At 43.1% G+C, this 144,179-nt stretch overlaps 4 protein-coding genes across 5 annotated transcripts in view; 2 read left to right on the plus strand and 2 right to left on the minus strand.

Moving 5' to 3' along the window:
• The window catches only part of cd9b (CD9 molecule b), a 20,126-nt gene extending 8,702 nt beyond the window's left edge, over positions 1 to 11,424 (minus strand). Inside the window, exon 1 of one of the 2 annotated variants that reach the window (XM_061252613.1) lies at positions 11,146 to 11,424. In XM_061252613.1, the coding sequence (XP_061108597.1) occupies positions 11,146 to 11,214 (69 nt within the window). In that variant the 5' untranslated portion in view covers positions 11,215 to 11,424. Of the gene's footprint in view, positions 1 to 2,629; positions 2,840 to 11,145 lie in introns of those variants that run through there. The other variant, XM_061252614.1, reaches the window with a different exon arrangement.
• Positions 11,425 to 21,131: 9,707 nt separating this feature from the next.
• On the plus strand, positions 21,132 to 58,025 carry vwf (von Willebrand factor). The gene is made up of 52 exons (XM_061252612.1): positions 21,132 to 21,287; positions 21,751 to 21,805; positions 22,365 to 22,538; positions 22,676 to 22,778; positions 23,718 to 23,926; positions 26,355 to 26,476; positions 27,580 to 27,796; positions 28,066 to 28,188; positions 28,682 to 28,793; positions 28,922 to 28,968; positions 30,723 to 30,859; positions 31,209 to 31,347; positions 31,631 to 31,731; positions 33,025 to 33,220; positions 36,491 to 36,706; positions 37,369 to 37,612; positions 37,716 to 37,810; positions 38,133 to 38,287; positions 38,728 to 38,831; positions 39,301 to 39,439; positions 39,954 to 40,088; positions 40,221 to 40,367; positions 41,163 to 41,303; positions 41,638 to 41,736; positions 41,855 to 42,011; positions 42,538 to 42,696; positions 42,950 to 43,085; positions 43,378 to 44,819; positions 45,163 to 45,282; positions 45,402 to 45,545; positions 45,743 to 45,886; positions 46,138 to 46,302; positions 46,576 to 46,622; positions 47,421 to 47,598; positions 47,848 to 48,071; positions 48,169 to 48,361; positions 48,772 to 49,116; positions 49,680 to 49,939; positions 50,692 to 50,794; positions 51,009 to 51,080; positions 51,607 to 51,711; positions 52,223 to 52,428; positions 52,949 to 53,098; positions 53,679 to 53,798; positions 53,989 to 54,169; positions 54,601 to 54,641; positions 54,940 to 55,056; positions 55,413 to 55,511; positions 55,797 to 55,925; positions 56,430 to 56,469; positions 56,663 to 56,760; positions 57,360 to 58,025. Exons 1-52 carry the CDS (start codon positions 21,285 to 21,287, stop codon positions 57,552 to 57,554), a joined length of 8,583 nt encoding a protein of 2,860 aa, XP_061108596.1. The 5' UTR covers positions 21,132 to 21,284; the 3' UTR covers positions 57,555 to 58,025.
• A 3,290-nt stretch (positions 58,026 to 61,315) lies between these two features.
• Positions 61,316 to 104,057, plus strand: LOC133134886 (anoctamin-2-like). The gene is made up of 25 exons (XM_061251452.1): positions 61,316 to 61,338; positions 61,628 to 61,942; positions 65,273 to 65,371; positions 67,928 to 68,082; positions 68,422 to 68,476; positions 69,157 to 69,208; positions 69,644 to 69,699; positions 69,877 to 69,924; positions 70,134 to 70,198; positions 70,596 to 70,730; positions 71,225 to 71,385; positions 72,938 to 73,020; positions 73,584 to 73,595; positions 73,746 to 73,832; positions 85,323 to 85,397; positions 85,622 to 85,823; positions 87,447 to 87,558; positions 88,318 to 88,375; positions 88,473 to 88,573; positions 91,584 to 91,732; positions 99,566 to 99,718; positions 100,255 to 100,307; positions 100,801 to 100,982; positions 102,889 to 102,994; positions 103,737 to 104,057. The coding sequence occupies exons 2-25, from the start codon at positions 61,667 to 61,669 to the stop codon at positions 104,055 to 104,057; spliced, it is 2,796 nt and encodes a 931-aa protein (XP_061107436.1). The 5' UTR covers positions 61,316 to 61,338; positions 61,628 to 61,666.
• An 18,151-nt stretch (positions 104,058 to 122,208) lies between these two features.
• ntf3 (neurotrophin 3) lies at positions 122,209 to 123,018 on the minus strand. The gene has a single exon (XM_061252749.1). It carries the CDS (start codon positions 122,983 to 122,985, stop codon positions 122,209 to 122,211), a length of 777 nt encoding a protein of 258 aa, XP_061108733.1. The 5' UTR covers positions 122,986 to 123,018.
• Between the last annotated feature and the right edge of the window lie 21,161 nt (positions 123,019 to 144,179).

Genomic DNA, 144,179 nt, shown 5'->3' on the forward strand with positions numbered 1-144,179 from the left:
CATGCGTGCCACTAGGAATTGGAAGTCTGTACATGCATATGAGCAGTGTTTCTGCGCTGTTTTGCCCTTTGTCTCTTTCACAATGGAAAATTTCTCAAGACTGACATAGAAGCTGGTGACTCAGTTGCATGCTTAAACTGCCATTTACTCCCACGACCGTACGGTATATGCCGGAGCCTTCAATCTTGATCATGGGGCTGTGGGGCCTGGGGTGCTGTTTGTCATTTCTGAGTCACTCCCGGGATGTTGTCAGAGACGCCTCCCAGACTTGCTCCAACTGTCACACCTAAGTGCCAACTAAAGCGGCGGTTTGGGCGATGACACATTACCACGTCCATTCATATGCACATTATTTCTAAGGACTGATGTTCTAGGATACCACCAATCTAATCGCACAGGTTGTGTGAGGGGAATCTGACACTTTTAGTAAAGCCCTCAGAACTGTAAACATAACTTAAATGCCCTCATTGGCATTTGCAGATAATACACGTGCTAACCACCACCAGGCACCAAGTGGTTGTACTTGGAATTTCCTTATCTGAACTTAGGTTTAGTTAATACAAACAGAAATCTGAGTTGCAGTTTTTGTCCCATGTCTAGGTATTTGTGTAACGGAGGTTTGTGGTTGTACACAAACTTAATCTATGGATTTTGATTAATTCCATTATTTGTCCCACTGTATGAGGAAGAAGAGAGGTGAACACTTGTTGGATACAGAATTGCTGAGATTCACAAGGCCAGCACACTGTACAATAAATAGCCTTCTACTCATCCTTGCCATTTCTTGACCACAAGGCATAACATATATATTTCTTTATGTCCTTGGGTTAAAATGGTACATAGTACAGGCAGGCACATTTACAGTCTTTTCTGTAAGGTTGTGACCACAGCAAAAAGCATTTGCTCAAAGGCATTTTTTACTCAGATCACTTCCGTCTCTAGCTCTGTAATAGGAATTTTCCATTATTAACCAAGCATTTAGGTTTATTTATTTAGCACAAATTTTAGTACAAATCTGTGCAAGGTGGGAGCGAAGCCCTAACAGGCTTGTACAGAACTCCACACCTAACCAACACTTACTACATTTAGTACATTTAGCGGGCAAAATAAAATGTAGCCAATCCATATCCAACATAGGCTGATACGAGAAAGAAAAGAAAAATAGAATGTTTAAGGATTAAACATCAGTTGACCTCAACTACCCACTACTAACAAACAAGTGAATTACCGACAACCATGATGGGGATACTAACGGCTGCAAGCTATGCTTTGACCTGAAATGAGCAAACCCTATGAGCAAGCTAATTGGGAATAGGGTTGCCACATTTGATTTGTGAAAAACCGGGACGTTTGACGCGCGACGCGGGGCGTTAAACCATATTTGCAAATATACTATGTTAACAGTTGTAGAACTCCCAATTGCCTCTTACTTCTTTGTCCTGACGTAGATGCACTCTGTGGCGACCAGAGGGGGAATCAGGGAGATGTGCATATAATTTAGAGTGAGACACAACACCGTTGCAGTTTTAAGCACTCAAGGGTGCGTTTATTCACAAAAGTTGTATATTGTTTTTTGGGGGTTTTTTTGCTGCTGGTGGCTTGTCTGATTTTGTTCTCTCGTCCTCCTCGCCCGTCTCTCTCCCCATTTTATAAAACCGACAAAATAAAAAAATAAAAAATCAGAATTATTAGTCGATTAGGCTAGCTGAACTTTCCCCACACACGCCCCAGACTGACAGCAGTTGCTAGGTGATAAGGTACACTTTCGTATTGTTGCTACCAATTAGAAAGAAGTAGATATATGGCCAATCGTCGCTGTGTTGTACTCATTTTTTACCTGTCACGGGATTGGATGTCTAAACGTAAAGAGTAAAAAACTGAATAGCAGTATCCGGTTTTATTTGGAACTCTGACAAAACCGGGACAATTCGTGTCCCGGGAAAGAATAGTCATTTCTCAATAGTCTCTCTCTCAAAAAGATAACAATCCCGGGAAAACAGAACGTGTGGCAACCCTAATTGGGAATGTTTGTTGTAAAGAGGTGATTTAAGGCCAAATAATATTGAAATGAGCCAAAAAAATGTAACGTGTTCAAGAATCTACAGTGCCGTCAGTAACCAGAGACGCTGGCCCATAGGGAGTCTGCAGAAAGGACCACACTGATAAGCCAGACAGAACATGCGACATAAATACTTTCACTGCCCATTGACTACCCAGATTGGTTATGGATATCTAGCGAACAGGTATGTTCCGGTACCTTATATTCCCTTGAAATATATAGCACTACTCTATAATCATTAACCTTTATAACACTTCTGACCCTTAGCTGCAGATCTTACTAAAAGCTAGCAGGAAGTTCACTGTACTATAAACAAGCAGCGACCAGGTCAAACAAATAACATACTCTTGATCCATAGCGATCTGTGAGTTTGGAAAATCAATCTACTTTAAAGAATACAAGACACAAATGTTTTTTAAGCATTTTTTTCACACACGGTCAACTTGTATCAACTTCACTGGAAAACGGGGAAATATAAGCTTGGTCGGATTCTATGCACACCTCCCCCCTGCCTTCCACTCTCACAAAACCACACATTTTGCAACATGCAGTAAGATAGAGCAAACTTACCCAGAACAGGAAATTGAAGGCAAACATCAGATATTTCACACACTTAATTCCTCCAACTACTCCCATGGTTGTAGTCTGTGAAGTTGTAATGCTAGGAAGAAAAATATACTCCAAAGGAAAGGCACTCTCCTGTTTCTTCTGCTCCAAAAGAAAGAATTCCCAGTAACCACACCCGTGTGTGGCTCACCTGTTCTTTGTTCTTTCGTTGGCTCGGGGGAGGAGCTAGGCTAAGATAAGTGGGCGTGAACTGATGTGGATCAACAGCTCACATAAAATTTAAATGGCAGTGTTCCAAAACTTTCCCCTTTCAGTGACAACTTTTGAACAACAAGTGTTTTTCGTTAACTGAATGTACTCTTACAAAAACTGATCTGTTTAATTTAATTTCCCCATCTTAAGGACAAAGTATACTGTAAGGTTGAATAGAGGAGAGCCAAATGTCTTTCAGAGAAAAAAAGCCAGTTATACCAATGCACATTTGCTTATGTGGCTCTGTGCCATGCATTCCTTTACCTATGATACAATCATCAGATGATTCACAAGTTTTCTGGACTCAATCACATGGCACTAACGGCAATGGGACTGTAGCGTAGTTGTTAAGGTAAATGACTGGGACAGGCAAGGTTGGTGGTTCGAATCCCAGTGTAGCTGTAATAAGATCCGCACAGCGTAACCCTGCATTGCTCCAGGGGAGGGTTGTCTCCTGCTTAGTCTAATCAACTGTCCGTTACTCTGGATAGGAGCATCTGCCGTATGCCAATAATGTAATGTAATGATATACCTGTCTTACACTCAGGGACTTCTGCCATTTTCAAGAGCACACATGTCAGCAGGAGCTTCTGCAAGAACGCTTTTTACTCCAGCAGAATGCAAGTTTTTTTCTATTCTATATCATATCTATTACAAGGCTTTCAGCCTATTACAGCTTAAGTCATGCACTTGGTAAGAGCTATGTTAACAGAAAACAACCATGGGCAGAAAACAATAAATGATTGGGAATGATTTAAGGCCTCTTCATTTCGATCGCTTCCACTGTTCCAGTTTGACGTTACCACGGCAGCCATGAGTGTGGCTTCTGGGACTGGAAGCCCTCTTGTTTGTGAGAGCAGGTAACTCAATCCGGCAGTCCCTATGGACACACACTGGGAACCAACAACACTGCCTTTGTCTCTCTGGCTGACTGCCTTTCTTTTTCACATGCAAAATACAGAGAATGTAGCAGAACAGTAAAGAAGAAGACTACAGGGATGGGGTTGGGTGAAGCTCAGGGCTATCCATTTCTCGGATGCAGAGCACTGATTGGACCTACACGCAGTGTCGCTGTTGGATTGGTTCCTTATAGAATTAAGAAGATAAAGCAGTCTCATAAGTATAATTCGACTTTGAAGCATGACCAAGGCTTTTTTGGGTTGCTCTCAAAGATCATGGGAAACTCTCACATTTCGTACTCTCCTACTGCCAGAAACAGTGATAAGTGACTGACACATTTCCATATTATCTCCACAATTCAAATACATCTTCTTCAGCTGTGACACCAATGCCATGGCTTGACTAACAAGGTAGATGCATTGTGGTACAATACAAAGCTGATATGAGTGATGGCATTTATAAGTTCAACGAAATGGCAATAATATTGTTAGCAAGTATAAGTACACAAAGTCCTTAACAATAATGCAGGTCTACACAAACCCTAGATGAACAAGAAATAAACAAAATAGGAACTTCATAAGCATATTAAAATCGCTGAGAACATACTGTGATTTCTGATATATGGTACAGTATAATTGCCTGAAATGTTGATTGAGTCTTAAAATCTGAGTCAAGCATGGAGTTACTGTTAGGGACTTGGAAAGCTAATGGAAGATTTAGCTCATTTGAAAAATCTGTCAATCCATGTTGTAGGCATAAGCCTGGTAAAGCGATCTTATGTTGATTTTTCTATTGTCAAATTTGTTCATTGTTTTATTTTACTTACTCACTGAAGTGGTAACTACCTTCCACCATTGTTGAGTGAAATAGCTCCCTTGGTACAGCAAGCTGCAGCATCATCAATACAGGCAATCACACTTGCCATTTGTTTTGTTTTTTGTAAAATGGTCGCCTTTTCATTATTCCATAATGTCTGCAGTCACCACCACAGCTCACATTGGTTGGAGCCCTTACACATCAAGGCAATTTCAGTTTTACTCACACAATCATCCCAGGTGGTGCTGCTATATGTCTGTTTGTAGTCCTCATTTTGAAAATGGTCTCTTCCACAGATGTAAAGCCTGCAGACCATGCATAGCCTTTAGAAGGTGCAGCCATGGAAACTAGTAGCCAATCATGAATTGAGGTCAAATGTTTATTTCTGGGGCGGCATGGATGGTGCAGTGGGTAGCACTGCCACCTCACAGCAAGGAGGTCCTGGGTTCAAATCCCCGTCGGCCGGGGCCTCTCTGTGCGGACTTTGCATGTTCTCCCGTGTTTGCGTGGGTTTCCTCCAGGTACTCCGGTTTCCTCCCACAGTCCAAAGACATGCAGGTTAGGCTGATTGGAGAGTCTAAATTGCCCGTAGGTATGAGTGTGTGAGTGAATGATGTGTGTGCCCTGCGATGGACTGGCGACCTGTTCAGGGTGTATTCCTGCCTTTCGCCCAATGTATGCTGGGATAGGCTCCAGCCCCCCTGCGACCCTGTTCAGGATAAGCAGGTTAGGATAATGAATGAATGAATGAATGTTTATTTCTGGGTTAGGACTTCATGTTTGAGAGCTTGTTTCTCGTGACGTGGATCAGATGACAAAGAACATAGCGAATAGGCTGTGTCACCCAAATTGTGAACCCGGCCTAGCCTGATACCCTCAACATGACAATGCATGGCTCTCAAGAAAATCTGTTTGACAATGTTATGGATTCAAACACACGAACCAACACAAAATATCTTGACAGAGTTTTCTAGCACTAATCCAGACTGCCCTGTATGTTAGTAATTGGAATGTCATGACACCGGTTCCTCTATTAAGTTAACCTATCTCACCACATCACTCTGTCCCACTTCTTCATGCTAGTCAGTAACTGTGAATCAAAGTCAGCAGGATGTTATGCAACAGACGTCGCTCAGACCATCTGTTGCACTTCACAGAGCATGTGAAAAAATAACACCCAAACGTTTTTTCCAAATAAGATGCAAATATCTCAATAGGAGACACCTGCTTTTCTCATTTCTCCAGAATATATGCCATTTTTACATCTTACACAGTTGCCTGTGGATACAGGTGATTAACCACACACCACTAGTATACACTTGAAGGCACTGGTTATTAAAGCTTGGATATTAGAGAAGTCTCAAGTTAACCATCTAAAAACTGAAAAATGTAAACAATGCACGCTAATGCACGCATGTTTCAATCACAAATGCAGCCAGGGTGTCTACTGACACGAGCCTACCCCGTGCATAAAAAATGTAACATTGTGCAAATATTTAATAGTCAAGCAATCTGTCATTTTGCCAAGTGCCCTTTATAAACAGGTTGTCTTAGAACACAGAAGGAAAAGTATATTTAAAAAAACTAAATATGGGAAACATTATCCCCAGCTCTCTTAAAAGTTGATTCATCTGAGCTGAGAATGATTTTGAGAAGAAAAGCCAATTAAAAGCAAGAATATTTTCACAAATCGCCAACACTTTTATTTTTTTTTTTATAAATTTTTTCCATATTTTTTCCCTTTTTCTCCCAATTTGGTAGCCAATTGTACCTCGTCTGATTCAATTGGAGGTAGTCGTATTAGATGTACCGCCCGTACCCATCCCTCGGCGGCCCGAATGAGAGTGACACGCCTTCTTCAAGCCGTCTCGTCTCGTGCCCGTTGCCGTGATTCCGAGGCGCCCGAGGTGCTTATTGTGCGGCGATCTAATAACCCTGCCAAGCCAATTATTGCTGCCCCACGTGAGCCGGCCAAACTTGGCTTTTGGCAGGACCGAGAATCGAGCCCCGGTCCCCTGTGTGCAACTGCGGCAAACTGCAACCGCAAGTCTGCTGCGTCTTAGCCTGTTGCGCCAACGCGGCTCCCCTCAAATCGCCAACACTTTTAAAGACGATAGGAAATTTTGGTCCTGAGATGACTATAGTACTGTATCGAAACAATGCCTACAAAGACTAATACACTCCAGAGTCACCTAAATCCATTTACCACAATACTACAATACTAATACTACTGCCTATGTTGGCCTGTGTGCAGAGGAGTTGCAGACAGTCAGCTTAGCACTCTATATTGTTTATGTTTGTCTTCAGGGCTGAAGACATGAACACAGAAGAGGGAGAAAGACCCATGCTTCCTTCACTAATAACACCATAAAGGTGAGTCCCGCTTTTTTCTTTTTTTTCATTCAGCCTTGGACTGCAGACAAAGTCCAGACAGCTGTCTCACTCTGGGCAGACACCCAACATTCCTTGTTTGCTGTGTGCCATCATTTTATGTAGGTTAATACTGTAGAAAGTAGCTCTGTAATTGCCAGCTATCTTCTGCTCTAGCTTGTGCGAGCCTGGTTTCTGCTCTATGGTGGGAAAAGGGTGTTGGAGACACAACACTGGTGTCTGGGAGTTACCGTGGGGGGCATTCACGGTGTGACAGAGATCGTTCCCAAGGCAGTGGAGGTGCTATAAATTCTACACACTACTTACTGTGCAAGTCCCTGGTATTTTCAGGCATGCAAAAAAAAACTGGCAGACAAAGTTGTGATTTTATTTTTGGAATTCCCCTCACCATCTCCAGTGAGAATTCCTGACTACACTGTAATGCACCACTGTAATCCAAGAATATACAGAACCCATCAGAAATGTCCTGCTGTGAAGTATTAATATCAGATCTTATTTTCAATTAAATTTAATGTGATGCCCTCTTGTTTTCATGGAGATGTGCAAACAAATCTCTCCCATAGCCGAAGAGCTTAATGAGTGTGCAAGGTGCAAATATCATTTCTTGGACTTGCAATAAAATGTAAAAAGAGGAGAATAACACCCAAACATTTTCTCCAAAGATGATCATTCTGAATGAAACTATCCATCCATCCATCCATTATCTGAACCCGCTTATCCTGAACAGGGTCACTGGAGCCTATCCCAGCATACATTGGGCGACAGGCAGTAATACACCCTGGACAGGTCGCCAGTCCATCGCAGGGCACACACACCATTCACTCACACACTCATACCTACGGGCAATTTAGACTCTCCAATCAGCCTAAACTGCATGTCTTTGGACTGTGGGAGGAAACTGCATGGGGATTCGAACCCAGGATCTCCTTCCTCTGAGGCGGCAGTGCTACCCACTGCACCATCCGTGCCGCCACTGAATGAAACTAATGAAACTATAAAGTATGGTAGGATACTAAATGCATAATTATTCGGACGTTTTGGCTGTGCACTCCAGCACATTTGAAGTGAAACAAAACTATTGCCATGTTTTATACAGTTCTTAATGTAATGTATCAAATAGTGACTCAAAATTTAATCTTTTGAAGCCTATTACCCATTATATTTGAACTTGTTCACATTGTCATCCCATTATAGCACTGCACTGTACTGTACTTTAATATCTGGTCAGACTAACGTAGAACAGCATGAGATCTTATCAGGAAGGTTATTGCATAAAATGTGCCTCATTGAAATACAATCACATGTAGTTTCCCATGATATTACCTATTCTATTTGAACTTGTTTGAATTATCATCCTATGTGTTAATATGTGTTGATTGTTCATGGTGTACCAATGAGAGGTACGAGAGAAGAAACCATGAGGAATGTTCAGTATCACCACCACACCATGCGCTTCTTGCAAAACATCTGATAATGAAGAGTGACCAAATGGGTTTTTTTTTGCCCCTTGTGTTGAAAGTGTAAATGCAACCTTGCTTTTCTAAATTTAGCCAAGTAAAGAATGTGGCCTGGAATATTATCCTGTGTGTGCCAACTAGTTGGATGATAGTGTCGAGGGCTCCTGGCTATTCCCGATCTGCAACCCCAGTCGTCTGTTCACTTGCCTGGATGAGCTGCAGGAAAGCTCCTGCCATGCAGGGGAGGAGCTCACACAGGCCACAGTATGGAGCAGCCGTCGCTTGGACCATGCTACAGGACCGCGAGACTGGTCTTTGTACAGCGCTTTTGCACATTGGCAGGTCAAAGTACTTTACCAGCAGCACATTGGGAGGTCAAAGTACTTTACCAGCCAGTATGCTCTCATTTTCCCCTACTTGCTCCAGGGTGTGGAGATCACAGACTGGGATATCACACAATGACAATCAGGAAGGGTTTTACACAAGTACACCGAATTCAGTGTCAGGCCTTTTGCTCCAACGTGGATGGTAACATGGATGGTAACGTGGATGGTCACTTGTCACAGTACATACATTAAAGTCTTGAAGCCCAGGAAAGACTGAACTCTTAATTCTTTTTAACTGTACTTTAATGAAATGGTGGTAGCCCATGTAATGATACATTTTTCATTTGGAATGATAGAGCAGTTGACTTTTTTATTTTACTGCCAAATGTACTATTTCTTGAGTTGATTTCTTACATTTTTATGGCAGGGGTGGGGGGAGTGAAGGCGGGGGAAACCCCGGCCAAAAAACCCCTTCCACCATCTCTTCTCCACAGAGCAATAATAATCACTAATGTAGGCGTATCCTGTTTCCACGGTAAAATCCATCGATTTGGGAGGGAATACACAAACGTCCTGCAAAATGCAAAGCCAGTCCTTTCTTCACTGCAATCCACCAGCAGCCAGATTTAAATTACAGCATACACATTGGATGGTTCTTTACATTAGTTATTTAGCTGATGCTTTTATCCAAAGTAACTTACAGTTGATTAGACTAATATCCAATGGAGTAATGTAGGGTTAAACTCAAGGGCCTAACAGCTGCACTGATGTTATTGCTACACTGGGGCTTGAACCACCAACCTTCCAGGTCCCAGTCGAGCACCTTAGCCACTAGTTCTTATGCATGCTGTATCTTGCTCTTTAGTCGCCTATATATTATCTTTTATAAAATGTCACACATTTAATTGGATTCCTTTCAAGTCTGTATTAATTGCTGGAGGTATGATTAATTGCCCCAACATGGATAAATAAATTATATTCTATTCTGTTCTATTTAGCTGTGCCAGAGTACTGAGCAGTTTACAAAGGCACCCAAATCAACCAAAGGAGTTTCCAAGGGATGAGGGACCTATTAACAGATTAGCTCTCTGATTTTAATTGATGCTATGACTAGTTATCCCCTCTGAGAGATGTGTGTATATACTGTAGTCAATACTGGCACAGTCTGGATTTCATCTATTCTATATTTTTGCTATATCTAACTTTTTTCTTGGATGGCTTGGACATAATGTCAATCTGTACAATGGGAGCTGATTTTGATAGTTTTGACTCAGTAACTGAAATGAACTTTCCATCATACAATTTTAATGTGATCACCTGTATAATTAAATATCAGCATTGTATTGTGATTTTTACACAATAATAATACAGCAGTTATTACAGTGAATAATATGATATGATGAAGTAGAACAATGCAACACTCAGTAAAACGCGTTTTTCTCCATCTCCCGTATTTACATGTAAGTGTACCATTTCTGTCAAATTAGCCTATACATTGAACTCGTGATTGCAGCGTTCACTTGCGTTCGACTGTAAAACACGCGTAAAGGTACGCCCCGTAATCTTAATTTGTTCAAGAGATTAAATAATTATATTTTTAGAATCTCAAGATTGGAAGAAAACGTATGACGGGAGTCCACATCATGGAGTGACGCGCCCACCAGTGAAATGTAAAACTAGCGAAGAAGGACTGCTGATCTTAAACGAAAGCGAATTACAATCACAGGCCAGTTACAAAGATGTTGCCCCAGAGATGAAAACGGAGACAGTGGCACCCCCGAGCCGCCCGCCAAACTCCACAAAGAATATGGAGGCATCAGTGATATAATAATCTCATCAAACAAGCGAAACGAGATCACCGTTACTCCGGGTAGTAACACGATCTGAAACTAGGTTACTGCATGTCCTTTGGACGTTGGCTACTATCCGGGCAATAAGATTTAGATCCTGAAGAAACCGGAGACGTAGCCTATAGTATTGTCCAGAAAAAAGATCTTCGCCTGCATTCTTTGCGCATTCTTACATCAATGATCTGCATTGCTTTAAATATTTGAAAAGTCCAAAGGTATGTTTACTGCGCGCAGTTATTCAAAGGAATGCAATTATGCAAACGTCCCACGACATCAAATAGAATTGCGTAGCAGGAAAAGTACCGATTAACCTTCAGAAATAACGGTATATTAACATTTGCATTAGAAAATACTGAAATATGTCCCTGTGTAATCTCTCAAATCGTTCCATACGAAGACATAACGTCCTCACGCACGCGCAGGCAGATGAAACCCCTTACTTGACAGGTGCGTTACTTAAGACAGCTATATTCAACACAGGATGCACACAATTCGAATATTGTGAAAACAGAACAGCGGAAACTTACCCAGAAAATAAAATTGAAGGTGAACAGCACATATTTTATGCACTTATCTCCACCAGTCAACGCTGCCATAATGTAGCCTACTCAGATTTTGAGTTTTATTTTAGGAAAAATAAGTTAGGTTTTAAATAATAAAAATAGAAACACGTATGCTACGACTATTACGGGTAATCAATCGTTTATAAAACATGAATTGTTGTATGTCCTCTATCGAGTGAGCGGTGGTCGTTCGTGTGACTGCCTCCAACACTGCTCGCTGCTTACTACATCGTGAAGTCCGCCTGCGTATATAGCAGTACACTCCCACCACTACAGTACTGCGGTCGTAAGCTAGCCTACTCACATGGTCCCAGCCTTTCAGTCATCGAGTGACTTGCCTCTTTCTTTCTTTCTTTCTTTCTTTCTTTCTTACTTAGTTTTTTTTTTCCAGAGTGGCAGAGCCCCAATCTCATTTCTTTCCTTCTTTGTCAGACTGCATAGCCTAAACTATATCCTCAATTTGAAGGATAAAACATTGTGAAAACACGAAATGTGTTTTATGAAAATTATTATTACTGTCAATTTTATGTTTCTTTATCTATGTCTCGCACCCACATGCATACAGTTGTGCACCCACCTACCCATTCACCCACACCCACTCACACACACACACACAGGTGCCACCCCTAGGGAAGCCATAGCTTTTCATTCCATAGTTATTAAACTAAGCTTTAGGCCTATTCTATTTTACATAGAGCAGGGTGACACTGCCGGGACTACAATACACTGGCTTGTGCCTCACTGTGCTAGAGACAGGGAATGTCAGGGGTTCTGCTTACATTTTTGTAGGTTTTCTGAAGTTCTGTTGTACCATACTGAATCCATTACAGCTATACTACTGATGTACTATAACAAACTCCAAATCTAAGGCTTATTTTTATCCTTTGTGGGTAGTGCACCAGTGACAGTTCCATTCCTTTAATTTGGGGGCAGACGCAGCTTTTTGCTATTTAATCTGCTCCTTGCCCATAGCTCATGGTGAACCCTGCCAGATGATAGTATTTTATAATGATACAGCTTGGCGCACAGCCCCCTGGGTAACGTGTAGGGTGAGAATGTGGAGAGGGTGTTTCCTGTTGTCTTTGTGGTCTGTGACCAAATTGGCCCTGGAGAGGAGCTAAATTCACAGGCTACTCTCTGAACAAGGCCACTGCACTTTGTGGCCTTGAAGATCTGACATTTATTTGGATGCTTAAATTGAGATATTGTGTAATTACAGGTGTTACCTGTTCACTTGTTGCTCTCTTTCCACTGATTATCCCTTGCCAAGGCCCACAGGTAAATTCAGTGGAAACCTCATCCCATTCACAAATTGCACACACACACACACACAGACAACCAGACACAGATACACACACACACACACACACACACACACACACACACACAATGCTTACCTCACATTATAATCTGCTATTCAGTGGGAAAATATTTAACTCTGGTGTCACACAGTATGTGGTAGTCTGTATGAATCACACTACATAACTGACCAGGTACATGACAGACTGCAGAGTGTGATGGCAGATTCATGGTTCATTACACAAGCTGTTTCTTCATGGCACTAAAAATGCATGTTATGATTATGTCTTGGAATCAATACTATGTATGTTTTGTCTGTTTTGTCTGTTACAAGGACAATGAAAGAGAAATAACAAGCAGAAAGTCTTCCAGGCACCCTGAATGGTTCAGTGTCCACTGTTTGTGGCCCTCATCAACAAACCTGCCAAGTGTGTGACGAAGCAATTCAAGTCATTTTTCAGATTATTTAACCGAATTATAAACATCTCTGGTCAAACCAATAGTTTCACACAGTCGAACACAAAAATACATTCAGTTTTGCTTATCGGGCAAAGCAGTGCCTGGTTGCTCGCCAAGCAACTTATAAAGCTGCCGATTCTCTGGGCTCTTAGGTTTATTCCTGCGATCCCGTTTGATTCTTCAACGTCAAACCCAGGGGGGAAAAGGAACAGAAGAGCTGGCTCGGTGAGAATATGCCCATTCTCTGTTGACTTTTCCGGAACAATGGAGGCCATTGTGAGGCAAGAGGCAGCCGGAGACACGCCCTCTGTGCTGCGCGGTGCCCGTCCAATCTGCCCACTGCTGTTGTGACAATCGCTGCATCCGCCGTCATCTTCAGCAGCCAGATCATAGCAGCAGCTACCGGAGACGCATCCAGCACAGTTAAGCTGTCATCACACAGAGAGCTTTCCATGACATTTATTTTTTAAAAGGTGCATTTTCTCAGTCTCTCTATCTCTTTCTATCTGTTGCCTATCTCTCTCTCTCTCTCTCTGTTTGTCTGCCTCTCTATCTCTCTCTCTCTCTCACACACACACACACTCTCATTTACTTTCTCTCCCCATCTTTACCAATGTGTCTTTCCCTATCTGGCTCCGAATATACATACTTCATTCTGTCTTCATGTTTCATTTTAGTCGACCAGAGAAAATTACAGGCATACCCTTTGTTGTAAACAAGATAAATACAGAGGGTGCTTTAAAAAATACATGTGCTATCTCTATCTTTATGGACATATAGTATGAAGCAAAAGAAAAAGAGTTACAATGTTTTAGGTAAATACTGTATTAGTGTTATTTCCTTCAAATCATTTCTGGAAATAATTTGTTGAATAATGTCTCTATTCTCTAGGGCAAAATAGCTTTACCGATGCTTTTGGCAATATTATTACAACGTTCTCTTTGAGTGTAATCTGAAACATGACTTGTTGGTTGGTTAGAACCCAGTGACCCACAGGGACAAACTGCCCTTGTTGTTGCAGATTGCAACACAATCTGTGGTAGTGTGACATCATAGTTTATTGCACTTCTTGTATAAAACATTGTCATTCCCTGTAGCAAGTGTACATAACACACAGACGGTGTCCAGAAAGATGGGTATTGATTAATGTGAGATATGAGAGTCTTGAACAAAAGTGTTGGTGCTCACTTTACACAAGGCAAATGACCTGACAGTTTTTCGGAGCTCAGACATTCAGGCTACGCAGCTGCCAACCCACACTGACCTATGTGCTTTCATGTGAAATGTAGCTGTTTCAGCATGGTATTTAGTTTTAATATCATTTCACAAAATGCTGAATTGTGAGTGTTGGTGTGTAATGATCTTTATGAGTCAATGGGCATAAAAGAGGAGGTGATCAGCCAGATGGCCTACCATTTTTCAGTGAAGTGTTATTTTTAGTGGTTCTTCTTCATCTGAATGACACAGATGGTCAATGCATTCTGTGCCATTTGTTAAGTATGTTGTAAACAACCTCACTCCACATACTAGTCCCAGAGGATTTCTTGTTGTTGCGATGTCTAAATAATAAAATAATACAGGAATTTCCTTAAGTGAGCAATTGTATGGGGATGGTGACAGGCTGTGAATGATGTTAGATAAGTGTGAGGTTTCATGTGAGCTGTGTATCATTTAAGGGGCTCTTTGAAATGAACAGATCTAACTGAGTGGTTGGTTGAATGCCAACACGGCAAAATGCATTCATTTTAATATGGCCCTGCATTTTCATCCATTCTTAAGCATAATAATAAAGCGAGAGATTTTACCAACATAATCTTTGTTACATTTATGGAATTTATATTTAAATTGAATAAGAGAGCAATACATGTTAAGTATATCATAAAAAAAATATTGTCTTTCACATTTAGTTCCACCTGCTGGCCTCAGACAGGTATGTTTGAAATTTCTCCAATTCAGTTGAATTAAATTGTATTTGTATAGCTCTCTTTTCAAAGGACATTGTCACAAAGCTGCTTTCCAGAGATCCTGGCCTCAAACAGTGGCAAGTAAAAGGCTGGTAATAGGAAGAAAACTTGAGCAGAACCTGACTCAGAAGGAGAGCCCATCTGTTGCTGGTTCTTGTGGTCCTCATTGCCATCTTTGCACTCCATGTTCTGATATCAGTGTCATCCAGATGGTCAGGTGTTATCCCTTTCTTGGACCCATAATATAAATGCATTAGCTTCACATGACATCTGTCTCTTCAGCCTATAATAATTTTTCTGAGGTCCGTCCAACTGAATGAGATCTTTGTAAACACATGTTATAACATGTTCATTCATTTTGATGGCCACAGGATGCTGCAGTGGTTATTGTTTTGCTTCTACGTGGGTGAATTCGCTTAGTCTCTGAGTATGATTCTCTAATTCAGCATAAAGGTTGAGTCCAATTACCGCCACCTTGCCTGCAACACTTCCGCATGTGGTCAATAACAGCGATAGGCAATACCTCCAGTGGGCTACAGCAGCTTTGACTTGCAGCCACAAGTCAATTATTGTTTTTACTCTTTACCGTGAGCTGAGTGCGAAAGCAGCTTCGGTTCCGCCTCCTGAGAATCCAAGTGGCCGTAAGTGACGAAGCAGGAAGAAAACATTTTCCGACAGAGGGGGTGGACGGGGGCATTTTTAAAATCAGCCAGGCAGAGCCTGTATGAAATAAAAAGTGGGGATCCCCGGCAGAGCTGCAGCCTGCTAATTTTTCATTTTCAGGTAGGAGGCAGCTCTCCTCTGTGGAAAAGATGAGCTGACAAATAGAAAGGCCCTCAGCGATCAAGGCAGAATCACTGCAGAGAACCTGGATATTCCGCACAGAGCGTTATCCTTTATTTCAACAGGCCCAATTATTTATTTCTCCTTTAATCCTGCCTTTAATGAGACTCAGAGGAATGCATGTATTCAGTTCAGGAGTTAATAAATATAATTTGAACTTTTGTTGTTTGCATATACACAAGTGAAATACTCACACATGCAGAAGTGAAACACTTGCATGTGCATACGTGAAGCACTTGTGCATATATGTATACGCTTATTTAAAGTATACTGTTACTAAGTACGTAACTGTTTCATATGCACGTGTGAGTGCTTCACAATGTATATATAAGTGTCAGTGCTTCGCTTAGAGTACTGTATGTGTGAGCAATTCTCAGTATGACCAGAAGGCATTTCACTATAACCGGAAGGCAAGGTAGAAGATGGTTCTCTGACCCAATGATGCAAGTACTTTTATTAGCCTACTTTGGTGAAACCGGCTTTATTCGTAATTGGCAACTGGTGGAATTTTGTTGATTGCTTAATAGTGTGTTACGCTGCAATAAATGTGAGTGAGACCCGGGAGAAATGAAGTATTTTAGAGAGCTTGATCACCACACCAGAACCCATGGTTCCCTTGTCTGTGGCTTGCTTCAGGGAAGGACCTGACTCTGGAGAGTACATTATTATTTTCTAGTCACTATGTTGCTGCCTTATCTTATTAATCAGTTTGACAGCTCTGGAGACCAAGCTGTCCACCCCCAGTTCTGCATACAATGGAATGTATGCACAACTGCCTTCCAGGAATGGCCGTCCAGGTCGCCCACAAAATAATTTGAGCAGATTCACTAGTGCATAGGAATTTTCTCACTTTTAGCAATTAGCTGTCAGACTGTTTTTAGGCATAGACAACATCTTGGTATTAGGCAATTCAGTTGCCATGTTGTCCATCGATGTAGTGATATCATGCACGACTCATGCAGATTTCCGCAAGCACCCCCGATGTTGGTGATAGATACGTTCTTGAAAGTTCACGGACTCATGATATCCATATTTATTCTTGTCATCTTCCTTCTCTTGGTAGCCATTCTGTAGTTCTGTTTTCATTCATTGTCATACCATGACTGACCCAATTCCATTTTGGTCTTAGTGCAAAACGGCCTTTATCTTGTATTTTGGTCCGTTTCCTAATATTCTTATACACTCACCAAGCCCTTTATTAGGTGTTTATTAGACTAATTTTTTTATACTACTGTTGTAGCCTATCCACTTTCAGTTATGATGCGTTGTGTGTTCAGAGATGCTGTTCTGCATACCACTGTTATAATGTGTGGTTATTTGCGTTACTGTCACCTTCCTGTCAGCTTTGGTCCTTCACCTCTGACATCTCTCACTAACAAAGTGTTTCTGCCTGCAGAACTGCTGCTCACTGGATTTTTAAAGTTTTTTGCACCATTCTTTGAGTGTGCGTGAATCGCTGGAGATTTCTGAGATATCACAAACCACCCTGCCACCAACAATCATTCCATGGTCAAAGTCATTTTTTCCCCATTCTGATGGTTGATGTGAACATTAACTGAAGCTCCTGACCCATATCTACATAATTGTATGCATTGCCACACAGTTGGCTGACTAGATCACATGAATAAGTAGGTGTAATAAAATAAAACTGTTCCTAATAAAGTGCTCTTGAATGTATATTACAAGATAAAAATATACTACTAAACTTGAGTCCTTACACAGTGTGTCTTACCAACAATGACAAATGGATGTCAAACAGGGCAAACAGCGCTTCATATAGAAAATGCTTCATATATAATTGATAGACAGAATACGATGTAGTTTTATGGAAAGGACCATTTTGATGTTGCTATTATTTGAAATTTGAAATGAATCATGACTGGAAATTGAATACAAATGAAGTGGATCAGAAGTGTGACCAGTTCAGATTTTCTGGGTTGTTTTTGAACAGTTTTTGAAATACAGGTGTTGGGGTCATGTCAGTGCAGGACTGCTCTGTGGCAGAATCTTCTGGAATTTGGGTCCAGTGCTGGGAATAGACCCGTCACTTTCCTCACGGATGCAGAGGGGATTGGGAAGCATGTTTGGAGGTCTTATCTCCCGTTGTTTGCCTGGAGGAATGTGAGGGATTAGTCTTCCACTGCAGAGGGAAGAGGTGCAGGAATTGGAAGGGGGGAGAGGGAAGGGGTGGGGGAATTGGGAGGAGGGAGAGAGAAGGGGTGAGGGAATTGGGAGGAGGGAGAGGGAGGGGGAAGGTGGTGGAGATGTAGGGATTTGAAATTTATGCTGATTCTTATTTTCTTTTATTTTGTTTATGTTGGCACCTCTCTGGTCCCATAATCTCCCTTCAAATTGGTTGTTTCCAGGCTATTGTTTTTAAACAAAGGAAGGTAATGAATTGATAATACAACCTCCCACCTGAAAAATGAACAAAATCAGAACATTACTAGGAGATTGAAGTCCCCTGTTCTGTGAAAGGCCAGCTGGCAAGCCTGGTGACGCACACGTGTTCCTTTCTGTGGGGAAAAGATGAACATAACAAATCGTAAAAAAACTGTAGTTTCATAAGACTGTTTGCTCTGTCACAGTGCTTGACAGAAAACAAGCTTATTTATTTATTGTTGCAACAGCAAAATTAGCATGAGTATTCACATCAAGATTATTCACTTGTCTGAACACTTGTGCAAACAAGTGATAATATACCTAATATTATTTTACACTCCCGCACAAAAAAAATGAATAATTCGATTTACTTAATAAAAATACAGACAGTGGTTGCGAACAATTTTATTACCTGTAGATGACTTCAACTGAAGCACTTGGTTCAAGTACTTCATAAGTTGAAGTCCCACATACTTGATAATACTGTGTGCAAGCACTGTGCATAATTTTATAAAGTAATCTTTTTTTGGTGTGTTGAAGTAAGTGGGTCTTAAGCTTTACCCCAGCGAGAATTTGACATTGGTTTTGTGCATGGACAGCTCAGTTATGTAAAAGCTCACGTGCTCTGGTGCTGATTGAAGAGAGGGATGTTTAACTTGGCATCAGAAGGATGAGGAATGAGTAAAGCATTGTCACCACAGTTTTTCTTTTCTTTTTTTCTTCTCTCCCTCAAAAAAATATCACAAAAGTACCCAGAGTGCTGCTCCACCCACATCCAGAAGCGGCAGAGCCACCCTTGGGCCTATGATGGATGGGACTGTTTCGTGCACTCACTGTTTGGATTGTGTTCTTCTACGAACAGCCAGCTGAGGTCTTGCACAAACCAAGTAATGAAAGCTAAAAATGATTTTAAAAGATTACAAATCAGAATTTTTAATATCATTAACTTTTGTCTTTTTAATTAAACATCCTATTTGTCAGTCAAATTCATATGCACCACAGAGTGCAATTATGACGACAAGACCAAAAGAAAAGCAACATTTTATAGAAAGTTTAACAGAGAGGGGTTTCTGTTGAATATAAATCTCGGCTTGAAACCCCTCCCGAGCCTGCAGCTGGAGCAGTATATTTTATCTGTGGCAGTGCACATTTTATCCTGAAAAGCTTGGTATAATGCTCTTTTAAGGCCTCTATAAAAGGCTTTATTTGTGCCTTGCCCAAACAACACAGCTTTCTATCCTGGCGGGTTGACTATCTCTCACAAAGCCACTCTTCAAAAACGCTTTTTCTCCTCTTGGAATGACTGCGCGTTCGCCACAAAAACATTTAAGGAGGCAGGAGCCTTTTCTGGGGAGGAGTGAGGGGCGGGGGGTCAGGCTCCAGCTAAAACGGCTTTTCCTCAGACGGCAACAAAGGCCGTTTCATTCCATTCTGACTGAGCGACACTGTGAGGCCGCAGCTTTGACACGCACGCAGACAAACACTGTGTTTCCGACACCGCCCGAGGTCACAGCATCCCAGTGACCGACTGTGCACATATCAATGGGGCTTCACCCATTCACAACGTGTAAATTAAATGCAAAACCAACCATAACTCTCATGTAAAGCCAGCCATGACTACAGCTGCACATATCGGCCTACAGACCACTGCGTAATTTTAATCTGTATTGGGTGTTTTGTGACCGTTTTTTTAATGAATTACACTAACTTTGAGAGGCCATTTTTTCAGCCTGTAATTTTCATCTGCTGCGAGATGTTTGTGGAACATTCAGGATGTGAACGCAGTGATTCATGTCAATTAATCACCGCCTCAGTAAGGTTCAAGATAACCTTTTGTTTTGACCCCACCTACAGATGGCAAACACATTGTAATTAAGCTCGTTCCATTTGTTATTGTCAGTTTTGGTAAAAAAGCTATTCTTGTAATGCACAGTAAAATGTTCACTTTGTTTCTCAAATGTACTTAGTAAGAGGAAAATGTATTCTACTGTAGTATTTTACCATGGAGTATCAATTTCATGATGAATTTCTGATTTGATGGTGGATCAAGTTTTTGATCCAGTTTATTCAATGTAGCCTTTTTTACCAATGACACCAGCCTATGACGCTACACTACTATGTACATATGTTACATTATCACACATTATTAAAGGCTGAAGATGGTTTCGCAGTCTTCAACAGATAGCACAGGTAATGTCATACTTATTGGCTGTAGCCAATCCACATTTGACATTTCAGAGATGCTGTTCCTCATTCCACTGTTGTAACGCGTGGTTAATTGAGTTACTGTCACCTTCCTATCAGCTAGAACCAGTCTGGCCCTTCTTCTCTGACCTATCAGACCATTATCACTGACAGAACTGCTGCTCACTGGATTTTTTTGGTTTCCACACCATTCTCTGTGAGACACCATCATCTAGAGACTGTTGCACATCTAAATCCCAAGAGATCAGCATTTTTGCTCAAACCACCCCCTCTGGCCCAAACAATCATTCCACGGTCAATGTTTACCTGATTAGATATTTGCTGGTGTATAGGTCTACCTAATAAAGTTGTTGCTGAGTGTATATAATCCCGTAACATGGCATTCACCGGAATTATACTGGAAAATATTTAATCAAATATGAATATTTTAATGTATTAGACATGTCTCTGTTTTTTCTCACAGTGTTTCTTCCATCTTGTCTTTTCTTTCCAGCAGGCAAAGTTATGTTCTGTTTTTCTGGAGTGTTTTTCTTGGCAACAATCTTGAAAACAGTTTTCTCTTATCTTTAATTCTGAGACAAATCTATCAATTCCTTTTAATCCCCTGTTTCCTTCCATTGTTTCCTCCTGGCGTTTTATGCAGGCAGCCCTCTGCAGCAGGGCATGTCTGCCCCATTGTACCAGCGTGGGGGGACGGATATAACACTCTCATGCCATCATTCCCCCAACATTTCAGCAGGGAGGGGCCAGAGCTTCCTGTCGTGTATAAAACCATATCATTTGCTCCTTTCTTCCCAGAGTTCTCTGAACGCAGGGCTATGAGTGTTGCACACTGAAGACAGGGAACATCAGCGGGAACACCTCAAACGTGCACACAAGGACGGTTCACCAGGACGGCAGAGGCTTGATGATCTGCAGGGGTGGATTCTAGGGCATGAGGGATCTTTCAGCATGGTATGTTGGCATTCTTCCATTCTTTGTGGCATTGGTATGAGTCATGGCGGATTGGGTTCGGAGAATTGATAAAAACTGTCCAAACAGAGATAGCAGATATTTTGAAAATGATTCATTTGTCAATAAACAGTACAAGCACGTAAAACATATGTCCTTCAGGAGCAGAAATGGGAACAACTTCAGCATATGGGTGGAATAGCCTCATGACACCTGTAATACGATAATAATAATAATAATAATAAATTGTATTGATATAATGCCTTTCTCAAAACCAAATGACACTTTACAGCGTATAAGATAGAGGATAGTAGAAGAAACAGTCTCTCTCTCACTCTGTGTTTGTGTGTGTGCATGAGTCTGTCTGTCTGTGTGTATTTGTACGCAGGAAGAAAGACACTGGTGAGAAAATACACTGGAAATATAAAATGTCAGTCTCTAACATTTCTCTGTGACTGTTTTGCAGATGGGAAGGCACAGCTTGGACGGGCTATCATGGACGTTACTGTTTCACTTAGCAGGTGGGTGTATGCTAAATGTGCTGCTGAGCGGGACAGTCTGTCCAGATCCTTCCTTTCCCTGGCCTTTTGCCGCCAGGAAAGAGCAGGTCAGTCTTCTCGATAATCACTAAGTCAAGAAGAGTTGAGTTCAGCACTTTTGCTGCATGATGTATCAGTTTGTTACAGTACAGTATGTCTACGTTTATTGCGGTATGTCAGTGGTTCCAAAACTTCTCCCGGCTGGATCCAGGTATTTCATGTGTTCCATTTTAAGCACACCTATGTGATTAAACTAATCAAGGACTATCAGGTGTGCTCAAGGTGGAATATCAAATACCCAGGTCTGGCCGGGGGTACCCTAGGAGAGGTTTGAGAACCACAGCTATAGATTATCATTGATTACAAAAAAGCCAAAATGTTCTTTTAAATGAGAGGGATGAATATCAGTATGTTAAAATGGAAGTTGCTCGCATGCTATAATTCGCAGTCTGTGTTCAGTCAACTTCTGTTGCACATTGGCTTGTTTTCAGTCTCGCTTGTTTTCAGTCTTTCACGTTCTGACCCCTCTTCATTGGTTCAGGCTGGGCGTTAGTTCTGTGGCTCTGCGGGGCGGAAGGGAAGGCTCTGACCGGCCGTTGCAGCCTGTTCGGTCAGCACCACGTTCACACCTTTGACGGGGCTCTGTACGACTTTCCCGGAGACTGCAGCTACATGCTGGCCGGGGACTGCCACCGCCGGTCCTTCTCCTTGCTGGGTATGGACACTGGGGCTGCCTCGCCTCGATCACGACGCCTCCTCCACACAGTCCGTGTCACACCCATTTATTCACTCTATGGCGTTGGTAGACTTGTGTTCAGTTTTGAATGGTTGTTTTTTTTTGGCCCCTCGCAGGTGACTTCCGACATGGGAAGAGGAGGGGTGTGACGGTGTACCTGGGAGAGTTCTTTGAGCTTCACCTGTCTGTGGACGGAAGCCTCATGCAGGGAGAGAAAAGGTACAGAACTGCAGACGTCTCCTCCATTAACAGCAAGCACGCCGCTCTGTCTCTTTCACTCCAGCTGTCCAGTGATGTCATGATCCTTACAATGGATCTTATACTGTAGATCTGTCCCATCAACATGAAGCCCTTTTACGCTACACTACATCGTTTATGTCATTGGGTGACTTGCATAGCTTCTACATATTAGCCATATTCATGGCTGTATTTTTAACGAACTGGTTCTAATCCCTGTGACCATCTGGTTAAATCTCATTTTCCTGAACCACTACCATATGCCACCCTACCACCTGGTAAATACCTTCAAACCTGCCAATCTGACTCTCCACAAAGCTGGTACTTCAAACTGAGTAGAGCTTGTCTGAGCCCTAAGCGCTGCCGTGTCCTGCTGATTTTTACAACCCCCAGGTGTCTGGACATAATAGCTGCATGCTCTTAACGATGCCACTGTTTACCTGCTCTGAAGTTATGCACCCTCATTCTGCCCCCGTCCCTGTGCTGCTCCTCCCTGCCTCCCAGTTCTGCTGACACAGAGCGCTGGGCTGTATCAGCGCTGAACAAATGCTGCAGGGGAAACCAGCTGTTTGTTTACCCTGTGAAACTAGTTCCCCTGCACCTTCCTGTTCCAACGCTGCCTTTTCTCAGACTGACGATAGGGGTTAAGAGTGTATATGTGTGTGTGTGTGTGTGTGTTCAGGCGCTGCACATGTGTGTGCATGTGCACTGTATACATGCATGTATACTGTATGGTTTGCTTCAGTGTTTGTCTGTGCGATTATGCATGAGTGGGACTGTGTGTATGTATGCGTATGTGCATTGATTTGTGTATATATATGTACATACAATACATATGTACAGTATATACAGTATTTCTGTATTTGCATCTGCATATTAACTAGCGGTCCCAGAGACTCAGTGCCAAGTTCTCTTTCCCAGGCTGCCCCTGCCCTACGCCTCCAGCACCATATTTGCTGGGATGGAGTTGGGCTACTACAAGCTGTGGAGTGAGGAGTTTGGCTTTGAGGTGAAGATCGACAGCAGCGGTAACATCAACCTCCTGCTCTCTAAGCACCGTACGAACCGGACCTGCGGGCTGTGCGGCAACTTCAACGGCCTGACGGAGGACGAGTACACCGCGCAGGAAGGTGGGCGATCGGTCTCAGGGCAGACGGAGGGAATAAGACCAGGAGTGTCACTTCACATCTGAAATCGTACATGCACGCACGCAACAGCTATGCAAATCATGGCTGAGTACTTCAAATTGCAACCATAAACACAAGTGCAGATACAGACTGCCAAAAAGAGCCCGGGAAACATTTCAGAGTAGAAGATAATGAGAAATAAGCAAATATTATTTGACAGAGAGACTGATTACTATCTCGTTTATGCAGTTTGCGGTAGTAGTTGATTGCCCTACTGCTGTCTTTGTGTGTGACTGGAAGCTTTTGTTGCGTTTCAATCCCACAGTTCAACTGAAACAGGTTAACCTCATTTACTATCACTTTGTGATAAAGGAACGGCGTTTCCCTTTCTTGGGAAAATAGCTTTGCCTTACAGTGACCAATCTACCTTGTGATTTAACATTCCCTTATTTCACACAGCACCCTTTTTTCTCTTGTGTTTGTGAAGATTAATAATTGTTTATAATCGTTTTCACACGTTGTCTCAATACCATGTCCTCTTTTTCAAAACTCTTCACACAGTGTGCTTTTGAAACACACACCTGAGCACATCAGTTAACCTTTGGTGCAAAATGCACTTCAACCACCAAAACACTTAATATTTCACCCAAAAGTGACTGGTGCTGCCATAACTATAGCATATGCTTTCTCCCATAAGACTACTTTGTCACTCAATGTACAATGAACTACAAAACACAAACAACTTGGAGCATTGCTAAATACATATATTATGTGTTTCCCTTTCCCTTTATTTTTGCATCCACAAATATTTCAAGCCAAGCAGCTAAAGAAACTTTTGATCTGTTGGTTTGCCTCTCACAATAGATGTCATGACTGAGTGTGGTAAACAGTAAACTGTAAATGAATGAATGTTTTACTATATTGGAAACCCAGAATAACAATTTTTACTGTGTAATGTAAAACAATATATGATAAAGAAACAAATCACAAAAGCTGTCTCCCATAAGACATTTCAGTGAACAACCTACCCAGGTGTTTGTTGTTTGTGCCCCGTTACCACATATACAAAAGGGGCCATCTTTGGATTGGCATTTGCATTTTTTAGCCTTGGTGGGGAAAATGGATGCAGCCAGAGGCAAAAGAAGAAGACGTCGCGGAAGAGCAAGAACAGTTGTGTCTGATGAAATCAGAGCCACAGTCATTGATCATGTGGTAAATCATGGTCTGTCCCAGAGGGAAGCAGGTTGAGGGTTCAACCAAACTTGCCAAGATCCACAGTGGCTTCAATAGTGAGGATTTTCAGGCAAACCAACAGGTACTATACAGTATTTACCGCATTCTGACTGAAGGAGTTCAATTGATGTGTATGTTACAGCAGTACTGTGATTTGAGAAGTCTCCAGAAAAAGCATATGTATCAGTGCACATTTGTCTTTGACTCACTACAGGACCCAGCGGTTACCTCACACAGTCACACAGGGGGAAGGGGAAGAATGTTTACGCCTCAACAGGAGGATACAATAGTTGGGATGGTCATTGTCAACAACAGCATCAGGCTAAGAGAAATATGCAACAACATAATTGCAGACAACAACATATTTCCAAACACTGACAGTGTAAGCACTATAACCATTTCAAGAGTGCTACAGAAACATCAGATCAGGATGAAACAGTTGTACACTGTCCCATTTGAAAGGAACTCTGAGGGTGTCAAGGAACTCAGGTACCAATATGAAGTTTATGAAGGTATATGTGAAGGTTTAGGACCACCACCCACATGAACAGATGTAATTTCTAGATGCAATGGCTGCTGGGTGTATGGACATAACAGTGGAACACATCCAGGGCTGGATATATGTATTTAGCAATGCTCCAAGTTGTTTGTGTTTTGTAGTTAATTGAACATTGAGTGACAAAGTAGTCTTATGGGAGAAAGCATGTGCTATAGTTATGGCAGCAAGAGTCACTTTTGGGTGAAATATTAAGTGTTTTGGTGGTTGAAGTGCATTTTGCACTAAAACTTAACTGATGTGCTCAGGTGTGTGTTTCAAAAGCACACTGTGTGAAGAGTTTTGAAGAAGTGGACATGGTATTGAGACAAGTGTGAAAACGATTGTAAAAAACTGTAAGCATGGAGGTATTTTTTTCCGATTGCTCACATTTTATGTGTTCATCAAGGCTATGACATAGTTTGCACCCATATGTGATATATGCATGTTGTTTTTTTATTTTGCAGTTATTTTATGTATTCACTCATGTGATGTCAGTATCCATCTGTTGCTTTCATATTTACTACCCATATTTAAGTGCGTATGTATTCACAACCTGTTCGTAACACTAAAACAACTAACTCCAGTAAAGCCTTGCAGTAGCTTTACGGTGCAGGAAGAACACTTTGGCTGACGGCTGTTGTCTATGCTCACTTCCTGCAGGGTTCCTGACAGAGAGCAGCTATGACTTCGCCAATTCCTGGGCCCTGCATGAAGCAGGCAAGCCCTGCAAACGCGTGTCTCCCCCCAGCAAGACCTGCAACGCATCCGGAGCCACTGCAGCAGTGAGTGTGCCAAACACACCGTGCCATTCCATACTGTACCGTATTAAACCATACCAAAGCATGCTGTGCTATACACCGCAATACTGTCCCATACATATGCCCTGCTGTACTTTGTGTGGTGTGACATGATGGTTTGATTCAGTATTGTACATGTTCTATGCTTTGGTGCAGTAGGATACAGTTTGGCATAGTGGTTTATAGTACAGCCTGGTTTGGTTCAGTATGGTACATGTCATATGCTTTGATACAGTATGGTAGATGCCACTAAACTGTACCAAAGCATGCTGTACTATTACATTACATTACATTACATTACTGGCATTTGGCAGACGCTCTTATCCAGAGCGACATACAGTTGATTAGACAGGAGACAATCCTCCCCTACTATACACCTATACACCACAATACCAACCAGTACCATACTACACCAATGCATATGTACCATACTGTGCCAAATCATAATGTATAGAGCCAGATTACACTATAGTGCAGTATATCAAACTTTATCTCACAGTACAAAATATAATTTCATGCCCAATCATGCCTCACAACGCCACACCACACTCAGCCATAGTATATCAAAATAAACTGCTCTATAGTAAATTGCACCGTACAGTTCTGTACAATAACAAACTGGCCCTGCTGCTCAGCTCCTCAGGGATCAGAAGGGTTTGTTTAATAAGCGGACTAATTACTTATTATGAGGTCTCTAATGAATCATATCTCTCTCTCTGCTCATCTCTCTCTCTCTCTCTCTCTCTCACTTTCTGTCTATCTCTCTCCCTCACCCCCCCCACCCCCCCTCCTTCCCCTTTCTCTATCTCTCGCTGGCTCTCTCTCTCCATCTCTCTCTCTCTCATTCTGTCTCTCTCCCTGTTCTCCCTGTCTCTCATCCCCCCTTCTCCACCTCTCCTCTGTCCCTCTCTCTCTCCATCGTCTCTCTCTCTCCCTCTTTCTTTCTGAACCTCTCTCTCTCCCTCTCTCTCTCTCACTCTCTCTCTCTCCCTCTCCCTCTCTCTCTCTCACTCTCTCTCTCTCCCTCTCTCTCTCTCTCTCTCCCTCTCTCTCTTTCTCTCTGTCCCTCTCCCTCTCCCTCTGTGCAGGATGTGATATCCAGTTGCGACGCCCTGCGGAGGGCTCCCTCCTTCCTGCGCTGCGCCCACGTGGTGGACCCCGAGGCCTTCGCCCTGCTCTGCGAGGAGGACGCCTGCCACTGCGCGGAGGACCAGGCCTGCCGGTGCCAGGCCTTCCTGGAGTACGCCCGCTCCTGCGCCGGGCACGGCCTGCCCCTCCACGGCTGGCAGAGCCACAGCCTGTGCTGTGAGTCCCGCCCCACCGTACTGCCGTCTGACTCCCGGAGATAACACCTGGGCTATTTTGCGGAATGATATAATAGGTGCACTTGCCATGCGTGATAAATGCGTTTTTGCATTTATCAACATTTACAGCTGTGCAGTGCAAGGATGTCTTTATACACTGCTTATACAAGTTGCTTTAGACAAATGTCAATGTGTCTCAGTGCGAGCGGGTAGAGTTGGGGATGGTGGAGAGGTGCAGAGTGGGGTTTTATAATGTGATGTTGTCCTCAGCTCCCAGCTGTCCGACAGGAATGCAGTACAGCGAGTGCACCAGCCCCTGTTCCAGCACCTGCCAGAGCCTGAACATCCACGAGGTCTGCAGGGAGGAGTGTGTGGATGGCTGCACCTGCCCAGGTGAGCGGAAACAGGCTGAGTGAGTGTGTGCATGTGTGCATGTGTGTGTGCTTGTGTGCGCATGTATGTGTGTGTGTGTGTGCATGTGTGTGCGTGTGTTTGTGTTTGGGGGGGTGGGTTGTGCTTGTGTGTGCGTGTGCATGTGTGTGTTTGGGGGGGGGGGGGTGTACGTGTTTGTGTGTGCATGTGTGTGTGCGTGTGCGTGCGTGGGTGTGTGAATGTGTGCATGTGTGTGTGTGTGTGTGCATGTGTGTGCGTGTGTTTGTGTTTGGGGGGGGTGGGTTGTGCGTGCGTGTGTGTTTGTGTGTGTGTGTGTGTGTATGTGTGTGTATGTGTGTGTGTGCATGTGCATGGGTGTGTGCATGTGTGCGTGTGTGTGCGTGCATGTGTGCATGTGTGTGTATGTGTGTGTGTATGCGTATTTGTATTGGGGAGGGGGGTGTGTGTATGAACTACACTCACTGCCCTGCTTCCCTGCATGTTTGATTGACAGCGGGGAAGATTCTGGAAGGGGACCGCTGTGTGGATGTTTCGCAGTGCTCCTGCATGCACACAGGTCGACGCTACCCTCCCGGGTCCAGCATCCCGCAGGACTGCAACACCTGGTGAGGAACAGTTCTCCTTCACACAGTCTGACACCACTACCTGCTCACTGACCTGAGAGACACACTGGACTTTTTTTTTCCTGGTTTTTATTTAAGATATTTAACATTATCTTCATTCTTCTGTACAGTGTGTGTCGACATGGCTCATGGGAGTGCACCAATGAAGGCTGTCCAGGTGAGTTCTGCGGTCCTATTCATCATATATTCACTCCCATACCTATCATATGGCCCAAGACCAAGCGATTATGCATTAAACTACCTTCATCTTCTTATTGATTTTAACACCTGCAGCTGATTGTATTGACTGTATCTACACATAATTAAAATACAGGGTACTTACTTATGGTACATATGGCCTTTGATAGTGATACAGCAACTGAAATTATTAAAGCTTGAAAAAGAAACCTTTGATACCAAGATACCTTTGATACCTTTGAAAGCAAGATAACATCTATTTTTTATTATCCTCTTCAGGTTCAATGCACTAGTCAAAGCAAGCTTGTATCTTGCTTTCTTTGTACATTGTGATTAATTTCAGCATTTAGTTGTGTAATTTAGGTAGGCTCTTCTGAAGCAGACATGCAGCAAACAAATTAGATGGCGGAGAAGGCATTGTCTGTCAAGTGATTGGCTATTAGGAATGTGACTTGAATTAAAAGCAGTAGAAATGCTGATCAGATGGATTAGCTCAAGTGGCATTGCCTGATGTGTCATCATGAGAAACACAAGCAGGAAGATTTCATCCTTTCAAGATTATTTTTCATATTTGGCAATTCAGGGTAATTCTATCCTTTTTGTGTTGCTTCCTTTTCCTTCTTTGGTTCATTTTTCTGCCTTTTTCTGTTTCCTCCTAAAGTGTTGTTGGAGTAATGTGATCACGTGCCTGTTGGCATGAATACCCCTGCTGTTTTTGCAGAGAACTAGCATTAATGCCGCTAATTTACCTCTCTGGCTTTTGCCAGAGTGAAGCGGTGCTCAGTCGCCACTATGATTGGATTTCTGAACCATTTCCTCTTGAAGTCTGAGTGGCCTGTTAGTGCCCAAATGCAACTGCTCCTCTCCGTCTGTCAACCCTGTCCTCTGAGTTCCACATGTCAGACACATCAATTAACCATGCAATCAGCCCCACGGTCACACGAACAATGAATATGCTGTCCTTCAGAAGCAGGTTTTGACACTTTATCTTAGGAGACCAAAAGTGTCCACACGATGACTGGTACATTCCAACTCCAATTCACTATTGCTGCATTTTATGAGTGAGCACTGTTTGAAGTTTTGCTTAGGTTAGGAGGCTAGCTTATCATGCGTGTGCATTGCTGGGATTTGAGGATATGAGTAACACAGTCTAGGAGGGTTTCTTGGAATGGATCGGGACGTGTTGTGGTGAAAAACTTCCCCAATCTTGGGAGTGGCTATTCTCTACCAGTCTTTGATGATGGCAAGTCCTTTTCTTCTACAAATTGTGTTGCCTTTCTAAATTTCCTGGCCTTTTTTCCTCTTATATGTCTGTAATGACAAGGGCAGGCGTTTCATCAAGATAGCGAGAGCAGTGTTGGAGAGGGAGGGAAATGATTGTGTTTCACAAGCAGAAGTAAAGATTTACACTGCGGGTAATGAAAGCTGGGTGCTGATTTGTGCTTCTTGTGGCGCGGAAATAGGTGAAATCTGAGCCGGGTTCAGAAGGCCACTGGAGCTGCTGTTGTTATGAAGGAAAGCCGTTATCACAGCTTGGTCTCTGTTGGAGGGACACTCCTCTGATTCACTCTGTATCTTTAGTAAGGATCAAAATATTGTTTGCGTTCCTATCACGGCATCAGCACAGAAAAATGTGGTGTGTGGTGAGCTCTCTTTATATGAATAACAAGCAAATCAGTGTTTTTTAAAGCTTTCTCACCGCCTGCTTTTCATTTTACATTCTTTCCTCACCAGGGGAGTGCTTTGTCACGGGCCAATCCCACTTCAAGACTTTCGACAACAAGTTTTTCACCTTCAGCGGAATCTGCCAGTATCTGTTTGCTCAGGACTGCCAGGACAACGTGTTTGCTGCAGCCATCGAGACAGTACAGGTACCTGTTCCTCATCAGGCTACACCGCCTGCACTGTCATCCTGTCCAAACACTCTCCCCGCTGCAGCGCATCAGTAAACCTCGCTCATAATTATACAGGGGCGGCCTGTAGCGTAGTGGGTAAGGTAAATGACTGGGACATGCAAGGTCGGTGGTTCTAATCCCAGTGTAGCCACAATAACATCCGCACAGCCGTTGGGCCCTTAACCCTGCATTGCTCCCGGGGAGGATTGTCTCCTGCTCAGTCTAATCAACTGTACGTCGCTCTGGATAAGAGCGTCTGCCAAATGCCAATAATGTAACGTAACGTAACGTATGGCGAAGCTCTCATGGTGCTCTGTCTCCACAGTGTGCTGACGACCAGGACGCGGTGTGTACCCGCTCAGCCACCCTGCGCTTCCACCAGATGGCCAACGTCACCGTGAAGCTGAAACACGGAGGCGCGGTGGCGGTGGACGGCCTGGACGTCCAGACCCCTCTGTCCCACGGTGCCGCATATAACACTCCTCCCGCTCATTCTCAAACATGATCCAAATCTGCCACCGACGAAACCTCCCTACAGTTTCACTTCTCTCTGGACAGATCACACGCTGCAGTTATTATCGTGTGTGACATCCGTGTAGCTCCCAAAATATCTAATATTCACTTTTTTATTATTGTGACTTTCTACCGTACTGCAAATAAGAAATACATAAAATAATTAACTATATTTTGAATATGCATGCTACGTACTTCAAATCAACCCTCGCTCTAACTCTGTGTGTCTGACAGGACTGCTTCATATAAAGAGGACAGTCATGTCCTCCTTGCGGCTGTCATACGGGGATGACTTCCAGCTGGACTGGGATGGACGGGGAAAGCTCCTGCTGAAGGTGAGTGTCAGAAATCTCTCCCTGACTGCACCACATGACTCCATGGACTAACACAGGACAAATCTCTCCCTGACTGCACCACATGACTCCATGGACTAACACAGGACAAATCTCTCCCTGACTGCACCGCATGACTCCATGGACTAACACAGGACAAATCTCTCCCTGACTGCACCGCATGACTCCATGGACTAACACAGGACAAATCTCTCCCTGACTGCACCGCATGACTCCATGGACTAACACAGGACAAATCTCTCCCTGACTGCACCGCATGACTCCATGGACTAACACAGGACAAATCTCTCCCTGACTGCACCGCATGACTCCATGGACTAACACAGGACAACTCTCTCCCTGACTGCACCGCATGACTCCATGAACTAACACAGGACAAATCTCTCCCTGACTGCACCACATGACTCCATGGACTAACACAGGACAAATCTCTCCCTGACTGCACCGCATGACTCCATGGACTAACACAGGACAAATCTCTCCCTGACTGCACCGCATGACTCCATGGACTAACACAGGACAAATCTCTCCCTGACTGCACCGCATTACTCCATGGACTAACACAGGACAAATCTCTCCCTGACTGCACCGCATGACTCCATCAACTAACACAGGAAAAATTGCCAATTATACGTGACCCACTCTATCATAATCAGTCGGAAGTCGTGACGGCCAATTTTACATAAATCAATGTTTATGTAAAAATGTTCCTTTTTGGCTGTTTTAGGCTTTCATCTTCATTTCATAGAACAATGTCTTGGCTTTCATAATCTGCATGTTTTGATGCCAAATTCAGAGAAAAAAATATTTTTCAAGCTTTAAAATGCAAGAAGAGGGGAAACGTAACCATTTAGTTATACTTGGATCATCTAAGTGAAAGTAACACTGGAGTTGTGCATTGTTTGGAAGCTAGCCAGCTTGTCTGTATGTCTTAATGTCAAGAATGAGTTCAGAGTAAAAATATTGTTTTGAAGGGTTTATACGTAAGATCACAACTTATTTGTTAGCCCGGTGTCGGTCTCCCAGCCTACTACTCTTTGAAGCCGTTTTTGTCAAAAACATGTTTTGCTGGTACTCAAAATGATGTTTTGGTGTCAATACAACTGATTTTCATAGAGCAGGTCACATATGCACTTGGCACAGGCACCAGGTGCTTATACGGTGAAGGTTTCCATTGGTAGTGGATGAGTTCATTGCTTATTGTGTCAATGAACAATGAGGCTCCACCCACTGTTACCCAAATAATGGAGGTGCTGCTGTCTGCCCCTCTGGCAGCTGGGGCCGGCATTCGCAGGCAAGACGTGCGGTCTGTGCGGGAACTACAACGGGAATCAGGGCGACGACTTCCTGACGGACGCAGGGCTGGTGGAGACGCAGGTGGAGGGCTTCGGGAACTCGTGGAAAATTAACGGAGAATGCAACAACGTGGTGAAGCAAGACACGGATCCCTGCAGCCTTAACCCCAAGAGAGGTAGTCATCCCACCTCCCTTTGTCTTCATACACATAAGCCCAAGGGCTGGAAAATGTGTGAACACTTGAATATGAAGAACCAGATGGCAAATGAGCTCATCTGTGTGTACAAGTCCATAGTGTCTATAGTTTCTCCATTATCCTATGTACAGTAACCTACTCATACAGCGACTTTGTGTTAGCTTTGTACTTTTCTCAGCAGGGCTGTTGAATGATTGTTTTCTATTTCAAAAAAAAAATCCTTCCTGACAGGCCAGACATTTTCACATCCTTTTTTTATAACTTTCTATTTATGACCTGTGAGGAAAGAAGAAAGGAGAAAGAGTTTGCGCTAGTCTACCTCTGTCAGATAGATATAAGTTAGTAAGCTGTATATTCTTTGGCCTGCAAATTTGACTTTTACTAGGTTGACAGAAAAGGACAGCACACCAATATTACCATTTGGGTTTACAGTTTTTTACAATCGTTTTCACACTTGTCTCAATACCATGTCCACTTTTTCAAAACTCTTCACACAGTGTGCTTTTGAAACACACACCTGAGCACATCAGTTAACCTTTGGTGCAAAATGCACTTCAACCACCAAAACACTTAATATTTCACCCAAAAGTGACTCTTGCTGCCATAACTATAGCATATGCTTTATCCCATAAGACTACTTTGTCACTCAATGTACAATGAACTACAAAACACAAACAACTTGGAGCATTGCTAAATACATATATTATGTGTTTCCCTTTCCTCTATTTTTGCATCCACAAATATTTCAAGCCAAGCAGCTAAAGAAACTTGATCTGTTGGTTTGCCTCTCACAATAGATATCATGACTGAGTGAGGTAAATTTACAGTAAACTGTAAATGAATGAATGTTTTACTATACTGGAAACCCAGAATAACAATTTTTACTGTGTAATGTAAAACAATATATGATAAAGAAACAAATCACAAAAGCAACAGTATTCTTCAGAGGGTTTACAGTATTTTGACGTTTGTTCTCACAGTGCAATATACTGTAATTCAGAAAAGAAAAATACAATACAATCAGTTACTCAAAATACATTGCAATCAATAACAAATACATACCAAAAAGCAATATTTTCACTATATACAGTAATTTGCACATATGTTGTCTGCCTATCAGTATCAGAAGTCTACTGCTGGCCTGGCCCATCCATCCTGTCCTCTGCATTTGGCCATAGATTTTCATCATCATCACTCCGAATGTTATCTCTTGCTATACACCGAGGAAAACATCTCTTTGCGTGCCTTATCCAGCCCTGGATGTGTTCCACTGTTATGTCCATACACCCAGCAGCCATTGCATCTAGAAGTGACATCTGTTCATGTGGGTGGTGGTCCTAAACCTTCACATATACCTTCATAAACTTCATATTGGAACCTAAGTTCTTGTCAAAGGGAACAGTGAACAACTGTTTCATCCTAGAAGTGCGGGAGAGCAGAAAAGTTTATTCAGTTTATTCCATTTTTTTGTTTGCAGCCTTGTTACCATCAATAAAAAAGTGATCATACTTGCATTGAAATGTCCATGTATATTGGGTAAATATAGATGTAGTTGTCACTGAAGAGATTTTTCCACTATTACTGCTGTATATGTACTGTTGAAACACCTGGCTGTCATTTCAGTGTGTTTGTGCCCCGTTACCACATATACAAAAGGGGCCTCCTTTGGATTGGCATTTGCATTCTTTAGCCTTGGTGGGGAAAATGGATGCAGCCAGAGGCAGAGGAAGAAGATGTCGCGGAAGAGCAAGAACAGTTGTGTCTGATGAAATCAGAGCCACAGTCATTGATCATGTGGTAAATCATGGTCTGTCCCAGAGGGAAGCAGGTTGAGGGTTCAACCAAACTTGCCTAGATCCACAGTGGCTTCAATAGTGAGGATGTTCAGGCAAACCAACAGGTACTATACAGTATTTGCAGCATTCTGACTGAAGGAGTTCAATTGATGTGTATATTACAGCAGTAATGTGATAGTCTCCAGAAAAAGCAGATGTATCAGTGCATATTTGTCTTTGACTCACTACAGGACCCAGCGGTCACACAGGGGGAAGGGGAAGAATGTTTACGCCTCAACAGGAGGATTCAATAGTTGGGATGGTCATTGTCAACAATTAGGCTAAGAGAAATATGCAACAACATAATCACAGACAACAACATATTTCCAAACACTGACAGTGTAAGCACTACAACCATTTCAAGAGTGCTACAGAAACATCAGATCAGGATGAAACAGTTCACTGTCCCCTTTGACAGGAACTCTGAGGGTGTCAAGGCATGCAAAGAGATGTTTTCCTCGGTGTATAACAAGAGATAACATTTGTTGTTATGACTGGTTGATGTGATGTTGATGAAAGTGATGTTGATGAAAATCTATGGCCAAATGCAGAGGACAGGATGGATGGGCCCGGCCAACAGTAGACTTCTGATACTGATAGGCAGACAATATATGTGCAAATTACTGTATATAGTGAAAATATTGCTTTTTTGGTATGTATTTGTTATTGATTGTAATGTATTTTGAGTAATTGATTGCATTGTATTTTTCTTTTCTGAATTACAGTATATTGCACTGTGAGAACAAATGTCAAAATACTGTAAACCCTCTGAAGAATACTGTTGCTTTTGTGATTTGTTTCTTTATCATATATTGTTTTACATTACACAGTAAAAATTTTTATTCTGGGTTTCCAATATAGTAAAACATTCATTCATTTACAGTTTACTGTAAATTTACCACACTCAGTCATGAAATCTATTGTGAGAGGCAAACCAACAGATCAAAAGTTTCTTTAGCTGCTTGGCTTGAAATATTTGTGGATGCAAAAATAGAGGAAAGGGAAACACATAATATATGTATTTAGCAATGCTCCAAGTTGTTTGTGTTTTGTAGTTCATTGTACATTGAGTGACAAAGCAGTCTTATGGGAGAAAGCATGTGCTATAGTTATGGCAGCAAGAGTCACTTTTGGGTGAAATATTAAGTGTTTTGGTGGTTGAAGTGCATTTTGCACCAAAGGTTAACTGATGTGCTCAGGTGTGTGTTTCAAAAGCACACCGAGTGAAGAGTTTTGAAAAAGTGGACATGGTATTAAGTGTGAAAACGATTGTAAAAAACTGTAATACATTTTTGGATATGTTTTGACTTTAGGACTTCCTCAGTGTGTCCATAGCCAAACTATTTCTCAGACACAGCTTATCACCTCTACCCTCCCCCCCTCCTTCCCTCCCTCCCTCACCCTCCTCCCGCAGTGCGTTTCGCGGAGGAGTCGTGCTCGGTGGTGTTCTCTGTGCAGTTCGAGCCGTGTCACAGCGAGGTGAACCCCGCGCCCTTCCTGAAGAACTGCCGCTACGACGTGTGCTCGTGCGCCGACGGACAGGAGTGTCTTTGCTCCGCCATCGCCAGCTACGCCTCCGCCTGCGCCAGCAAGGGAGTGCTGGTCAACTGGAGAAACCCCAAGTTCTGCGGTAACTGCTCACTGGCCGCGCTGAACCCACAGCTACTCCGGCAGTCCTTTAGGCCTGGATTTTAGTCATCGCTTGTCCTGAACATTGACTAACATCTCTATGCAAATATTAACTATTTTATACAGTTTGGTGCGATATATCACCTAACTTTCCCCAAGTGTTTGTGAATATAAATAGTTTCTCTTGGATTCATTTGCAAGTGAATGTTATGGACAGATGGGCTACTGGGTGACTCATCGTGTTCTGGTGCATGGGTGGGTCTCTGAGCAATAAGCTCTGATGAATGCAACTGAGCATTCCAAATTTGAAGAAAATGGGGGAAAGGACTTATCTAACAAGACTTAACTTGTTTGGCGTCAGTTCCTACATATAGAAACTTCCTTTTGGCTCTGGTAGCCATCTCTAATAAAATTAATAAATAGTAATACCATTCACCATTCAATAGCCTTCCTTCTAATAATTCAACTAATAATGCCCTGCATATTTAATTACAAATTCAAACAATAGATATTTGGCTCCAACATATAAACATAATTAGTTTGAGCTTGAAATGAATGCAGCAGTGAATAAGGGTCCCACTGCCTAACCTGAAATTCTGACAATAAGGATGAATTGATATTGAGCTTCGTTAGCTTAGGCTAACGGTGGTGTGTGTGTTACAGAGCTGAGCTGCCCAGCCGGCCAGCTGTATGAGCAGTGTGGCAGCCCCTGCAACCAGAGCTGCCGTTCCCTCTCCTTCCCCGAGACCAACTGCAGAGACATCTGCCTAGAGGGCTGCTACTGCCCTCCGGGACTCTTCCTTGCCGGGGAATCTGGGGAGTGCGTTCCCCAGGCCGAGTGCCCCTGCTACCACGACGGGGAGGTCTACTATCCCAACGACGTCTTCTCCGACTACCAGACCATATGGTGAGCGGCAGCCGGCCGGCCGAACGCGTGGCGGTGAGCGGCGGACCTACGGCCAGCGTGCCTGTGCGCTGACGCCCGTGTGCTCTGTCCGTCTCTCCCGCAGCTACTGTGAGAACGGCGCCATGCGCTGCAGCTCCAACGAGATGCCGGCGGCCATGTTGTCTGACCTCTTCGCCGAAGACCTGCCGGCTTCACGAGGTACAGTATTGTACGCCGACCCCCCCCCCCCCCCCCCCCCAGTGCAGAACTCAGACATGCAGGTCTGCATCCCACTGATTACAGTCTATAACAGTGCCAACCTCCACAGAAAACCAACACAGCTATATTTATTTGTACTGATATTTACTTTATAGTCCTCTATATCAGTGTTAAGGTAACCAATCTGAATCAAGGTAAACATGTAGTTTGTATGAATAAAGTACAGTCTCTGTTTCACTCAGTATGTAGCTCTCTGCATGTATATCTGTCTCAGGGTGTGGATGTATTGGTATATGTGTTGTCCCCCCGGGTTCCCCTCCAGCTCGCCGTTCCGTCAGATGCCCGCCCCCCACGCAGAAGCTGATGTGCAGCAGCTCCAGGGATGTGGGCATCGAGTGCAGCAAGACCTGCCAGAACTACGACCTGGAGTGTGTGAGCCAGGGCTGTGTTAGTGGCTGCAGCTGCCCCACTGGGATGGTACTGACTTTCACTTTAAAAGGGTCTAACTCCTTCCCCCTGCACTATATCTGTTTGGTTTGAACGAGTTCTAGCGTAGTGGTTAAGGTAAATGACTGGGACCCGCAAGGTCGGTGGTTCTAATCCCGGTGTAGCCACAATAAGATCTGCACTGTCATTGGGCCCTTGAGCAAGGCCCTTAACCCTGCAGTGCTCCAGGGGAGGATTGTCTCCTGCTTAGTCTAATCAACTGTACGTCGCTCTGGATAAATGCCAATAATGTAATGTAATGTAATTATAAAACATAGATGTTTTTTTTTTTTTAAACCTCTCTTTCTTTGATATGGTCCTTTCTGGGGGTCTTATCTCTTTGTGATCTTGTGTTCTAACATGAGAAATGTCGTCAAGGTTGAACGTAATGCCTGGATAGAAGATTCATTTAAGGATGTTTGTGTTGGCAGGTCCGTCACAGGAGACAATGCATTAACCCTGTTCAGTGTCCCTGTTATCACAACAATAAGCCGTATGCTCCCGGGCAGACTGTCACCATGGACTGTAATACATGGTAAGCATTACACCCAAAGGGCTCTCTGCGATCATAATCAAGAGCCAAGTGTCTGATACTCAAGTGCCAGAAGACAAGTTTGATGTTACAAGTTTTGGGAAAACGAGCTTGGCTGGACTTTTGCGTGCTGCTTTTAGTCTCCATTTCAAGGATAGAAAACCAGTCAGATTGTAGTTCTTCTACTTTTCATTCTAACTGGTTTCTGTATTTAACTCGGGTCTGACAGAGTTGCTGTAAACTGTTCTCTATTGCTCTTGTTTGCTTCCTGAGTGAAATGTCTGGCTGAAAAACTGGCATACGGTTCAGTGGATCACCTCAGGCTACAGCACATGCTAGTCTGCACTCTAACAAATTGATAGTCGATGTTGCAGCCGTGTGACCTGCCTCCAAATGAGTTTGGGCATTGCAAACTGGGAGAGAAAGTAAAAACCGTTATAAAAACGTATATGGATTTCTGACTGCTTGGCAGTGTGTGTCGAAGCCGCAAGTGGCAGTGCAGCAAGAGAGTGTGTGATGGGTCCTGCAAGACCATCGGGGATTCACACTACATCACCTTCGATGGCCTCAAATACTCCTTCCCTGGCCTCTGTCAGTATGTCCTGGTGCAGGTGAGTTATCCCTATCCGTTTTCGAGTTTGAATTTTAACAACTCCCTTCGTTTAACTGCTGTCAGGGCCTGACATAGAAACCCAACCATGCAAAAATGTACAAATCTGAAAAAAAAAGACTAATCAAAAAAGTTTTATATAAACAAAGGAAAAAAAAAACACTATCAGGAGTCCCCAAAGGCATCAGCAAATATATGTTTTTTACGAATAGTACCATCTGCTCTCATGCCTTTATGTCTTTATGTAAGCTGTACCGACTTCCATCTGCTCTCTTTCTCACTCTATCTCCCTCATTCTTCCCCTCTCAATTCAATTCAAATGGAGATTTATTGGCATGCTTGAGCAACAATTATATTCATAAAAACATTCATAAAAATAAATAACAACAATTACATATTGAAGGTTGATAGGAGGAAAACAATTGTATAATCATGTGCATACATATACAGTATATACCTAAGAGCACACATATCAAACATTAAATATGCTCTATCTCTCTGTCTCTCTCTCTCAGGATTATTGCAATGGTGACAAAGGGACATTTCGGGTGTTGGTGGAGAACACAGCATGTGGGCTGGTGGGTCACAGGTGTGCTAAGAGTGTGACTGTGCTGTACCAGGGAGGACTTATTGTCATGGAGCAGGGAGAGGTGGGGCCCACCACATTCACACATTGTTTTCGGTTAACGCGGGGCTGTGTGCTTCCTGTTTCCTGTGTTCCCCTCATGCTGAGACGCAGTGTGACTGTGCGCGCTGTGTGCCCTGTGTGTGTGTCTCTGCAGGTGAAGATGAAGAAGCCCGTACTTCAGGAGACGGAGGTGGAGATCGTGCGTTCGGGCCTCTACTACATTCTGCTGCTGGGCCAGGACATTGTCCTCACCTGGGACAAGGGGACACGGCTTGTAGTGCAGATCAAGGGCCGCTACAGGGTACTCATGCACACACACACACATGCATACACACACACATACTCATGCACACACACATGCATACACACATACACACATACTCATGCGCACATACACATATACACACATGCATACACACACATACTCATGCACACATACAAACACACACATGCATACACACATACTCATGCACACACACACACACACACACACACATAGACACACATACTCATGCATACACACACATACACACAGATGCATACACACACATACGCATGCACATATACATATACACACACATGCACACAAACATACACACATACTCATGCACACACGCAAATGCACACACACACATACACACATGCATACACACACACTCATGCACACACACATATACACACACACATACTCATGCACACACACACACTCATGCACATACACATATACACACATACACACACACATACTCATGCACATACACATACTCATGCACACACACATACACACATGCATACACACACACACTCATGCACATACACATATACACACATACACACACACATACTCATGCACACACACATGCACACACACACACACACACACACACACGAATATCCACGTCCACACTTACACACACAAGTACACAAGCAACATGACACATGCACATGCAATGCAATATTGATGTGCTTTCCCATATACAGTGCAGACTTCATATTCAAAACTCACATAAGTAGCTACATGCACACTTCACTTACATAAGCTCAGACAATTGCACACATGCCATTCCCATGTTCTATGCTATGTGTGTCCCTGCAGGAGAAGGTCTGTGGTCTGTGTGGGAACTTTGATGGAATTCAGAACAATGACCTTCTGAGCAGCAACAACCAGCTGGAGGTGGACTCTGCAGATTTTGGGAACTCCTGGAAGGTGAACCCAAGCTGTGCAGATGCAGTGCAGGTGAGGTGCCTGTCTTTGATGGTGCAGGAAGCTCCGGGTAACTTACATCAAGACAAGACATCAAGATTGATTCACAGCGTAGGACAAATGGGGTTTAAGAATATTGAATTTAATTTGCAGTTTTAAACACAGCCATCACTATCTGCTTTCAAAATCAATATATTGTATTCCTGAGACCAACACTCATCTCCACTGTGTGGAGAAGAGTGGCTGCTAAGGGATTGTGATGTAATGTTTTAGAGTAAGATTTTCTAAGGGAATTATTCAGAGAGCATCCCTCCTCGTTTTGTGTTTTATCCCTTTATGGACTAAAACCCCCAAAAACATTGCCCAGGTGCCCTCCCAGTGCAGCGACAACACCTTGAAGCTGGTGACAGTGGAGCAGTCCTGTCGCATTCTCACCAGCGCCATCTTCAGGGAGTGCAACAGCGTGGTAAGAGAAACCCAATAAATCATCTGCCAAGTCATCTGTGACCCGTCTCTGTGATGGGATGCCAAAGTCATGAAGTAATCGGTAGGAATATACGGATTTGACTCCCGTCCGTTGACAGGTGAACCCAGAACCCTACTGGGAGATCTGTACCTATGACACCTGCTCCTGCCCATCTGTGGGAGACTGTGTCTGCTTCTGCGAAGCCATCGCCGCCTACGCCCACGAATGTGCCCAGAGGGGCGTAGTGGTGCACTGGAGATCCAACGACCTGTGCCGTGAGTCTATCGACCCTTTCTATTACCGCTCAATGCCCACAATTCACGCTATACTAAAACTCAACAGCCTGTGTCATCATCCTCTAGAGATCTTTCTGTGTACATAATAAGGTGATGTGTGTTTATATGCTTTAGAAAGCCTCCCATGTACCGCAAACTGGTACATAATAAGCTACAGGCACTGTGTAACCTTCTGCTTTTATTAGACTGACACTTAACTGGTCTGAAATAACAACATTTTGTTTTTTTCTACTGAAATCCTGTTCAAGGACACGACTGAAGACTTAAGCTCTGATCGATTTTTCCTCTCTTTTTATAATGCACACCAGTGTAGTCGTGCCCACCTAGGTCCTTAAGTGCCTGGACCTTAAACGTGGATAATTCGCGACCAGTGCACAGTGCATGTAGCTCCAACATTGTTATAGATGGTATTTATACTGCATGGTATGTGACCGTGAGGAGCTGTGAAGAGGAGGAAGTCAAAGAGCACGCGTTCCCCCGTGTGAATGCGCGTTGTGGTCTGCAGCGCTGAGCTGCCAGGACATGAATAAGGCCGAGCCGGAGTTCGAGTGTGAGTGGAGATACAACGCCTGCGCCAGCGCCTGTCCAATCACCTGCCAGCACCCGGAGCCCCTGCAGTGCTCACAGGAGTGTGTGGAGGGGTGCCATGCCTACTGCCCGGCAGGTCTGTCCCCAATAAACACCTCCCTTTTTCAAGGTCCTTTTCGCATAAGTACCGTACTGTACAGTGTAACTGATGCTCCAAAGGAGTTCCTTTATGGAGAGATGATGTACTTCTTATTTAATATAATCGAGTAATCGAATAAATTTTATGCTTGACACTGCTGATTCCAATATCTTGGAATAGAATATCTTTGTGTATGACTATGTGCCCCCCCCCCCCCCCCCATCCTCTCCCTCCTACCCCTGTCCCACAGGGAAGGTTCTGGATGAAGTGGCCATGCAGTGTGTAAACCCAGAACAGTGTCAGGTGTGTGAGCACAAAGGCCAGCGCATTTCTCACGGAAAGAAAATCATCCTCAACCACAATGTCCCAGAGCTCTGCCAGATCTGGTGAGGGAGTGGGGGAAGGGGTCTTTTTTTTACCTAGTATGAGAGAGTTAAAATATTAATGATGTTAAAAACATCAAGCATGCCTTACTGGTGCAACAGTGCAGTAGAGCAATGCATTTTTTCAGTTGGTAGGATTGTCCCTGTCTGATTGTTCAAGAGTGACTCCTCTGTTCAATAACGCAATAATGGGACAGACATTCAAATTATTACTGGCCATTCCAAGCAGAAAGAAATGAAAAAAGAAAGGGGAAATCATTTTGACTCGGGTAATAACGGCTTCTTTCCCCTCCAGTCACTGCGAGGACAACAAACTGACTTGCGAGAAGTGTCCCACTGAAGTCAGCACCACCCTGGCCCCCACCACTTACTTCACCACCCCCACCGTGATGCCCTTCTCCACCCCGGTGCCGGCGGACGCCTGCGACCGCGCCATGGACCTGGCGTTCCTGGTGGACGGTTCCTCGGCACTGACCGAGGACGACTTTGAAAAGGTGAAGCAGTTCATCCTGGGCGTGGTGCAGCGCTTCCGCATGGGCTCCGCCCACACCCGGGCCACCATGCTGCTCTACCACTCCGGGGTGAAGAGCTACGAGATGCAGGTGCAGAAGTGGATCTTCAAGCGGATGGTGCGGGAGATGAAGTACAGCGGGGGCGACCTGGCCTTCATGGACGAGGCCATCAAGTACCTGTCCGTCTTCATCTACGACAAGGACAAGAGAGTGCATGCGGGTCGGGTGGCCATCATCCTCACCGCCAGCGCCAACCCAAGGTCCATGAAGATGACCCAGCGCCTGCTGAAGAAGAAGGACATCACCACCATCACCATCGCCCTGGGACCCGACGCCAGCATAGCCCAGATCAGCGAAATCACCAAGGCCAACCCCAACAGCCGGGAGTACATCCTCAGCAGCGTTGAGGAGCTAGACGACCGGGCGGTGGAGGTCATCGATTACCTGTGCACCCTGGGCCTGGAGCCTGAGGTCCCCGCGCCTAAACCCGTTCCCACCACACGAGCGACCACCACACCCAGGCCAAGCGTGCACGTCACCCCCACGCAGCAGATCCTGAGACCCCCCGTCCCCACCACTGCCGGCCCCCTCTCTCCCACCACTTCCTCCCCATGGGCCATCAAAGAGGTCACCTTCATCGTGGAGGGCTCAAACAAAGTTGGGGAGGTGGACTTCAACAAGACCAGGAAGTTCCTGGAGGAAGCGGTGTCGGAGCTGATGGTGACCGAGGAGCACATCCGCATCACCATCATCCAATACTCCTACACCGTAACGTTGGAGTTCACCCAGAGGGAGGCCCTGCAGCGGAACGTGCTGCTGGAGAAGATCCGTCAAATCCGCTGGCGGGGAGGCCAGGCCACCAACACGGGCCAGGCTGTGCGCACCGTGTCGCAGACCCGTTCCACCGATATCCAGAACCCCCAGGGTCAGAAGCCCCAGCTGGTGTTCATGGTGACCAGCAACCCGCCCACGGACACAGTCCAGAGGCCGGCCGAGTCCACCAACACCATCATCTACCCCATCGGGGTGGGCCAAAAAATCAAGGAAGTGGACCTGGAGCCCCTCAGCTTCCCGGAGAGGCCCATCATTGTGGACAGCTACGATGATCTACGCTCTGTAATTAAACGGGTGGTTAACATCACCAGGTTCACCACCTCCAGTGTCAGACCCCTGAGCCCAACTCTACCTCCTTTGCTACCCCCCATGACTACACTGCCCCCTTCAGGTAATTTCTGGAGAAAGTCAAACAAAATCTGAGTGATATATTGTTTTTCTTCCTCTGTATAGAAATCTTTACAAGAAGCACTGAGGCAACTTCTATTCTCTGCCACTTGACTGAACACTTTAAGTACTGTTAGCTGTACCTCATTTTCATCAAAATATCATTTTTCTGAATCACTTTCACACTTCTGGATGACTCTTCTGATTTGTAGTTCATAATGCTTCACACAAACTTAAATAAAATGTTTAATTTAGTAGGCAGAGGCAAATGGAAAAACGGACCATCCTTAATAACATGAAATTATTAAAATATCATGCAATAATGGCACGCCTTCTCTCACAAACAGTTCCCTGCGAGAAGCCTATGGATGTTATTTTCCTGCTGAAGGAGAGCTCTGGGCTAGGACCGAGCCAGTTTGAAGACATGAAGGCCTTTGTCAAAGCGTTCATCAACAGCGCGGACATTGGTATGTGGGCAGCTGTGACACAACAATGGGAACGATTGTCAGTGTGCAGCTGTGTACCCTGCACCGGCTTCACATGCCACACAGTAAATAAATGTGCTGCTTGTGTCGTCCTCCACCAGGTTCAAAGGGCATTCAGGTGTCGGTTATCCAGTACGGGGAGAGGAACACAGTAGATGTTTCCTGGAGGGAAGAACAGAAGAGGGAGAACCTTGTCAGCCTTGTGGACTCCATTAAAAAGAGGTGGACGACATCTTCCACCCTGGGTAAAAGCTCACACCTGACCTCAGACCGTACCCATCATACTGTGCGTAAAACTGCACCTGTATACATACGTCGCTGCACCCACCACACTGGGAGATGAATGGGACCTGTAAAACGAAATGCGTAGCATGCTGTAAACCTGTAGTCCCATACTATAGCAGCATGTATCTGACACTATGTGTGTGTTTGTTTTGCCCAGGTTCTGCACTGCGGTTTGCTGTGCAGACTACCATCTCTTCAGTCAGTGGGGGGCGTCCAGGCGTGGCTAAGGTCATTGTGATGCTGGTGACAGACAGGTCCACAGACTCAGTGGAAGAGGCAGTCAAGGAAGCTGTGACTGCTGGTTTGTATGATGATATAACAGTCTAGTGACCATGATAATCCATATGAATGCAATGTATTCACAGTGTATGTGTTGTCGAAAAGGCTACAGGCTGTCCAACTTTGCATTTGTTATATTTATTTTGCCTGAAAATAAAATGAAGTAATGTTTTGCATAACATATACTGAAAAATTAATCCCCACGGTACCCACGGTACCTCTTACCTTTGATTGTCTGGTTACCCGTGGTGCATTGTGCTTTCCCGCCTGCAGGCGTGTCAGTCTTCCCCATTGGCATTGGCTCCCGTTATGATGCAGCCCAGCTGAATGTACTGGCTGGACATGGGATGCAGGCCAACGTCATTCACATGAATATCATAGAGGACCTGCTGGCCATGATGACTCTGGGGCACTCCTTCATCGACAAACTTTGCAGGGGTGAGAGACAGTACAATGTTCACAAACGGGGGACCAGTCTGGGGGATTTCATATATATATATATATATATATATATATATATATATATATAGGGGGAGTTTCAGAGTTTTGACTAAATGTGTGTGGGAGTCAGGTGAAGATGTGGGCAAAGTGGGAATGTTTTGGGTAAAGCAGGCAAGACTGTTCATATGCAAATGATTACCTCAGCAATGGTGCAGAACAATATTCATAGAAGATGAATACATTACATGCCTTTGTTTCTGTTTGATCTAGCCGCTCTCCCTGGAGTGTGTGTGGACGACGACGGAAATCAGAGGAAGGTTGGTTTAAAGCCAGCGTAGATGTATCAACTTATGGGTTGGCAATCCTGATATTTATAGGCTGTAGCATTTGCTAATTAACGTTACGTCATTAACAGAAGCTGTGCATATATTTAATTCACCTCACCAGGTTTCTTGGCCTAAACTGGTTGCTGATTTTAAGGAGAAAACAAGAGCTAGCAGACTGTGGCTCTGTAGATCCAGGATTGACTAACCTTGTATAAACTGTAGACCAGGGATCAGCAACTCGGTGTGAGAACTGCTGGTTTTCCACCCTTCCTTTGCCTGGGAGTCAGGTGTGAAGGCAATCTGGCAAATCAGTACAACAGATCAGTTAATGGACTGGGAGAAAAGAAAACCAGGGCTGGATTTGGATTTGAGGGTGGGATGTGATTATCTCTTCTCTAGACCGTACAAGTGTTTTATTAGGAACAATTTTACTTTATTACATTGACTTATTCATGCGATTATCTAATCAGCCAATTATGAGGCAGCAGCTAAATAAATCATGTACATATGGGTCAGGAGCTTCAGTTAATGCTCACATCAACCATCAGAATGGGGGAAAAAATTTGATCTAAGTGACCTTGACTGTGGAATGATTGTTGGTGCTTTGAGTATCTCAGAAACTGCTGGTCTCACTGATTTCACACACACACACTAGTCTCTAGAGTTTGCAAAGAAAAAAACAAAAAAAGAACGGTGCAATAAAGTGCTGGGTGAGTGTATGGTGTGGGGACACAGCCTGAACTTGGGCCGGGGCAGTAACGCAGGCGTGTGCCTCTCCTTGTGCCCCAGCCTGGGGAGACCTGGGTCCTGTCAGACCAGTGCCACAGCCTGCTGTGTCACCCCAACGGGGCGATGACCATACAGAGCCACCGGGTCAACTGTGAGCACATGGAGCGTCCCGCCTGCAAGAACAACCTGCGCAGCGTCAAGGTGCCCGAGCCCTGTGGCTGCCGCTGGGCCTGTCCCTGTGAGTACATTCAAATCCCATTCAAATGCGCTGCATCGCCATGACACCGGCAGAGACATCATTTACATACAACGCAAATGCTGTTGGCATTGCTGCAAGCTTTGGTGGTATGATTTTCTCTCTGCATAAAGCTATTTTTGCCTTGGTTGTGTGAATAATGTGGAAAGGCCAAACTCCCCTGTTTCCCTATGACCCACATGTTGGTGAATACGTAGCAGTGGCTCTTCCTCATGATTTCTCCTCACGCAGGTATGTGCATGGGCAGCTCAACCAATCACATCGTGGGGTTCGACGGGCTGACGCTGAAGCTGGACGGGTTCTGCACGTACAGCCTCCTGCGGGCGGAGGGGGCCGGGGGCGTGGAGGTGTTTCTCCACAACGGGCCCTGCGAGAGCTCCCCCACTCAGATCTGCATGAAGGCCATGGAGGTGAAGGTCGGGGAGGTGTCGGTGATGCTGAAGGACGACATGACGGTAGGCCTCTTTTCTCTGTTCAAGATGGAAGACTTCACTGTGTCCTACATGAGCGTGCCCAATGCTGAGGACGTGCTTCTGTTGCCGTCCGGTCCAGGTGACCATCGATGGGATTAAGAACTCGGCTCCTTTCAGGACCCGTGGGGTAGAGGTGACCCAGTACGGGGCTGTGATGCACCAGCTGAAGGTGGAGGAGCTGGGCTACCTCGTGGCCTTCACTCCTCAGAGCAACGAGTTCACCATCCAACTGAGCCCCACCATGGTCAACAACAAGACCTCTGGACTCTGCGGTACATCTTCGCAGGACCAAGACACTCATTTATTCTACATGACCTTTATGTATTGTGCCATGTGGACTTGACCTGCAGATATGCAAATATGACCTTATTAACCTATTCTGAATGCACTTCTGCTCTTCATTTTGTCAGCGACTTCGGATAAAAGCATTTGCTAAAATATTGTGATGTCATGTAAAGTAGCATTCATCCTGTGCCCGTAGACCGGGGCTGTCATGAATAGACACAAACTTCCAGTTTTGCAGACTGATTAAGCCTAGCCCTCGACCAAATTCAATTTTGAATGGAGATTCTCCATACAAAACTCTATTCAGTCCAGGACTAAGCTTAATTTGTGTATGTGAAACTGGCCCAAAATGTCCAATTAACGTACGAAACGATAATGTCTCCTGGTCCTGCCGTAGGTTACTGTGACCAGGACGAGCTGAATGACCTGGTCCTGCCGAGTGGCTCGGTGACCATGGACAGTGACACCTTCATCCAGGCGTGGTCCCTGCCCGCGCCGGACGGCACCCTGTGCAAGCCCAGGATTTCGGCGGTGTGTGAAAACCCCGTCACCGACTGGTGCCAGATCCTCCACTCGCCCGTCTTCGCCCCCTGCCACGCGGCCGTGCCCCCGGACGCGTTCTTCACCCTGTGCCGCCAGAACGGCTGCAAGATGGGGGAGGTCTGCGACCTGGTGTCCTCCTACAGCCGCCTGTGCCGACTACAGGGGGTCTGCGTCAACTGGAGGAGCGAAGACTTCTGCCGTAAGTGCTGAGAGCACAGCTGAGCGAGTGCTTTGTCCCAGTAACACCCACTGAAGAACTTACTGATGATGCTGTTGATTCTTCCTCTTCTTATTCTTCTTCTTAGTATTATTATTATTATTATAGAAGTGAGCTTATACCAGTGAACAGGGCATGCCAATGCTTGAGTATAGTTTTCTGTATTTCCCTTTCTGTTGATATGTTTACATTATAGGACAGTTGTGCAGCAGTGTCTGTGTGTTAATAATGCAGCGTAATGCAGAAATGTTTGTGTGTCGGTGTATATCACAAGTATGTATATCAGTGTTTTATGTTGCAGTGTATTTGTGGACATGTTTATGTATGAATGTATATCAGTAGTATTTATACTTATAGTGTTGTTGAATATTCAGAAATGTGTAGCAATGTTTGTGTGTCGGTGTATATCACAAGTATGTATATCAGTGTTTTATGTTGCAGTGTATTTGTATCAATGTATATCAGTCGCATTTATACTAATAGTGTTGTTGAATATTCAAAAATGTGTAGTAATGTGTGGAAACGTCTGTGTCTCCCCCTCGCAGCCATGCCGTGCCCCAGCTCCATGGTGTTCGATAGCTGCCGCACGGGCTGCGTGGAGGAATGCGGCAGGAGCGGCCGCCGCAGATTTTCCCCCGGCGATGATGTCACCCCCGGCGACGGCGCGCCCGGCGACGGCCCCCGGTGCATGGACACGCCCACGGAGGGCTGCTTCTGCCCCCCCGGGAGCGTGCTGCACGGGGGCGTCTGCGTGAGCCCGGACGCCTGCTCCCAGTGCCTGGATCAGCAAGGCAGGGCCTTCCAGGTGCGTGAGACGTGAAGTACTGCTACTGACCTGGGAACAGCGGGCTGAGCGGCACTTCGTATGAGAGAGAAAATGGCTACGATTCATCACACGTTTAAGCGTTTAACGCGTTTAAAGAAGCCCCGTACCCTGTGAGATATAAATAGAGCTGGATAATGAAGGGAACAGAAATCAGGGGTTTTTTAGCAGTCTGGCTCCATCTTATGGATAGTACTGGTATTACAGGTACAGAGAGGATTTACTCAAGATGTTGTGGCAACACTAAAACACGTTTTTTTATCATTTGACTTCATTTAAACTTTTCTCACTCATTCACTAAAAATATAGATTTTTCAGGTCACCGCTCACAGCAGTTGGCTCATCCTGGCTCTGCCTCTCCTTCTCTTAATTCTCTAAAATGCATGCTGCAGCAGTCCCTCCTGCCCGCAGACCGCAGGTGCCCAGTTGGCCAGAGGAGTCGGGTCAGTGCAGTTGGGAATGCAGTGCTTTCTGACTGAAATTCTCCCTCAGTGATTGACTCTGCTCTGCTGTATTATCTGCCCCTCCATGGAGCTGTCAGGCAGCATTAGCCATCGTGCTGGCCACATTCAGGCACCTCACTGCTTTCAGTGCTGTAACAGCAAGCACCACTTATGACCCATTTTTCCCTCTAGGAATCAGTGACAGGAATATTTGAGTAAAACTGGTGGTAGGGGCAGTAGCATTAGCGGCATTGTTTGTAATGTTGCTTTGTCTGTTTCCCTTCTGTTTAGTACCTGGAGACATGGGTGCCACAGGACATGCCCTGTCAGATCTGCATGTGTCTAGACAACCAGCACATCAACTGCACTGCCCGGCCCTGTACCGACAACAAGGGTAAGGACTTGCCTCTTACTTACGTACGATGTGCAATGAGCAAAGCTGGGAGAATCAGTGTTCAGTGTCAGTGTTCTCAGTGTTTAGGACATTGATCCTGAAATCTGACATTGACCTGATATCTGATATTGAACACAGTGAAATTAATTTCTCTGATGCGGGGCGCTGTTTTGGTGCAGTGCTCCTCACTGTTTTGGCTCATTTCTGTCCACAGTCCCTAAGTGTGGCCCCTGTGAGGTCCTGAGGGAGAGGAGGGAGTCCCTGTGCTGTCCTGAGTATGAGTGCGGTACGTCCCCAGAGTCAAACCCACTGGCCTCAGATCAGTATTTCAATAGCCTCTTCTTACTGTGTACCTTGATGAATTCACTTTTTATTTCCGCATTGAAGAAGTGAAATCCTTTAAACAAAAATAGCTTCCATACTGTGTGTCTGCTATTCTCTGGGTTTCCTGGGTTTCCTGGGTTTCCTGGGTTTCCTGGGTTTCCTGGGTTCCTCTGTTCAGTGTGGTATGATTTCACATCAGTCACTAAGCCCAAATGAAGTCAAGTCAAATCAAGTTTATTTGTATAGCACATATTTGCCTCCTGCTTGGAGTTGAAATTGTACTTACCTCTAGGGTCTTTCAGCGAACTTATCCCTGGTTATGGGTATGCACTTTGTTGTACGTCGCTCTGGATAAGAGCGTCTGCCAAATGCCAATAATGTAATGTAATGTAATATTCATACAACCGAATGCAATTCAAAGTGCATGCCATGTATAACTTTCTTACCAATGGGTGAAGTGATATATCATTTGAACCTGTGCCCTGCAGTGTGTGACCTGGTGACCTGTGACCTCCCTAACATCCCTCACTGTGAGGACGGGCTCTCGGTTGTCCTGAGCAACCCGGGACAGTGCCGGCCCGTCCATGAATGCGGTGAGCCTGGTGTCCTGAAAACAGCTAGACCACAACTGTCTGTGTGTATATTCCCCAGCTAACATTCAAGTCTGTTCAATTAAACTGATTTTTATTGTCTACCAATCTGGAGCCACGTTAAAAATCGACACTATAACGGGGATCATAAAATCCGACCTTCGAATCAAAATCCAGTCCTTCCTCCCCTGTAATTAACTGAACAATTAGAGCTACTGATGGCCAGACTGTCTTCACACCTGACTTCCAGTTAAAGGGAGGGTGGAAAACCGGCAGTTCTCAGCCCTCAACAACTGTGATTTGACTAGGATATATGAGATGGAACCACAGACGTGGCAAACACAGAGGATTTCCACAGGATTTGAAACTGGCTGAAGCCCTTGTGTATGAATGCACTGTATTACGGCGTGTGTTCTGCCATTGTGCTCCTCTCTCTCCGTACAGTATGTCCTGGTCCTGACTCGCCTCTCTCTGTGTCCCTGTTCTCACTCCCGCCCCCCACCCCTCCCCTCAGTCTGTAAGAGGGAGTCCTGCCTCCTGCTGGCCCCGCCCGCCTGCCCCCCTCACCGCCGGCTGACTGTGAAAAAGACGCAGTGCTGTGGAGCTCACGAATGTGTCTGCGATTGCCAGAACTCCACCCGCACCTGCCCGCCCGGGTACATCACCTCCTCCGTCACCAACGACTGCAACTGCACAGAGGTCACCTGCGTCCCGGACAAGGTTGGAGGCATGGCTGTCACGCACATCGCCTTATATAGCACATACACTTCGGTTTTACTAAGGCCTTTAGGACATTCGAAAAGAATAACATGACCAATGATTGGTTGTTGTATTTCTTTTGAGCTGATTATTGGTTGTCTTATTAGTTTAGCATGTGCTAAAAGACAATGGGCCTCTTTCACAGAGACATACTAAAGCCAGTCCCAGACTTTCTTTTTCAGTTGAAGACTCATAGGAGACTCAAATTTCGTCCAGGACAAAGCTTAATCTTTGTCCTTGAAACCAGTCCTAAAGGTCTTTTTCCTTTGGCTTCATTAAGAAACCAGTAAACAATAAAAAACACTCCTCCCCAAATTTCTATTATTATGCCTTAAACATGCATTCATTTCATTTGTGTTCATTTTCATAAAAAACTGTGATATGATTGCCAGTTTCACAGATACAGATTAAGTCTAAACTGTGTTTTGTATGGTAAATCTCCACTCAAAATTTAGCTGCTGTTCTGTGGCTGCCCCCCCAGGTGTGTGTGGTCTCAGGTGTGGTGTACCAGATGGGCAATCAGTGGGAGGAGTCATGCAAGACGTGCACCTGCACAGGCCAACAGGACCGGATCACAGGGCTGCACCTCGTCCAGTGTGTGGACAAGGTCTGCAACGAGATCTGCCCCATGGTAAGATGCCCACGGCCACTTTGGGTTTCTGGAACCCCTTCTGCTTTCCCTGTATCTCCACCACCCTCCCAGACTCTTTCATTAGCGCTGAAAGATGAGGAAACCCCCACAGTTTGAGGTGTTATCTCCACTGCTTAACACCTATGGTTATGTCATTACTGTGGTGGCAGCAGAAGACACAGGCCTGAAGATACAATATTATTGCAGAGTTGCAACATTATTTAATGACACAACTGCTTTCCGAAAAGAAAGTCTCTTAAGGTATTGTTAAAGCAGACAAATTGTGCTTGCCATGTAACTCTGATGTTATTCACATTTCAACATCACTCCCACCTGTATCTGAATACAGCCCGACACAATTCCTAACTTTTTAGGAGCATTTATTCTTGTTTATTTTGGATACTCCTTGTGGTAAGTTTACTGGGGTGGGGGTGAGTGAAACCTGGACAGCTCTTTTTACATTTAAGGTTTCCAGGTTCCAGGTAACTTGGTAATCCTGCTTTATGAAACATGGCCCTGGACTAACAACACATTTTGGTATTTAGAAGTTTCACATCTATGCTCTATATTTTGACCCCAGGGCTCCAGTTACTCCCGCCCAGAAGGGGAATGCTGTGGAAAGTGCCGGAAGTCCAGCTGCCTGGAGCAGTATGTGGGAGGGCCGCTGGGAGACGTGAGCAGTGCGGGACGCCTACGGCAGGTATGTGTCACTGTGGAGCTGGAACTGATATACGCATCGCTCATGTGGATTTATATAAACAATATAACAATGGTAAATAGGGTGGATCTGCCGGGCTTCCTTTATGGTAATGGTTAATTTGTGTGTGTCTCTCTCTCTCACTCTCCCTCTCTCTCTGTCTCTCTCTCTCCCTCTCTCTCTCTCTCTGTAGGTGGGAGAAAGGTGGCGCTCCTCTCAGGACAGGTGTATGATAAACGAGTGTGTGCAGGTGAATGACGAGGTGTTCATCTCACACTCCAACGTGTCCTGCAACCAGCTGGATGCCCCCTCCTGCCCCCTGGGCACAGAGCTGCACTGCAGCACAAACGACTGCTGCCCCCACTGCCAGTGTGGTGAGTGGCAGCCTGCCTTCTTTCTTTCTTTCTTTCTTTCTCACTCTGTTCTCTCTGGTCTGGTCCTTGGTGCCCCTTTCAGTACTTTTCCAGGGATGTATTGGCTTATTCCAAACTGGGAGGGTACTGTAAATAGGCTTCATGGGGGAAAGTCTACGATGGCAGAAATTCAACAAATTAAAGGTCACAGCAAATTTTTTTGAAACATTTTAATTTCTTGCTATTATTTAAACATTTTCACCTATTGACTTTTTATCTATCATCATTTTTATTTGAACTGAAAAGATAATGAGGTTTATGTCAGTATTGCACCATTACTCAAATGATTTTAAGTTTTAGAATGAGGATGCAGAGCTATGTCATGTTATTTAGTGACACAGCAGCTTGCAGCAAAATTAAAGAAATCTCTGTTTATTTCTGTCCTGATGCAGTGCCTCTGGAGGGCTGTTTGATGAACCACACAGTCATCGGGGTAAGAGCACACTATGAAAGGGACCAGCATCTCTCATCTCTCACCCAACATGGCCGCCCAATGCTTGGCTATCAGTTTCATGCAGTCCTGTTTCCTATTCAGTATTCCCAGGGTCTTTAATTAGTGCTTAATCTTTTACTTAATCTTGCTTCACCTCTGTGTAATGAAGACAGTAAGTGTAGCAGTAAGTGTAAATGGAATAAGCCCAGTCATTTGTGTATTTCAGCAGCGACCGGGTAATATGTCGGCCATTTTGTGAGATCCAGGCCTTATGCTCATGGTTGTGTCCCACGTGCAGGCAGGGGCGAGGGTGATGGTGGATCTCTGCACAAGGTGCCAGTGCTCCCTGGAATGGGGGGCTGTAAGGAAGTACCGTCTCTCCTGCAGGACTATCACCTGTGCTCCATGCCCAGAGGTACAGTACCGTGAATTTCTTTAGTCTTTCTCACAGTCAATATCTTCACCATCGTCACGATCATCGTCATCCTGTTCCTCCTTCTTTACAGCACCGCCTTCAGTATCATCATTCTCGTCCTCTTCATCGCGGTCATTGTCACCACCATTGTCATCACTGCCCTCATCATTGTGCTCTCCCTCAGTGAGCAGTAAGCGGTGACTTGTCACACCCAGGGCTACCGTCATCATTATCGTCTTCATCACGGTCATCTTCATCATCACGCGCATGAACATCACCACTGTTATCAGCCTCATCTTTTTACGCTCACCCTCAGCACAGCAGTGAGGGGTGACTTGCCTGTTATTCCCCTGCAGGGCTACGCCCTGGAGCCCATCCCCGACGCGTGCTGTGGCCGATGTGTTGCCGTTTCCTGCAGGATCCAGAGACCGGACGGCTCGTTCATTAGGCTCCAGGTGTGGGACTGCATCGAATGCGGATGCTGTGCTGGAGATGTGCTACTCTGTGGACTGTATTCTGTTGTCAACATACTTTATTCAGACTCAACCGTCCCTCGATTTTTAAACACCACATTATTAGTTCTTGTGGTTCCCGCACAGATTGTTGGCTCTATAGCTTGTACGGTACACAATCAGAAGCATGAAGCGGTTCCCATTGTGTTGTTTATCTCCTACCCCTAATCCGGCGTAGTGACGCGTGGCTCCGATCCCCCGCCCCCTTCCCTGTGTTTGTGTCCCCAGGCTAATAAGACTCACGAGGATGGCTGCATCCTCCACAACTGCAGATTCAACCAGAAGGGAGAGCTGGTCCTGGAGACCCGCGTCACCACCTGCCCACCGTTCAACAGAGCCAGCTGCCTGCAGGAAGGGGTACGTACCAAAAACCAACCTTCCACAGGGGATAGAAATACTACGCAATGAAGACGCTGTCAACCTAAGTGCTATACAGAATGTGCACAGGCACATTTTTGACCCATAGCCAATACTGCAATACATTGTTTGTTGTACAGATCATATTGTATTTGAGAAGCCGATGTGTGCAGATACATGTTGCTGTATGTAGGCCCACAGAGTGAATTCTTTGGGGTGGAATTCATTTTGCAGTGAGTGGAAGGATTCACATAATTAAATATATGCATTTCGTATAATTAGTGTGCAGTGCAGTGGTTGCTGCTTGAAACTGAACCTTTGAGGAACTGATCCGTTGGAGGGGGCGGATTCCCCTCTATATACGCAATTCTGCTTTATTTGGGGACATTTTTAAACTAGGACGTGGACACATCTGATGAATAAGAAAAGGGCGATGATGATTGATTTCACAGCCTGGCTTTTTGAAGAGTTAAGACTGTGGTGTATAATCGTCCTTGATTTCAGGGGAAAGTCAGCCAAATCGGGAGCAGCTGCTGTGAGACGTGTAAGTGTGGCATATTTCAACATTTCTACGCCCCTTTTGTATTGAAGGGATTCACTTGCAAACATCATGTTGTGTACAAATATAAGCATATTGTATGTAATAGACACTGGAAACGTCCCTACAACAAGCTGCCTCTGTCAGTCATATGCAGTAGATGAAGTGGTTTGTCTCACACACGTTGGTCTGGCCACAGGCACGGAGCCAGAGTGCAAGAAAACCACAGGAGTCCTGAACTACATTAAAGTGGATGACTGTCAGTCCGAGCGACCGCTGGAGCTGCACTACTGTGAGGTAAAAGAGCAGACCCAGCCACTCATTCTGCAGTTACACAGCCCTGATAGACCCAGCCACTCATTCTGCAGTTACACAGCCCTGATAGACCCAGCCACTCATTCTGCAGTTACACAGCCCTGATAGACCCAGCCACTCATTCTGCAGTTACACAGCCCTGATAGACCCAGCCACTCATTCTGCAGTTACACAGCCCTGATAGACCCAGCCACTCATTCTGCAGTTACACAGCCCTGATAGACCCAGCCACTCATTCTGCAGTTACACAGCCCTGATAGACCCAGCCACTCATTCTGCAGTTACACAGCCCTGATAGACCCAGCCACTCATTCTGCAGTTACACAGCCCTGATAGACCCAGCCACTCATTCTGCAGTTACACAGCCCTGATAGACCCAGCCACTCATTCTGCAGTTACACAGCCCTAATAGACCCAGCCACTCATAGACCCAGCCACTCATTCTGCAGTTACACAGCCCTGATATCAGAGAACAGTCCTTAATGCTACTTTACATTGTGTAGCATGTTGCGATTTCCACCTCTCTCTCTCTCACTCTCTCTACCCCTCTCTATCTACCCCCCCCCCCCCCCTCCTTTCAGGGAAAGTGTCGGAGTAAGGCGATGTTCTCTCTGGAGAAGAACAGGGTGGAGCGTCAGTGTGTGTGCTGTGCTGCCACCGGCACATCCACGCTGACCGTGCCCCTGCGCTGCCCCAACGGCACCCTGACCCAGCACCAGGTCCTCAGCGTCACTGCCTGCGACTGCCAGTCCCAGCTCTGTGAGGGCGAGGCCTGAGAGAGAGAGAGAGAGAGAGAGAGAGAGAGAGAGAGAGAGAGAGAGAGAGAGAGAGAGAGAGAGAGAGAGAGAGAGAGAGAGAGAGAGAGAGAGAGAGAGAGAGAGAGAGAGAGAGAGAGAGAGAGAGAGAGAGAGAGAGAGGCATGAGGGAACAGAGGGTGGAGAATTCCTTATCCTGTGTCCTGGGTGTGGGTCTGGTGAAAATACCCCATAGCTCCATTTGACTGTAATCTCTTTACACTTACTGTACATTACATTATCTTTACTGTAGTAAAACAAAATGTGTTCCAGAGCATCACTGACTACCTTGCTTCTTCCATGCTTCAGTCCGTTGTGATATTTTTCGTGAAATATTATACATTGGAAGCAAACAAGATCAATGTCCTTCTATGGCTTGTTCTGTAAATATTTCAACGGATATATATGTGAACTTGATGTTTTATTCCAATAAACCACAAATAGTTTTCAAAATACTGCATCTGAATTTTATTTTATTTGTCATTGTCTGATATAATTGGAAATTTGCTCCTCACTTGTGTTTAGCTCAGAAAATAAGTTCTCACAATGTCACAAGACTACGAAATGAAATGTAAAAGTCATAACAAAATCTAATTTTGAGGCTAGCTGTTGATGCTGATAGAAAGACTGTAGGATTATGATTTGATTATGCGTTTTACACTTGTTGAAAAAGTATAACATTTCTTAAATGTTTTTTGGCTTATGGGTGAAAAAATATCAATGATCAAATAAAACAAATAGATTTTAAACATATTAAAATGAACAGACTGTGGGATTTAACGTAATTTTTTTGTTGTCAACACAATATATACTCGTTTTTTTCTTATTATATTTATGTGCTATGGCCAATCATGCAGATATGCATGTTTTAGCCTGTACACATTTGCGTCATGGAGTTAGTGCGCAAGGTCAGAGCAGAAGACCCTTCGCATCGCGGCTAAACCTAAACATACGGCCCAGGCAACTAGTCCACTTCTGGCCTGATAATAAGCCCTTGCAGTCATGGATTTAGCTGCAACTGCCGCGCGCAAATTAAGCCTGTCCAGAGCCCGGAGTAGACTGTGCATTCTCTCAATTCCCCTTAAGTCCTCCTGCCAGCGCCTCTGCTCGCCCATCGCGTTTGTTGCCCCTTCTCATCGCCAATATGGTGAATAGGCCGCCCCCGGGCACGGGTAAGTTGGTTAACCTGCCCTGGAACCGTTTATGCTGTGATTTTGTGGTGTGAATCTGAGGAGCCAATTGAGTGCTAGCATAGAATGTAACAGGTGTGCGAGTTGGGTAACTGGACGCAGGCGCAACGACGCTGCTACTCGTGTTTTGGAAATGTATTGTTAACGCATTAATTATCCCATTATATTTAATGAATAAAATTATGTTTTTGTGTGAAAATGTGTAAGATTGTTGACAGATTACATACATGTAAGTTTAATTCCCCACAACACACTACTCGTAATGTGCTTGGATTGTTTACTGATTCAATAATAGGCTTATAGTATCCGCTGAGACAGACTCACAACGTTATTAATAACTTGATGGACGATGGCTATGTGAATAAGAATTCGCTTCTGGCGAATTATAATAGCTATGCCAAACTGGGCTATTTCAGGAATTGTACCAGTATCAGTTAATATCATGTGTTGGTGCTAAAATTATTTGTCTTCATTGCTTTAACGCTCTCGGCTTTTAATGTAACGTGCATTCAGTGATCACTTTATTAGATAGACATATACACCAGCTTGTTAATATTTAAATATTTAATCAGCCAATCATGCGGCAGCAACTAAATGCATAAAAGCATGCAGACGTGGCCAAGAGATTCAGCTGTTAATCACACCAAATGTCAGAATTGGGAAGAAATGTGATCGTGGAATGATTATTTGGATTTTCACGCACAAGTCTCTAGAGTTTGCAGCGATTGGTGCGAAAAACAGAAAACATCCAATGAGCAGCAGTTCTGCGAGCAGAAACGCACTGTTAATCAGAGAGGTCAGAGGAGAAGGGCCAGACTGGTGACAGTAACGCAGATAACAACAGTGGTATGCAGAAGAGTATCTCTGAACACACAACGCGTCGAACCTCTAAGTGGATAGGCTACAGCAGCAGAATAACTAATAAATACCTAATAAAGTGCTCACTGAGTGTATACACTTTATTTTTAGGCAAGTAGTGGAAAAGTAAAACAAATCAGACATGCCTGCCAGTGTGTGCTCCTAAATCTACTACTTCCACAAGTTTTAGCATTGCCTAGGCCTCGTTGATTTTCACATCTAATTTAAGGACTGGACTACAGGACTTCTGGATCTGGATAAGGGTTCTGGATCTGGGCTGGAATAATCATGTATGAAGCAACATCAACAATATTAACGCTAACATGCATTTTCTTCATTTAGCCGCGCATTTATTTACATTTTCTAAATTTCAAGCATGATGATCATGATATTTGGCACAAAAATACAGGCTCAATAATTGGTTCAGTTACCATAGCATCCATATAAAGTGGTAGTTTTAGGAATGCACTCGTTGCCATGGTAGATAAAGGGACTACATCTGTAAATGTATGGTTTTTCTTTTAGTATCTGTCCATGGTGCTGATCGGAGCAGAATTACTTCAGTGCCATGATATACTAGCATTTTTATTTCCATAACCCCATACCCAAAAAATGGTCGTATGCATAATACTCCACAGAAGTTGTCTTATATTTGCGAATTACATGCAGATCCACCATATGGTGCTCCGGAGGGAATCAAAATTTCGACTGCCATAAGCGAGTCTTCCTCGATCGACAGCGACAAATTCATCAGTGTACCAAGAGAAGCGTCCGAGTATGATCTGGACATGATCAACGGCTTGTTCGACCCCTCCGATTACTCGGATTACGAGGAGCAACCAGAGACTGTAAGTATATCGGGCGAAGATTATTGATTGGATTGTTTAATATGGTCCTTGTGTGCGCGCGCGCATGCCTCTCTCTCTCTCTCTCTCTCTCTCTCTCTCTCTCTCTCTCTCTCTCTCTCTCTCTTCTCTCTCTCGCTCTCTCCCACTCTGATTGTGTGTGTGTGTGTGTGTGTGTGTGTCTCTGTGTGTGTTGGGGGGCATGTTAAGTTTAGGCTATACTATGATGACTCTGGGTATCCCTCAAACCAAAACTGCACAGATAAGCGCAGAGATACGGAACTGCATAAGCAATACATTAATTTAAAGTCGGTGACAATTGGCATAGTATCACAATACTGTACATATTTTAGCTGTTTATATTAAATTATGCCAGACAGTAATAATGTATTTATTGTGCTCTATGATTTTTCCAATTATCTTATTTTTAAATGATCTGACTTTTTGGTGTATCACTGTCTTTAGACAGGTTAGGTCAATCGAGAGTTCGCATAAACCACTTGATTAAACCGCACAAGTGTTTTCTTTTTTCTTTTTTTTCTTCTTCTGGAAATTGGCCACTGACGAATCCTGAGCGAAGAATCTCCATGGCGATAAGCATTTGCGCGCGAGCCAAGGAGCTCTGTTCTTCCTAGCCTTCAGAAGAGAGAAACACCGAAATCAGCGACCTGATGGATTCCATGTATTGTGAAGGAGAAATTGTCTTGAGAGAGATATGGATTGCTCCTGCTTTTCGGTGTAAATGGAATATAGACAGGCGGCCACTGTGCACGCTTTTCGTATGAGAGGAGCATTTCATTATAACCATTACTGTTTGATTCTGTGTTTTAGAGGAATACCATGCAGGAGACGCAAAGCGAGAGCAAAATACCCGTGAGTACACTGTAGAACATGGCAGCCTGTATTCTGCATGCTGAGTACAACTGTCATTTCTAACTTGCACACTTTTTGATGTCAAGAGCAACTTTTTAATGCCACTTAACCATAACTTTTTATTGTTACTTGAGTTGTATTTCAAGTGTGTAGACTAAACAAACAATTTCACTCAGTATGTACATATTTACAAAACATAAATTCAGCTAGGCATCTCAAGTAGCATAAATGTGTAATACCGAATTATTTCAAAAATGCTAACCAAGTGCTATCTTATGTGTGACCTTAGGTGGTCAACAACTTACTGGACTCGGACTCGCCCGAGGACATGAACACTGGTCTGTATTTTTCTGATGGAAAGAGGAAAGTGGACTACGTACTGGTGTACCACTACAGGAGACATTCATCCCTGGCCCACAGACTATCTGTGGTTTCTAATGGCAGCTTTACCATCACTGTGGGCACAAAGGACTCTCAGGTGGTGCAGGAGGTGTCTGTGGATCCGGAGCCTCCAGACCCAGCTGACAGGGAGAAGACTTTAATAAGAGAGGAGTTTGAGGCAAGCCTGCAGGAGGCCGGCCTGGAAATCGAACGGGACAAAGAGGTGAGAAGCCATAACTGTCACTTTGGCAACATGCCGATGAACTTACACTTTAAGTTATGTTTTTTTTTTTCTGTGAAAGCTGTAACTGGTAGCTGAGAAGCAGGTCTGAAATTGCTGCAGTTTGGATTTTTGAAAGCCAGGTTTTGGCAGTAGTTCTTTCTGAAATGGGCTGGGATTGCTGAGTGCAAATGCAGTGTCTGTCTCTCGGATAGTCCTATAAAAATTACTTGGATTTCACCAGGAATTTTCCAAAGGCCATTTAATTTATTTTTCAAACTTTGGCAAGCATGTTAAAGGCTTGATCCAATGGGCATCTGGCCTCATCTCTTGTATTATTATTTAATGCTGGACATTCTGTGTTTGGTTAATATTTCATTCAGTTTATTTTGCTTCCATAATGATACTTGATGTGGGTTTTGATACTTTGCCTATCATTGGGGTTTTCTTTTTCAGCATATTTTAAGCATATCTTAAGGTGTCCATGATATACCATTTCACGGGGTTCCAAGGTGCTTAAGCACCTGGTTTGAATGCATTGACCCGAGTGCATAAAATCTATTTCCAAAAAACAGATGATTTAAATGTATTTTAGAACATTGATTGTTGCATGTGATGCTTTTTGTTTAAAGTATGTCTTTTGAAACTAGAATTGCTGACAGTTAAACCAATACTCTTCTAAGTGGCAGATTATGAGGCCATAAAGAATGTCTCATGCTTTGCAAGGCAAATAGAGAGTGTGCTTATAATGGTACATTGGCATTGGTCAAATGTTTTATCATTCTATTCAAGCGCACAAGCATAAACAGTTTAATACAGTTAGTGAACTTTAAAGTTCTGTATACAAGCATGTTTTCTGCTCACATTTCAACATTCACAGCACAGCAGCAATTATAGAAATATTCAGTCATTTTTGACCATATGCAATTTAAATGGGTATTTTCAACCAATGCATACATCCCCAATTTAGCCAAGATGGAGGTTGACTCTCTTTTGAGAGCTACAGCATCAGCTTCTTGGCAATCCAATGAGAAGCCAATGGTGTCATTGCTGTGTGGGACACAGAGAGCATGCTGAGCAGACAGCATTGCCAGAAACGCTGGGAGATGAAAAGACAAAAGTCACAAAAATAGGACCAGCACATTCAGAGAAAATATCTTTGGTTGTGATATTATGTCATAGCCTCGGATCATGGTTGTAGCTGCAACACGATTTTTTTTTTATTTGGATGGGAAGTTATGAAGTTATTTTACTTTGTAGTTACTACTCGTGCTCATGTGTCATCTGGTGTAGATCAGGGCATGTAGTATAGCTTATGTAGTGTCGCTGTAAAGTGAAATAAAAGTTGAAGGCACAAGCTGCTTCTGGGGAAGTGCTTTGAAGGCTGCACGAGGTCCCAGTTAGAACGCTCCTTCCATGACCTTGAGCAATCAGCTGAACTTGACCTGATTCCTTGTCCTCAGCAGTATTTCCCAGCGTGTACGAGCCTGCGTTTTTGTGAAGCCATGCAATAATGGTCATCCGCCCAGTGCACACTCACATGCACGCAGATATTATGTCCTATCCCCTGTTCATAATTTGACAGAAGCCAGTTGCAGTGGTAACCCACCATTAACTCCTCTTACACTGTTCGAACTGGATAATTTATTCTCAGCGAGGCCCTTACCCCTGCCACTAATAATGATCACACCGACGCACTGGCAAGGATTTCCCCATAGCCAGCAATCAAGGGCTCTCTGTAATGTGTGACCCATGCCACGATTCAGCAAGCAGTGCAAGATTCTCTCCTTCAGCAGTGAGGATTCTTTGTCCATGTTCTTACTGTATCTTTAATCATTAATGTTTTATTTCACTCATAGGTGGCTTTGCTGTGATTCGCTGTTTTCTACAGAACAATCCATCCACTTTGCTAAATCAGATCAGTGTAAATTTGGTATTTGAGTATGAAATTGCTGGCACTCAGTTGCTGCCACTTGTTCAGGGCTATGAAGTAGACCTGGGTCGATTTCATAATTGCTTTGGAGTCAAATTTCTATGCTTCACTGAGCTTGTGTGGTGTATTAGAATCTATTAGAACCTAATCCTCTCAAAAAGTGCAAACCCCGCCTTCTGGTCCTCTTGGTTGCCTCAATTGCACCAGGCAAGATCAATCGAGTACCGAAAAGTATTTGAATCCAAAAGAGTGATGTATTTGACCCAGGTCTGATATAAAGTATTCCACAAAATTCCACTCTGATATTAATTGGGTATTAATGGAAAACACATATAAATATAGGGTTTCTTGGACAAGAAAACTGAAGTAGTGAATCAATATAACGGCCAAACTCCCATTACTAGTGGGCCTGCAGTGACAGCATTACTCTACTGAACGCGCCTTTCTAAACAAGTTCATTATCATGTTAATCGTCTAATGATTTTGCAAGCTTGTGTTTAAGGCACAGATGTCAGTACTGGAAAGCACTCATGTCGTTACATCTAACTACCCTTCAATTGCTGGCAGTTAATGATTTAAAATTACAAGAGCAGGATTCAGCACACAGAGCCACTTCCCCTGCTCGGTCTGAAATGTCAGCCATCCCTGATCGCCGTGGTGACAGCTCCTTTTCTGGCAGGACTAACATCGACCTAATTGCCTGCCCCTGCTGAGTTGAAAATGCTAATTGGAATATTTTATCCTAATTAACCTTCTCAGATCCACATGTTATTTTTATCTTCCTTTCTTGTCCTGGACCAAAAAAGGAGCTAATGTGATTGAGCTGGTATGAGCTATCCATAGCTTTACATGTCTTTTCCTTTTTCTTTGTGTCTCTTTCACCCTTTCTATCTCTTCTCCACTGCTTTGTTATCTGCTAGGCTGCACCAGCCTTGATGATAGTAGTCTGAGGAACGTAGTCTTATTTGATTGGTATATAAAACAAAGACAGTGTTGTTCACAGCAGCTGTGGAAATGGTAGAATGTGGAGGAGAGTCCCAGCAAGACTCCCACCCCCCTCCTTATGCATGAACATTACTAATCCCTAAACTGAATGATTTACTGTAACTTCATTGTTTGCTGCCATTTATTTACCTCCTCAAGAATAAGACTGTATATCCTGTGCATGCAAGGTGCTTAGCAAAAGAGATATTTAACAGCAGTGATGGGTGAATGGCATTTATAGAAGCTGACTATGAAGATTACCTTTCTGTCACTTCGCGTTTTTGTCTGTTGAATGGGACCAGATTGCCCAACCCCCCCGGTTACCCTGGGAGGCAGAGCTCAGCACTGATAAATGTTTGCACCCTGGTGGTGGTATTTATGGGTATTTGTTTTAATTGCGCTATCTTCCCGCCCAGCACAAGACCCATGGCACAAGCTTCATTAGGCTCCATGCAAACTGGCAGGTCCTGAGCAGGGAGGCCGAGTTCCTCAAGATCAAAGTACCCACAATAAAGGTGAGACTGCGCTTGAGCTTTGTGTCTGCACCATTGCTTACGCTGGCATTGGGGAGCTACAGTCTCTGCCGTGTCACTTAGTGCATGCTTGTATACAGTATACTTCTTTGTTGTTGGTTAACTTTTTTTGTTACTTTTTTTACTTACTTGCTTGCTGTTTTTCACAATATTATTAGCTCAGTTACATATTAAGTTACATATTAAGGGGCCAGGAAATCAGCCGATGTTTTTTAACACTGCCCCATGGAAACCACCCGGTCCATCGTGCGATATGGTAGTCCAGAAGCAGTTTTAATTACAGTGAGCTCCATCAGACATTTATTTGGCTCTGTACTCTGCAATTTTAGATTGTTGACCAAACAATTCACATGTGATTAAAGTGCATATTCTCAGCTTTTTAAAATGGCTTTTTCACCATGTAGTAATAATAACACTTGTTATACATACCCCCCATTTCAGGGCACAACAATGACATACTAATGTCATGTGAAGTAATTTATTCATGTTTTCTACTCTGTTGCATATCCTTTGCAATGCAATGATTGCTTGAATTACATTACGTGGTATTTAGCAGACGCTCTTATCCAGAGCGACGTACAACAAAGTGCAAATCAATCACAAGAACAAGTGCAAAAGTAGACCTGAGAGGACAGTACAGTTCCGAGTCCTAGTGTAAACATACAGAACTTCAGAACCCTTGAAGAGTACAATCAATATTCAAACTAGCATACCACTGTTGGCAGCTAGAATACAACAGCCAATAAAAACAACAATACCTATTCCATTCCATGACCAATAGACATCACCAGGTGCTGAGCATCTTCTCTGGACTGCTGCCATCTTTCCTGCTTGTTTCAGGGGCTAGTTGCCTAACGTTTTCTCTTCAGCCTATGAAACTCATGTTCAATTATATTCAGATCAGGTGAATGACTTGGCCAGTCAATAAATTTTCCGTTTTTGGCTTTGAAAAACTCCCTTGTTGCTTTAGCAGTATGTTTGGGATCATTGTCTTGCTGTAGGATGAAGTGCCATGAGTTTGGAGGAATGAGTTTGGCGGCATTTGGTTGAACCTGAGCAGATGATTCTGTACACTTCAGAATTCAGTCCCATACATTCAAAATTCTGGTGGTTCTTAAGTTCTGGGAAATGGTGGCAGACAATTAATCCACCCTCTTATCTGTGGGCATTCCGGACTTTCTATCCATCCATTCTAACTCTAATTCTAATTCTAACTCACTCTTCTTTTCTGTATTGCCATTTCACCATACAAAGGCCAGAGTCTTTCTGCCGGGCTTAACGGCGGATAATAAAACTATTGCAGAAAGTTGGAGAACTTTCTTTGCCCTTTCTTCAATGGGCCCTGACCTTTATGGATGTGGTATATTTGGAGTGTTCAATTGGGCAGGTACATGGTGCCAAAGCACCTAATATACAGTAATTACCTGGGTGATGCTGGTGGTGGACCTGAACAAGCTGCTCCTGGGAGTGTGAGGCTCCAGATCAAGATTTATTTATGTTGTTTTCTTTTGTTATTTGTCTTTGTCTTCAGTCCACTGGGATTTAGTTAGTGAGTTTGGTTCTGTGGGGGGGGGGGTTACCTAATTGAGTTTCTGTTGAGCTTTTGTATATAGTCATATATTCATGTTCTTGTATGTTTCAATTGAAAATGTTATTTTCTTTGGCTTCATAAAATTTTGTTCACAGAAAAAAAAAGAATTCTGCTGCTGCTTCATCAATGAAGACAAGTGAACCAATCAACGGCAGCCATGCATGCCCAAACCATAACATCCCCACCACCATGTTTCACAGATGGGGGGGTGCTTTGGTTCTTGGGCTTTTTAGCCGAAACACTTCCTGATGTATTAGTAAACACTTACTTAATACATGTCTTGCCATCACTCTGATTCAAATCTATATTGGTCTCATCTGTCCTCAAGACCTCTGTAACTCAAACTGTAACCTGGCCATCCTGTTGTGGATAACTAGTGGTTTGCATCTTGCAGTGTAGCCTCTGTAGGTGATGGTCGTTCCCATACTTTCATATGGTCGTCATCTATAGAGGTCTTCCTTGGCCTGCCAGGCCTTTTGTGATGACTGAGCTCACCAGTGTTCTCTTAATCTTAATGATGATCCAAACAGTTGATTTTGTTAAGACTAATGTTTTTTTTCTTATTTCTTAGTCTCATATTGGCTTTCTTAACTGTCATTGGCACAACTGGGCCCTATTTCATATACTTCGCAAACTCAGTTAGCCCAATTAGATTGTTGATGTTTTGGGATAAAGTCAGGACGTTCGGTTTCATGAAGGGATTTCACTATTTCACTGACCAATCACTCCTGTGCCCAAATGTCATGGTATACCAATCTGCACTGTTAACCACATGTGGAATGTTTGATTGCAAATCTAAAATCGTGGAGTACAGAGCCAAATCAAGAAATGTCTTTGCTCCAAACCTTATGGAGCTCTCTGCAGATATTGATTGATTGGGTGACTTAAGACATCAAGCCTGTGTTTGTTTTATAACTCTGAGTCTGTGCACTGTTGGCTTCCTTCAGAGTTATGAGCTGAAGGAGAAGAGGGGGTTTTCAGGTGTAATGAGTGCACTGGGGCGCAAAATCAACCAGCCTTTCCAGCCCAAAGTGCCACACCTGAACAGCAACAGCCGCACAAAGTTCATCTCCCACTCCTTCTCTCGAGATAAGTTACACCTGTGAGTGCTCCTTTCCTTTCTGGCTTCAGTATTGCTCCTTTTGTTGACAAATCTGCTGGAAAAAAGCAAAGTGCGGTCAGGTTAAAACACTAATAGCAATTTTTCCTCAACATTAATGTTTTGCATCTATTAATGAAAACATTTGCAAATAACTGCTGTTGATTCAAGGACAGATTTGGTTCTTCAGATTATATGAACATCATTGACATTTTTGATGTACAAGCCTTTCTAAACTCACTGTATTAGTGAGAGTTGCAGGACTGCATGGTTTGTAGGGAACACTGTCATACAGACATAACAAATACACTTCACAGCTCAGCTCTGTCTCATCTGTTGTAGGTACAACATCCAACATAAGGACACTTTCTTCGACAATGCAACACGCAGCCGAATAGTAAGTCACTCTGTCATGAGTTACATGTCTTTGCAAACACAAGCAAACAGAAATAAAAATCATTCTGAATTGTGTGATGTGCCTGCAATCAGTGTGAATAGCTTATTGATTGATTGATTGGATGGCATTTTTGTTTTGTGATTCATGAATGTGTGAAGAACTGAGGCAACAATGAGACAGTAATGAACATTTTACTGTGTGCGGTTGTTGAATATTAAGAACTACTACTAAGTTCGACCTGCACAAAGTATCTGTATGCTATGAATAGTGCTGGGTAGCAGGGGTGGACTAGTCCAGTTCTGGAGTGTCGTTCTGCTCACTGGTTTTTCGTTCCAACCAATTACCTTAGTTTTAGTGTTCTGTTAGCTCTAGAACAGGAAAATCCCGAAATGGATCAGCCATTTTTGTGCACCCCTGTGCTATGGGAAATCACCATCCCTCTCAGCTTTCTTTTTCAGGCATCTAATAAGTAATCAGATCAGAAACTTTCCTGTAAGTCAATGCTTAAGAGACTGTTTCCGCGTAAAGTTAGGTACTGTATCACACTGTCGCAAGAATTCAATACTGTCGATCTGCAGTCTTTTATGACGTTGTTTTCCTGCTCTGACTGTTAAAGAGAAAGTCCCGGCAGATTCCTTTCGAGGAACCTGACTCCTGTGTTTTTGCTGTCCTTTGCCCAGGTGTACGAGATACTGAGACGCACCTCCTGCACACAGACTTGCCAAACCACGGGTATGCCCTAATCTCACCTAGGGACAAAGCCTTTTTTTCTTTGAGCAGCAAAGCTCGGACTGGTCCTCTGCCAAATAGAGCTAATCCATCCCGGCGTGAAGGTGGGTGGGCTGGCCCGTCCTGGCAGACTAAAATGGGTCACTGAGTTCCAGGCCTCATCTCAAATTTACGCGGGACCCATTGGGAGCGATGTCCCCTCAGCCGCTGTACTAAGTCTCCTTCATTACTGCGGGTTAATCGCTCAAGTGTGAGAGTAGCTCCTGAGAGGGGCTGATTAATTGCTTCCATTAAAACCTGTGCTCCATATACGTCTGTTGAGGAGCTGCCGGTTTTGGCTCCGTTGGGCTCGGTACACGCTCGAGCGACTGAGAGCGAGAGAATCTCCTCTTTTGAAGTTTCTGTCTGAAGGTTTACTTCTGTGTTCCTCTCTTTCAGGTATAATCACATTAATAGCTAAGGGTGTCTACGACTGTGCCTTCCCCCTGCATGACGTGAGTTGGATGATTCTCATTTTGCACAGGGAGCGAAAACACTTTCCTTTTCCCAATAATGAATGCTTAAGCTAATATTATTAAATGTCACTGATAAAACATTATTGAATTTAATTTTCTTAAATGCTGCTCTGCTATATTGATAGGCTATTTTGAGCATCTATCCTCTCCCTACAGGGTGACTTTAAAACTACTGGTGAAGATGAGCAGAGGAATGACAGACAGGTGTGAGCTCTTCCCCTATCTGCACATCTCTCTCTTTCTCTCATTTTCTGTCTTTTTTAAAATATGTTTACAGTTAAGAAATGTGTATTTCAAGGTGAGACATTTGTTGAAGATTCGGATGCCGCTTGCACAGTAACCTAGTTTCTGGGAATAGCCACATTTATTATTTTCCCCAGATCCGTTTTAATGCTCCTTCTCTGCCTCTGCAGCTCCTGCATGACGAATGGGCGAGATACAGGGCCTTTTACAAGTACCAGCCTGTCGATCTCATAAGGTAGCGTGACTGAAGATCTGTGTTAACCATGTAATCACTGCCGCTGTAGGATTGAGTCATCCACGTGCTGCGCTTCGTTATTACGAGATAGATCCTCGAAGGGTAGGAACACGGGGATACCTTCAGAGTAGGTGGGCGGAACAGCGGGGGTGGGGAATGGTCCACAAGCAAGGGGGGAAATTGAGAACGGCACCAAAACCAGTCTGTGCGGTTTCTACACTGTGCTTGTTCATGTTCTTTGTCCAGCAGTGACAGATTTTATAATTGTATATTATATCCCCTTAATAGGGGAGAGTGGGCCATAAAATGAAGAAAAAGTGAGGGAGAGAAAGAGAGAGGAACCCTCACAGTGTTAGCTAACCCGTTTGGTGACACTGTGGTTGCTTTTGGCTTTCAGGAAGTACTTTGGGGAGAAGATTGGCCTTTACTTTGCCTGGCTGGGTGTCTACACGCAGCTGCTCATCCCAGCGTCCATAGTCGGCATCATTGTCTTGTTCTATGGCTACGCCACCATGGAAACCAATGTGCCCAGGTACCTGCTGTTTTTACTGGGGACATGGGGCCTGCTCCAGTGTAGGTGTGAGACTGACAGTGGTAAAGGGTAATGAGTAAGAGTAATTTCAGAGGTATCAGGTATTTACAAGGGTTCACAGAAATGAATGTTGCATTCCAGTTGAAAATGCATGCTTGTAATGTATGTGAACTAAGACCTCAGCGAAAGCTTGCTGGGGATATTGTGGCATTCTTTCCCACAATGATAAGGCCATGTTTAATCTTGTTTTTGATTCTAAAATTTCAAGTGGGCAAAAATATAGAGACAAGCAAGACTAAACCTGCTCATTCTAAATTAATAATCCGCCTGTCCTGTTATCAGTTTTGGGTAAAAATGCGGTCTTGTTCACGTCCCCCCCCCTGCTTTAAAGGTCACAGGGCCAAACTATGGACTAGGGCCATGAACTGTGGACTGTCTGCGGTGCGGCATGCATATGCTGTGAGGCTTCAGCGTGTGTGTGCTTGGTCTCTCAGCATGGAGATGTGTGACAGGCGGCAGAACTTCACCATGTGTCCTCTCTGCGATGGCGTCTGTGACTACTGGCATCTGAGCACCGCCTGTGACACCAGCCGTGCCAGCCACCTCTTTGACAATCCCGCCACGGTCTTCTTCGGCGTCTTCATGTCCCTCTGGGGTAGGGAACAACTTCATTCATTTTTTTTTTCATAGCACGATAGCACTTAGCACGATAGCATGATAGCACTTAGCACGATAGCACATACACTGAGCGAGCACTTTATTCGGTAAATGGCTGGCATTTATATAGCGCCTTCATCCAAAGCGCTTTACAATTGATGCTTCTCATTCACCCATTCACACACACACTCACACATCACCGCTTAAGAGGCTTGACGTGTTGTGTGTTCAGAGATGCTCTTCTGCATAACACTGTTGTAATGTGTGGTTATTTGCTTTGACCAGTCTGGCCCTTCTCCACTGACCTCTCTCATTAAGAAGGCATTTTTGCCCTCAGAAATGCAGCTCACTGGGTGTTTTTTGTTTCTCGCACCATACTCTTTAGAGACTGTTGTGCATGAAAATCCTAGGAGGAGCAGTTTCTGAGATATTCAAACCACCCAGTCTGGCACCAACAATTATTCCACGGTCAAAGTCACTTAGATCACATTTCCTCCCCTTTCTAACATTTGGTCTGAAAAACAGCTGAACCTGTTTTTCAGACAGCTGCTTTTATGCATTTAGTTGCTGCCACATGATTGGCTGATTAAATTTTTCCATTAAGAAGCTGGTGTACAGGTCTACCTAATAAAATTCTCTGTGAGTGTATATTTATTGTAAAGTTCCCATTTTAGATTAGCACCAACATGTTTGGAACAGATTACCAGGCGATGTAGTGCAGGTAGAGACCCTTGGGTGTTAAGGATAGGTTTGACGCAGTTGCCAATTCGTCACCAAATGTTGTCACCAAATTGTTCAAATGTCGTTAGTTTTTTTGACATGCATTTCAGTTTCAGTCAATACAATGCTTCTACTATTGAGTATGTTTTAAGCATATTGTCGTTGTTCGTGTTTATGTTTATTAGGCTTTATAACATGATATATTAGCAAAAACTTTCTTATTACTTCTGCTTTTACCCATTTTGATAACATGCGTCATCTTGGGACATCCAAATCATGACACAAATATTTAGTTTACCAGACATCACGGTTCCTTTCACATCATGAAGACAGATGGCAGACATAATGTAATCACCCAGGCTTAAAGTCGTCAGCAAGACTGGGAATCAGCTTTACTGCTATCAAAATCATGTGGGTGCGATTCTGGTAGTCTTGTACTAAGATATAATTGATTATTATCAACCCCAGTATAGCATTGGCCGTCTTAAAAAGGAGATTAATATTAGCCAATAGTATCAGCACTGTGGTATAAATTGGATAATCTCTGGGCCATTGGCTGAGATTTACACAATGCCATTTTGTAACACTGAATTGGATTCAGTGTTACAATCCAATGCCTAGCCCTGATGCCTAGCCCTGGTCCTGGTCAAACCCAGTACGTTTTGTCTCATCCACAGAACCGGTAGAATACACAACATAGATGCCCATGCCAAGGGGCTGGTTTGAGTTGAGCAGATTCCTGGGTCATTTCCTCTAGCAGTGCGGTGGAGGCAGACCCTTGCTGTGCTGCAGTTTGTCTCTCTCTCTGATGGCTGTGTCCTTCCCTCCAGCCGCCATGTTTATGGAGCACTGGAAACGCAGGCAGATCACCCTGAACCACCGCTGGGACCTGATGGCCCTGGAGGAAGAGGAGGTGAGTCAGCTTGCGGCAGTGGCCTGGGGCCTCCCATGGTGTCCTGAGAGGTCAGGTTGCTGGGTCAAAGGATTAAGGCCTCAGGTTGTGGTGGCTGATGGAGATTCACACCAAGTGCACAGATACTGTACATCTACACCTTCACACCAATACCACAGTCATAACTAGTAGTTGGTGAACAAGGGTCCCGATATTATTCTGGTTTTCAACCATTCAGCTTTGGCCACATGCTGTTGAAATGGACTAGAGAGAGAACATGCTAATGTAGCTGTGTATGTCCCTTTTGATAGTAAATAGGTTACGCTGTATCCTTTTTTTTTCTTCCCTGCTGTGAAATCCAGCTATGACCAGCTGGAAATGACTGACTACCCGCTGTTTCAAAATATAGCTTGAGCTGGTCAAACCATGTGGAACGTGGAGCTGGTCTGACCTGGTTGAGCTGTTTTTTTCAGCAGGGTTTGGTTTCAGGGAAACTTCCAAATTAAAATGAAACATGATTTTTTTCTGTTTCCTTATTTTGTGCTTTGTTTTATTTTCCTTTTAATAAATGCCATCTTCTCAAGGATCGAGTGAAGGTTTGGAGTTTCTGTTTTCAACAGTTAGAAGTAGTGTGTAGAAAGATTTAGCTTTTCTGATCAGTTTTTGAGCTTTAACCTCAGAAGAGCACTGCTTGGTCAGGGAAATGGTGAGAATGTAAAGTTTGTGTTTCATTTTTCGGTCTTCAGGAGCACCCCCGACCACAGTATGAGTCCACCCTCCTTGAGAAGAGGCGGAGAAGGAGTAAACGGCAAAGTAAACGACAGAAAAATGCGGTGAGGATGACTCGGCTTAAATTGATATGCTGCAGCTCAGAGATCAGAACGCCAGAAGGCGTGTTGATTTCCCTTGTTCCTCAGCATTTATAAATTAAAGAAGCTGATTGCAATGTTGACTCATCTCATCTAGTTCATCGTTCTGAATTGATTGCTGATTTTAAGGTGAAAAAAAATCTGATCCTGTAACTCTCCAGGACCAGGGTTGGTTATGCCTATTGTAGCAGACAAATTGTAATCACAGAAATGTAATGAGAGATTTATGAATGGTCTTAATCAGACATTCTTCTCAACACAGTTCTGCATGAGAGAAGGTATGAAATATGCACTCAATAAATAGAGAATGTTAGGTCCTTTTGTTTATGCCTGTGTATACATTTATGTCATGGGTGTACCTTAAAAAGTTTATATGATGTGTTTATCTGAATTTGGCCAATCTGTTCAGGGAGTGTGCATATAGACATAGATACCTTGTTAATATTCCATATTTGGTTTTTCCTATCCCTCTTGTAAGCTGTGTGCTGGGGAAAGGCATAGCTCAGAGGCAAGGACTTGATGCCAAGGACAGGGAAGCCTGGTGGAAAAGCATTCCCATCATGCACTGCTCTTTCTAGAAGCAGCTGGTGCTACATATTTGGAGATGGCATTGACTGTGCTCTGTTTGAGCCGCTCTCAGGGGGAAGGTTCCAGTTTGTGCATACGCCGCAGGGCTTGGATGGAGAACGTAGGGCAGGAGTGGAGCGCGGTGCCAAATCATCAACACGTCCAGTGCCCTTGCGGAGATCTCGGCCACTCTCTCAAAAAAGGGCCGGCCTCATTCGGAGAGGGACACTGTTTTTCTGCTCCTTTTTCAATTCATTAACTGCCTTTTCTCACCATGGCAACGCAACAGTCCATGCCACGGAGACGGAAAGCGTTGGCAGATGACCTGTAGTGCAGAGGCGTGAACCAGCCAATCACAAGGCCGGAGTGGCGGGGGCAGCGGCGTCCCGCGCCTGGTCGTGCTGTGCCACAGCGAGAGCCAGTAATGTGTGTGACCAGACTCCTGTGTGTCTTGCAGCCTGACAAAGTTGTGATGGAGAGGGTGGAGCCTGGCAAGGACAAATGGAGAAAGAAATTCTCTGCGGTGGGCGTTGCGATGCTGGTAAACGGAGCTCTCTTTGCCCTGCCCTCGGGCTTTGTTGTGCTTTGAGTATGAGTTACTTCTGCTCCCGCACGCTGGCCCCAGGTCCCCATTCTCTGACTGAGGCCAGCTGCAATGCTGCAGGCCACTGACCCCAGCGCTGCTTTGTGGTGAGGAGTAGAGTAGTGCTTTTAGCGGCGGTAGTGCCCCAGTGCTGCTCTAGGGTTGAGGGCACTCCTGCACTCCGTGAATGCAACTGATGCTCGTTCACCAGCAGGAAGTACACTTCAATGGCCCCTGTGAATGGCCGTTATGAATGGTGCTTTCAGATGCACATTACATGCTAGTAATGTATGGTGAAATACAGCTGCTGTAGCTTCACTGGCTCTGTAGTATTCATGCTTATATTGTGTTGGCCATTTTGATAAACAGGCATACCTAAAAAGATAAAGGGACCTCCTACCTGATGATTTAAGGAGTGCTGCTAGCCATGTGGCTCATGCTGTTGTATATCGGAGCTCAACTGAAGCGGCAACTTCAAGTGCCTTCTGGGAAGGTTTTGTACATTGTGCTGCACAGCCATTCTTACACACTAATCTTCTTAGCATAAGAAAGCTGGCCAGCGCATATGAGGATAATGTCATTAGATTGTTTATACTGTATCTCTGTTAGTACAAATGCAGTATGAACCTGTGGATTCCATTGTCATTAATGGGGTGAATTTGAGTGTGCATTTAAATCTCTAAGGAAATTGCTTTCTTTGCGGTCTTGTTTCTCTGATTTTTCAAATCATGTGTATATTGTATTTTACTGGCCATGTCTGAGAAAGGTGCCTATCACAGATGGTTGCTGTCAAGTGAAATTAATACACAGCAGATTATAAAAACAATGCTGCAAATCTGCTGTAATTCAGCTACCTGCTTCTTGTTCAGCGAAGGATTGCTTTTGTGTGGTGTTTAAGATTCTCTGTCTGACGGAAGATTTAATGTTATTCCGTCTCAAGTAAAGATTTTCAGAACCTACAGTATGTTTCCGGCTGAACGGATGTAATTATAGTGCGATCTACATTCTTCCCTGCACAACTGCCTATATTTGTATAATTGTATATAAGTGGCAACTCTATACACTAGAACCTAGCAAAGGAATAATTTCACAGACTCTGTTTACCACACTGTCATCTAGTCAGCAGCAGGCTATGTTGCCCAGTGCATGCTGGGACATGAAACTGAGGACAAGGCTGTTAAAGTAATAGTACTACTAGCTCTGCAGAATCCAACTTGGAGGTGGAAGATAGCTGTTAGACCAGCTTCTCAAATCCTCATTGCCTTGGGTTTTGCCATCTTTCCCTATCAGTCTATCCTGGACTAGTTCACATGAGGACAGTGAATACAAGCTGCCCATGGTGAGGAACAGTTGCTTTTCGTGTGTGGTGAGAAAGGACCTTGGGTGTGGACATCCAGCTATGTTGACTGTTTTGTGACTATTATGTGAGCAGTCAAAGCTGCTTACCCCTCCCTGGGCCTCTTCCACTGTCTGCTGGTAATCAGGGATTATAACCAGGGCTGGGCATAAGCATGTGTTTGTCCTTCACTTAGTAATGAACCACCGCAGGGATGTGTACGCACCCAACTGACCACTCTCCAGCAGCACCCGACTGGCTGCTGGGAACCTTTCAAATCAGCGGTGAAGAGAAAGCTTTCAGCATGTGTGGGGCACATGGTCACAGTGACTGCTGTCGAACAGATGTAGTAATGTCCTCTGTGTATGCTGCTTTTAGGTGCTGCCAATCTCTTTATCAATGGCTGTAGAGAATGAGTTTTAGTGCTTTGAAACTTTGGTTCTTAAGTGTATTTAACATGATGCAGGTTTAGCTTTTTGTTGTTTGTCTTGTCTTTACACTAATTTTCCTGAAATTGATTGGTTGGTTTGTAGATTAGGTGTCCACACTTTCTGCGGTTAGGACCCCTCTGATGTAAGCTGTCAGTTTAAAATTTCATCAATTAAGAAATTTAACCAAGTTCCCAATCGTGCTCCATGGAATACAAGTCTGTTTGGAAGACAAGCAAATGCTCTCCTCTGAAGCAAGTGATGTCAGCTGCTGCTTCTTATCAGACCGCATTTCAAAAGTGGGGCTCAGGCAGACACGAGTCGGAGGAAGACATTTCATGGGCCCATCAGACAGACCTGCAGTGAGAATGAGCCACGAAGCAGCCTCTAAGGACTCATATGTCATATCACCTTACAGAAAACAAAAGCATTATTTCATCTGACTCATTAAAAGTCCTGGGATGTTAATGTGACACATAATTATATATGACATGCACATATTTTACATAATGTGGCCTTAGGACAGTACATTATCCATCAATAACAACCTAATTAAGAAAAAATAACAGGTTAATAGAATTAAGGGCTTGCCGTTATGGTTGGAACAAAGACAGCATACAGTTTTGGCAGTGTAGTGGGTCTGATAACCCTTGCTATAGAGGGGGTTTATATCTTAAAAATGAGATGACTGTGACTTTTAATCTATCCTTGCCTTTCACATGAGTGCGCTAGAGCTGTGAATTGAAAAGCCACCCGAGGTCTGCTGCCCTAGTAAAGTATTACCATTTTTGGAAGCCTCCGCTGTCCCAGACAGTCTCTCTCGCCTGACGTTCTCCAGCTGTTTGCCCAAGCGAGACAATCAGCCATAGTACTGTATGTGTGGGGCAGTGGGTGGACATCAGTGTTTGAGCTCATGAGACACTACTGATGTACAATAATACAGGAAGAAGACAGAGAGCTGTTGTGTAGCATATGGGCACACCAGCAGTTTTATGTTCGATTTTTATATCCTAATCGAGAACTGCAGGACTAATTATATCTACAGAGTAATGCTTTGCCCTCTGGGTTGTAGTTGCATTGCCATACCTCTGACAGTCTATGACCTCAAGTTAGCAAACACCCTGGAGCTTTGCTGACCCTTGGATTAAATGAGATAATGTGCCGTATTGTGCCAAGGACCTTGTACAGCAGAATCTGAAATGGTGTATATCTTGGCGCATTCAAAGCTGAAATCATTTCACAGACATTTCGTATAAATGATATCTTTTGATAAAAAGGAATTTATTTTGCCCCCCTGTTGGTCAATGTGGGTGGCATTAGTGCAGTGTACATTGTGCAGATTTGGGGATCAGGGCAGCCCAGTTGGCAGCAGTGCGCTGTGCCCCCACAGCATACGTTCATGGCGAAACATTAAACTCCATTTCCCACAAGCCCATGGAGTGAGAGGCACTCCACTGTAGAGCAGCAGCTGCATATTGCAGGACAGAGAGGGAATTGGAAGGAGGAGGTGACTGAACGTAAACATCCTCTTGGCAGTGGGCCCGTTCCCCCAGCAGAATCATTCAGTGACCACGTTGTAAAGTAGGTGTGTGTCTGCTGGCTTTCCACTTGCAGAGGTTTGGGCAGGGGGACTAGACCTGAAAAACCTACCGCAGACCCATCGCGACTGCGCAAGGGTCCTTTCTCTGCGTATCTGCTCTTCCAGAGTGCAGGGGGATGGGTTTAGGCTCTTGGAAGCGTGTTATCTCTGTCCAAATGTGATGTGATTTGAATAATTTGCCCTCTTTATTCAAGCAGTTTATGTACTGATGTACTGATGTATTTTTGTGGGTTGAACATGATTGAACTGTTCCCACATCTACTGCAGGAGAAATGGAGGATTGTTTTTGTTAACATTCCCCCTTTGTGATAGTTGTGTACGTAACCGGTCAATGTTGGGGCACACCACCAGAGGGAGCCAGAGTCCAGGACTGGGGGAAGGTCAGAGCTGACCACAAAATTAACTGTGTAGCCTCACACAGTACTAACAGACAGCCCTATAACACTCAGTGCCCAATAGTCAGGTCATTGCTATTTATTTATCTTTTGAGCGTCGTGAAGAGGTACATTTTTCATTCTGACAGCTTTATTCACTCAACTTAATTGTTTCTATTATGCTGTGACAAGCACATCTGTAACAACGTTTCCATTGGAATGTTTTGACTGGCCTTTCTCAGGTCAGTTATAGGTAGACAGAGCGGTCAACGATAGCCGTGCGTACCTTTTACTCGAAGGCAGGAAGGTCAAGTTTGCCTTAATTCTGTTCAGGTGCTGTTCAACATGTGAGCTGAAGTGATACAAATTTCATGTTGGATTATTTCAAGTTGCCTTTCTAACTGTGCATTTAACCGTGCCTTGAAAGAATGAAAACATGCCCTGATCCCTTTCTCCGTGCCTTTGTTATGACTGAGAGGGGGTCAGGGAGAGGGTGGTGATAACGAGGCAGGAGTGTGAATTTTGCGTGTGTCTGCAGAATTTATTTCACGTTGGCTACAGCCTGGCTGTAATGGCCACACACACACACACACACACACACACACATACACACACACACTCCCCGATTTACCGCACGCACTTGGCATTTCCGATGCATTAATGGCAACAGCGCGGGGACAGGAGGGAAGCTAATGCACATTCACTCCGTGAGTGTAGAGCCAGACAAGAACCATTTAGTAATAAGGGGTGTGTTGGGGGAATTGTGATTGGGGAGTGGTTTTAATTTGACGTGGTAATAATCGGTTTGTGTACCGGAGGTTTCTGAATGCTTTCATCCTGCAGTTTGCCTGCCCCTGCTTGCACCTGTGGGACCTTCCGGAATAAAGTGCTTTGAACTCTGCCCTAACCAACCTCCGACCGCAAGAATGAAAGTGCTAAACCTGCTCAGACAGATTTTTTGACCCTACGTGAGTTCTCTTGCCAGGATGCCCATCATGTTCCCTTGCTGTTTTTTTCACTCATCGTTGTATGGAAGATTTTTGGGGTTTTTTTGGTGGTTTGTCTGTGGGCCTTGATTTTGTGACCCGGCCTGCAGCCTTGTATGGGACGGAGATGAGTGTGCTGGTATGTGTGCAGGATTAAAATGTGTGTCAGATGGAGCTCACAGCAGCTTATCAGCTTCCACGCCCATCCATGAAAAGGCCTTCTCTATTCATGGGTCCAGTTACAGGGCTGGGGAGGGGGGCAAACAGGGTGGTGCCCTCCTGGAGAAAAAAAATCTATTATTTCCCTAGGTCTGTGTCCTGTGAACACATATAGATGTCAGTTCAACAACCCTAGTTATCCTGTAATCCCCGGTAAACATGCCAATGGCTGCCTGTGCTTTTTCTCTATGCCCAAATGCAATCATTTTATTCTCTAAGCTGCTCGGAAGGGTTTATTTTCTGCCGCAATGTAACACACACAACTCTGTAAAACCCCAGTTACACAGGAGCAATAACTGTACAACCACACCGGAGAGCACCTTATTGTCTTACACACCTGTCAATCAACTTACACACCTGTGCATCCTGTCTCGTGAATGGATGTCAGCAGTGAGTGTGGAAAGAATGGTTAACAGGATATACTCCTGTTGTACTTGCTGACTTGATAGCCAGCTAGCAGAGCTACTACCTGAGACTTCAATTTGCCATTAGCTAGCATAGCTACCACTTTTGACTTTGATAGGCCATTAGCTAGCATGATAGTCACAGTGTGAGATAATAAGCTCTAAAATGTAAATTTTTGTCTGATGTATTTCCCAAGTTTTTTTCCCCAGTGACTCACTGTTCATTGTTTCCATTGCTGTGATCTGCTGCGATTTGGTTAGCTGGAACCTAATCTAAAACAAACCTTTTCTTAAAGCAATTCCCATAAAATCCTTTGATATTGCTTTTGGCAATTAGTTACAGCCGTCATGTGACTGCATTCTTGTATTTGAACTGGAGAGATATAAAAAAAGCTTCTCATCACTGCAGTTTTCTTAATTTATTTTCAAGCATAATCGCGCCTTAAAGAGGGTTTCATGAGGTGCGTGCACCACTGCGTCCGACCATCCCCAACACAATCTGTCTCTCTGGTTGATTGCATCCTTTTTCACTGCATCACAATGTGGGCTTTGGGACGCCAGCGGGGGGTGATGTCACCGCACCGTGTGGCAGTGCAGGACAGCGTGGGCTCGCTGCTCTTTCTGTCCCCCGCGCCCCTCCCCTGCGCCCCGTCCCCCGCGCCCCTCCCCTGCGCCCCACGCACGCGGGAGCTCCGGCCTGATCGGGGGGGTGTTCGGGGTGACGTCAGGCTCAGCGCCGTCTCTTTTCACCCGCGGAGCGACATATGGCGGGGAGGAAATCCCCCGCGCTGGTTATCCCTGCAGTCATTTCCCAAAGGGCTTAGCCTGCCCGGGGAGGTGAGGCGCTGCCAGGGGCTGCAGGGGCCGGTGAAAACGCCATCTCAATCTGCGGAGGTGGAGTGAGGACACTTTATTTTAAGGGAGAACGTGCCCCCACAGTGCCGATGATCAAGAACTGGGATGTAGGACCTGAGAGGCTGTCCGCTTTTTTCTCTCTCTCTCTTTTTCAGGGTCTGAAGTCATTATCTCGTCCAGAATAGAAAGCTCATATAGGACAGACTTTGTTTTAGCGGTACATTAGAGGTACATTCAGGTTTTGCCTTTGTTGAGGGATTGGCTCTTCCGTTGCGGACCCCTCTAAATGAGAATCTATTTATAGTGCGTGCCCTGAAACTCTGTTAAAAGTTTGAGTTTTCTTTTTTTTCTCTGCTTGGATTAGCGTTTCATGGCCAAGAAATTCTTCAGAAACACACACACCTGCGTGCATGGTCACATACGCAGTGAGGTCACTCTGAGTGCCGGCTCGTTGACAGGGAAGCCTGTCCCTCTAAGTCTGACTGACAGGTGTCATTGCGGAGGTGTGTTTAGGGAGATCACCACCACTGCAGTCTTAGCGTGCATGTTAGAGAGAATCGATTGCTGTGCAATTGGGCAGCGTTAATCCACTGAACTGTGTCCCTGTTATCCTCCCTACTGTACTTATGGGAGTCGCTGCATACTCAAAAGCATGCTTGTGCTGATGTTATCTCTGTGCACTATTTTAATCAGTATGTTTTGTTGTGTTTATGTGGTTATGTGTATATGCAAAGAGAGGGAGAGTGAGAGAGAGAGAGAGTGAGAGAGAGAGGGAGAGAGAGGGATAGAGCATGAGAGGGAGAGAGAGAGAGAAAGAGGGAGAGAGAGAGAGAGCGAGAGAGAGGGTGAGAGCGTGCAATGATATTCCCATCAAAGCAATAGACTACAGTTCATCCGGTGCAGAGCAGAGTTATCCGGTCCATTTCCTAACATGGATCAGAAGTGCCGTGAACTAAAGAACATTCATTAGCTGCTGTTGAAAAAAAAACAGAAGGCTCTCACACTGTGTGCATGAAAAACTTAGATTTTTTTATGACTGAAGAACAATGCAATTTATTTGGTTTAGTGAGGCAGTTAAACCAAGGTCAGGCCCCTGTGCTTTCAAATGTGAAAGCCATTTGGCAGGACTAAATCCACACTACACCACTAGTGCTGGACACTAAAAAATGAAGCAATACCACAGGCTATTGATTCTGGGCCATTATTATGGTACTTTTGAAATGGCATTGTATGTACACTCAGAGAGTACTTTATTAGGTAGTCCTGTACACCAGCTTGTTAATGCAAATATTTAATCAGCCAATCACGTGGCAGCAACTAAATGCATAAAAGCATGCTGTTTTTCAGATCTAATGTCAGAATAGGGAAGAAAGGTGATGAAAGTGACTTTGATCAAGGTGCCAGACAGGGTGGTTTGAGTATCTCAGAAATTAGTGATCGCCTGGGATTTTCATGTTAATGAAAGAGGTCAGAGGAGAAGGGCCAGACTGGTCGAAGCTGGCAGGAAGGTGACACATTACAGTGGTATGCAGAAGAGCATTTCTAAACACAAAATGTGTCAAACCTCTAAGTTTGCAGCAGAAGTAACCAGTAAGTCTGAAAAATAAGTCTAATAAATACTTACTGAAGTGCTCACTGAGTGAATGTAGCTTTTCTTTACAGGCAATTATAGCCCTGTAGCACTTGTAAATGTATTATTTTTACTGCTCAATTCCACCTGCAGCCCATTGTAAAAACTCATGGAAAGAACATTGACTGCCAGAAGGGATCTCTTTTGGGGGATTTCCTAATTATGTTGTCATATGTGTAATCAATGGGCAATATAACAGTATTATGACAGGTTCTTCTATACATCAGATTCAAAAGTAAAGGGAAATACTCGGAATTTCTGACGTAATGTGCAGTAATGACAGTGCTGTACTTCTACTATAGAAAGTCTGCTAAACTGTTTCATAAATTCTTCTGGATTTGAGGCCATAAAAGGGAATCCTACGGGCTGATCTTACTTCCAGTAGAGACTCTGGCAGAAACAATTTCCAGTGGACTTATTTGACGAGCCCCGTGGCAGATTTATAATGATGAGATAACTGATCCTTTGTCGTGAAAATAACTCTTCTATATGCAGGACAACACTTTGAGATCCAGAACTTCCAGTCTTAGAGAGACAGAACTTATGACTAACCGTTTGTGTTGGCTGGTTGTGCAGAGTGATTGGGAATCTGTGGTGTGCAGCTCAATCATATATTTGTTGGAGGACATCATAAATATGATCATAAATGAGCTCATTTCTTTCTATTTTCCACTTCCCAAGTTGAAGGGAGTATAATAATATGCCTTTTTACGTAGTGATTGTTTTATTTTACTCAAAATTGTATGTGGGGAAAATGCATGAAAGAATACAATATCAAGTTTTATGTACTCTAAAGTACCTCTGGGTTTGATTTTGTATCGGATGGCAAATCTGTGAATCTTAGGTTTGTATAATATTCTGAATTATCTGGTGCAGGAGTATATAAATGGTGTATTGTTTTGCATGTTCCAGTAAAGCCCTCCACAGATCCTTTCGGTGTGAATTTCAGCATGAGCCACTTACATTAAGAAGCACAGTGCAGTGTCCTCTGCAGGGCCCCATTGAAAGTGATGGCCTTGTGTCCGCTTGCTAGGTGGTGCTGTTGCCCTCTAAATTAAGCTGATTAAGAACCTTTCAAAATGTACAATGGGCTACTGCTCTGGCCTTATCCCAGTGCAGTGAGAGAGGTAGCGGGACTGCGATTATGCCAACCTGTCCTCAAAATTCCTTTAGCCTTGAGGGTCCAGCTAGAGATGAGGCAGTCCCAGAACTGTTTTACTGTTTTGCCTTAAAGTTAATAAAGTTTTCCAAGTTCTCTCTCTTTGAAATATGGTACAGTATCTTCTTGAGAAACTGGGATGTGACTCAGATATTTGAATACTTTATTCTTGAAGCATACTGTGTATCACTCCGTTAGTGAAGTAGTTTTGCTGCAGCAATCCTGGCTTTGCTCTCATTTTCCCTCTGAAAGTAGATGGTAAGCCAGCGGCATATAGTAGTGCGAGTGTACGCAGGCCTGAGTGTGTATGCCGTTTAAAATATTTAAATTCTATTCAGGTTTTTTTTTTCCAGTTTGCTCACTCTGCCGATGGTGAAAGGCATTCTGGTCTGTGGTCTTGTCACATTTGAATAGCACAGAAAAGATGCATTTGGCATTGAGCAATACACACATACATACATGTACACAAGGAAACTGAAAGGGTTAATTTTACTGAAGGTCCACAAGTCTGCTGTATTATTAGAATCATGTCAGCTCCATGAATATTGTTTTAATAAATGAGTGCTGCTCAAAGCAGTGATTGGTATCAGCTGAGTGTGATGCACCATGACATAATCTGGTTCTCCTAGCATGCTGGGCAAGTTGCCCTCCACAGTAATGAGATGCCGGTCCTGGGAGGTTCCCAGTGTGGGCACCCCGGCTGCCCCCAGAACAGCCTCAACCACAGACACCTGACTACTTCTGTTTCATGCCGCTTGCCAGTGCGTCTGGATTTGTTAGACCTTGCAGCCGTTTGCTGGCAGGGAACCATTACTAGAAGACTGTAAGGCCTTATTGGCATCATTCTAGCCAATAATCTTATCAACATTTATCCTTCTTTTTATTTTTATTTTTTTACTCCTGGTTAAATGCACATGTTCTGTGTAATGTTTCTTCACATGCAGTTTGGCAAGCTTGACTGTAACTAAAATAACTTCCTTGTGAGGTAGAAAATATAACATTTGCTTCTGAGTCCAAGTTTAGGACAAAATGAACTGAGTCACCTGTCATTTTCATACATATCACTGTGGAAGTGAGAAAAAATGACTATCATACTAGTACTATTACTAGTGTAGTACTATTATAGTACTGATATTATGTATGTACTAAATTGTAATTTTCATTGAATAACTCTGTGGAGAGTTCTATTTTTTTTGTCTTATTAAACTGTCTGTCTGACTAAATTACTAATTTCAAAATGAAATCATGCCTTAACCGTTTCACTTGTGTGTTTTGATATTAAAATGAGTTAATACTGTTTGTTTTCTCTTCAGTCGGGACCCCGGAAACTGACATGGAGAGACAGGTTGCCTGGATACATCATCAACATCTCCTCCATCTTATTCATGGTGGGCCCATACTCCTGTGCTCCATTATACTGTAGTGCCCACTTGGAGGACTTTGTTTACATGTTGCAGCATGTGGTTGAGATGTGGTCAAATATGTTTTCAGTCTGGCTGATACTACTGGTTACCTTTAGCCTTAAATCCCTTCTAATGATTTTGAATGACCTGCTGCATTTGAAATGGTCCACAGTTCTTCATATTGTGTGTGCGTTGTTGTCTTGTTCCAGTTCGGCCTGACGTTCTCTGCTGTGTTTGGCATCATTGTCTACCGGATCACCACCTCGGCCGTCATGGCCATGAGCCCTGACCCAGAGGCCAAGTCCAACGTGCGGGTAACGGTCACTGCAACCGCGGTCATCATCAACCTGCTGGTCATCCTGATCCTGGACGAGATCTATGGCGCTATCGCCGTCTGGCTCACCGAACTCGGTAAGATGGCCACCCGCTCCTCCTCAGCATTAACCTTTGACCAACCACTCTGACCCGTGTGTACTTTCCTTTACAGAACTGGTCTGACCAATCAACGGCTATGTGCATCTGTCCAGCATTCAGCCCAGTAGTCACTAAGCCTATTCTTGATTCATTTTTGTTTATAATTTATTTAGCCAGGAAGTCCTGCTGAAAAGAGAAAAACTAATTTTTCAGGGGAAATCTTGCCAAGAAGGCAGCCTTGACTCTCATGAAGCACTGACGTGCTATTTGCGGACAGACACAAACCGCGCCCGGCATGGGAAATCCAATGATGTGCGCAGTAAAATTCAGCTGTACAGCTTCTCAAAAACATTTCTCATCCAATTCATCACCCTCTGAACAAGTTCCAAAATCAGCTTGCATTCCAGACAGCACTTCTCTTCCTATTAAACTCTGACTCCTTCCCTTCCCCAAAATTGAGGTTTCACTTCCTATTTTATTCTGCTGAAAGAGTCATGAATGTTTCATCGTCTTGATCCGTGAAGCGCTGCCTAAACCAGCTGTCAGTTGGCGGTCATTGGGGTTTCATTAAAAGATACTTTAATAAATTAAAGCCTCTTGAGGGATTTTGGATACATTTGTTCTTGCTTCCTGCTGAATAAGACATAACCCTGCTTTTTTTCTTCATTTCCGTCAATGACCGGACTCGTCCGGTATACCGGCAGCACGCCGAAGGGCAGGGAAACGCAGGGCATGTGGTATTAACCTAGTTCCGCGCACACTTATCTAGGTCTGATGTCATCACATAACTGGTTTCAGCAGACCCCAGACTGCTCTGATATGCTACAGCCATATCGCTATTCATCAATTTTGTGTGTACAGTATTATGGTATTATTGTGTTTTATTGCTATCGTCATTGTGCGGTAGGAATAATCTGTCATGTCAGCTGTACAATTACGTCTTGGGAGCATCGGTAAAACGCACAGCCCCTCGTAATCCTGCTGGAGCTTGCAGTGCGCAGTGGATAATCATCAGTCTGCCTGGGATGGTTTAGGGCAGTATGGGGAAGCAGATTACACCCAGAAAGGTTATGGCTTGTGGGGGTGGGTTAGAGAAAAAGGGGACATTGGCAGGAGTTATGGTGCCGGGGCGGAGGGGGATTGTGTGCGTCTGTGTGGGGGCGTGGGTGGTAATGAAGGTGTCCGTCACACTAAATGTAAAAACAATAGTCCTTCAACAGTCCATTTTGTTTTGATTGTCCTGTGGTTTAGCAGTCTTTAAGCACAGGGCACTGCGTTTAAAGAGGTAACATGTGAACTATGATGTATTATATCCATTCAGCTGTCTTAGATGGACATAAATAGGACCCAAAAAGGCATTAAATATATCCTATTGCCCGTTTAAAGGGAATGGAATGTTAGCACTCCAGGAATGATAAGAATCGAAGAGGAGGTGAAGAATAAAAGTGAAGGTGACGGGTAAAAATGAAGGGAGAGAGAATTTTGGGGGGAAAGGGGGGGTGCATGTTGATGGGTTCATTAGTTAAAAGCTGTGGAAGGTAGAGAGGAATGGAAGCCAAAAAGTATCATTACACTTGATTGGACCACCCAGAAACATCACATTTCTCTTTGTTTTTACAGAGATCCCTAAAACTGAAAAGGATTTTGAGGAACGGTTGATTCTGAAGGCCTTTCTCCTGAAATTTATGAACGCGTATGCCCCTATCTTCTATGTGGCGTTTTTCAAAGGAAGGTAGGCAGCTGCCCACTCTCCTTTCCTCTATGAGTGTGCAAAAAGGTGAATATACTGAGCATTATGAGGGCAAAGGGGTTTGAGTACAACTTCCATAGTACAAAATAAGTACATGGTCCACTTGTTAAATCCACCATACTTACCTATGTCGTTCAGATATATTGTATATTACATAGCCATATTACAATACCGTCCTGCTTTCAATTTACACACACACAGAGAGATAGATATCAGATTCAGACTTTCACAGGGTTGCACATGCTTTTCTGGAAGCTGAAAGAAAAGTGGAGAACATGTTGCTGAAATTCAGCTCAGAAGTGGCATGTACCGTAAGCGCATGCGTGTGGGGGTGTAGCTGAACGCACAGGGGCGTGTGCATGCAGGGAGAGGGTAGGGAGAAAATGCTCATGCGTAGCAGCGTAAGCATGCCAGCGCTGCTGAATGTTTGAAGGCCTTGATTCAAAGCATAAACACATTCCCAGATCACCCCGCCATTCCCATGTGTCTCTCCCCCCTTTGATGGGAATGCTCGGCGGTCATTCCTCCTGTGTGTGAACATAGATGGATCAGATCTGATAAAGCAAAGCGGAGAAAATCTCTGGCACTGTATACACAGTGCCAGAGGCCCCGGCCAGGGCTATAAACATCAGACAATTAAAACCGCAGCTCTGCCACAGAACCAGCAAACCAGACCCAGGCTAAAGAGGGTCTTCTGTGGAAGTGAAACCTCACCAGACATTATCCGGATTGTTCCGGCAGGTTCGCCGGCCGCCCGGGGGACTACGTGTACGTCTTCAATGACTACCGCATGGAGGAGGTGAGCCCTCTCCCTCCCGTCTGTCGGTGATGTTTGGGCCGTCTCTGTACTGGCGTGACCTGTGACGTGAGTCTCTCTGTGCTCTCTCCCGTGGCAGTGTGCACCCGGGGGCTGTCTCATTGAGCTCTGCATCCAGCTCAGCATCATCATGCTGGGGAAACAGCTCATCCAGAACAACATTTTTGAGATAGGAATTCCGTAAGTACACCCCCCCCCCCCCCCAGTTTCTATAAGCTTCTGTCAGGTAAACACCTGGGGTAAAAATGCCTCTCTTCTCTAATCCTGTTCATTTCAAATAATTGTTTGCAATTGCCTTTAGGGCTTTTTATGTTGTGTTGGAATTTTAAAAGCAACAGTGATTGTTTGCAACAATATCTTGGACCTTCTTAATTGTGGCGAAATGTAGGACAATGTTATGGTGGTTTCTGAGGGTCAAATTGTGTTAAAAGAAAGCCAGTGTTTTTCAAATGTACACTCGTTGACTACTTTATTAGGTTTTTATTTCCTCTTTTAGCATAAAAGATGCAAGGCGGGGCAGAGGGGCACTGTCAGGTAGCACAGTGTTTCTGAAAGCTTCTGTTCACAGTACAGTGATAATTGAATCCTGTACAGACTGTGACCAGCAGTCCCATGGGAAGGTGCATAATTGGCCATAGCATTGCCTGGGAGGGCTTCAGTCAGCTAGGTAATTCTGTACCTCATTACACACGTGTGGTCAGGCTGCCGTGGTCTGCCTGTGCCAGCTCTACTGCATAAGTACGGCAGGTCTCTGGGGGAATGAACGCCCTGCAAAGGTAGGTACAGGTAGGCTGCTAAGAGAAGGACAAACAAGTGCACTAGAGGCAAAAGATGGGGATGGCAAAAGATAAAATGTATGGTTTAGTGGCACTTTAGAATAAACTTAAATTGATCCCATTATAGCATCATAGTTATTAGGAATGCATCACATTCCTTTTTATTCTCTCACCACAAGGATATATGTCAGTCCTTCAAAGCAGAGTTCAAACCTACTCCATTGCCCCCCCAATGGCAAACATGGACATATGTTTCTGATATGTTTGATAGACTGCATTTGTGTGTGTGTGTGTGTGTATGTGTGTGTAAGAGTTTGTGTCCCCATTTGTTTTCATGTACGTGTGCGTGTATGTGAGCGTGTATGTGCAGGTGTGTGCGTGTGTGGGCAGTGTCTGTTTGTGGGTATATGTGTAGCCACGCATGTTTGTTTATGTGTGTGTGTCGATGCGTGCATGTGCCTGTGGGTTTCTTTTTATGCCAATGTCTTTCAACAGCTGTCAAATGCAAGCTTTGCCGTGGATGGTGGAAAGCACTTATGATACAAAGGAACAAATTAAAAAGTAATGCGGTGGGAAAGAGCTGGAACTTTGAAGTATAAATAATGCAAGCTTGCATTTAGTCTGTTTTATTGGAGGTATTAATAGGCGGCAGGGATATGGGCCACGCGGCCTGTTTCTTCCAATGTGTTTGGCCTTTAAAGCCAACATTACATTAAATCCTATCCGTAGTAGCCCTTTCAAATTTAGCCTTTATTGCCCCATTGTTATTAAAATGGATAGACTACACTGTGCTGATGCAGTTTTTACTCAACCAATGTTGTAGTTATTTTGGTTTCTTTACTACATAATAATGGTGTGAAAGACAGCTGAATTCAATCAAAGATAATGAATAAAATGTTTACACATGCTATTACATTTTGAAATACAACACTGAATGACTTTTAGAATTATCTCAAATAATTCTAGCTTAATCAAAAACACAGTACATTTACGATAACACAAATGAATTCATGTGTGTTTTTTGAATTCGCTTGTGCTTGCATTGCTGTTTTTTTCCTAAATAGTACATTGTAAGCAAACAAAAGCAACTTTGATGTCTTGATTTTCTTTTACAAAAGAATAAAAAAAGGCTTAAGTCAAACGTATGACTTTCATTAGAGACACTATGATGGATGCAGCTGTGTAAACGTTCTCCGGAGCCTTCGACAGGCTAGCCATGTCCTGTCAGGCATTGTGTGTGAGAAAACAGCAGTGATCAAAAACATTGTTACTACAAAACCTTGTGAAGGTTGACATGTGACACTTTGAATTAGCCCAAGGTAGCGCTGAGTGACACTTTGTGCCTTCCTCCTCCACCCCCATGGGTTTGAGGTGCTGAGTACAGAGGGCTGTGAGGTGCACTATGTTTTGGTTCTTTTTAGTCTCCCTTTTGACATATTGGAAATGTGACTCACATTCTGCAGAGGTTTCTGATTGCCTATAGATATTTGATCTGAATGTTTGGTCATTAATGTAGCTCAATTTCACGGGATTCAGTTACTCCTAAAAAATAAAATAAAATAATTTCCAATCACATTTTTTCAGAAGAAACTCAAGTCGTTTATTTTCCGGGATTGGGGTGTACCAAAATTTCAGGGAGCTACAGTTAGGAGAATATGGTACAGTCTGCCTACAGAAGGACCTGTGGGTGGATACTGGGGTTAAAGAGATCAATGTGTGGAGGTGGTCGGTTTGCACTGGGCCACAGGGATATGCTGTAGAGTTACCATGTTAGTTTCAGACTTCAAAGTGGGCACTGAGTCTTCTGTGACAGCAAGTGAACCAGCTTTTGTGAGATATGCATCGGAGATCCCAAGTTCCCCCACAAACTCAGCAGGTCCTCTCCTGTCTTTAATTGACAGGACGCAGGAAGAACCTGCACAAAATATGGCTTTCGCAAATGACAACCATATGGCACAATAATGGGTTTCCCAGGAAGGTCTGTTGGGCATTACAGAACATTTCTTCTTTCGAGTGTCAGTCGAGGTCAGGCCACAATGGGAAAAACAGAGCAGGAGTTAAGCTGTGTTCTGGACCTGCACTGACATTTTTCTGGAGATCAGGAAATGGCCGTCTCATATACATGCTATTTTTTATCTGTCACACAGTTCTGATTAACAAGCTCCACAGAAATGCAAGGACAGAACATAAACAAATGCACATGCACTTCTGAACAAGTGGACTACGAAATGTTTCCTCTTTATGTCTCTTCTCTCTCTTGAGAGTGGTCTTCCCTTTTCCTACAGAATTCTGAAAGGGACATTTAAGTGTATTACACTGTGAAGCATTTGTGGACTTGAGTGTGATCAAAAAAAAGAAAAACAGGTTTAATTTTTTCATCCCCTTTGTAAAAATGTGAATGTCCTGGTTTGTAGGAAGCTGAAGAAACTCTACAGGACGTTGAAGGAAAGAGGTGCCGACCCGAAGGACACTGATAACCAGCATGCCAGAGCACCTCAACGCTGGGACCTTGACTACGACCTGGAGCCCTTCGAAGGCCTGGCCCCGGAGTACATGGAGATGAGTGAGTCAGCCCCCTCCCTGCTGGCGTCCCTGAACATGATGATATGAGTGATTAAACAACAGTTAGGGCCGACTGTGTATTGTGATTGGCCGGACACATTCCATGAGTGCTGATGGAGTCCCCTCCAAAAGTATTGGAACAGCAAGTTCAATTCCTTTGTTTTTGCTGTACACTGGAATCAATTGAGTTTGAGGTCAAAGGATGTACATAAGATGACAGATCCGAATTTCAGCTTTAATTTCCTGGTATTTTTTTAATCTAGATTTGTTAAACAACTTAGAACATATCAGCTTTTGTGTCAGACCACCCAATTTTTAGGTGAGCAAAATTATTGGAACAGGTGTTTCTTATTGCCCAGATGGATCCTGTTAGATTGATTGGTTAAACAATAAATAGCGAATGTCTACTCTTGGTTTTGGCCTTGGGTTTTGCCTGTGAAGACTGAATTTGTGTTTGAAAAGATGAAGACCAGAGAGCTGTCTTTGGGAGAAAAGCAAATCATTTTCAAGCTTAGAAAAGAGGGAAATCAATCAGCACCATTGCACAAGCATTGGGATAGCGTGTACAACAACTTGGAATGTCCTGAAAAAGAAAGAAACTGCTGGCATACTGAGCAACAGACATCAAACAGGTCTACCAAGGAAAACAACAGCAGTTGATGACAGAAACATTGTGAGAGCTGTGAAGAAGTCAGTGACATCACAAACTATCTCCACAGGGTAGGGGTGAGGGTATCTCAATCAACCATTCGAAGAAGTCTTAGAGAGCAGCAATATAGTGGCTAAACCACAAGATGCAAAACACTCATCAGTTATAAGAATCGGAAGACGCGATTACAATTTGCAAGTACAGAGATGAGCCACAAAGGTTCTGGAACAAAGTTTTACGGGCTGATGAGACCAAGATTAGTCACTACCAAACTGATGGAAAGGTGAAAGTGTGGAGAAATAAGGGATATGCTCATGATCAGAAACATACAAACTCATCTGTGAAGCATGGTTAAAGAAGTGACATGGCTTGGGCTTGCATGGCTGCTTCGGGAGTGGGCTCACTAATCTTTATTGATGATGGTAGCAACTTCTGAATTTAGAGGTCTACAAAAACATTCTGTCTGTCACCGTAAGGAGAAATGCATCCAAACTAATTGGGAGGAACTACATCATCAGCATCATCAATGGCCCAACACAACAAAGGACTTCACTAGTGAGAAGAAGTGAATTGAGCATGCATTTCACCTCCTAAAGAAGAGATTGAAGGGAAAACCCCCTCCAAAACAAATAACAACTGATGGAGGCTGCAGGAAAGGTCTGGAAAAGCATCACAAAAGAAGAATGCTAGTTTGGTGATGTCAATGGTTGCTGGCTTGATGCAGTTATTGCAAGCAAGGGATATGCTACCAAATATTAAGTGTTATTTACTTTCATTTACTTGAATACTCTCCCAATACCTACAAATTGGGTGGTCTGATAGTAAGGGTGATATGTTCTACGTAGTTTAACACATCTATTTGTAAATACTAGGAAATAAAAGTAGAAATTCTGAACTCTTGTCTCGTGTTCATCTTTTTATCTCAACCCCAAATGTATTCAGTGTATTGCAAAATCAAATGAATTTACCTTGCTGTTCCAATACTTTTGGAGGGGACTATATATAGTGCAATAGCACTTGGACCTCATCAACAGCCGGGATTAATCCACACTGTTACGTTAGAGTGATACTTCACCAGAATCGGAAAAAGGTTAGCGACCTCATTCACTGGCTAGCCACATTTTCATAGTGGATATATTTGATAGCATCACGTTTGATCTTTTCCACCTGTTGAAAATAGAATAATATTTGGACAGTGATTGTTACGGAGCATGCTGTTCCTATTCTTGTTGTTTCTGAGCCAGAAGATTCAGTCCAGAGATACAGGAAGAGATACGCTGCCAGTCAAAGTCAGTCAAACCCAACAAGCTTATCTGGAGTCTCTATTATCCCTGGAAATGTACAGTTAAATGTATACAACCACCAACAGTGATCTCACAATCAGGTTAAAACAGTGGCTTGATTTATTGTTCTTGCCACCCATTCATTAGCCTATAACTTAAATAGTCTACAGAATCCTCCCTTTTTGAAAAATAAAATTCCTTATTAGATCAATATGCGTGACTTGTGACTTGCTCTTACAGAATGTTCCAGTGTGAACAGTGGCGAAAACAAAATAATCATGAATAAAATCAAACCAGTTTTACATGAAATAGAGAGACTCATGATCATAGGGGGTGGCAGATAGACAATGTGTGTCAGAGGCATGAAAAGTAGTCTGTCATTTTAATGTTTTCTTTTCATTTTAATGTATTGATCTATGATGTTATCGAGTATAAAATAGTATAAAATAATAATAATAATAATAATGATGTTGTCAACTGTAGTCATATGTCATTACAGTCACCTTTCAAACATGTCTGCTCGGATTTTCTGATGGGGTTAGGTTAGGGTGGGAACCCAGTTTGTGAGTTAGCTAGCTGATTGATTGATTGATTGATTTTTATTTATGGATAAAATTGCCAGCTAGCCAGCCTTTAAATTTGTTCATAGCGTTACCTGGCAACAGAAACAGTTTTACATTAGCTAATAGAATTCTGAAGGAACAATTTTTTTGTTAGTGGAGCCAAATAAATTAAAAGCGAAATTAATGAATTCATTGCTTTGGATTATAGTGACCACTCAAATGACCATTACTTGAGAAATAGCCTCATCTGTAGAAGTATTGTATAAAAGCAATATCACACTCCAGGTCATGCTGTTACACAGTAGTATCATCATATCATGGCTGTGATAATCTTCAGCACTTGGCCCGCAGCCTCGAGCTTACGGCCGAGCATATAGCGGCATATAGAGCACGGCACTCCCTGTCATGTCGTATTGCGTAAGTGAGACTCATTTCTGTTTCCCAGCGATGAGTGGATGAGCTGTCTTTCTGACTGTTCCACAGAATTGAGAAATATACAGTACAGTTTCTTTTATTTTTATTTAGATTTTTAGATTGAGATTGAGATGAACAGGTACGACCAGTTCGTGACTGACAGAACACAAATATGAGCAAGTGAGACCACTCCTTAATTCAGCATTAGAACATTATAGGTGATATTAATGTGAGAGCTCCTCTAGGCAGTGTAGGTGTTCTAATCTAGAGCATGGTAACATGCACGTGTGATATCCCTCTTAAGCTTGTGCTCTACAACACGGTGATATAAGCGTGTGATGCCCCTCTCAGTTGTTCTTCTGGATAATTGTGATAGTTAATGAGCGAGATCCCTGCAGTATACGCTTGTGTTGTAGAACATGGTGGTGTGTCAGTGCGGCTTCACTGAGCCGTGGGGCATCGTGCAGTATTAGCCTTGCCGAGTGTGGTGTCAGAGATCTATCTGCTTACTGAGGCACGCATGACCGAAGGAATTCAATACTGGGTTAAGTGGCACAGTATATGCATTGAATCCAGGGCCCAGTTCCACATACATGGAAATATAAATTGTAGAATGGAATGGGTCGTGCAGCAGGGACCCCAGGGCTTTATTGATGAGCAGAGACCTACTTCAATTGCAGGGTAATTAAACATCCCATGCAGTCTTTCTGTATGATGTATAATATAATGACACTATTATCTGTATTTTATTTATTTTTTTCATTATGCTTTAGCAAACACAACACAACATATTATATATGACTGAAAAGACTGGAATACATCAAAATGAAACTATCAAAATAAAACTATCAAAAACATAATACAACTTCAAGTTCAAGTCATCTCCCATTCATTGTCATGTTTTCAGTATTGAACAAACCTTGTACAAACCATCCATGACTGCACTGTGGAGTATCTGGTTCTGTGTTTACCAGTACAACACTGTAATGAAACAATCTTTTAAAAGGTAGAAACCAAACATTCGTTCATGGGAGTTTAGTCCAAGTTGAAATATAGTATTTTAGCAGTGGTCGACCTTGCCAAAAACACCCTCTTTTGAATGAGCATGATGGAAGTTTTCTCTAGCTTGGTGTTGGAGTTGTGCTTGTGGTAACATAGAAGCCACTGCTATAGTCCTCAGGTTGAGTGAGGCATTTTCAGAGATCACAGAATGTACAGTTGGCAAGAGCAAAAACAGGAAATGTTTTATGATGAATATTTTTATTTTAGGAATTGGCTAAATGCGGCAGAATTTTCTAAGAGACCTGGATAATGGTCCGAACACAACACATATATCAATATTTCAAACGCAAATTAAAAATGTATTATAAAGCAAGGCTCCCAAGTGACTCAACCGGTAACCAAGGTGCCCACAATGAGCGTTGGTTTGGATAATTCAAAGAGTCTTGAGGCATCATCTTCAGAAGAGTTATTATTTTGCACCAGCCAGAGAGGGGGAGTCATGCACATGCATATGCTATACATCTCATAAACGCTGCTGCTCAGCTGACCTGGTGGACTATGGGGTGAAGTAGAGTGGCTGTTGCTGCTGCTCCTGCCTATGCATTTCCGTTGTGTGCACGCTAGACTACACCTTCCCAAGTTGACAAGGGACAGGCTTACAGTCACATCCCTGGTCTTCCAAACCGGAGAAAAATTAAAGAATGTCTGAGAAGAGGTGCATGAACTTTTGTGCGTCAAATTTGATTGAATCCAGACCATCATCATCGCATTGCCCTAAATAGGTCTTTCCCACAGAAAGCCCGTTCCCTGGCTGAATGTCTTTCCAAAGTGCCAATTGTGCAAATCTCATAAACATCTACATTCCTTGTGGGCAATGTACAAACATGAAGTTTATTGAAGAACTTATTAGTGCAGTCAAATGTTGCTTACTATTTATTATAATTAAGGACTTGTGTTTTTTTAAAGTAGTTTACCAAACTGGTAGGGAGCATTGGTTATGGGTAATCAACTTCACACATTCAGAATTGAAGGGATGAAGGAATGGAATTTAGGTTGTAGTTATGGTATTGAGTTATGGTACTGTCAGTTGTAAATTCATTTGATAATTAATGTCAATGATAATTAAAGTTCAATAACGTACAGTATTGTCATGTCCTGACCAAAGCGGAGTTTGCTTCTGAAAGCTTAATGAATAGATTATAAAGCATGTATTCGGGGCCACATGGTTCAGGCAGTAAGAGCAGTTGTCTGGCAGTTGGAGGTTTGTCGGTTCGATCCCCCGCCCGGGCTGTGTCGAAGTGTCCCTGAGCAAGACACCTAACCCCCAAATCCTCCTGACGAGCTGGTCGGCGCCTTGCATGGCAGCCAATCGACGTGAGTGTGTGTATGAATGGGTGAATGAGAAGCATCAATTGTACAGCGCTTTGGATAAAGGCGCTATATAAACGCCAACCATTTACCATTTATTCACAGCTCTAGGTGAAAGTAGGCCCTTAAAGGGAGCATCCTCAGAAATGCACATCTTTCCCCCTCTCGCTGTTACCTTGCTCCCCCAGTGTAGAGAGAGTTGGTGGATTTGAAGGGCGAGGGCGGAGCGGGCGATGTGTCTGCTGGGTTTTATGTGTTGTCAGCAGTCTGCTGCCCGAGACCCTTTTTACTCCTGTCCGCTGTTCAACCCCACATCACCTTCTCATAGTCACTGAGCTGTGTCTGTGCCCAATGATCTATATCTACCGCATAGGAAGGCTGAAGTTTCACCTTTTATTGGGGAATATATTTTAATGTGTGTGTGTGTGTGTGTGTGTGTGTGTGTGTGTGTGTGTCAGTAGGTGCGTGCGTGTTTCTGTGTGTGGGTGTTTGTGGTGAATCATGTGTGTGTTTGTGCATGCATGTTTCTGTGTGTGGGTGTTAGTGGTGAATCATGGATTTGTGTGTGTGCACGTCCATAGGTGCGTGCGTGTGTGTTTGTGTGCGGGTGTTTGTGATGAATCGTGTGTGTGTGTGTGTGTGTGTGTGTGTTTGTTTGTGCGTGAGTGTTTCTGTGTGTGGGTGTTTGTGGTGAATCTTGTATGTGTGTGTGTGTGGGTGTGTGCGTGTGTTTGTGCATCCATAGGTGCGTGTGTGTTTCTGTTGGATCATGTATTTGTGTGTGTGTGTGTGTGTGTGTGTGTGTGTGTGTGTGTGTGTGTGTGTGTGTGAAGACCAGCTGCTCTTTTCTCCTATGCCCTACATGCTGAGCTCTTCATTCTTCCATTTAAATCCTGCTGAAAATCCTGCTGGAGAAGGAGAGCAGAGCACAACCTTCTGTAGCTGTACTGTGTGGACCAATGCTTCAGTCATGGCTGCCCTTACACTGCAAACACATCACTGTATGTGTAGAGTAATCTCCACTATGTGTTCTAAGCTGAAGGTTTATTTGTATGGAATGATTTGTTTGTTTTCTATAAGATTAATCCATTGGCATTGTCAGCACAAATATCTGGATATGGCATCATTACAATTCAAAATGTTTGTTCTGCTATGTATGGACACCACCATCGTTATCAATGATGTTGCAGTTTGACAGCAGTTTTATAGTAACCACACTTTCTTCTCTAGCTCACGTATAATGTGACATGGCTTTATTCAATGTTTGACCTAAATATACTGTATATCTTATGTGTGTCTTACTGTGCAGAATGTACAATTTGCATTTTCTTTTCCATGATTTTGTATTTTGACCTTAAATACAAAATTTAATGTCAAAACAGTTAAGAAAATGCTGAGATTTAAGCTTCCAGCCTAATCTAGGGTAACTAACACACACACACGGACAGAAAGTTCGCAGCAATCTGATCAAGGGACTGCACTGTTCCAGGAAATGTTGTTGGGTGAGTGAAGCATAAGTGAGCCCCTGATTGAAGCACACCGTGTAAGCATCATATCAATTATACGGTGGTTTTCATATTCTTGAAGTGAAAGTGAGCTTCAGCATCACAGTAACTTCAGAGAAATCTCTGGGGAAAGTTATTTTGGCATGAATCAGAAGTGTATCTAAAATGCACAACATCTTGGGACCCATAAAGAATGTATTCCTGTGGACATTGCTCATCTGGACAGGAAGTTTAATGTCAGGGTGGAACAAAAATATTATTTATAACTTACTTATCAGAGAAAGAATGGATGCATTGAGTGAGTACACATTATTTTCAATGAGATTACAGTGATAATATCATCAAAGACGAGTTGATATTTCCCAAGGAAATATTTCAGTTTGTCGGTCATTTGCTGAAGTACGATCTGATGTGGCTATTTTTTCCGTATTATCTCCCATTTCTTCCTTTGTCAACTATTTTCCTGCAGTTGAAAGCCTTGCCCGATCCTTTGCCACTTCAGGAGAGAATTTCATAACATACATAGCCAATTGTCATTGGATCTGTACCTGCCGTGTAGCTGGTATAGTACAGTCAGATGGGTGGTGGTTCATTGGCCAGGGGAGTCTTTATTGTGTGATGAGGCAGGGCACATGCTGCCAACTGAAACTCCAGCACCACCCATTGTCCTATTGAACTCCCATCCACTACTGGCACTGGTGTGATCACAGTTTTATTACAGACTATAAGTTGTACAGCACCAAAAGTCAGCACCAAATTGCCCACCGAACAAAAGCAAATTTAGCAATAGGCTGACTGGTGGTTGTGTTGGCTGTCTGTTTTAGCGTGTCTGGAACAATACAATCATTTTGTTTATTCACATGCATGGTGCATATATTGCTAACAGATCGGCCTGGCATGAACATGGGACTGGGTGTGATTTTAACAGCTTATATCCCTCATTTGGGACTTCCCCTGTCCGGTAATGTTTGTCTGCTTCCCTGCGGTGATTCCGTTGGGTACTGATGTTTGTTTGTTTGTTTGTTTGTTTGTACGTTTGTTTCCTCGCAGTAATTCAGTTTGGATTCGTCTCCCTCTTCGTGGCCTCCTTCCCCCTGGCGCCACTCTTTGCTCTGCTTAACAACATCATCGAGATTCGCCTCGACGCCAAGAAGTTCGTCACCGAGCTGCGGCGGCCAGATGCTGTGCGGGCCAAGGACATCGGTATCGCTACCTAGATTTGGCTCGGTCGAACTGGCTCGTTCCTCTGGCTGTCTGCTTTTACAAATAGAATCTTTCACATTTGGTTTTGCTTTAGGTCTATGGGCCTACATTTTAAGGACTTGAGGATTTTCAGCACAGTGTACGGAGTCAACCAGGTCTACTAAGTTCTTCAACAAGTCCAGTGTATTCAGTGTCTTCCATTCCTGTATGTTCACCATATGCTCCATACGCCTGGTTTTAATAACGTTGTCTCTGTAGGGTGGCCCATTCCAATAATTTGCAACTATTGAACTTTGTATTCATCGCAGCACTTTCTGTGCGGCGAATATGTGTGCTGTCAGGTGACCCTTGTTTACCCACAGAGAGAGGCTGTTAACGCCTCTTAATGTTTGTTTGAACTCCTTAATGAAGAACATGTGAGTCTGTCTGATCTGTCAGCGTGGGGCTTAAATGCTTTTAATGGAAACTGCAGGATTCTCACAACATATACACCCCCATATCACTCTCTCTCTCTCTCTCTCTCTCTCTCATTGCAGGAATCTGGTACAACATCCTTAATGGAATTGGCAAGTTCTCGGTCATCATAAATGTGAGAGCACGTCGATATTTCTGAAACATTTGGGCCATTTTGACATTCAATACATGGAAGAGCTGAAAGGGCTTTCTTCAGTAAAACTGCATAAATAAATACTCTCTTGAAGGGATAATGAGGCTCTGTGAGTTTTAGAACTCCACCTAGAATTTTGTCTAGATTTTCCATGATCTCAATGTGTTTACAGTGGTAGGGGAACACCTGAACCATCGCCCATGTGTTTACAGCCATCTCTCTAGTGTAATATAATGTGGGCGGCCTGTAGCGTAGTGGTTAAGGTACATGACTGGGACACGCAAGGTCGGTGGTTCTAACCCCACAATAAGATCCGCACAGCCGTTGGGCCCTTGAGCAAGGCCCTTAACCCTGCATTGGTCCAGGGGAGGATTGTTTCCTGCTTAGTCTAATCAACTGTATGTCGCTCTGGATAAGAGCGTCTGCCAAAATGCCATTAATGTAATGTAATGTAATGTCCCAACCTCCCTCACAGGCATTTGTCATCTCCTTCACCTCGGACTTCATCCCACGGCTGGTCTACCAGTACATGTACAGCGACACGGGTACCATGCACGGCTTCATCGACCACACCCTTTCCTTCTTCAACGTCAGCAACTTCAAACCGGGCACTGCTCCCAACTCCTCCCAGTATGGCAGAGAGGTGCTATTGTGCAGGTGAGGTCCAACGCTGATAATGCGTCAAGAGCCCTCATCTAACGTTCCTCAGAATGTGTAGTCCCCAGTGCTGACCCAGGAAGGCCACAGGTTCTACTGGACCCGGTTTAACCCAAGTTATAAATTGCATCATACATTGCTCTAACTGATCAGTTAAATGCTGAGCAGTAATGAAAACAATCACGCCCTGAGGCATTTTTCTGGAATGCAATGTCTTGTGCTGAATATGGCATGTGTATCAGAGTTCCTGCTTGATTTGAAGAAAGAGAGATGCTTATGGGAAATGAGATTGAGGTGGTTGTAGGGAATTCATGCAGTAGGGTTAAGTGAGGTAGTGTGTGAAAGAAAGAAAATCCCAGAGATCCATGGTCATAATCACATTTTCTCACCCTTCTTACAATATATTTGGTATGCTCAAAGTAGTAAGTACATTAGGGTGCTATCGCAAGCGGACATATGGTAATCTAGGAATTTCCAGAGCGCATCACAATCCGTAATTTTAGTGGGAGTGAATCATGTGCATCATTTTCTGACTGGGTAATTCCACTAGGGGAAACTTTTGGGTTTTTTGGCTTTCTCAGACATGTATGCTAATATGAACCCTATTTGAACTGACACAACTGAGTTTCATGGAAACTTTTAGATATATAGTAGAAAGTTTCCAGACCTGGAGTGCTGAAGAAAGCAAGAAAAGGGAGCAGATATGGACAGCTTGTTTCAATTGCACTTACATTCCTCCACTGCTGAAGAAGAGTTTTTAAGAGAAAATAAACAAATACAATCAATGACTTCAATGGAACAGTACATGCCGTGTGAACGTCCAGTGAAATTACAGCTGCAATTAATTTTCCCTCTCATGATACTAATCCCGAATGAATAAACTAAAGATTTATGTGATATTTTTAAAATGTTTATATACTGTATAAAGCTCAATAAATAACTATTATAATATCATATCATTTTTAATAATAATAATAAGAAGAAGAAGAAGAAGAATACAAGCGAAGGAGGGGAGTGAGTGAGATGGATAGAGGGACAGAGCAACAGAAAGCTTCCATTGCAGAAACCCTGGGGTCAGACCTGGCTGTAAAAAGAGACCCTGCTACTGTGTTTGTCTGTCAGTTTCCAAAACAAGCTGTAGGATGTTAGGCAACAATAACCCCTTTGAGCGTGCACTTTAGTGCTGTCCCTCAGGCTGCTGGACCGGACTATCTTAACCCCAGGCCCCCGGAGAGAGTCTTTATCAGAGGGGAGCTGTGCTTTCTGGCAGGGCGGATTGGGAACGGGTCGAGCCCTGTTTGTTTGCGTGTTTTTACTGTGCCCCCTGGAGACCAGTGGCTGCAGGATGTCTGCATCTTCACTTCCTACTGTGGGGATTCAAAAAAGGGGAGTGGGGGGGTGTTGTATGGGCAACACGGCTGATGAGGTGGAAAGATGGAACTATTTACTAGTATCAGTTACTTAATTGATTGTGAAGACTAGCTTTGTCTTGCTAAAATAGTATTAGAATGGTTTTATCTTTTCCGACAGGAATAATTGTTTCTATTAACTCTGAATCCAAAAGGCCAACATTTCTTGTGGGCTCCCCCAGGGCTCAATCCTCTTTCCTTGTACTGTATGTGCCCCTTGTGGTAGAGAGCAATACGTGCTAATGATCTTAAATTACAAAGCTCCTTACAAAATGTCCTCAAAATGAATTAGACCAAAAGAAGAAAAGAGACAATATATCAAAGAGCTGAGGAGCTACTGTAAGGTGTCAGGTAACAAATCCAAGGTGAATAATCCTGGTATTATTATAGAGGCTCATTTTAGCTTTCAACAAGTGTAACAAAAGTTGAACCCTCTTTTTGGCAAAGAGATTCACGTCTTTATTGCGCTGATCAGTGTCCATCTTTCCGTGCTGTAGGTATAAGGACTACAGGGAGCCGCCCTGGTCCGGAGAAGCCTACCAGTTCTCCAAGCAGTACTGGGCAGTGCTCGCTGCCCGCCTGGGCTTCGTCATTCTGTTCCAGGTACAGCCAACATGCCAAACTCTCTGTCAGGCATTACACTGCAGTGGCAAAAATCACCAAAGATGAGACAGCAAAGCACCTTTAAAAATGAGTCAGTGAGCAACCCATTACTAGGGATGATGTATGGAAAAAAGAGAGATAAATGTTGAATTTGTAAGCTCTTGTCTCTATTGAAGAAATACTGCCAGACTTAAAGAGGGAATTAAGTGAAGGAGAAATCAAATAGTAAGAAGTGGATATAGCGACAGATCAGAGACTGTACTGCACTTATAAAAAATTATAATTAGAGCTAAGAGGAGGGAGTAGATTTATTTTTACTGCCACCATTTGACTGGTGCTGGTTTACACCCTCCGTGTGCACTGGACTGTTATTAGGAGCAAATTTATGATTCAAGTAAGGCAAGGAACCAGGCCACAGGGTGCCTGCTGATCTTGAGATGTCCGCTGCAAATCTCTCCTCCAGCTACTACCATTGCCGCCATTCTGCAGACTATTCAGCACCACTTGTAGCGTATCACACAGCGCTTGGCTGAGAGTATACCCGCCAGCACTCCAGGACCACAATGATGTACAATCTATTATTGAATGTAGTAAATAAAAGTGAAGGAGAACACTGTGTTCCTGTTGACCACATAGCTCCCATACAGCCATTCTTCTTATACTGTACTGCTGTATGTGCATTTCCGGGCACACGTTCCCCGGCGTGTGCGTAACCTCCGCTCCTCTGCGTGCGCGTGCCCAGAACCTGGTGATGTTCCTGAGCATGCTGGTGGACTGGATGATTCCGGACATGCCCAAAGACATCAGCGAGCAGCTGAAGAAGGAGAAGACCATGATGGTGGACGTGTTCCTGCGGGAGGAGAAGGAGAAGATCCACCTCATCCACGGCCTGTTCGCCAAGGACGAGGCCGGGAAGGCGGCGGGCGACGCCCCGCTCCCGCAGCAGGAGCCCGCGCCCAACGCCGGGGACGGCGGCCCTCGGACCCGCTGCCGGGCAGCCAGCTTCAGCCAGTTCAGCAGAGAGACGCCTCCCAGCCCCAGCGTGAGGCACACGGCCGTGTGAGGGCCCGGGGCCGGAGGCCAGGGCGGGGGGCCCCAGCTGGTTTGGGCTAAGCCCTGAGTAGGGGTGAGGTGTTTGGGAGGACAGTGGAGGCCGGGATTTAGCTCTTCGGGGGTAGTGTCACCAGAATTTGTGGAAGAGACTTTTTCCTCTGTGGGACCGTCCCGCTAGGTCGACGGACGGCTTGCGTTCTAAGGCATTCGTTTATTTATTCCTGTTTGTCTGAGCTGGTGTGAAAGTTGCCCAGCATCAGGGTTTTGAAGCAGTGAAGTTTTCCTTTTCTTCTCCACTGTTCCATTTTTTGTTTACTTATTTTTTTGTAATCTATTTGAGAAGCCGTGGGCCGAGTGAAGCAGAGGAGAGACTGAGGCACTCTCCTGTAATGGAGACGGACCAGGACATAACAACCCAACGTTCACACGGCGAGATATGAACGATGTTATTTAAGTTTGTGTTTGATCCACTTTGCCCTCCCTTCAGTAGCAGCAGACTTTTTTATGCAGATGCTCCAGAGCAGTGTGAATTACAGGCTTCCTCACGCTTCACGTCATCACGCGACTGCTGACCGCTTTTCTAAGACTTCTCTGTGAAATATCGTTTGAGATAAAAGAGCAATACTTTTCATTCTCTCAGGTAAAGCCATCACTCTAGGCTCCTTTTGTTTATTTCTTTGAAAAAAAATTACATTTCCATGCAGGTACATTACATTAGATCAAAGGAATTGTGAAATAATATAACTTCATTCAAAGTAGGTAATGTTTTGAAACTATGAGTGTGGAAAGATATTAAAATTCATTCATTGTGGAAATTGTATGAAAAATACTGTTATGAGGTTTTCTTCCTGTAAGGCAGGGTGAATGCCCTCCGGGGTTATGTGTACCAGTGCCCATCACATACATGTATACCAGAATTTAGTGTACTGTCGTATGAGAATGCAGGTGGAATGGGGCTAGTGTTAGGGGTGAGGGCTGTGGTGAAATCAGGAGAGTATATGCTAAAGGACCAGTAGGGCACAAGACAAGAATGGAAATGACAGTGGCCATTTTGTGTGAATGTAAATGATGGCATGGCTTACTGGCAGGTGGTTTGGCAGAGGGGAAGTTTGGTGCTGGTTTCTGGGACAGCAGGGTATTTTGTGTTAGTGACTGGGACATTGCTGGGTGGGGGAGGTGGTTGGTGGATGGTGTGCATATTGGCAACAATGGAGCTTTTTTGTACATGATTTGCAGTATACACTGATATTTATCTTTAGTTTTATTTTTTATTTGCATGGTGAGCATTTGGAAAACATTTTTACTTGTGCATTCAGTAGTTACATTATAGGCCTATATTTTTGTTTAAGATTCTGAGGTTTATACATGGATTTTGCATACAATGAGTGCTTAGAGGCTGTTGCCAAAACACTAGATGCCTCAAATTGTCCCAAGTAGCTTCGTGTCTTCACTGGATGGGAATTGCTAAAGATCGCTGGTTTTAGCAATAATCATAACGCGTATCAGTACAGTTGGCATTTTTAGGTTTGTTTTGCAGTAGGCTCCATGCTCTGGAGGCATGTGGTCAGTCTGGGCAGATGGTGGAATGTACAGCGTGGTTTCCAGGGTCCTGAGGTCCAGCATTCAGCACCCGACCACGTTCAACAGCTCCACGCTCCGGATTCAACACTTTCATTTCAAACATTAATGTTGGGCCAAAAAGCGTCTTACGCCCTATATATTCTCTAATGTTTTCTACATGTGCATTTCTCTGACGGGGGAAAATTTGGGTGGCAAAATTCCATGAATTTTCAAAATGTTAAACTTTCCATGGAAATTAATGGGAATTCATACTGTAGGAGTTAATAGGTTTTTTTGCACACTGATAATAGCAGAACTGGATGTATTATTACTATCTACAATAAACTTAAGGTATGCTTTTACATATGTGTGGTTATGGCTGTGATGACCTTACTGAATGATCATCATACATTTATGAGCACACGTTGAAGTGTTGTCTTTGCAGCAGTGTATACTACACACATATGGTGATAGCTTAAGCTGCAATACATGCACACACATATGTTAGCCCGTGAACATACATTAATTAACAACAACGGGTATGATTTATACAAAGTGTATAATAAACTGACTCTATATTCCCATCATATTAAAAAGCAGTACAGCATGGAAAACCTTTCTTTGTAAACTTAGACAAATATAATCACAATATATATTATTATGTATGTTATTACCACATGTACCATCAACATTTTACCTCATCCATGAGTGCACGTGTCCCTGAGTTGAACGAGTAGATATAGTTTAGTTTAATTTTGGTCTGTCTAGTGTGCATGATGTGAAAGTGTGAGTGTCACATTGATACAGGGAACTTGATTGCTCATGTCAGAACTCAGGATACATCTGTCCAAATTATTAATAAAAAAGAGCATTGAAATGTTTCTCCCCTTGGTAACCATGGAATCCATGGAAACCAAAGCCAGGGGGCTGCATGGAATCCAGATTTGTCCTTAAACTGTATAAACTTGGCAAAGTGTTGATGTGAAGAAAGAAAGAAAAAAAAAACCTGAAGTTAACAATTATTTCAGTGAAATTGAAGGATATATTTTTATTGAATCCTGGCCTATGTTCCTGATGGAGATGAGGTGTCCTTCACCAAACCCATGGGGAGGATATAGTGACCTCTTCTAGGTGAGATGGGGGTTAGTGCTTATGTACTACTAAAAATAATCCCACTCAACTGGAACAAGCCAGAATTCATTTAGAATTCAGACTGCAGCATATGAGAACAATCATAAGAAATACTTGTACACACATCACTTGCATGCTGTGCAGAGAGAAGTATGACATGAGAAATGTCAGTGTATTATTATTATTGTATTATTAATGCTCCAGAAACAAATGTTTTGTATTCAGAATGCTTTGAGTTTTGGGTGGAGAATACTGAACTGACAAAGACCTACTTAGATTATGTTGTAATGTTGTAAAAATAGGACTTCCTTTTACATTAGTTGCATGCCAGCACTTGAACTGATTCCGTGCATATTCCACAAGTTTTAGGCTTTGCAGAAGCTTTCTTGAGTGTCAGTGCCATATGTGGTCTTGCCTGCTCGTAGCTAGCCCCTGATGCTTCCGTTTCGCGTTTCCAATTTAGTGGTTTCGCAAGCGGCTTCCAGCAAAACGTGATCAGCTTTCACAACTCCCTTCTCCTCTCCTCCGTCATGACTTTAATCTTTCCCTACATTCTGTCATACTGAGTGGGATTGCCATTTGTAGAGGATAAGAGGAGGGTCCACATTCATTTTAAATAAAGAGCTGGGTTGTAATATATCTTGACTTAAGGTACTCGCATGCAATACGAAAGCAAATGTTTTGTCAGCTCACAGAATGGAACGAGATGGTGCATGACATTTCATGCTTGTTATATTTTGAAACAGAGGAACTGAATTTGACACACACAGTTATGTTTTGCCCATCTCAAAGACATCACACATTTGATTATTGTGTTACTGTTATGAGGTAATGTGACACACATACACGTTGACATCCCCTGCCCTTTTCCTTTAGATTTTTCAGCGAATGGATTTTCTACTTTTATGACTCATCTGGGAACAATAGAATTTCATTTATCGCTGGGCTTTTGACTGCAGATCATAAGAGGATTAGCCCTCAGAGGACACAATGAACAATATCCTATAAACGTACACATTCCTATAGTACACAAGTCAATTCTGTCTAAAGCCTGTAAATATTTGCATTATCAATGCTTTAGATGTAGTTAAAAGATAAGCAGCTCAAAGCGTGGGGGTATACAAGCCTTTTTTTTTCTCAATCCCTCTATTTTAACCCCCCCCCCCCCCCCTTCCTATTTTGCTACTGGGAATCAGCTGACGTCAGCTATCATCCCTTTGAAACCTTTACCACGAGCATGCTTTTCCTCATGGGCCATTAACTCCTGCTTCCTTTCAATGGCGAGGTTGTGGAAATTCTGAGATCACTTTGCTGTAAGCTATGGTTGTCCAGTCTTATCAGCGGAAGATGTGCCAATGCAGGTGGAGATGTTTCTTCCATCCAGCACATAAAAAACTATTCAGTAAATCAACGGCTTGATTGAAGGCCTAAGTTGTATCCAGTGTTTCAGTACCAGGATGTAACTGCAAGAAGTGTTGACACCTTCATGGGCTCCTGAATGCAGTCAGGTATTATCTTCAGGTAGTTGATCCATCATCAGCAATCACAGAATACCAGGCTGCATGGCCCCAGGTTAAACTTTGTTGGTAATTATTTTTTGTTGGGATTACATGATCCCATCTACATCTTAAATTGCTGAGGAGGTGAGTGATGTAGCTTTCATATGACATTTCCTGGCATTCATCGGTCCTATCATACGAAGGCCACCATCATTAAAAACAAAAATTCACAAAACACTATGATGCGTGATAATTTGCCAGAATTGCAGAACTCTGTAATTTGGTCCAATCTATTAATTGGTATCATGTCCTTTGGCACCCAAACACATTCCCTTTTTCCCACTGTAATTACGGGATTCTATCATATTATCACATTAACTCTGGTAGGTGACAACTGGGCAGAGTTCAGTCTGTATAAAAGCAGACAATGCTGTCTGTGGAATTTCTTCTCCCATGATTACCCCTGATGTTCCACTGCATTCAGTTGTATGCAAATAAGATTTCATACAAATGAATCACAGGATCCGTCAGTTATGTGTTTTAAATGGATGTCAGTGCTGGTGGTCATTTGTTTAAGAAGTAAAGTCATTATTTATTTATTTACAGCAATTGCATTTCTATTTTTACTCTTCACTCTGGTTTAACCACAGGGGATGTAGAATCTAAGGATTTCTCGCACATGTACGAGCATAAATCTTGCCAATCAAGAATGGCAGAGAATAAGCCCCCACGCCATTGGCTGTGGCAGTTGGAACCAATTTTCAACCAATGAGCTTGACTTATTGTACAGCTGAGTGTCGGTCCATCAACTGTATATTTTGAAACCCGAATTTAAGCACTATAAACACAGGCAGAGGGTGAGTCAACATGTCAGTGAGCCTTTTTCAATGATAGGAATGGATTTACTATGGTCTTGTAGCAATGTTTTAACGCAAAAATCTTACCTATTGTATATTTAATGTGAAACCATGGATAGCAAATACTAATAGTTAACAATATGAACATTCTATTAGCAAAAGTTTTTATTAGTAAATGGTAAATGGCAGGCATTTATATAGCGCCTTTATCCAAAGCGCTGTACAATTGATGCTTCTCCATTCACCCATTCATACACACACCCACACACCCACACACCGACGGCAATTGGCTCCCATGCAAGGCACCGACCAGCTCGTCAGGAGCATTTGGGGGTTAGGTGTCTTGCTCAGGGACACTTCAACACCGCCCGGGTGGGGGATCGAACCGGCAACCCTCTGACTGCCAGACGACTGCTCTTACTGCCTGAGCCATGTCGTAGTATTTTTACTATGTTTAATTTACAATCATCAAACACACATGAATAGCATCCAAAATCTAGAAAGCATGAATATGATTATCTGACTCATCTTATTATGTAATGTAAAATAGATAGTTTTAAGCATATAACTATTTATAGTTTTATCATACATTTATGAATGCTATAGTAATATGAATAGTTGAATGAACAATAAAATAAGTCGCATTCACTTCTTGCCAATGTTCTGACTCCTGCCAGTTTAGTATCCTGTTTTCCTTATTTTTATACATTTTTATTTCTTCCTTAGTGCAGGCAAGAGAGCTTTCAGTGTCTACAGTAATCTTGATTTTAGGCTTTGGTCACTTGTTGTTTTAGTCTGTTAATGGTAGTTGTCAACATGAGGACCAGAGTTGTGACAATTATGTCATTATGAGGTTGAGAAATACTCTAAGCTAACTCAGTAACCCTGCTTCATGAAGCAGGTCCCAGGCAAAGTTCTTTAAAGTCCAACTGCCCTGGAATTTGTAGAAAGAGTCTTTGTTGATCTATACGGCATGCAACCCAAAATTCCATTACAGTATATTTAACTTATTACATTTTTTTATAACCATTCTAGTAATTTGTGGTATTTTTAGATTTTTATTAAGCATTGGCATTCAAAGGAATAGGCTTTTATGGTGTATTTTCTAAGAAATGTGTTTCACAACAATATTCTCCTACTTTGTAATGAAAACAGATTGGTGATAACCAGCCATGAAGTTACTCATTGGGAGTAACTTCATGGTGTATTCCAGGTTTGCATATTTCAAAAGAAATATCCAAACACCCTCAAGAACAAATGAACATTAAATCATAATAATAAGTCATGCTCTTTGAGGTTTAATCATGCGTTCTGTGCAATTGAGTGCTTTTATGTATTGTTAAAAATAGCTCCTTGTTACTTATAATTAAGTACCATAGATATAATTTTATTATGAGAGGTAGTAAAACATTTGATCATTTGATTAAATACAAATATATAAAAAGATATAATGCTGATTGAATTATAAATGATAGGTGTGAGGCTTTTCTGTTAATCCACGATGTGTACTGTTTGAAGGCAATAGGGTTTAAGCTTGGCCCATGGCGTTAGGTTATCTAATCAGGGCAGTGGATTGTGTGGAGTCTCCAGAGGCGGATGATCCGGGAGACTGTGGTATTTCCCTGTCCTCAGGATCCAGACGCGCTGGAACATGACTCCCTGTTTTGCTCCTCTGTTAATAGAAGACCTGCACTACTGGAGCCACCTGTTTCTCTCTCTCTCTCTCTCTCTCTCTCTCTCGCTTTCTCTCTCTTTCAATCTCTCTCTCCTTCTCCCTCTCTCATCTTTTCTTTCAAAGTTACAAGAAAAGAAAGGGAAAATGTAGAATAGAAAGAATAATTCATTCCCCTTTTTGAGGTTGTGACAATCGTGAACTTGTTCCAAACAGCCTCCGGCTGCCATGGATCTCAGTCAGGTGTGGGACCTGGAGTTAGCACTCAATAGCAAGGGAAGCCTGCACAGTAGGAATAAAGTTCAATCACACGCTTAATCATGGTTAAGGCCAAAGTCACGGACCTTAAATGAATTATGGTTTCAACCACAGTCACAGACCTAAATTTTATATGAACTTTGAACTTAATTCATTTAATCACACAGGCAAGGCAGCCACAGGGGCATTCCTGTCTGCACAGTGCTTTTAATAAAACTATTTTTATACATGCAGAAAAAAGATTAACCAAGAAGGCCTTTCATGTCTCTGTACCAAATGCATTTAGTTAAATGCAAGGATTAGTTAAAAAACTTCATGCCAAAGTGTATTTTCCAGTGGAGGCAGTTGTGAATTTGTATGCTGTGTACTATTTTTCTTGGCTTCAATTTCCTTGAATCATGAAGCAGGATAAAGAGAGCTGGGTAGCAAAGGGCCCTATTATATCTGTAATGTGCTGTATTACATTACTGCACACAAAAAGAACAAGTTCACATTCAGGCATGTTGCAAAGTATTTGCTGGCTATCATACAAAACAAATTGATTGTGCTTTGCGCTAGTCGGTTGGGAAAACCGTCTTCTTTCTCATCGTTTTCATAATCTCCGGGTCAATCTGTAGTTTGTTTTCCCAAAGTGTTGACCCTCAGCTTGTGCTCAGTCGCATTGGATCTTCTCACATCCACTCCCCTGGTCCAGACCCATTTCCTTCTCACGGATCTTCTGCTGGAAACTCTGCAGGGTGAGAAGAGCACTATATTCAAGTTCCTCTTACCTTCCCTGTCACCTTTCTGAGCAATTTGCCAAACATTTTTTGTGAAACCGGAGGCATCAGATAGCATGCTGGAAAATTGTGGTTTTCCTGTGAATTTTTTTATGTTTGCATGGTGACGCCTTCAGATTTGCAGAAGAGAAACAGATGGAAATCCAAGCTGTCAGTCTGACTAATAATGTTACCTAGCCTAGACATAATTGCAGGTTTGAAATGCAATATTGATACATGATGGGGGTTTTTTTATTCAGTCTTTGGGATGCAGTTGGGTAATGAGTAATTGAATTTTGAAAAGTGAAACGCTGCATGTCTTGTGTTTAAAGTCCGCTATACTTTCATCCTGATAAGGAGACCACAGGACACAATGGCATCATCACTCACTGTTAAAATCCACTGTCACTGGAAAAGGATTCAAAGTAAAATGGCCTGTACGGTTCAATTGGGGATTGCTGTTTGCTTCTGATATGTGGAATACGCTGTTACATGTGACATTCATATTTTCGTTTGCTTTACGATCTACTTACCAATTTGTCATACGGATTTCTTATCGCCATACCGCTCTCAACTGGCATTACAGTAAATGGGTGTCGTTTCGTTCAAGTCAATCTGTTGCCCCCCTCTGCTTGCACAAGCTAAAATCGCCTGTGTTCAGGGGTATATGTACTGACTCAAGGGCATCTCTCAACTATTCAGTATATAGTGCCAAAAGTACATGTGCTAACTGAAGTGATCTACCATATGAAGTGAACCATGACAGCGTGTGCGTTATCATGGGCCTGACACCCACTGTGTCACTTGCATCACTAATCGTATTACATTTGAATGAAAATCAGCCTGAAATGTAGCACGGGTAGTATGCTGGTGGTTTCAAACGCAGGCCCAGTAGCGTAGTGGTTAAGGTAAATGACTGGGACACGTAAGGTCGGTGGTTCCAATCCATTGTGTAGCCACAATAAGATCCGCACAGCCGTTGGGCCCTTGAGCAAGGCCCTTAACCCTGCATTGCTCCAGGGGAGGATTGTCTCCTGCTTAGTCTAATCAACTGTACGTCGCTCTGGATAAGAGCGTCTGCCAAATGCCAGTAATGTAATGTAGTTCATTGTTGGCGATGGAGGGCTTGTGCTGTGCCTCACCCTATAGTCTCGCAGGCGAAGCGCTCTGTCTCTCAGGGCCCCCTCCCGCTCTGCTGCCAGCTGGGCCACGTGGCTCCTCCACTGCTCTTCCTTTTTCTGCGAAGGGTGCAGAACAGCCACTTCAGGGCTCATTAGGAGGACAATCTTCCCTGAGCCCTCCGGTGATGAACAGGTTAATGCTCTCAGAAAGGTTAACATGGAGGGCAGCGCTCTCAAACTGTTGCTGAACAGCCGGATGACTTTTAGCCAGAGCATGCTGTTGAGTAGAGGAATATCTACTGGTGCCAGTGCAGCTAAGCGGAGGTCACTTAGAGGAAAAAAGACATTGTTGGTTATGTACATGAAATATGGGCGATGCAATAGTTTAACAAATCCAGTTTTTTTTGTAAACTGTGACAGTTGGAGGTGGAGGACAACGTGGTTGAGGTCTGTGTTCATAAACATGGCTTCCTGGCCTTTCCCTCAAACATTTAGGCAGCGCCAACCCTCTTTTATGTAGCATCTGAGCTTGTGAGTAATACCTTTTTAAAACCATTGACCTTGAAGCCCAGACGATGAAAGGCACAGGGTGTGACATCTGAACTCTCGTCTGTTACAGAGTAAGATTTACCCTTCCGGAATAATTTATTGCTTGTAATGTGCAGTCGTGGGGTGAGGGCAGGGGCCTGACCTCTATCATATGGAAATTGTTGAGATGGCCATTACCCCTGTTGTCTTTAATGACTCAAAATAACCAGCATTTCACCGTCACTTTGTCAGTTTTCATTCCACCCATACGGAAGCCTCTCGTCTTCCTGGAAAGAGGGTATGGTGAAGCTATTTGTTTTTTAGCAGGGCACAGAGGTGGCTGCGGGGGGGGGATTGGGGGTTGGCGTAGGGGTGAGTAATCGTGATTAATGACGACAGCCCCAAATGGAATACACATGGGACTATGGCAGGTTTCTATAACCCAGCATTGTCTGTCATCAGTCACAGGGCTGTTTGATGCTCCTGGACAACGAAGGCCTCCTCCACTGAGAGGAACCACAACCCACTGCACAGCAAAGGAGCACATGGAGCACAGATTTCATGCCTTTAATTCCTTTACTCATTTATGTTATCAAGAACGAGAGTGAGAAAATCCAATGTATTTTCAGATCTTTTTCATGCACTCGGGAACAATTTTGTGGGGGAAAAATATCTAGCATGAAATTAATGTACAGTATTATTTCTATTTCCATTATTTCATATTAACAACAACTTCAATGACTCTTAATTGGGCTCTGGCTGCGGTATCGCCCATAGATGTGCACCTGGATGTTTGTCTAGTCTACAGCATGTTCTGGCTAAATGTAATCCTGTGGTTTAGGAGCCTTGAACAGCTTCCAAGTGCACAATATGAGCAACACCTGCAAATACTCCCAGCCAATTTTAGCAATTACTGCCTGGCATGAAAGCATTACATTTTCTGATTCACTGTTTATTTACATTACAGAAAATGGATCGAATTCATTCATTTCATTTTTACAACATACTTTACAAATAAATTATGAATGTGAATGCAATCAACAACCAGCAAGTTTGTTCAGCTCATTACAGCATGGAAAAGAGGGAAATTGGTAGCAGCATGAAACTGTCCTTGCTGCATGGTCTGACTCACACAAAATTATGTGTGCAAATCTTATTTTATAATTTTGCATAATAATAGAACATGTCTTTTGTTTGGAGAAAAAAGTTATCTCACTTTCACAGTTGATGTGTCTCCATATTTACAAGTCATATATCACATACAGTGTGGTAAAACATTTTTTGAATGATTACACAGATTTCAAGGTAGCAGGGTTACTGTATGTATGTTCATGCTAACTCGACAGCTAGTATAAGAGCCGTCACATCAACATGAGCCTTGTTCATCTGTAGAATACCTTTTTCATTTCCTCCAGTTCTCTCTGCCTCTCCTCTTCTCTCTGTTTTCTCTCCTCCCTGCGACGGGTCTGTAGGTTCGGGGTCAGCAAGGAGTGTCCATAAGCATCGATCACTGTGCTCAGTGGTGCACAAATGACTTCAGAAAGCGGGGTTCTGCATTATTTACCCTCTCTTCATGGTGTTCTCTCAATCTGTCCTCTTCTAGCTTGGCCTGTTCGGCCTGTTCGTCCCTGGAATATTTCACTGTTTCCAGGAAGGCATAGTCCTCCTCCTTACAGATCTCCCTCATGGTCTGAGGAGAGAGAATCCCTGGGCACATGTGGAGGACTAAACCGGCATATTAATTCTTATGGTCATAGATCATAACTGCAACAGCAGAACTCTACATAGACGTCTCAAAATCAATAAGATGTTTTTCCTATGAGGCCTCAAAGGCATGGCTCTCTGTGCTGGCTGTTGCATGTGACACTGACACCTGCCCTCAAATTGGATGCCTCTGAAGCGCAGTCAGCACCACGTTCCCAGAAAAACAAGATGGCTGCCTGCTTCCCTGGCCTGCTGATTCTTTATCAACACCAGCTGAGGAAGAGCTGTCTGACCTACTACAAGAGATCCACATAGCTCTACTGCTTTCTATTAAGCAGGCACTCTTACACACAGCGACTTACATGGATTATGTGTTTACTTTGACGCACATATGGTGTAGATCTACAGTATGCTGTGACTCTGTGAGAGCAGCCCCATTGCACTGCTGGAAACATTAAGGAACAGGCAGCAGTGTGGCTGAGAAACGGTCGGCACAGTACCTTCGACATGGGGATTCCTGAAAAACGCTTGGCGTGAGTCATTCTAAAAGAACAGAGTGGAAGGTAAGGTGGCAAGCTGATCATAGGGGGAAAAAAACAGACCAGGTCCCATTTAAATAGTGAACGATAAAGCAATATTTGTATTTTGTGACAAGAGTAAAGCCATTAATTAATGATAGGATGTCCCTGTGTTTCAGTCAATTCTATTCCAGCATATTTAAACCAAAGAGCTACAGCTCAGGTTCCCATGTTCAAAAGACTTCACTCATTGTAGTGGGTGAACACTTGTAATGCAGTTTTCTGAAAGACATTGGTGTGTTTGCTATGTCGTCACTCCCTCTGTATCTACATAAAATTCATGCTCCATTTCTCACCGACTGAAATCAAAGAGTGAACTCGAAGCTTTGATGTTGGGATGAAACAGGAAAGATAAATACCCATTTGCAGCAGTAACTCGATAAAAAACAAACATATCCACTGTGTTCTATCACAACATTACAATGAACTCAGAACATTATGTCCGAAGTTACAATCACGGAGTTTCAGATTAGTACATACCATTCCTCGGGTTAATGTGTTCTGTCACTAGTGGCTAACTGTCGTTTGCTTTTTGTGTTTTGTGTTTTGTGTCATTACGGCATTGGGTCTATTTATACCTCAGAATATTCCAAAGGAAAACAGTTCAATGTAAACTACACTTAAACACACTTACATGATAAGCATGCACGATAAAGTAGAGGAATGCAGAATAATATCAAAATAAAGAAGGTTGAATAGCTGGACGCATTGAACATGATGAGTTCATACTGATTGCCTGTCAGGGTTAGGGTTAGGGTTAGGGTTAGGGTTTGGGTCAATCACCCTTCTTCTGAATGAGACCTGAGGAATAACTGTACTCACATAGAAGCGGGTCCAGTGTTTAGCCTGTGTCGGAGCTTATCCTGGCTCACTCTCCCCTGCTCTCTCAGTTGTGCTGGACTTTGGGTGACCAGCATTCAGTAATATAACTCAGTGTTGAGGACTGACATGACAACTATTTTGACAGCTCTCCGCCAAAAGTGCCACTTGCATACTAATAAAATTCTGTGTCCCATGTTGTTTGATAGATTGATTTTTGCCGGTGTCGATATGTTCGCAGCTGGAGAATGCACTGGGGCCTGCTTAATTTGCAATATTTCAGTAGACCAATGGCAAGAGTAGGTTGTCTCTCTCGCTATATGTGTGTGTGCCTTGTTTTCGTATCTAGAACAGCCACAAAATATTCGCAGAAATCAGTGACATAAGTTCCCTAACCATTCCCCCCCTCTTCTTGTGTTAACATGGACAGTGGTGAAAATGTAGCTTAAGTGAAAGAGAGTGAGAGGGATCAAGGAGCAAAATAACTGGTAAATAACTAACTGACAACTAATCAACTCATTTAGAAGATTTAGAGTTCTCAAAAGGTGTCAGCTCGGTCTCAAAGTGGCAATTTATGTGGGTTTATATTTAGCAATGCCATCCAATAATTAAACAAAAACATACGTCATGTCACGTAGGAAATCGCTTTTCAAAAAGCTTGGATATGAAAAGCTAAAAAACATTAAAAACACATGTGCGTGGCCCTTTAACTCTCAGACTGCCTTGAATGAGAATTAAATCCTAACATATTTCTGAGTCTGAAGCTCATTTTGACCACCATGTTCTGACATATGATTAATTTTTAGGTCATCAATCATTTGAGGCTGCCCCTGCTCCCACTTAGGTAATTAGCCCTAATCTAGTTTTAAATAAATCATCGGGCCTATTACCATGCGTGAGTGTGCCTTGGCCCAGGAACACCGTTGAATGGCAGCTGGCAAATATAAATCTTTTTAGAAAGACAGCACAGAGACCATAAAATAGTTTTTCAAGAAACTGTGAATTACCAGCAAGTGTTGAATATTCTGTGCAAATATTTCTTTCCCAAAGTTCTTTCACAAAGGTCATATTTGGTTATTAAGTTAAAGAGTCTCATTCACCACATGCTAAATAGACCATGTGACAAGGGTACAGTAATGACATTTCCTAGTCAACAAGAAACCCAAACAAGCTTACACAATGATATAAAGAAAGATTAAACGTGTTCATATAAAACATACTCATGTTTATTCAGACATATTTCACACAGACTGCAGGCCCCATTTAGCTTAGGAGGAAAGTGTCTTTCTGCAAACTGGTCCTATGATTCACAATGTTTCCTCAAGTTTCGTATGGTGGAGTGATTTTAAATAATGTTATTATCAAGTAGGATAGCCGAAAAGCTTCAACTAAATGAATAAAAATACAAACAACAGGTGGACTTACATCAAGCAGCAACAATAGCTACTTCCTTGTACAGTATACATCCAACATACAAGTCTTTTTAAAAAGTTAATGTTTTGTGTGGTCTTCATAGATAATGTCATTTTTGCTTTTCTGAGAGTCAAGAGCTAACATTTATATGTTGTTGTTGTTTTTTTGGCACAATCTCTTTTGCAAATACATATAGTCACACCCATAGCCTTGGTACAATTGTAGTTCTGTTCAGTTGACTGCTGTGTTAGGACATTATAATTAAAACTGGCTCTTTATAAGGGTGGGGATCAAATGAAAGTATACCAACAACAGTAAATATGTAACAACAGTTCTTAGATACAGGCAATAAAAAATGAAATGTAAAGGAATATATCACTGAATGCACTAATAACCTTAGAAGAGTTAATAAGTGCCCGTTATTTTGTGAGTGTGGGACCTTCAGCTTGCATTAGTCAGGTGCAATATAGCTCTGTCCACCATGACTGAGCACGTTTAGGCCTGCTTATGAAAAAGACACAGAACAGTGCTTTCAAAACGTACAGTAAAAGTTCAGTTATAAGTTCCTTGGACCAGTGAAGAGGTCATTTGCAATGTGTGTATCGTCTTTATGCAGACAGAATGTGTCTCCACTTCAGTTACCAGAGCAATGTTTTCCTTGTAGTCTCAACGGGTTGGAAAAATCTCAGGTCCTGAAACTACACTATTGATGAATAACAGAGCAACGTTTCCCCTACTGCCTTCAAGAACCCTGAGATGGAGACGGCTGTCCTGTCATTCACAGTCCCAAAGGCAGGGGTCACCCAGAGCGACAGAGTCCACTCAACTGCTTTTTGGGCGCAAGAGCGCAAGTTCACAAATATGAAGCAGCCACATTAGAGCATGTATTGTATGGTGCTATCATTGGCACAGCTTTCTGCGCCTACTGGATGAGCCTGCTACATACAGTCAATAATGTTTCATTATTTCCCTGTAAGTGACCTGGGTAATTCGCACATTGAACACATCAATCAGGATCCAATCAACATTTGTTATTTGGCTTTGAATTGGATTGAGTTATTAATTATTTTCTTTTTTTTGCACATAGAGTTTGGGGAATTCATAAATTACCCAGATTCATAGGGTAAACTCTTTGTGAATAAATAAAATAACACGCAATTATTTGTTATTCAATGTTAAGGACAAATGTTAGTTGGACTTTGGCTACGCTTCAGGTGTTTTTGTGAATTCTCTTGCCATTGCTTGATGGAGTTTTGTTGATTGCTCTGTTATTCTTTTTATTATCCTTACTGGCTTCATTTCACTCAAAGCGCCTGAGGTAATGTATGTTCTATGAATGACATGGGAACGGAAAACTGAAAGGCATGGTGATTTCCCACAGAGTGCTTTGTGAAACTATGTTGCATGTGATTAGGGATTTACTGTTTTAAAACCCCCAAGGACTGCCATAATACTAAATCTGTGATTGACAGGTGGGTCTGGAACCTCCCCTGCCCTTGGACACCCAACCTCCTATGACCCTAAACCTGAGACCCGCCCCACCCCTTATGCCTCAGAGCCAAGTCTAACTAAACAAAGCTGACCCCAGAGCAGTCTGTCTCCCGCTGTTTTAAAATTCCCTGAATGGTTCTGTGTTTTCAAGGATGGGAACATTCTCATTCTCTAACGTGTAACGCATTGTCCTTAGGGACTCAAAACCCTGTTAAGCAAAAGAAAAATGAAATCCAACAAAGTTATTTCTGAGCAGAACGCACATACCAAAGATCCTGGATAAAAAGCCTCTCTTGGCAAGACAACAGGTTCAGTTCATCCAGAACATAAAACATCCTACTGCACTGCAGGGGGTTATAGTGGTTTTCTTTTGTTTATATAGTCCTCTTGAGGAAGACTGAGCAAAGCACATAGCTCTAACCATGATCAGAGACAAAGATCATTCTGACATTGGCCATTGTCATGGAGGGAATGTGACAGAAAGATACCACAGAACGCCACTCTTAACTACTGGCTGTGGGTTGGCCTTGTGTTTATGTTCCAGTCATGCCTCATCAGCAGTGGTCAAAGAAGGCTGAACACATGTAATCAACAGCTGAGTGAGCTTGGGTGATGAAGGTATTTTCTCATAACGGCCCTGGACGATTGTTCAGCAGGCACGACTTTGGTGAGCACATTCAGGTTACACCTGTGGGAGCACGAAGTCAACTGTAACATTGACCGAGAGGGCTACCTCGCGAGAACAAAAGAAACAAAGTCACTCGTTTTTCCACCGACGTAATCTGCACCCACTCGAGCTGGCCATACATGAAAGGGGCATTTATGTAAACTCTCACAGTAAAGTAAGCTATACCTTTTCATATCCTGGGCACACTGGTAAAATGCTTATCCCCTAAGATCAACCTGACATAAAACCTCTTAAAGTGGAGATTATGTGTTCAAATCCCAGCTCTGTGCGTATGTACAGCTTCTTAAGGTAGCTTTTCCCCCAGTAAGACTGCTTTATGATTAGCGATGGCAATATACTTTTTGGTGTCCCTTTTTCCCCAGCTGATTTATGTTTGAAGGTTAATTGCACACAACTGGGTCCCAGTTCCTTCATTAAAGGTCAGCCCAAGTTGTGGATGGGTGGGTGTAAAGGGGCGAGGGACAGCAGTCCCACAGTAATAATGGCCACCCACCCAGTGCTTATGGAGAGCCTGGCTGCCAGCTTTCCCACAGCAGTCCGTCTGTGCCCTTTTATCGCCAATCAGCCATCACTTTACTGAGTACTTAACTCTGCTCAATATTTATTCTGCAATTTATTCTTATTTTATCTTATTTTGGTTCAACGATTTCATTTTTCTGTGTTGTAGTTTACATGGCACAGTCTACACAACGAATAAATGTACACTGGATTTTTGGAAAGCCCCAGATTCATTAAATTGCCTCAGTGCACAATTCTGAAATCACACATGTTTGTGCTTTAGTTTGTCATTTTAATGGCCATAGATGATGGGTATTTGAATGATCATTCAATTTTGTGGTTTCTGAAAAATGGGGACCTGCCAGCTAATATTACTTCTTCCATAGTACCACACACAGTACTACACATGTGAGACTGATTCTTGTCAAATGCTGATATATAGCTATTTCTACCATAAGTACAATTTAAAATTTTCAAACAGTAACTAGGATTAAAAATCACATGTGGTTCTCTCTCGCACTGTTTCTGGTACTGGTTTCTTTCTAGAGCCTGAAGCATTTTTGTCTAGTTCCACATCACTGTGGAGACAAATCTGTGAAGTGATTTATACTCTCTTGCAGCTAGTTTTCTCCATGCCACACTTTTCATCTGGCCTGAGTAACACAGTTTAGAGTAATGGTTTTCCTTCTGGAGAGCCCATTTCAGCGGGCTGTTTTCAGTTCATGCCTGCTTTGCTTTAGATTTACACTCCAGTTCTGCACATGTAACCAACCGTCCGTGGAATATAGGGATTACTGCCTGCCCACTAAAGTCATGTTATATATTGCATCTTGGTTTTCTAAAGAATGGTTTTTGTCTGACTTGCAGATGCTGGGATGTGAACACAACGTCCACGATAGCTGTTTGTAATGTTTAAATTCAGCGTTTTTGTATACTGGATGACTCCCTCGTGCATTTGTCAAGCAACATATACTGTACGTAGACCAAAATGTTTTGTGCCTGGAAAATATGAAATTCTATTACAAAAATGGACCAAGTATTTTGTCCCATGGTTTCCATGTGCTTAAGTGTTACTATTTATATATTTTTGTACACACATTTGAGGAAGATCTATTAATTAATAAAGATTTCATTTTTTATCAAAATGGCTAAAATGGAAAACTACAATGGCACTTCTGCAATGATCTCACAGAGTGAAGAAATACTGTTGTGAAATACTGACTGACTGACCCAGAATAATGGACACTTCTCACTGCAGCCCTCCCTGAAGTCCAGCAAACCCCAGCGATGTTTGCTGTCGAGTCCAATGCACGGAAGCTGAAACAAGGCACGTCATCTTACCATGTGATGTTCGCTTTTTTTTTTTTTTGGTGGCATTGCATGTGTTCCATACGTTTCTCCATTTATAGTTTTCAATGAAGACTTCAAATAAATAACACATATATATCTATACATTATATATAAACATTTATAAACTACATGCAATTCACATAACTTAAATAATAACTTATATTTACAGTCTCCCCCTTGCCACCCCCCACCCTCCCTCCCTCACGCCGCCGGGAGGGAGCGGCGCGCGGCTAGCGCTACGTCCTGCGCAGTTTCCGCGAGAGCGCGCAGACGCAGGACGTGTCTATCCGTATCCAGCGCCAGCCCACCGAGGTCTTTTCCGAGGTCAGCGCCCGCACGTACGTCTGCGAGGTCTTGCACTGGGAGTTCCAGTGCTTGTCGTCGATCCCCCGGCAGCCGTTCCGAAAGGGCTTGGTGCTCCGGCACTTGGTTTCGTAAAAGTACTGCTTCACGTCGTTTCCCACGCCCTTAATCACGCCCAGGACGGTCACATGTTCACCCCGGATGTCCACGGCAGTGGTCTTGTCCACCACCCACTTGCTCTCGCTGTCGCACACGGAGTACTCTCCCCGGTAGCTCTTGTGCTCGGCGTAGCGTTTCTTGCGCGTTTTGTTGGCAGCGTCCGAGCTCCCCACGTAGTCGTCGATGAGGTACAGGGGCGGCGGCTGCAGGGGAGGCCGGTCGCTCAGTAACACGCGGGGCGAGTTGTAACGCTTGTGCTGTTTGAACAGCTCCTCCCCGATGTCCAGCACAGGGTGGTAAAAGGAGCTGGGCTTCCCGTCCAGGTCCGTGTCCTCCGGGGAGCTGGGTTCGGCCGCCGGCAGGGGCGGGGCGTCCTCTACCGCCTCGTTCCACGACCCCGCCTGGCGCTGCTTGGTCCGGGTGAGGTCCGCCTGCAGGAGTTTGATGACGAGGGTGTTGACGGGGTCCTGTGTGGGCTTGCGTTTGTCCATCGACGTGGCCTTTATTCCACAAAGGTACACCAGGAACATCACGTACAGCAGGATGGACATCACTAGATTCACCTGTAAGATCTGCGGCGGAAAAACAACAACAAAGGCTTAAGCAAGAAAACAGGGGCAATTCATCATCGTAAGGTCAAGAGCCTCAGTTTTAAGCAGCCTCATTAAGCCAAGCTAAGGCAAAAAACCTTTGACACCTGTCAAGGCAACATAATGAATGATGGGACAAATACAACACACAGCACAGCATTGAGTGCACAAATGTCTCCATGTGCATGCATGTCGTCTGACTGGTGTATTAATAGGGACGAGTATTACTGAGCCACATGTGTGTTAAAGTGTTTTCTGACCGGGAGCAAAAATTTGAGCTGTGTAATATTGTCAGCTGTAACCACAGAAAACTGATGATGATTTAGCACTGTTTCCTCTTCTGTTCTCAAAACGATTTCATCAGATGTTCAAATTGTAAAAGCGGGACGCCAGCAGCAAAACAGAGGCTGTCATATGTTACGGTGCCTCTGACAAGTGCCTGATATATGGCCGGGGGGGCAAACATTTGTCTCAATACAGTGGGGTAAGCCATAGTTTTTAGAGAGGAAACAGCTACTTACTCATTATTTAATTTCTCATATTATATTTCATACATTCATGTTGATTATTACTATATCTTAATTACCTTCCTCTGCTGACCATTGATCATAATCAGTGAATTTATCAATATTTACAGCACCTGTAATTCTCATTCAGGTGGTAGCATGCACATTTCTCCAACATATACAGAAAATATCTATATCCATTCTCTGAGGTTTTTTATTCTATGAAAAATAAAATATCAGAAATGATATGTAATACCATCCTTCAATGTATCCCCCCGTGGTCCGCAGTTTTGTGACCAGATTCTCTGTTTAGTCTTTTTAAGCTGTTGCCAACCAGTTCTGGTGCCATTATTCATATAAATCAGGTGAATGCACTTATGGTCTCCTACATTGTAAGTCACTCTCGTCAAGTGAATCTGCTAAAGGAATTTAATATAATGGACAGAAAGAAAAAAGGCCCCTAGTCGACATGCAGTCTGTGACTAACTGATTGACCTGCCAGCTGCCGTAAGAAGGAGGCACAGATTACTGTGCCCAAAAAGGGGGCAGCCTGTAGCCTAGAGGCTAAGGCACACACACATGACTGGGACTGGGAAGGTTGGTGATTCAAGCCCCAGTGTAACCGTGATAAGATCCACACAGCTGTTGGGCCCTTGAGCAAGGCCCTTACCCCGTATTGCTCCTGGGGGGGATTGTCTCCTGCTTAGTCCAATCAACTGTAAGTCACTTTGGATAAAAAGATCAGCTAAATAACTAACTATTTATATGCCATTGGTAGTGAATGGCACATCCTGTGAATGGGCTGCAGTGCCAACCACCCTCCCTCCCTCCCTCTCTCTGCCATAGAGCCATTCAAGTGTCATGATAAGCCTCCTTTTTGTTTGTGGGGGACTTCTGGCTCCCTTTTATAGTGGCGCTTGAACACTAACAACAAAATCCCCAGGCAGGTTCAACGGATCGTGGGCACCACAGCGCGCACAAATTGCAGCTGTCAAGAGGAAAACGTCCAAAGATGCTGAATGCTGTTAGTTATGCAGTTTGCACGGGAGTCGGTCCCATGTTACAGATGACTCTGCTGCTTAACGCAAATAAACATGGCTGCTCAAGGCCTCAGCTCTCGCTGTGTGTTTACATATCCCCTTTCACTGCGGCATGTCTCACCCTGCTGGGGTTCACACCCAAATGATTTACGTGCGCGTGCAAACCAGACACCACAAACAGCCCATATTCTACAGCACCCGGCGCAGGGATCCCCTGCTCTGCTCAGAGACGTCACATCCTACGGAAAATATGGACGGTCTGGAATAATGCCCTTCCATTGATTGTGGCCATTATACCATTATACCTCCATGATTTCCTTTTAATACCACTTCCCTTTCCTGTGTGAATGATACGAGCATGCTATAAAACTGGGCCTCTCTGAAGGGATAGGGTTAGACCCTGAAGGCCAATACTTGTCCGTAGAATAGTGACTTGAATTACAGTAATTGAAAGAGCTAGCTTACAGCCCAGTATAGTTCTATAGGTGATTTCTTGCAGATATAACCTTTGCTCCATATATTTCCTGTGTTGGCACCAAGATTATTAAACGCACCGATACTCAAAGACTGTTGACCTGTATCTGCATTTCCACCTGTGAATCAGAAGCCATACTGCAGCAACTTTGCCATAAATAAGAACTGTGAATCTTAGTGGATACAAAGACCACTTGTCATTTGTGACACAGGTACTGTACAATATCATATGCTGTGGTTTACTGTAGAGGTATATCTTTGTCTTACTCTTGGTACAGCCCCTGCAACAGAATGCATTGTGAGCGAAGATAAATTGAAGTCCTGAGACAAAATGACAGTTTCCTGCTCCTACCTTCTTCCTGAGCTGCCGGAGTGTCTGGCACTCCTGGCAAATCAGAGGACGTCGGCTTAATTACAGACCCTGACCCTGTTAGCAATCAATAAGCAAGGCTAATTACACTTTTTTGGCAAAGGGGGATGCTGACAAGCCAACCTTCTCATTACAATCACAGGTTAGGCTATAAAGGAGGAACAGCACTTTGAGTCAAAGTCACCTTACAGGCAATGGCATATCTAATGCTGTATTGCAGTGCCACCACACTACACTTTGATTTTATTGGATGTACATTTTGCATGACATTTAGTGCCGTCTGGGGAAACGAAATGCCCGGCAAAGTGTAAGAAGACAAAAATGCACCCGATGTAATCCAAAAACCCAGCAAATCTGCATTGAAGGTGGAATGTTTCCGTTTATTCAAAAATGTTAGGCTATTGCAAAAAATTTATTTGAAATTGCATTTGACATTGCTTTTATACAAAGTGATACCATCTCATAAATAGCACTATTCAGCTCAGCAATCTCATTCACTTTCAGGGTTTATTTGTTTTTGTATGTAAATTGAAAAAATAAGAAGCATTTCCCCAGGACCCAGGTAAGGTCACAGGTACCAAATCAATAAGACAGCAACTCTCAACCCCCAGTCAATGCTCTGGCAAACTGCCGTGCCCCTCTGTGGGTCATGTTTGTAAAGTTAGTACTGGCAGTGTACAGGTGTGATTGTATTCAGGGTGCATCCCTTAGTGTGTCACTCTGTGAATTTGTCAGTAAGGCCAATAATTATTAGGCTAATAATAATAATAATTATTATTATTATTATTATTATTATTATTATTATTATTATTATTATTATTATAATTTTAGACCAAAGAAAATGCAGATATTCGGACATTATATGATAACTAAGCAAATTAATGTATTACGTTTGTATTCTTATAGACGGATACAGGGGAAAATCTCAAGGATATGCACATAACTGAATATGAGAATAATGTGTCCTTGGTCAACAATATTTTTGATGAACTTTTGTAAGTGTCGCTAATTCCTGTCAAAATAACAACAAAAACTGTGCATGAATGGGCATAGTCCCTCCAGGATTCCGTGATTGGTTGAATGAAATCAAATTAAGCCAATTGCCAACATTTACAAGAGCATCGTATTTAGCCACAAAAATACGAACCGCACAAACCGCACATCAACAAACCATGTGTTGCCGGTCACGGAAAAGTCTGCTTCTCGTGATGTTTCAGGACAAAAGCACAAGCCATTCCATTTACCAAGGAAAGTTATAGCCAAAGACCGTGCGATTTTCTTTAATATTTCGAATGAAAGTGTGGATCAATTATTTTGCACTCCAGTCTGCTCCAGTCTGGTGGATCACCTGACAGTCACTTTTCAAACGTGAAGCATATCAGGACAACGGCCGAAATGCCGAACCGACAACAGAGGCAAATCACCCTGACTGAAGCGGTCTGAAGTCAATGGCAACCGCTGAAAGAGAAAAGGTGAGACTGCTGGATTTTATGTATTTCAGTTATCATACCACGGAATCAGAAACTGTTTTCCTTTGACTAAGAGAGAACTTGTAAATGCAACATAAGTCTGATTTTACTCATTTGTTTTTCGATTCTTCCTCTATTTATTCCTTTATGAAATATTTTTTATTCACAGTGTTGTTTTACTCCTCCATAGATAGAACTTCAAAAACTGTTATTGGCTGACTCCACCAGTCTTGTTATTTACTGTAAGATGCTATAAAGGAAGATGGGCTTAGTGTCGCCAACACACCTACTCAAAGTGTTTACTTATAAAGAGCTAGAATCACTGGAACCTTATATTTGCTTAATAAGCTTTTCCCACCATTTTATTATTCAACAATTGTATTGAGTGAAAAAATGAGCACTTCTGTTCAGTGAACTTAATATCATGCTAAACCTGTTTTGCCTCTTGTCTGGGACACTGACTGTGTTGCTCATATTTTAGGCTAGTTTAAGTGAAATGTAAATACTTGTGAATGGTTGGATTTGTGAATGGATGTTGGCGGCTAATCACAGTTGGAACACTATGTTAAATTGTATTTTCACAACACAGCGTAGGTTACTGACGGTTGTGCATTTTTCAAGAAATAATCCAAATGATTTGAATGTCAGTGGCTTGTAGTAAGAGAATGAGGAGAATGGTTCTCCCCAAAAATATTTATATGTCAAATATAAATATTGTATTTTTAATATGAACAGTTCAACTCTTTTGAACTGAATTATGTCACAAGACCCGGTAGACCACTGTAGTGGATGACTGGAGAATATTCTCTATGGAGAACGCCCCCCCCAACAATGACCCAACAGATCAAAAACACTCTCCTGTCACATTGGAGATGTGTCAAAGTCTACCAGACATAGAAGACCCATAGAATAGACATAGAATACACCAGTAGGACTACAGAGGGTACACTACAAGATGTAAACCACTGATGAGCCTGAGAAACAGAAAGGCAAGATTACAGTTTCCTAAAAAGCACCTGACCTAACAGTCAGTGTTACAAATTAAGTGAAACACCCTTGAGCAAGGCCCTTAACCCCCCGGGAGGGATTGTTTCCTGCTCAGTCTAATCAACTGTCAGTAATTTTGTATAAAAGCGTCAGCCAAATAAAATGTTACAGGAGTAATGACGGTATTACTTAACATCACTTGACTGAGAATATCTGGAATTATTCTCACTGGGTAAAATTCTTTAGCTTATATAACATAGGTCTGCAGAACTGGTCCCAGAGAGCTGCAGGGTCTTCTAGTTTTTGTTGTTGTTCTGCTCTTATCTGATCAATTGAAGCAGTTAAAAGCACAGTTAACTCACATAACCTGGTTTCTTGTCTCTGATGATTTTAAAGTGAAGGGCTGTGGCAGGTACAAAAACCTTCCTCTCTTTTAAAATGAAACACAAGCGTATTTAAGCCTTCTTTCATTCAGGGTTTATCTATATTATATTACATTACATTACATGAATGTAATATACACTGCACTAAAATATGCTGGGAATATTACTCAGAAGATGTATTCCAGGCCTTTCATTTTAAAATAAAAGGCTTCAAACTTTCCAAACAGTAATTATACAAAATAAAAAAGTGGATCTATTTAGAGCAAAAGCAGGATAAAAAGCATGCAGACCCTTCAAACTCATCCGAACTGCCTGTGCTCCACAAACGTATTTTGCTGGTTGTTGTTATTTTGCTTTTCCATAACCTTGGGAAGCCTGGATCCCAAGACAAATATCTGGAGCAGATCCTTGCTAACTGTGAAGAGCAGATTATGGATCGAATGTCCCGCCCCCTCCCCTGCCATAACTCCATAGTACTTCAGGACGATGCGCTCACTCGTAATGACTTCAGTAATCACTGTTCTGTCCATTCACCCATGTAGCAACGTGCCTTTTCAGTCATACTGAATGTTCTCACGCTGCACCCTCATCATTGTTTTCATCGCTGTGAGTCAGCGATACTGTAAACCATATACCGTATATTCATTTACTGCAATCAGTCACATTTGTGTAGTGATTAAGGTACATGACCGGGACCCGCAAGGTTGCGGCCCCAGACTCTGCTCTTAATTATTCAATTATAACTCGTATAAACTCATATCTTGAGATGATATTTGTGTAAGCACCAGCTACAGCCACAGAATGCAAATGTATCCTAAGGATCTCACTGTGCTCAAATGAAGGAGTGTGACCCAATGTGGTTTAGGTGCCAGAAAACTGAAACTACAGCAAGGTTAAACGCAGACCACCAAGGACCAGAGCTCTGTTTCTGCTCTGTGCTAGAAATGTATTTTTTCTAAACAATCAATTGCACTTTGTTGAAGAATTATAGAGGGATACAAAAATACGTTGTACTTAAGCTATGATAGCTGGGTCCCACAGCACAGTGCTAACGTTACTGCTTATATTTCTGGGAGATTCTTCGAGCATATTTCCTTTCCTGGGCAGGGAGCTCATGCCTAAATCCAAAACTCTCCCGGATTTCCAGAAGACTTGAGATGTCTGATAAAAAAAATAAAAGCAACAATGAATTGATGCATTTGTGAGTGTGGATGTTTTATGTTCCAGAATTGTGCAGGTAGGCTAGAGCACACTGAAATCCATCGGTGTTAGCAGCAGTGGCTAGCGTCACCACTAGCTAACATTAAGCTAAACTTAGCTAACTGAATACAAACTGAGTAAGGTCAGTTAAATAGCTAGCTAAATGGCCTGTGTAAGCACACTAAAGCTGATATTAGGCCATATTAGCTCACAGTTGTCTGCAACGGAAAGGCGGGGTTGAGAATGGGGCGTATTTTTTGTATATAAACACAGGAGCAAAGCAATAAAATAAATTCCTACGTAGTATGCTTTTGTTTCCATAAAAAGTGTAGGCATGGAAAAAATGTGTTGTCGGAAATTAGAACTATATAAACTAACAAGTGACAGGTTTATCACATCAGGGAAGAGTTTATAAGAATGTCAGATGTTCACTTGCTGGCCACTTAAAGGGCTCATAAATATGAGGGGCCCCTCCTCAAACAGCAAATCATGTAACTACTTGCCAAGCAGACATAGTGGAGAGTTTTAGTTTGTTTGACCAAACATTAGAATAAGTGATCTAAGCATGATCTAAGTGACTTTGACCGTGGTATGATTGCTGGTGCCAGACGTGGTGGTTCCAGCATCTCAAAAACAGCTTTCCAGGGATTTTCACACACTAAAGTCTCTCGGTCAGAGGTCAGCAACTATCTTTGGTCTTGGGCCAAGATCTCAATCCAAGAGAGCATATTTGGGATGAGGAGGAACAGGGAATTCACAGCATGAATGTGTGGCCAGAAATATGCTGGTGCTGGGGTGTCTCGGTGGCGCAGACTGTAGACCACTGACCGCATGCTCATTGCGAGCCGCAACGTCGGCGGTTCGAATCCGACCGTCAGACATTTGTTGCATGTCTTTCCCTCTCTCTCGCTCCCATTCTTCCTGTCTCTCTATACTATACTGTCCAATAAAGCTGAAAAAAGGCCTAAAAAATATCTTAAAAAAAAAAAAGAAATATGCTGGAGCTGTGTGATGCTATTGAGTCAGCATGTTGAATCCACACCAAAAAAGGGGTCGTACCCGGTATACACTAGGTATGCCTAATGAAGTGGCCACTGAGTACTACATAGCTTACCATTACTGTGACAAGAGACAAGCTTCAATATCATAACAAGGGGTTCTGTGAGTTTGAGTGAGAGCATCCGAAACCCTCCCTCATGCACACAAACGCTCAAGTTTGATTCATACTATTTGGCAAGCTCTACCAAGGCCATTTTAATCAAAAACTGTTGCTGACAGTGACTTCTTTTTCCACTGATTTACGTTTTGAAACACAAATTGCCACCATGTGTTTTGCCTTGCTTCAAGAACAAATTAATTGATGACCTCACAGAAATCATCAGACTGGTTACTCTCTACCACCACCTTTCTAATGGTGCTTATTACCCATTCCAAAATAATAAAATCAGATTAAGCTATTACCATTTGTACTTGCATCTGGCATTGCCTTCTCAGCACTTTGGACAAAGATGGATTTGAGGACCTGAAATAAAACACATACATGTACAGTATATACAGTATGTCCACACCTAGGACACCTGAAAAAGAAAAAAAAAGAAAGAAAATAATTCAAACAGGCCCTGGTCCTTATCTTTGTTGTACAGGTGGCAGTTGAAATTGTACTTCCCTCTAGGGTCTTTCAGCACACATCCCTGGTTATGGGTATGCACTTTGTTGTACGTCGCTCTGGATAATGCCAAATGCCATTAATGTAATGTAATATAATGATAGGCCCTGGAATGCACATGCAAATTCATGAGAATCAATTTTTTTAACAAACGTAGTGTTACTGTCATTTCAAGTGTGTACAACGAATATGAAATGAATGGTTCATTGAATGCAGCTGAATGAAATGTTCCCAGACAACTTCCACGAGCCTGTACTGTAATTATCTACTGTGCTGACCCTGCCTTTACTTTGCCTGTGTTCTGTATAGAAGGCCTTGGGGGTTACACAATGGATAATGCAGGCTTCAAATATAACCACGCCATCACATGCATGTGGCATGGAAAGAGCATGATGACTGGAAATGTAAGACACAAGAAATCAGAGTGTTCTTAAGCACAGCTTCTTATGAAGCATGCTCTTAACTTGGAACATCGTGAGAACACATTGAGAGAAATACAATAGCCTGTAGGCTTTAGCCCTAAAGGAATGTATGTTGGCATTAATCGGAAGACTTTATTTATACAGACAATCGTTCTTTGCATAGTTTTCGTCCCTTTCATCTCTATGTACCAAGGGAAGAATGTTTATGGAGGTTTTTACATGACAAAGTCACTGTTCTTTCTCATTCGTGTAGTTTCTTAAAGAGAAATCTATCTGTCCTGCAGAGAATGGTTTATAGTTTTAATTATAAAAAAAGAGGCAATTAACAAAAGTGTATTTAAAGTGTTAACTCCACATTAGGATGTTCCTGGCAGGAGACATTAACACTGAGGAGTAGGACCCTGATTTGTGGTCTCCATTATGTGGTTTACAGATCTAAACCCTGAGCCATCTTCACTTTCCCTGGCTGTAAAATGAAAGTGACCGCAGTGCAGTGGAATGCCAGGCCTGCCTATGGTTGTACAGTAACTGAGATGTAATTTGCGTTTAGTTGCAGAGAGTCCTTTTCCCATTGCACTCAATATATCAGCATGCCACCCTTAGCCACATTGGTAAATAAGGTACCACACTTTCCACACTCATTGCAGCATTTACTTCAACAGCAGAGTACCACACTCCACTGTGTCTATTACAGAGGACCTGGACCAGACTTCACTTTCAGTTGAAGAAGTGTGTTGACCTGCATTCATACCAATGCAAAACTGTGGTTTGTGGTAGGCAAAATACTGGTGAGGCCTTTTCTTTCTGAACCTGGAAGTTACACCTATGGTTCCTTTGAGCTTTGAACTCCGGGCCATGGAGATTAGTGGTCACACATTCTGTAGTGTAGCTGAGTCAATGCCACTGATCTCACTCATATAACAGCACTGTGATCTTTCAGGAGACACACATTTCAGTAATCCTGTTTATGGGTGCTGCACTATCTAGGCATGGGCCGGGGGGTGTTTGTGTGCGGCTGAACACCCCACACAGAGACAGTTTTGTCTTGAGAATATTGATCATTAGTGAGATATACATACTCTGAAATAGGCCAATATGGTGTGATCTGTGTAGCAATGCTCATGTGACTCCAGGATTAAACACGGTATGGCTTGTTAGAGCTGTACTCAAACAAAGCAACAGTAACCCTGAAGGGTAATATTGTATTTGCCAGACATTCTGACTGCTTTTATCCCATTGTAACAACTGAGGCACAAAAAAAGATCTAAAGAACCTCACTTAGTTGCCAAGTCACCTGGCTAGGCTACAATTTGTTGTGTAATGTAAGGCACTGAGCAGTTGCAGTCCTCGGTGCTGACCTGTTCTTAAAAATAAATTAAAGTTGAAAACCAGTAAAAAGTTTTGAATTATGTAGCTGTGCAAGGAGACAATTTTAAAATCATTTGACACCTTTGCCAAACCAGGCCGTTTCACCCCGACTCATGGAGCATTAAAATGATCTCTGAGGGCATCGTGCCATAGGAGTAATACACATGTATTTCAAAGAGAAGCGACTAAACCCCACCACAGACCAATAGACTCCAGATGTTCAATAAAAACAGTATCTGGATGTCTCATCCCCCCTCCCATACAGCTTCTCCCATCTGGAGTTGAGCGCAGTGAGGAAGGAATGTGTTTTACGCACATCTTAGTTTACACACGGCAACCTGTGGAATGGCAGCACCATTTGGGCACAGCACGCAGTGTTTGAAATCTCATCAGAGTTCGTGAAACACATCTCAGGGAGAATAAGTACCTGCACATGTTCCAACCCGGCCTTTTCATAATATCCTGCAGTTTATTAGGCGCATTGCTGCTGATGCATTGTTTGACATTTTGTAAGATGAAGCGGAGTCAAAGTTCAGAAAGATGACAATGTATGTGGTGAATGAAAGCATATTGGTAGTTATTTATCAGTTTTCTAAATGCAAATAAATAATCCCTTTTACATTACATCATTATGCACATGTTCAGCGCCAAGTCAACTCATACAATTCATAGAACTTTCATTTCAACATTTTTGAAGACTTAATTACTGACTGATTACATAATTTCCCTACCTGCAGTGTGTCATCTACTTTGCTGAATTAACATTACTTGTGTACCATGGATTGTGCACTCCTCACTTGAGGAGTGAGGAGTGCACAATTTCACCATTCCTCCAAATGCATCCACCCACTCTGGCAAACACATCTGCTTTCTCCACTCCTTCACTTGTTCAGTGGACTCCCGGGTGGATTGTGTGGATTTATTTCATTCCAAGTTGAACAGCAGGGCATGGCACCATGATCCCAAGGCATTCACCTTTATGTGCATTCGAATAGTTTTAATATTCAACATGGAGATTGATTACCGGTTAAATGCAAAAAAATGTAGATATATTTTTATTCTATGTGTTATACATAACCCATTATCGACCATATCAACAAGTGAAGATCAGAGTTAGTGATATTTTGATTGAGAAATGATCTTACAGGATCTTGCAGGAATAGAACCCCAGAAGCATATCCTAAAAAACAGTAAAACTTAATTTATCCCTTCACCTGTTCAGATTTCTCCTTAATTATCAGAATGTAAATCTCTACAATGTTTGCAGTGGGTTTTACAACAAATCAAGAGTTGCATATCATAAATACACAGGCTACAAATGCTACAGCGGCATTTCTTAAAGCCTGAAGCCAATCAGATAGAAGCTGGGGCTCTCAGCACATTCCACTTCGACCTTCAAAAGTCGAGTCTAACTACCGTAACAAATCCTTGAAGAGACCTTTAACAGCTAAATAAACTTGGAAGAAATCTTCATTCAAAGTAATAGAACCCGTAACTCTAAACAGCAGTGTCAATGCATCCTGGGAAGCAGGATGCTTTGCTTTTTCCAGGGATGTACTTTGCTTGTAGTTGTTTAGTATTTCTTACGAATCACAATGTTGTATGGGGCGTGGGGGGACTCCAACTTGAGGTAGTAATTCTGGCCAACTCAACTATTGACCAAAAACATAGCGTTGGCAAAAACGTGCTAGTAAAGAATTGTATTACAGGAAACTCATCTCATAAACTGCAGCTTCCCTTTCCTGATGCTCTGGAGATGGAGGTGAGGTTAGGATTACTTTACTTCAGTCATTCAGTGACATGGTTGCTGTACTACATGTATAATGGCACTAGGGTTGAGCAATATGCTCTGTTTTTCCAGATGTTTCAGATGTAGTCACGATAACATGAATAACAAACAAAGGTTTTTGCTAACTTGTTTTTAGTTTTATTTTATGTCGCATTCTCGGTTTCAGTTTTTAAGTTCAATCATAGCAGTGAATTTATTGGTTACTGATACCATGAAACTGGGAAAATGTTTGCATGGGTATTCTCGATTCGTTTTGTTCATTAATGGATGAAATGTATGTTTCACAAATTTTATAGAATTGGTTGTTCAGTTAGATGCTTTACATGCCACTGCCTTTAATGTTGCAGAAGTATTCATTTTTATGATTGCCTGTGCAGTATTTAAGAGAATAGAATGTTGTAGAATTTGTGTAGAAATTCCCAGCATAACTAAGACATACTGCAATGTGCATTGATGTAAAATGCCAGGCAATGGTATGTGGTAAAATATGCGGAAACTGAATGCAAAGAAACCAACCCCCAAATTAGTCTGCATGCCCCAAACACCATGTTCCTGTGTCTCGCCCTCAGTGACACCAACTGAAAGCCCACAGGGCCTCTTTCTCACTGACTATATGGAAAACTTTCATGAGAAAAATGCTGAAGTACCCGGATAACATGTAATCATCGGCATCACAGTAATCCTATGTCGTGAGGATAGGGAGTTTCCATGGGTGTCCATGACTGAATTCCCAATCTGACTGTCTCAGTCTGGACATCCAATCATCTCCCAGTTTTAAAGGGTGAGATAAATCTCCCCCTCTCCCCCCGTCCCACTCTGCTGCTGTGTTTCCGGGGCAAAATGGCCGCTGTGTCCCCCAGAGGGGCCCACACAATGTTAGTGGGTTTGGTGAATCTCCCTCCCCCAAACACATACAGTAAAGTGGTTTGAGACCCATGCGTGATGCTCAGATGACAGAGCCATGATTACTTCAAGTAAAAAGATAAATGAGTTGGTAATGAATGGAATCATCTGGATATCACCCCGATTTTCTTAAATTATCAGTAAGAAAAAATAAATAACAAATTCACAGGTCAAAATGTTTCCCTTATCAGTCCTATGCAACATATCATTCTTCAACAGAATATTAGTCAAAAACTTGGGCAGTAAAAGAAAGTGAAGATTAGATCTTAACACCTTAAGTCATGCGGTAGAGACGGAGCACACAGCCTTGGCCTCAGTCAATAGCAGAGACACATACGGCCAGTAAAACCTTAGGTGGTCTTAAGTAGGAGGGGTAGAGGAATGCACTAATAGCCATTCATCAATAGCCATAGCTGGCAGTCATAGACGTGCATTGTAAAATAATTTGCTAAATATACAATGGGTCACAGAAATGTCACTGGTGTAATGGTGTCAATGACTGGTTCCTGCAGTTTTGTGGAAGTTGTGGTTGAAGGAGCCAAAAACAATTCCTAAAAACAGCCGTAAAATGGAAATCGCGTGTTGCCCTGTCTCCAGTTTCTGAGAGGTGGCAATGAAGGCTCCCAATTGGCTCAGCCTGTACAGACACTCACCCTCGAAGCAGACTGAGAACTTCAGCCCAGTCATGGCGTTGTTTTATTCTGGGCCGAGCCAGCAGTGGCCAAGAATAATCATTAGTAGGGCTCGATTGGTTTCACCCCACTTGATTAGAACTGTCAAACACAAGTTACCACTGCTTAAGAGCCCTCTGACTACTCAACAGATTACCACAAGCTGCCATTTGTCTTCCATGAGATATGCTCCTCTCCACGGCACAGCGCAGCACTAGCTCTGTGTGCTCTGTATTGTAGGACAAAGACGCCAGGACATGGTCAGGTGGACCAGGCCACAGGGAGGTGAAAGGTGGGTGACTGCTTACAGTGCACAATCGAGAGCACAGTACCGTTACGAGTAACATTGGCAGGCGATTACGGTCACATATGAGTTTTGTTCAACGAGTAATACATTTTGTAATGGCGTTATCAGGATTTATTTTCCAAAATCAGTCCAATCTGAAATGAAAGTAATAAAGTGTTTACTACTGCATGTTAGTTTGCTCATTTCAACAAAGGGTGTGCTCTTTGTGCTGCCACCCATTTATTCAGAGTCTTGAAAGTGCGCCTGATTAGAGCTGTCATGGTAACTAAACTGTTTATGGATGGTGAGGAAATCTGGGAGTTGGGGGGTGGAGTACAGAGACGTCTACAACAGTGCAATCACACTAGATTCATCCAAGTCTGTAATGAGGCTTGACTTTAATAATGTTAATCCATGTATATAAACACCTTAGGTAAATAAAAATGAACCAGCCATTCAGTTGAATATTTATATGTCAACCCGCAAATGCTTTTATTGCATTACATTACATTATTGGCATTTGGCAGACGCTCTTATGCAGAGCGACGTACACTTGATTAGACTAAGCAGGAGACAATCCTCCCCTGGAGCAATACAGGGTTGAGAGCCTTGCTGAAGGGCCCAACAGCTGTGCGGATCTTATTGCGGCTACAACGGGATTAGAACCACCGACCTTGCGTGTCCCAGTCATTTACCTTAACCACTACGCTACAGGCCGCCCTGCGCATACTGAGACCATTAGGTTACAGTGGGCTGTTTATAGCGATGGAGCTTCAGCTCTGCATGGGAGGATCTTATCATGGCGAACATTACACTGCAATGAAAGAGAGGAGAAATATGAGGAGGTTGAAATCTACGTATGGGGGTCATCCCTATGTTCCCACAGCCCTATGTTCCCACATTTCTAAGATTTAATTTTTTTTCAAAATTAAATGTTTATTATTGATCGTGTAAACTTAACTTTATATATTTAGATGTCAAAATAGTCCTCAAAGGACAGCACTTGCAGATGCCTGTTCCTGGCACATAAAAGGTTGAAAAGTACTGATGTAGAGCCCTTTCCAGTTTTAAGTGAACTGCATAAATAGTGTTTTTTTTTTTTCTTATTTCGCTTGTTTGCTTGTTCATTAAAAACTTATAGATAATTGAACGTGTACTGTGTCTAAATTGCACAAACATACACTGGATTTCTTCAGGTCCCATGCAAGCAGCCTGCTGAGTGTGAAGTCAACTGAACATAGAGCTGTGGGAACATAGGGCTGTGGGAACATAGACACGCTCCCTACGTATGCTATAAAATGATTAGAGAAACAGATTTCCCATGAAGACTGTAACTCTGGATAATAGTCCTGTCGCTTGGTGTAAACCTAGCGAGGGGATTCCAGTTCGACACTGGAGTAGGTGTATGAGTTGGTAAGGGGTGACCGGATGAAAGAGGTGGTCTACTCCGCTCTCAGGAACAGAGAGATGGGCGGCTTCGTTAGCTTTACGGTGACTCATGTTCCCATACTCTGGAAGTATGTCATTTGCAGAGTCTGCTAGCGGTTGACATCATAGCGGTGGAAGCGGATAGTGAGATCCTGTCAAGTCACGGATAAAAGCCTGTGCCCGAATGAATAATGCATTTTAAAGTGATTTAAACGTCACTGTACAAGAAATCACCGGGAAAAACGCAGATGTGACACGGCACTCTGCCAGTCTAGTTTGCCTGCAGCGCAGCAACCCCTCCGCATGCTTCTAAAACTTTCATTCATATCAGAAAATGAGCTTTTAAGCAACCCATATTCCCAAGCCACAAACTGCAATACATGGCATGTGGTCCAGGTGGTCTTCTTGCATTGCTTTAGCGAACCACCAACGAGAACTGCAAGGACATCTGCAAGCACTGTGCCACGGTATATTTCTTCATCTGAAATTGAATGTGACTGAATCCATTTAAGGACAGATCGTTTTGAGTCCTGGAGCAGGATTCTACAATCCTGACTGATAGCAGGCCACCACACAGCATTTCATGTCTACGTTCCTGTTTTCTGACTTAGTCTGTGTCTAATTTTATACCAGTGGAACAAATGTTGTTTTTCTTGTTTTTTTACAAAAACATTCTCTCTACAGCGAACACAATGAGCTCATACATCTGACAGACAAAATAAAGTACACAGGTATTTAGATTATTGTGACATTGTTGCCTTTTTAATAATGTTGTTTGTTTTAATAATGGTGTTCACTGCTGATGGAGCTCTTGGCTAGGTTCCTCATTGGACATTGTCAAAGGAAAAGTTTTGTAAAACTATCCCAATAAAACAAGTATTTCAATAAACCAGTTTCTCAACTTTGAGATCACTTGCTGTTTCTTCATAATGGAAGAGATAACAACCTGGGGGTGTTTCTGTCAATAAATTGCTTTTGTTTAATTTTTGGATGAATGCTCCCATTTTGGTGAATCTCAATCAATTATCCCAATGTTAGCTACCTAGCAGCCTAGCTACAGATTAACAGGCGGTTGCAACCTGCACGTTACATCACCCTTAACAGACGGATGCGACCTGCATGTTCCATCTCACTTAACAGAAAGATGCGACACCAGCGTTGTATTTCATCATATGACCTTTTTCAAGACGCACGACATTTAAAATGATTCCAGGCCTTTCTATGGGTTTTCTATAGGGCACCATAATGGGTTAAGTGAGAACAATGCAGATATCTACCCAGCTAAAACACTTTCTCCCAGCAAGGAATTCACTTTCTTCAACTGGAACTATAATGAACAACAATCACACAATAGCTGTCTCAATGGGGAGTGTATGTGTAGGAAGCAAAAGGAACAACAAAATCATTGGGGAAAAAGGACAGTGCGATGATCAACCAACAAGTATGAATAATGTCAATGTGCATTAAAGCACTATTCGTAATCCTGAGCCTTTACTCACTCATTGACTGGCTGTCTCTTGTTTTTGGTCTCCCCACAGAGACTGGTTGAATCCATGATGGTAGTGTCTTTGAGAATTTCTACTTAGATCTTTCAATCTGCAATTTTATTGCAGTTTTTTCTCATGGTGTGTTTATTAGGTGTTTGTTTCTATTCATGTAAAGAGTGTTGCAACAAATTGGCTTCATACAGGGTCAATTTGGTATATACGTATACCCATTTCATCTTGTTTATGTACTGCATTAGCATAGAAAAGAGAAATGGAGGGAAGATGAAGGAAGGCATGTATTCTTTTTGAAAATGAAAGGAAAGTAGGCTGCAAAAATACTTTAGACCATTGGATCAGTTGTACAAATAAAGTTCCTTATTTTATTTATGTAATTAATAAATCTGTCTTTCTGTAGTGCTGCCTTTTCTTACTTTGAATGCAAATTTATAGCAAGGAATTTGAAGCTTTGATTTAATCTGTCTGCCTAGTAATTCATTCTCTGCTGAATTCATAATAAACGAGCAAGACTCCCAAATTAATGTACTGTATATACGCATAGCAAATACACTGAAATAATGTATAAACTCTACTGTGCGCATATTATGTAACTTGTTTCTTGACCTACGTAAGTCCAGCTCATAACTTTTTGACAATCGCACATGAACACACATCTGTTAAGTTGGGTGTGCATGCACATACGTTTTGCATCTAGTCACATTCAGGAATGAAATGTATCTTCTCTTGCATGTGAAAGAATGCCATATTTTCTGTTTTTCTTGCTCTTACTCCACCTGATGAACTGATGTAATTTAAGCTCCAAGGTTGTGACAACTGAAGACAATACTGACACCACAATTCAACACCACATTTGCATCATTCCTTTTTAATGCTGTGCTCCAAATCAGCATAATTCTACGTAATGGGAATAGCAGAAAGAAAAAGAATGAAATAAACACATAATAAAATAAGAATGCAGGATGATTAGAACAGGCCATTCAGCTTATCTGTGGTATCCAGGGACCTCATCAAGCCTGGACTTGAATACCCCAATGGTTTCTGCCTCGGGATATTTAATACTTTACTACATTACAAATGTTATATTTCACAATGAGCAGTTGTCCAAAAACTTGCCGAGCTGTCCCTCACTCTGACTGGGTTTCTGTGAGCGGGTTTGATGGTGGCCAAGGCCTGTCCTCCATACAGTGACATGGCGGCCGCTCTGTGGTCAATCTGTCATCACATCCGCCCAAAAAAATGGGTCAGAGCTACATCTGCACTCATCGGCAACAGGCAGCCTTAGACACGCACGCCCATGTCAGACAAACCACCCCATTCACTTTCATTACTGCTAACTGGTTTTTGCCGGTGGCTTGTTTCCTCCAAAGGGGCAAAACGACATATGGATCAGAGGGAAGTAAAGGGTGAAAGAAGACTTTCACACGTGTTTTTGGAAGGCCCCTGTCCAGTCGCTTATGTAAGTTTTGTTTATTTGGTCAGAGCTGATGTTGGCTGCAGCACTGCCCTCTGTTTTCTTCCCCATTCACGAGAATAGAGAATGAAGAGGAGTCAGGACTGATAGGCACCACTAGTGTTACCTCTTATGAGTTATCCACGATTACAGTCAAAACTCAGGCCCTCTTGAAACTTTCAGACTAATGAGGACTGTCATCATACTTTAGGAGTTTAGGATTTTAGATTCTTTACTCAAACATTTTCTTCCTCAGACTCTTAAAAACATCCCACATCTTTGCCAATCGTACAGGACCCAGATTTGAGGCTTACATTATCATGCCAATACGAATTGCAAATGGAAAATGAGGAAAATACTCAGAGGACCACACTCTCTTCTGTTGATTTTACGCATTGCCAATGTACACATCCTGTCTAATCCCGCAGATTACGCCGTGATCTCCCCGTAAATCCACTCCACAGGGCTCCAACCACTTCAAAGCAGGATATATACTGGCATGTGACAAATTCAAATTCAAAAGTGTCAATGAACTAAAATGCAACTGAGCATGGCAATTGATCTTTCAGAATATGTCCTTAATTTTGACTAGTATGTTCCAATAAACTGTTTTCCCATCTTTTTACATTTGTTTTTGTTGTTGAACGAAATTTACATTCGATGTATATATCATACAAAGTACCTTTTCCTGTCTTCTATGGTTGATGTATGACAATACAATGATGCATTGTGTTGACACAACTGCAGAAGTGGAGGATTAAATTCCTTCCATGGGATAGATCATGATGGGAATGCTATTACCATGTAAAAGCACCCCTTCCTGTGCCACCTGTTGTTGCTCACACTAGCCCTTGTAACTGCAGAGCGCTGTCCATATATAGAACTTTAAAGTGTCTTGTAAAATCTGTCCGTGCAGAATGTCTGTTTTTCAACATGTGTTAGTGCCACGACTCATTGTAGCTATATAACTATAAACTATAGATCGGTGTGTGTGTGTGTGTGTGTGTGTGTGTTTGTGTGTGTGTATGTGTGTGCGAGTGTGTGTGTGCGTGTGCGTGTGTGCGCAGTGGATGTAGTCTACTGCAGCTGTCCTATCATTTGGTCATATTTCATGTGGGAAAGTCCCCTTAATAACAGTATTACAAAGGTTTTTGTAGCTTAGCACAAAGAAGAAGACAAAAACAAGTATAACTCATAAATAAGATTGTAGTACTATCATTCTAACTACATATATACTAACTATATAAATATATATATATATACACACACACACACACACACACTCACACACACACACACACACTTAAAATAGTGTATTATCGTATGCAATACTGGATTGTGCCTTGCATACAAGTTAATTCTCATTCATTCGGTAAAAAAGCAGAATAAAAGGTCCTTAAAAGTCTAAACATCTGTAAATAAACGATCTCTTTAAACTCATTAGAAATTGTACAAATTATGGTACATTTATGTGGATAATCAAAGTCTTCATAATAGTCTGAAAGAATGAAATATGGCATCGCCATTCTTTTCTACATGTACAGTAAAAAGTCAACCATGTCTTTATGTCTGCAATATAACAATGACAGCCAGTCCCCCAAGGACATTACTGTAGCACGCTGAAAGTAGTGTACGATGACATCTCAAATGAAAATGCGGTCTGAAACCGGAGAAAACACAGAAATGCATTCATTTTAATCCACAAACGATAAATCCTTCCCCCATTGAGCAAGACCGTAATTCAACTTCAGATCCAGTCTAATAGGAAATGCCTTTATTTCACCAAACGCGGACAGGGATTAATTTACAGCAGCCTAATCTGAAATGCATGTAGAATAGGCCTTGTCTATTGAACAATAACCGAGTGTAGATGATATCTTTATTACTGAGTAGGCTAATGCAGTAGTGCCATACGAGTGCAAACGAAGCACTAAGAACGAGATAGATTTCCGTTAACTGTTTCTGTTCTGTATATACAGAACTTTTAGTGTTTTCGCTCTGTCTGAGTTAATTTTGTATAAGATTCAGGCACCACACATGGTATTTGCACTACATTGCGCGTGTGTGCGTGCGTCAAAACGAATGTTGCACACTTCCATGGCTAATTTCCTCTCCATGCATAGGCTCTCCACCATGTTTCCCTCGTTCAATAAAACGTTCAATGTTCAATTAAAAATTGACAACGGGTTACAATGATGAGGTATGCAATCTGGGTTATTGATTCTAAAACAAATTGTTGTGGTTGGTCGAAATATGGAACATCAATAAGCTATGCTTACCTTCTTGCCAACTAATGAACTGACGTGTTGTTTGCTATTATCTATCCTGTTATGGTACTGAATGAATCCCTTCCATGAGGTTTAAATCATTGTGATTAAAAATTGAAAATGGAAAAATGGGTTCGGTGGTTTTTGCCTTATGATATATGCGGTGCATGCGATATAACGTGAGGATTCGTGTTCGGAAAAGTGATTATCAAAACGTAGCTATTGCTATTCTCTTCTTGGCTAAAGCATCTGAAGTCTAAGTAGAGTCAATTATTTGACAGACGCCTTAGTCAAAAAGCAAGCCTACACACGAATGCCCAAAGAGCGCGCCAAGAAAACGGGACATTACCATCACCAGTAGCAAAACTGCAAGTCGGGCGAACAATTTCAAGCCAACTGCGCTGGTGAAAATCCAAAAAAGAAATGTCATGCTCGTCCTTCTGTGCATTTCTGAAAGCGGATGTCAATGCCGTCTACACCACAAATTATCCTGGTTTTGTCATTTTTTATTTTCAAAAACTGAAAAACTGCAATATTTGAAATGCCTCTTTTTTGGCGAGTACTTCAAAATTGCGACCATATAGTATAGCACGCTAGTTCTGCTGGAGGCGCGGCGCTTCTGAAGTTGGACAAGATCTCATCCTCAGAGTAACGAGCGCTGATTTTTCTGGATATGCAGTTTTTTTCTCTTCCATGCATTCGCATGAAATGCGTTTTTATGGAATACCTACGTTTTCAGATCGGAGGGCTTGTTAAGAGAATGAACCTACTTCACACAAACTTTTGCTATGCAGTAGCCCATGTTAGTCCATTTCGGAAAGTTGTGACGGTGCTGTTAAATCACAAGAACGAGGAGTGAAATCGGCGTTAATACCTAAGTATTAGAAAAGAAGAACATATACAATAACCCCGTAAAGCCTGTGACCTATTGTTTTCCACCTGGGATAGGAATGCATGCATTCTCGGTAAGG

The sequence above is a fragment of the Conger conger genome, chromosome 8, assembly GCF_963514075.1.
Source record: "Conger conger chromosome 8, fConCon1.1, whole genome shotgun sequence".
Classification (NCBI taxonomy): domain Eukaryota; kingdom Metazoa; phylum Chordata; class Actinopteri; order Anguilliformes; family Congridae; genus Conger; species Conger conger.

Coding starts and splice junctions, on each gene's coding strand:
- vwf (XM_061252612.1), top strand. Junction 23,927..26,354: donor CGAGTACACCGCGCAGGAAG/GTGGGCGATCGG, acceptor CACTTCCTGCAG/GGTTCCTGACAGAGAGCAGC. Junction 46,623..47,420: donor ACGACGGAAATCAGAGGAAG/GTTGGTTTAAAG, acceptor CTTGTGCCCCAG/CCTGGGGAGACCTGGGTCCT.
- LOC133134886 (XM_061251452.1), top strand. CDS start 61,667: ATGAACACTGGTCTGTATTTTTCTGATGGAAAGAGGAAAGTGGACTAC. Junction 61,943..65,272: donor AAATCGAACGGGACAAAGAG/GTGAGAAGCCAT, acceptor CTTCCCGCCCAG/CACAAGACCCATGGCACAAG. Junction 99,719..100,254: donor TGTGCGGGCCAAGGACATCG/GTATCGCTACCT, acceptor CTCTCATTGCAG/GAATCTGGTACAACATCCTT.
- ntf3 (XM_061252749.1), bottom strand. CDS start 122,985: ATGTCCATCCTGCTGTACGTGATGTTCCTGGTGTACCTTTGTGGAATA.